General features: G+C 33.4%; 1 protein-coding gene across 5 annotated transcripts; it reads left to right on the forward strand.

Annotated features, from left to right (window-relative positions):
* The first annotated feature begins 14,935 nt into the window (after nucleotides 1-14,935).
* OSBPL2 (oxysterol binding protein like 2) lies at nucleotides 14,936-121,228 on the forward strand. Of its 5 annotated transcripts, none has more exons than XM_012539649.3 (15): nucleotides 14,936-15,013; nucleotides 54,299-54,471; nucleotides 63,741-63,803; nucleotides 65,060-65,204; nucleotides 70,387-70,462; nucleotides 74,218-74,352; nucleotides 82,345-82,442; nucleotides 86,452-86,634; nucleotides 89,801-89,908; nucleotides 96,072-96,161; nucleotides 98,429-98,552; nucleotides 102,317-102,445; nucleotides 106,767-106,890; nucleotides 107,864-107,954; nucleotides 116,259-121,228. In XM_012539649.3, exons 2-15 carry the CDS (start codon nucleotides 54,435-54,437, stop codon nucleotides 116,359-116,361), a joined length of 1,506 nt encoding a protein of 501 aa, XP_012395103.1. In that variant the 5' UTR covers nucleotides 14,936-15,013; nucleotides 54,299-54,434; the 3' UTR covers nucleotides 116,362-121,228. The 5 variants fall into 5 exon arrangements, with proteins under 5 accessions (XP_012395103.1, XP_003757672.1, XP_012395104.1 ...); XM_012539650.3 differs by lacking the exon at nucleotides 14,936-15,013 and adding an exon at nucleotides 15,102-15,752; XM_023494469.2 differs by lacking the exon at nucleotides 14,936-15,013 and adding an exon at nucleotides 49,037-49,377.
* Nucleotides 121,229-121,896: the final 668 nt, after the last annotated feature.

A 121,896-nucleotide genomic window follows, 5' to 3' on the forward strand; every position in this document is an offset into this window, starting at 1 on the left:
CTGTGTTCATATCATAACATTTGAAAGAGCTAAGGATGTTTCACACATAGAAAAGCAGCTTGGGGGGAGAGGGGAGCAGAGAGGTAGGAGGAAGGTGCTATGTAGTGGCAGGGACAAGTGAGCATGATACATAATATCCTCAAGTCTTTGAAAGGTTTGGAGGGATTAGATTTATTCTGTATGGCTCCGGAGCTTAAAACTATGAACAATGGTGGAAGTTGCAAAGAAACAAATTTAAGTTTGACATGATGAAAAACTTCCTGACAATGAGCTACCCAAAAGTAGAACAGGTTACCTTAAGAGGTGGTGGTTCCCCCTTCAAGGAAGTCTTCAAAGCAAAGGTTGTATAATATGTTAAAAAGTGAAAAAAAAAAATTGAGGTTTGAGTTGAACTGCATGGTTTTTATGATCTTTTCCAACTATTTCTGTGATTCCCAGTTTCCATACTAAAGATTCAAGAGACCCTGTCTGCCCACTGTATTTGTCTTATTTCATCTTGGGAAGCCTCTATTTCTCCTCTTTATCAATTTTCTGGATACTTTACCTAAAAGTTCATTTCCTTTATCACTGACATATTATGTCTTCCCCCTTATTCCCATCTTTCATCTGTAAGCTTGATCATGTATCTATTCTGCTGCCAGATTGGCTTGGGTTACAATTCACTCTGCCAGATGCCCTAGAAAAGGACACTAGATTATTGCCTTGGGGATGCTTTGTGCCGGTTGTCTTGAGAGCTGGCAAGGCTGCTACTATGCTAAAGTCACAGACTGAGGAGTTTATAGTAATAAGAATATTTTTTGGCAGAATTTAACAAGCGCAGATTGTACAGGTCTCAAAGCCATAAAAAGAGAGAGATAGAAAGAAAGACATTTTCTGCTGCTATTGATAACTTGCCTTCATTCACGTGGTGGGTTAAAAACTAAAAATAGGTTTCTTCTGCAGAGAGGGGAGCAAATTGCTGTCACGTTGCAGATGAATGTCTGAAAGTTGAGAAGGGGAAAGAATCAACCAAAAGGCCACTGAATGGAAAGCCCTGATGAGTCTGGACCATGTTATGGTATGTTTTTGCCAACTGTCACCTCACCTTTAGAACGATGTCTCCTCACCTTCTGACTTGAATCAAAGATCTGGCCCAGCCTCTGCCCACCCTCTCCCCAATGGGAATGATTTAAATGTCATCTCCAAAAATTAAACGGTGGAACACAGTCTGGGGAAGGAGTAGGCGAGAAAATAGTTAGTTTGCAAGGTTGATTGAGCACCGACTGTGCACAAAAGTCTGTGATTGGTACTGTTGGGGAATTGAAGCGATAGACTAGCTATCATAAAGGCAGTTTTGTATAGTGGTTAGAGAGCTGGCCTCAAAGTCAAGAAGAACTGGGTTTAAGTTCTAACACATGTTGGCTTTGTAACGCTGGGTAAATCATTTAACCTTTCAGTGCTCTAAATCAAGTAGTATCAAATTCAAATACATGTTTGATAGCTTTACTCTTGGCAAGTTTTAGAAAAGGTTCTTACTTGCCTTAGTAGAAGGGATTTCCTCATCTAGGATTTCTCTACTCAGTGAAATTTCAAATCTAGACCTCATGGATATTAGAGATCATCTCTACCTTGCAAGGCATCTATATGGGTAAGGCTTACAACATACTGAGTGAACAGGGTCCCACACCCAGGACAAAGAAACTGAAACACACCCAACAGAGCAAGAAACAGCTGCTATTATTGCTCATCTCAGCCTATCTAAGGACTTGCAATGTTTTAGATGCTTTAGGTATCCTTTGAATTTGAAGGAGTCAGGGCATCTGTTCACACTGGATGACAGATTAATTCACCAATAAATAGAAGTCCCAAGCACTCAGAAAAGATAATATTAAGAATAATATAGTGGGAAATACCTTAAAACTAAAAATCTGGGTTCCAGAGCTGCCTCATCATATGACTTTGTATAGTTTCTTCATCAATTTTAAACAGGTTAATAATACTTTTCCTTAACTCTCAGAAGTCTCAGGTATGCTAAAATAATCGCTTCCTGAGGGCTTGTCTTCCCCTTCTCCCTCCAACAGTATTTTATTTTTCTAAATACATGTAAAGATTTTGTATTCCTGTTTTTTTCTACCTGTTTCTCTACTTCCCTTCTCCCCAAGACAGCAAGCAACCTGATAAATGTTAAATGTGTATAATCTTTCTAAACATATTTCTGTATCTGTCATATTATGTAAAAAAAATCAGACCAAAAGGGAAAAAAACATGAGAAAGAAAAAGCAAACAAGCAAAACAAACAACAAAAAAAAGGTGAAAATCCACTTTTAATCCACATTCAGTCTTCATAGTTCTCTCTCTGGATGTGGATAGCATTTTCCATTCCAAGTCTATTGAAATTATCTTGGATCACTGTGTTGTTGAGTTCTAAGTTTATCATCACATAATCTTACTATTAATGTGTACAATGTTTTCCTGGTTCTGCTCACTTTCACTCAGCGTGAATTTCATATAATAGAGTTCATATAAGTCTTTCCAGGCCTTTCTGAAATCATCCTGCTCATCATTTCTTATAGAATAATATTCCATAATATTCATATACCACAACTTGTTCAGCCATTCCCCAATTGATGGGCATCCACTCAATTTTCAGTTCCTTGCCAGTACAAAAGGGCTTCTAAAAATATTTTTAGCACATGTGGGTTTTTTTCCTTTTTTTTATGATCTCTGCTTGATCAAAGAGTATGCACAGTTTGATAGCCCTTTGGATTATCATAGTAATAGCTGGTCTTTTTGGATTAAGACCTGGGTACTGTTCCCTGTGGACCTAGGATTTCTCTTTGTATTTCTTTCTAAGATTACTTGATGCCTTAATATTATTTCAAAAGAGAGCTACTGATCCTCAGCTCTAGGTGCCTCAGCTGGAATAGCTCCTTGTATTTAGAGATTTGCTGCCACCATTCCTACTATTGCTACTGTTAGGCATCTGGGTTTGGAGCCAGGAAGACCTGAATTCAAGTCCTGATTCAGATACTTATTAGCCATGAGATCCTGTAAATCACTTAACTTCTGTTAGCCTTGATGAACTTATCTATAAGCTGGAAATAATACCATCATCTACCCCATAAGGCTGTTGATGGGATCAAGTGAGATACACAAGCAATCAGAAGGGCAAGGCTTTTAGTATTTAGTTACTGCTTACTATGTGACAGGTATATAAACATAAGAGATGGCTATTGCCTACAAAAAGCTTATATTCTATTGGAAGGTATACCACTCATAAAAGGGAGTTGAAAGAGATAGGAGGAAAAGGGATTACAGGAGTAAAGTACATGAAAGTCTGGAAAATCAGAAGCACAGACAGGAGGAGAATGAAGTATGGCCTCTCCAAAATAGAGGATTCTGTAAGGAACTCGCCAAGATAGGAAAGGAACTTGCTTTGAAAAGGGATGTTACAAAATGAGAAGGCAATTGAGTGAAATCTAGAGAGTCAGAAATATAACCAGGAGGGGAATAATTAAATGCTAGTTATTATTTCTTGGTATTTCCTTCTAGAATTAACTTCTCTTAACATTGCTAAAAAAAAAAAAAAAAGTATATTTTCCAAAATTTATTCACAAGAGAAAAAGATAAACAAATAAAAAAAAAAAACTGGGTGGGGGAGGAAGGGACATGATGGTGATTAGGTCAAATAAAACTATTCAGTCAAAAAAAAAAGGCACTTAAGTCTTCAAAACTAATTATTAGATAAAGTCCTAGGCCTACCAACTTGCTTCATCTAGTTTTCCTTTAGTGTGAAACATTGAGTTGCTTAATGCTTTCCTCCAAGAACATATTGAACAAATTCTGAGATTTGCCCATCTTGGGCCATTTCTTTACATTCCCCCTTCTTCATTATGCAGGTCCAGAGTCATTCTAAATCAAAAAACCTATTGATAGTCATGCGAGTTTGCAGTTTCACTATAATTAGTATGTAATGAGTTCAGCAAAAATGAATCTTTTTTCTTTATGTTTGAAGTGGAGGAAAGAATTTGTTTTAAAATCCACTATCACATAATTTTTTTTACCATTACTTTAAAAAGCTCAATTTAACCTGATAATTTAACCTCAAACTTCATAAAACATTAATCTTTCCCAATACTATCTCAAAGTATTGTTGTAAAGAAAATATTTTGCAAAGGACTAAATGAATATGGACCATTATTGTGTCTCCATTTTCTCATCTGTAAAATGAGGATAATGAGACATTTACTTCTCAGGACTGTAGGGAGACTCAAATGAGAGGTCAAATATGATATTAAAAAACACTTTGAAGTGTATTATGTGTAGAGTGGTCCAATGGTTTTGGAGAGGACCATCATTCAGATTCTGCCTGTCTCACTTACTGTTATTTTGGTTTTGTTTGTCTGTTTGTTTGTTTTTTTAATAGCCTTTTATTTACAAGTTATATGTATGGGTAATTTTACAGCATTGACAATTGCCAAACCTTTGTTCCAATTTTTCCCCTCCTTCCCTCCACCCCTTCCCCTTTATGGAAGGATGATCAGTAGATGTTAAATATATTAAAGTATAAATTAGATACACAATAAGTATACATGACCAAACCGTTATTTTGCTGTACAAAAAGAATCGGACTCTGAAAAATTGTACAATTAGCCTTTAAGGAAATCCAAAATGCTGGCAGGCAAAAATATAGGGATTGGGAATTCAATGTAATGATTCTTAGTCATCTCCCAGAATTCTTTTGTTGGGTAGTTGGTTCAGTTCATTATTGCTCCATTGGAACTGGTTTGGTTCATCTCATTGCTGAGGATGGCCAGTCCATCAGAATTGGTCATCATATAGTATTGTTGTTGAAATATATAATGATCTCCTGACCCTGCTCATTTCACTCAGCATCAGTTCGTGTAAGTCTCTCCAGGCCTTTCTGAAATCATCCTGTTGGTCATTTCTTACAGAACAATAATATTCCAAAATATTCATATACCACAATTTATTCAGCCATTCTCCAATTGATGGGCATCTACTCAGTTTCCAGTTTCTGGCCACTACAAAGAGGGCTGCCACGAACATTCATGCACATAACTTGCTGTTATTTTGAATAAATTGTTTAATCTCTTTGGCCCTTAATTTCTTAATCTGTAAAATAAGAAAAAATTAGACTAGATTATCTTTGTGGTCCCTTCCTACTCTAGATCCATGGTCCTGTGAATTTGAGGGACTCTCCTCCAATTTACTCTAAGTGGGTAGGTTTCCCTAGGGGGTAGCAACCTCTATTCTGTGGATCTGCGCTCCTAGAACTTCTGTCAATTCACAAGCTTCCACTATTGCATTTGTCTTTGATAGTCATCCAGGTGACACAGTTATCTCAAGAAATGACCTCGTAAATACAATAGCTACAACGTGTTCTTCCTATAAATCTGGGGTATGCTTTCCCAATCTACACACGGTGATGTGGAGTGGGCACATACATAGAGTACAGTAGCATAGAGGTACCCACAGAGAGAACACTTGGTCCAGGAAATTCACAACTCTAGCACTGAAGATTCTTGATATCCTTTCTATTCTGCTATCTTCCTGTTGCTTCTCCTGGATGAACAGATCACTCAGCTGAGTATCCAGTGATCTTCTTTCCAGAGCCCAATTCCCAATATCTGATAACTCACTGATAAACTCACTTCTTCCAGTTTTGCACTTTGACTTACTAGGTTGGGTTCTTGATGCATGTAGTGTCTACTAGTGTTAGGATGCAGCTAGGAGGTCCAGAGGATAGATTGCTGAATTTGGTGTTTGGAAGACCTGAGTTTAAATTCAAACTAGCCCTGTGACTTTGGGCAAGTCACTTAACTTCTGTCTGCCTCAGTTTGGTTTCTTCAACTGTAAAATGGGGATAATAATTGTACCTACCTCCTAGGGTTGTTGTGAGGCTCAAATGAAACATTGGTAAAGCATTTAGCATGGTGTTTGGCACATAGTAGGCTTTATATAAATGCTTATTCCCTGCCCACTTTACCCCTTCCTACTAGATAAGTAAGTAGCTCCTGTAAGGGGTGAGAGAAACTATTCTTTGTCATTCTCATCTCTCCAAGATATTCACCTTTGACATGAGCTATGATGGGAGAGAGTTTCATGTAACTGGTGGTAAAATGAATAGTACTCCCTTCTCTCCTATTCCCTTCAGCTATCAAAGATATCACATGCAGTTGGATGGGTAACTCAGTTGATTTCTAGAAATATCTTGAACAAGTGGTTCAGATGGTCAATGAGCTGGCCTCAGATTTGAAAAAGATTAAATTGAATTGCATTTAGAAAATTATATAGCATTTTTCACAATTATAAGCTTCTCCTTGACACAAAAACCTATTTTTAAAAATCAATATTCACCCACTGATGCTGTATGACTGGGAATAATATCCCACTCTCCAAAGACAAAAAAATTACAGGTAACCCAAAGAGCAATGGAGAGACACATGGAAGGTTTAAAAGGCTGCAGCATATTATCAGTGACTTGAATGCAAGATGCCATTTTAAAGATATTAACTAGAAAATATATGATCAGAAAAAGAAAGAGGTTTCTTTATTGGAGGTAAGAGGTACCAGTCTGAAGATTAGTTAGTACCTACAGAATGTTAAAAGATCCAAAGGGGGTCAAAATGGGTTCATGACCTAGGCATAAAGAATGAAATTATTAATAAATTAGAGGAACATAGGATAGTTTACCTCTCAGACCTGTGGAAGGGGAAGGTTTTTATGACCAAAGCAGAACTAGAGATCATTACTGATCACAAAATAGAAAATTTTGATTATACCAAACTGAAAAGTTTTTGTACAAACAAAACTAATGCAGACAAGATTAGAAGGGAAGCAATAAACTGGGAAAATATTTTTACAGTCAAAGGTTCTGATAAAGGCCTCATCTCCAAAATATATAGAGAATTAACTCTAATTTATAAAAAATCAAGCCATTCTCCAATTGAAAAATGGTCAAAGGATATGAACAGACAATTCTCAGATGAAGAAATTGAAACTATTTCTAGTCATATGAAAATGCTCCAAGTCATTATTAATCAGAGAAATGCAAATTAAGACAACTCTAAGATACCACTACACACCTGTCAGATTGGCTAAGATGACAGGAAAAAATAATGATGATTGTTGGAGGGGATGCGGGAAAACTGGGACATTGATGCATTGTTGGTGGAGTTGTGAACGAATCCAACCATTTTGGAGAGTAGTTTGGAACTATGCTCAAAAAGTTATCAAACTGTGCATACCCTTTGATCCAGCAGTGTTACTACTGGGATTATATCCCAAAGAGATTATAAAGAAGGGAAAGGGACCTGTATGTGCACGAATGTTTGTGGCAGCCCTTTTTGTAGTGGCTAGAAACTGGAAACTGAATGGATGTCCATCAGTTGGAGAATGGCTGAATAAATTGTGGTATATGAAAATTATGGAATATTACTGTTCTGTAAGAAATGACCAACAGGATGATTTCAGAAAGGCCTGGAGAGACTTACACGAACTGATGCTGAGTGAAATGAGCAGGACCAGGAGATCATTATATACTTCAACAACAATACTAGATGATGACCAGTTCTGATGGATCAGGCCATCCTCAGCAACGAGATCAACCAAATCATTTCTAATGGAGCAGTAATGAACTGAACTAGCTATACCCAGAAAAAGAACTCTGGGAGATGACTAAAAACCATTACATTGAATTCCCAATCCCTATATTTATGCACACCTGCATCTTTGATTTCCTTCACAAGCTAATTGTACAATAATTCAGAGTCTGATTCTTTTTGTACAGCAAAATAATGTTTTGGTCATGTATACTTATTGTGTATCTAAGTTATATTTTAATATATTTAACATCTACTGGTCATCCTGCCATTTAGGGGAGGGGGTGGGGGGGTAAGAGGTGAAAAATTGGAACAAGAGGTTTGGCAATTGTTAATGCTGTAAAGTTACCCATGTATATATCCTGTAAATTAAAGGCTATTAAATTTAAAAAAAAAAAAAAAAAAATCCAAAGGGAAGCCTCTCCATTGAGGAGATCTTCCATGAAGGATATAAGAGATCCTAAGGGCAAGGCTGATACAGGATATAGATGAAGAGGGAAAAGGGCAGAGCTAGAGTGGAGTGGGCTTATGTGGGAAGAGAAGACAGCTCAACCACAGGCAGTGTGGTAAGCAAAAGTACCAAGGCAATCTCATTTTAAATGTAAATGCAATTCAGGCAGTTAGATTTCTTTCAGAATTTGTCTATTTTTTCTATATTTCCTATTTGCTATATACAAGTGGTTTTTTCTAAGATGCTTTTGCTAGATTAGTCCTATGATTTCCATCACAATAGGAAAAAGCAATATACAGGGAATATCCATTTAAATGCATAATATGAGTATAAGGAAATGATAGGATAGGACTGAAAGGGTAGGACATATACTAGATTAATAAAGAGCCTTAAATGTTAGGCAAGGAAATTTGAATATTACTTGGTAGATCATAGAAAGCCCCTGAAAATTTTAGAGCAGAGAATCATATGGGTTGGAATAGCAGAAAATATTCTACATTTAGATTTGGAGGTCTACCTTCAAAATCTAGCAATGACATTTTCTAACTAGGTGAATCCTAGACATCAATTCAATGTCTCGATGTCATTTATAAAATGGGGAATGATAATATTTATACTATCTCACAAGAACTATAAAAATGGAAGTATTATTATTGTCTATCTTTATTCTGGCAATTATGTAAAAAATATATTACATGGCAAGAAGATAGTAGAAGTAGGAAGACCTGTTAGAAAACTATTGTAATCAACCAGGTGAATGGCAATGAGAGACTATAATAGGATGGTGTAATAGAAAGGAGACATGTAAGAAATATTGCAGTCAGAATCAACAGGATTTTAGATGTTGAAATGACACAATTTAAGAAAAGGGAAGAGTTCAAGATAATATCAAGATTTCAAACACAGGAAACTGGGTGAATGGTGAGAGAAACAGTGAAGTCAGGAGGATGGACAAATTATATAAGATTTTTTTTTTTAATTTGAGGGGGTTTCAAGTAGAAATGTCTTACAGGCAACTGTAGATGTTGGTCTCAAGTTCAGAAGACAGGTCAAAGCTGAAGATTTAGATGAGAGCCATTTGCTTGGAGGTGCTAATTGAAATTATAGGAGTGGCTAAGGATAGGTTGATTGGTTGTTGTCCTTTGTTCTCAAAAGAGGACTAAAATGACACCACTGTGTTAGAGTCAAATTTTATGTGTCCAACTGTGACTGATCAGACTAATATGAGCTCAAAATAGTCTACCATAGATTGGGCACAAACAGTCCATGTGCACATATGAGGTGGATTTTCTAAATTTGCGTATTTCACATTTCTTTTGAACTAATTCACTTCTGCTTTGCTCATAGAGCACAGAACCTTCTCGATGAGGGCAAGCCATGCTGGGTGGTCCTGTGTCAGTGTTTCCCATATCCCACACTCAATTCCAAAGTTCTTTGAGAGTGAGCAATATCCTATACTTAAAGTAGGTATTCCTCCAAGGGAAAAGTGCTCTCTTCTTAGGAAAATGTCTAAAGACAGAATAATAAGGAATTATTAAAGAGATATGAGAAGAATAACTGTGTATGATATCTCTGAAATTAAGGAGGAAAGATTATACCAAAGGTGGTGGTGGTAGTTGTTTGTAGGAAAATGACCATTATATCAGGAAGGAGATGTCATAACTTGCAAATGATTTGGATTTAAGTGAGGCAGAGCTGTGCAAAGTATTCAGCCTCCTTCTCTCCTCTAGAGACATCTGGATCTTATGGCAAGATATAGATCAAGTTCCAGATGCAGGGAGATACCTTGGCATTTTTAAGCCAAAACCTTTTCCATGTCTTAATTTGACTGAGGAAATGTCAATTTGGTGATTAAGGCTAGGTAAAAAATGAAGCAAAGAATGGCCTCTTTTACCTAGTCAAAAAGAAAAAAAAAAAAATCAATCTGGGATTGAAGACCCTTAGAGTTTTTGGCCCAAACAGAAACAATTGTTATTTATACTCACTCTTAGCCATCAGAATCCAATCAATGACGAACAAAAGAAAGATTAGTCCACAGTATCAAATATGGTAAAATAGTAAAAGTGAACAGAACAAAGACTATCAGATTACAGGGCCATTGGTGAACTTTGAGAGAACATGTTTACAGAATAATGGGGATTTCAGCCTGGTTGCTCAGGGTTAAGGAAGTCTAGGTATTGGGTACAAATGACTTTTGCAAGTTTATGAATATGCAGAAGTAAGAGGCTATGGAGGATATGGTATAATGCTGGGCTTGATTGATATGTTATATAATATTGAACTAGCTTTTCCCCTCTTTATTTTTTATTGCTATGAGAAATGACTCTTTGGGTGAGAAAGTGGAGAGGGATATATTAAGTATAAGTGATATGAAAACAAAAGATAAAAATTAAAAAAAAAATTAAAAGAAGTTGACAAGTGGAAAGGAAGGAGAAACAAAGAATGTTACAATAGGGCAAAGAGTTAAGCGAAGATTTTCCTAGAATAGAAAGACCCAAGCATATTTGTAGACAGATGTAAAGGAGAAGAGATTAAAACTAGATGATAGTGAAATGTTGATGAAATCATAGATTTAGAGCCAAAGGGGACCTTAGATATCATTTCAATATTCTGGAAAAAACCTAGAAGATAATGATTGCTGAGCCACTTTGAAAAGCCATGGAATAAGAAGGATGTGGTTACGAGGGAAAAGAGAGGAGTCAGGAGGAAGAAGAGACCTTTTGTGATGTTGGACAAGTCCCAAAAGCATACAAATAATTTTGAATTGTAAAGACCTTAGCAAATAGAAGAGATAGCAAATATATTAGCAATAACAACGATAATATAATACTTTACATGGGGAAGAAGGATAGGAAAGAAATAAGCATTTATATAGCACTTATTGTGTATCAGGCACTATACTAAGCACTTCTCAATTATAATCCCAGTGGATCCTAACAACAACCTGGGAGTTAAGTGTTATCATTCCCATTGTTCAGTTGAGGAAACTGAGGCAAATATACTTTAAGCCATTTGCCCAGGGTACACAGCTAGTATCTGAGGTTGAATTTGAACTTAGATCTTCCTGCTTCCAGTCCCCATATTTATATACATACTGTACCACCAGCATCTTCCTCATGGATTACAAAGCATCTTCATCTCATCTTCACAAAAACCACATTAAGTAGTTAAAATGGGCATTGCTCTTTATATTTTAGAAGTAGTGCAAATGAGGCTTTTAGAGATTAAGAACCCAAAGTTTCATATCCAGTGAAAATATATGAACTGGAGCTCAAATTTAGGTCAGTTATTTTTGCTATTATACCAGTCTTCCAGGTGCAGCATTAAAGAGTCATATATCCAACTGTGTATTGGTTTTGGTATAAGACAATAAAGACATGTCACTTTGAATCTAAAATTCCCTAGCTGCACAACACTGTGCAAAACAGATATGAGAAATGTTCAAGGACTGAAGATGGCTGAATGTTTTTCTATTTTTCAAAAAGAAGTGAGTCGATTTAGCAAAATAGAGACTGGTGAGTTTCATTTCAATTCCTGGGAAACTTCTAGAATTTTTTCATCAAATGGGATGATTTTTAGACACATAGAAAGGGAATAGGGGTTCTTCAAGAACAAGTCATATCAGACTCAATTAATTTCTTTTTGACAGAGTTTCTAAACTGGTAGATTTAGGAATGCTCTAGATATAATTTATCTGGATTCCAGCAAGATACAAGTGATATTCTTAACAAATTTGTAAATAATGCAAAATGGAAAAGATAATTCATAAACTATATGTCAAAGCTAGGGTCTTAAAAAATCATGATAGGATCAAGTAAAAAGTCCTATATTTGGTTTCAAAAAGCCAGCTTCATGAGTACAAGATCGGGGAACCATTATTCTTGGAAAAAAGCATTAGTGAATTATAAACTGAACGAGTTCAGTGTACCCCAGCAACCACAAAAGCTATTAATAAAGGTACCATGTTCAGAAAAAAAAAAAGGTGGAATGGATAGTCTCAGGTTCTCCACTGATGGGAGATTTTCAAGTATTATAAATGATGGTCAATGAGGACCCAGTCCTGGAAGAATGAAGTAGAGGGTAAGAGACTGCTAAGTTTGAACAGAGCCAAAATGATCTTCTCCTATCTGATTGGGATTGAGGGAAAAAGTGTTATGTACTTCTGGGTGGAGGCCTTAGGATCCTATCTCTCCATTTTTTAAAAACACTGAATATAGACTCATTTAGCCAGGTTACCTTAACCTCATCATTTAGGATCACCTTTATCATCATAACTTGGAAAGATCATAACTATGACAACTGAGAACTACCTTCTCCCTAACATTTGAACATCAGGAGAAAGAGAATGCCTAAACGTTGTCAGAATTAAGTTGTTGCCACAATAGTAGAAGATAATATTTTTCCCATTGCTCTTTATACTCTAGTTAGAATTGGGGAAATAAAGTTAAAGCTAGAATGCTTGGTTTTGATTTTAAGTGTTATAGGATTACATAAAGGAAAGCAGGCTTGATTAAAGTGGCTGAAAGTGGTTGGAGAAGGCTTCATTGAGGTCAGATATGTTCATGGTTTTGAAAGACAGAATTTAGAAAGAAGGTGGAAGAAGGCATGGGGGAAGGTATAAAGGTTGAGAATAAGCTTGAGAGTATTGCCTTTGAAGCCCAAAGATATGAATTTGAATCCCAGGATGTAATATTCTCTCTAAAAATGTAATCTTTCTTTCAGGTTTCCTTGGGGTCTCTTAGTTTCAGTTCAGTAATCACCCCTTACAAGTCTTGTCTCCTTTCCTGGGGCCTGATTGGCTTTCTTATAGTCCTTCTGTAGTCTTGGTTCCTAGAGCTTGGGCTCCTGCCACCAATCCTTTGTCTTCTCTGCTTCTGCCAGCTTCTTGAGGTTCTCCTGAATGTGTCTTGGTTTCTGTGGGGGAGGCAGGAGGACTGCCACCACTTCTCTGGTCTTCCCTAGTTCTCCTTGACTGAATCCTGGCTGAGGCTCCTAGAGCTTCTAGTGTGCTTATATTTCTGGCTCTGAGAGCATCTTGCTTGTATGTTCCACACTGAGTGTACACCAATCATTATATCACTGGGAAAGCACTATTTGTTGTAAGATTAAATCAATGCTAAACTAGATTTAACCATTGTCTCTTCAGTTCCACTTAGTACCTTATTTCAAGTTCTGGCCCATAACATCTCCTTGTAGGATTAAATCAATCATACTGAACCATGCTAAATTAGAGAACTATTGTCTCTATGGATTCCACTAACTTAGCACTTTGTAAGAATCCTTTGTTTCAGCAGGGCCAAGAGATCATTATATACTTCAACAACAATACTATATGATGATCAATTCTGATGGACCTGGCCATCCTCAGCAACGAGATCAACCAAATCATTTCCAATGGAGCAGTAATGAACTGAACCAGCTATGCCCAGAGAAAGAACTCTGGGAGATGACTAAGAACCATTACATTGAGTTCCCAATTCCTATATTTTTGCCCACCTGCATTTTTGATTTCCTTCACAAGTTAATTGTACAATATTTCAGAGTCTGATTCTTTTTGTACAGCAAAATAACGGTTTGGTCATGTATGCTTATTGTGAATCTAATTTATATTTTAATATATTTAACATCTACTGGTCATCCTGCCATCTAGGGGAGGGGCTGGGGGGAAGGAGGGGAAAAATTGGAACAAGAGGTTTGGCAATTGTTAATGCTGTAAAGTTACCCATACATATAACCTGTAAATAAAAGGCTATTAAATAAAAAAAAAAAAAAATCCTTTGTTTCAAGTTCAGAGTTCTGGCCTTAATACCTCTGGGAAATTCACCACGTTTTTGTGGGCCTCATCTGTAAAATGAAAAGTTTGGACTAAATAGGTCCTCACAGGTTCCTTCTGGAATCCTTTGCCAGTAGTTATGATAAATCTTTTTTGAGCATAACTAGACTGGGCTACAAAGAAGTTGGGGTGGGGGAGAAGTTGGAGGGAGGGTGAGAAGATAACAAGTGGCAAAGGCACAGAAAGTAAGAATTATTGGTCTCAAAATTTAGGATCTCAACACAAGTCCTTTCCTCTTTTTAGGGGTTAGGTACAACTATGAGGAAAGGCTAATACTAATAATGATGAAGATGATGAGGATGATAGCTATGATTTCTATACCACTAAGAATCAGCCCTGTGATAACGCTTTACAATGATCTCATTTGATCTTCTTTTATTATTCCTAAAGGGGGATTTCCTTCTGTGGATTTCAAGAAAAGAGAGGCAAGGTGGGGTGGACGGGTCCTAAAGCAGGGAACCTTCGGGTTGAGGAAGCCAAAGTCCTAAACATCAGGGGAAAGAGTTTTTTTAGTGCCTTTTCTCTATTCTCTAGGACTGCAGAGTGCTTCCCTGCCTCTTCTTTCATCTTCCAGATAAAAACAAAGAGATTTAGCCACCAAAGGGGTAAGGATGTATGCAAAGCAGTCTGTGACAAAGCAAGCTGAAGGAAGCGCCCAAACCTCGCAGGGCATAAAAGCGCGGTGTTGGTAAATTCAGAGATTGCATAAGCCTTAAATCACAGGCCGGTTGTTCCTGTCCCGAAACACCGCCCTTCCCTTTCCCCTTAAATCTCATCTGCATAATCTGCCTCTCCTCAACAGTAATTGGGCACTTGTTTCATCTCTTCCCCCACAGGGGGCGGGGCTCCAAAGTCTGAGAGGGTGGAGGAATGGGGAGGGGAGGTGTGGGAAGGTGAACCGATTAACATAGTTCAGCCTTCCTACCCTCCTCTGCGAAGCATCGATTGGCTGAGACGCGACTGACGCTCCGAAGTCGGGCCAGTCTACAGGCTGAGTCAAGCTGTCATTCAGTGTGGCGGCCGGCCGCACTTCCGCCTCTGTGTCAGTGGGTCCCAGGACTGAGGGGCGGGGGCTGGGGGGGTGGGGAAAGAGTCACCGCCGGCTTCGGGAGATACCGGGTACAGGTGAGTGCTTCCCTCCCTCTTTCCTTTCCGACCGGAAGAAGACCCTCCCTCCCTCTTTGGTCTCCAAGGAAAGGCCCCCTTAGCAACGGACCTCAGCCAGGCCTGCGGGTGGAGTGGGGAGTGGGAGATAGGCTCGGGGGTTCTGGAGAGCTCCCCCGCCCCCGTTAGGCCTCCATCCTGACGGAAGGGGAGGAAGCTCCCTGCAGGAGAGGATGGTCTACTATGGGCCCACGGGGCTGGGGGACGCAGAGGTCCCTGAAGCGGCGCCGCGGGCCGCCCCCGGCCCTGGCTCCCTGGGAAGATGGTCCATCCCTCCCCTCTTCCCCTAGCTCTAAACATTAGAGAACTCCCTCCCCGCCCTCCGGGCCGCCCCATCGCCTGCAGCTCCCGCCCCCAGGGGTGGGGCCTGTGCACTGTCACGGGCCCCGCTGCGGGGCTCTAGGCCTCTTCATCCCCCGGTGTCTGCAGAAGCTGCTCACCCAGCGGAGGGCCGGCCCGGAGAGCTGCTGGAGTTCGCGTTGCGTCCTCCTTTCTTTCCCGGGGTGACCCAGGTTCTCAGCCCTGAGTAAACTTTACAAAGGAAGAGAGAAGTTATCTCCGCTCTCTTGGTGGCTTCTGCCTCTTCCCCCATCTCCAACTCCAACTGGTTATTCCTGGTTTTTGTTATGCCGCCGCTCACGCCGGAAAGGAGTGGAAGTTTTCTCCTTTGTTGATTGAGCATGCGTGAAAATCCGAGAAGGTATAGGCGGGGCTTTTAAATTGGGCTGATCAACCTGGAAGTGGGGGGGCTAAATTTTGCGAGCTGCAAGTGTGTGCAATTAATTTCCCGGGGCCAACCTACGACCTGCTTATGGGTCTTATGTTATTCCGTAAGTAGCTGCTTATTTCCATTGGGAATAATATTCCCCATTGTCAAAGGCGTTTTATATTTTCAAGTCAGAAACTGGTTCTTGGGTTTTCTACTTCGTACCCTATGAAGATTAGTTTGATGTTATTATACAAGTACTTTGAAGGTCACGGAATCATTCACTCTTTAGATGAGAAAAGCAGTATATTTCCACGTTTACGTTTATATCTCGTCTAAAGTAGGAAGACTTCTTAATTTCTTTTGGATAATAGTTATAATATATAAAAATTTGCCTCTGAAATACATCCCTAGCAAATACATTCCAGTGACTGTAATTTAAAAAAAATTTTTTTTTTCATTTTACATTTACATTTCTCCTTGAAAGACTGACCTCTTGCTCCTCACAAGTACAAACCAATTGAGAAAAGAACTTTTTCCATTTTGAAGGTGGGAAATTGTGCCATTTATAATTTGTTGATTTAACTTAACCACGAAATCACTTTTCATATTTTTCTTAAGGAGTTATTAAGAGGGGAAAAACTTGCTTTAAATCCTGATTATCTTTAGAGTTTTTGTCTCCATTTCAGTTGTCTTAAGAATTTTGAAATGTTGAAGAGTGCCTAAACTATCTCAGTTTCAGGGAAAAAGTTCAAACCATCCCATTTAAATTTCAGTCTTTAAGAGTAAGAATGTACTTATTATTAGAGTTTAGGAAAGAGCTGTTAAAGTAATTACAAAATTATTTTACAGCAATTTTCATTTGTTATATTCAAGGTGATTAAAAAGGCATTAAATAGTCGCAGACATATCAACAAGGACTTGTTAAATTGCCTATTTGCCAGGTATATGTCTTGGGCACTGAGATCACAAAGAAAAAAACTAAATAGTCTTGAACCTCAAAGAGCTTACATTTTTTTTTTACCCAAGTGAAACAACATGTTTCCATGTAAGTAAATCCAGAATATTTATTATAGATTATTGATTATTAGTACCCACCTCCCACTCTTTGGAGATAGCATTTTATTTTCCCAAATAACATGTAAAGACATATTTCACCATTCATCTTCACAAAACCAAATTTTTCTCCTTCTCCCTCTTTCCTCTCCTAGACAACAAGCAATTAGATATAGGTTAAACTTGTGCAATTCTAAACATTTATATTCACCATTCAGTGCCAGAAAAGAGCTGATCTTTAAAGGAAACTAGAGATTTTAAGAGGATGAAATAAGGAAGGAGTACATTCCAGGTTTAAGTTTAAGGCATGGAGGTGGAATGTTGTATATGAAGAATAGTAATTAAGCCAGTTTTTCTGGAATGTAGATTATGTGTAAGGGAAATAATGTATATGTCTAGAAAGGTATGTGGGGAGCCAGATTGTGAAGAATTTTCAATGACAAGTAGAAGAATTTGCATTTTATTTTTGTGACAATAAGGAACTATTAGGGTCTTTTGAATAGGAGCCACAGAACACAGCCAGACTTAAGCTTTATTAACCACTTTGGCAACTGTGTGGAGGCTAAATTGGAGACTAGCCACAGGAAGTTCAATCTGGTAGTTCAAGGAGGTTGTTAAAAGCCTAAGTGAGGGTGGTGGTTTTGTGAAGAGAGATATGAAAGATATGAAAAGAGATATGAAAGATAGAAATGAAAATATTTGGCAACTGGTTGGATATAATGGAGTAAAAAAGTGAAAATAATAATAGCTAACATTTATATAGAATTTTAAGGTTTGCACAGTGCTAAACATTTCTTATCGCATTTGATGAAGAATGACTAAGGTTAGGAACCTGAAATGACTGGAGGGATAGTGATGCCCTTGGCACAATTAGAGAAGCTAAGAATTGATGCTAATTTCATAGGAAGCCACGATTATATTTTCTGATTAACATACGGTGAGATGTTGGAAAATTATTTTACTTTTGAATTTATTACACATCTGTGAAGTTGCTTTAATAATATAAAGAAGGCAAATTTAGATCAACATATGAAAACTTTCCTTGAATTTCCTTATTTATAATATATACTATTGGGATTTATTGGAGAGATACTGGGAATATGGTAAGAAAAGTTTAGAACTTGGAGACCTAGGCTTGATTTCTGCCTTTGAAACTTATTAGATGTAGTGAATATGAGTCTCTTTTCTGAGTCTTAGTTTTCATATCTGTGAAACTGGGATAAAACCTGTAGCACCTAATTTGAATGAATTGTTGTGAAGATCAATAAGATCATATGTTTAAGGAATTTTCAAGCTATGTAAATGCCATCTGCCATAAACTGAAACTTCTTTTTATATTTTGTCATGAAGTTCATAATAGTTACAACACAAGATTAAAGTTTTTCTTTCAAAATTTTATATTATTTAGAAATTTAGATCTTATTGAAACTTAAAACTAAGTGCTGTTTCATTGTGTACAAAATATTTTCTTTCCAAAATAAGTAACAATTATTTTTGTTTTGTTTTTTTACGTCAGAGTTTGTGTGTTTATAGAAGAGTTTTGTTTCTTCCAAAACATGGTAAATACATGTATCCTTCTGGATATCTAGGATGTTTGCCTCTCTTGAGTAATTTGTCAGTAGCAAAGATTTTAATTTGTAACTCATGGCCCAGAATTAAAGGTTGTAACCAGTCATCCAGAACTGAGGTTTTATGTAGTTTGGGTTCACTAATGGAGGCTTGTCTGTAATAAACTTCATTCAGGGTTTCTTTCCCCTATGAACATTATAGTTTGGCTGGTGTTTAGGCCTCTACAGAAAATGTTATGGACCTTTAGGTTGTACAGAAACTGAAGTTAAGAAATCCTCAAAAATAAAATGGACTTTATTTTGTGGAATGACCCTGTTTTTCCTCCATAAAAAGTGAAGGAGTCCATGCACAGTTTAAGGAGTGTTTTTTGTTTTCCAGTAAGTCTCCATCTCCTCTCCCTCTACCTATCCGCCATTTTTCATTATTCATTATTCATATACGGCCATTCAGATTTACAGAACTATTCTGAGGTTGAAGGTCTCCATCTACCCCAAAAAGCACTTGTTAGCATTTTCCTCAGGCCTGCCAACTTCATATTACGCAGTGCTAGTGAAGGGTAAGGTCCTGTATTGCTTCTTCATATTATGGTTCTTTCCCTTGCTGTTCTATAGCTTCCACTTGATCTAAGAACTCTGCTTTGTCCAGGGATTCACCTCTTCCTTCTCCTAATCCAGTAGTTTCTTCCTTCATCTCCCTGCCACGATTTTCTTCCTTATGAGAATGATCCTCACACAATTCCAAAAATTTTCTGAAAATACTTGTATAATCAAGTTACTTCCTTGCTCAATTTTAATGGCTTTCTCTTGCTTTTAGAATAAAATAAAAACTTTTGTGCTTGCTTTCCAGTTAGTTTCACATTCTTTTTTCTCAAATACTGAGATAACCTGTGTAATAATCATTTCCTAATTCTTTTTCAGCTCCTCTCCAGCTTTCTAGTTTTTCTTAAAAGGCCAAGTAAAATATTATTAGCAGTAGCAATGAAATATTAGTTGAGATGACTTGTGAACTTTAGAGATGTGGGGTTAACTTAATAGCTTCCAGGATGAGGAAAATTCACATCTTGTTAAAGACATAGTTTTGGCTGATAAGGTTAGAATAATAGATTTCATTTATGTCAAGGAGAAATATTTATTAATCACTCAGATTCCAATTTCAGTCATAGTTATTAGAAATATAAAGATAAAACTAAATATAGTCTCTGTTTTAATGAAATTTTAACAAAGTGAAGTGAGAAGAACCAGAAGAATATTGTACATAGTAACAGCAATATTATATGATGAAGAATGCATAATTTAGTTGTTCTCAGCAATACAGTGATCTAAGACAGTTCCAAAGGATTCATGATGAAAAATGCCAAATGCCCTTCAAAGAAAAGAATTAGTATTGCCTATATTCATCCTGAAGCATCTCTTTCTTTCTCTTTTCCCTTTTTTTCTTCTTCTTTTCTTCTTTCTTGCACAAAATGACTAATGTAGAAATGTTTGTATGTAATTGCACATATATAACCTGTATCAAATTATCTATAGTCTCAAGGAGAGGGCGACAGAATTTGGAATTCAAAACTTTAAAAAAAAAAAAAAAAAAAGGCTGTTAAAATTGTTTTTACATGTAACTGGAAAAAATAAAATAATATTTAAAACTTAAAAAAAAAGTATAAATATTTATGTTGCTTACAGAACTAATAAAGAAGGAAATTTCTCCTCTTTAAGGATATGCCAGGAAGATTTGTGAGTACTTTGCCAATCCCCTCCTAGTCATAGTCTCCTTATAGTTATGATTCAACATTTAGTAAGGGCTTACTCTGTACAAAATTATTTTCCTAAAAGTACGTCTATGATACCCTTTCTCCCCATTCCTTTCCCCATGCAACAAACTCCAGTGCCTTTCTCTTCTCTCCAAGGCTAAATATAAAGTCCTCTGTTTGGCCCTTTATTCTCTTGTTCCTTTTAACTTTTCCATCCTGACTGCAGTTCACTACCTTTAAAGATTCTAGGCTTCAGTTACACTGATTATTGGCACTATCTCCTGATTCATGCTTGCCTTTACTTATTTGTCTCATCTAGAATTTACCCCCTCCTTACTTCTACCTCTTATCTTCTCTTATGTTTTTCAGGACTTAGCTCAAATCCCATCTTCTGTAGGAAGATTTTCCTGATCCCCACTGTTGCTAATGCCTTTTTTAAAAAATTACTTTCTATATCTTATGTGTACAAAGTTAATTATATGTGATCTTCACCTCCCCTAATTAAAATTTGAGCCTCTTGAAGATAGGGACAATATTTTCTTCTTTCTTTGTATTCTGTCCATTATAGCACATTGCTTGTAACATAGCCAGGTGCCTAATGAATGCTTATGATAATCCACATTATATAGTAGTAATGGATACCACAGTGCTATACCTATGCTTTGCACTATTTATGCTTATAAGATGAAGGGGAGAGTTAAGGTTTGAAGAGCAGTGGAAATGAAATATATACGTTTTGATCAGTATTATGTATTAAATTTTGAAAGAATTTAATAGAGTTAAATATTAATTAGTTTGTTTCTTGTTCTCCTTTGGAAAACGGAAAGAAGTGTGAAGTTACGTCATATATTGATTTTAGCTAATGTTATTCAAATAATAACACTCTTTGCAAACATTCAAGTGTTATATAAAAGTGTTCTCCACAATAAAACCCTTCTCCAGTACAAAATTGACAAAGGATGTGAACAGGAAGTTTTCAAAGAAAGAAATCCAAGTTATCAGCAGCCATATGAAAAATACCAAAAAATCTAATGAGAGAAATGTAAATTTCTTTTATAATAGCTTTTATTTTTCCAAATACATGCAAAGATAGTTTTCAGCATTCCCCTTTGCAAAACCTTGTGTTCCAAATTTTTCTTCCTCCCTCCTTTCCTAGACAGTAAGCAGTACAATGTAGATTAAACATGAGCAGTTCTTCTAAACGTATTTCCATGTAAGTCATGCTGTGCAAGAAAAATCAGATCACAAAGGGAGAAAAATGAGAAAGAAAGAAAAAACAAAACAACTATGACCCTCCTCCCCCTCTAAATATTATGCTTTGCTAATTGTACATTATTTCAGAGTCTGATTCTTTTTGTACAGCAAAATAACGTTTTGGTCATGTATACTTATTGTGTATCTAATTTATATTTTAATATATTTAACATCTACTGGTCATCCTGCCATCTAGGGGAGGGGGTGGGAGGGTAAGAGGTAAAAAATTGGAACAAGAGGTTTGGCAATTGTTAATGCCGTAAAGTTACCCATGCATATATCCTGTAAATAAAAGGCTATTAAATAAAAACAAAAAAAAAAAAATATTATGCTTTGATCCATATTCAGTCTCTCACTCTTTTCATCACAAGTCTATTGGAATTGCTTTAAATCACCTTATTGTTGAAAAGAACCAAGTCCATCACAATTGATCATCACATAATCTTGTTACCATTGTACACAATGTTCTCTTTGTTCTACTCACTTCACTTAGCATCAGTTCATGTAAATCTTTCCAGGCTTTTCAGAAATCAGCCTGTTTATCTTTCTTTTTTAAATTTTTTTTATTTAATAGCTTTTTATTTACAGGATATATACATGGGTAACTTTACAGCATTAACAATTGCCAAACCTCTTGTTCCAATTTTTCACCTTTTACCCCCCCTACCCCCTCCCCTAGATGGCAGGATGACCAGTAGATGTTAAATATATTAAAATATAAATTAGATACACAATAAGTATACATGACCAAAACATTATTTTGCTGTACAAAAACTGCTTATCTTTCTTATCGAACAGTAACATTCCTTTGCAAGAAATGTAAATTTCTAATAATAGTAATGAAAATTTAAAAAACTCTTTTGACACTCTGCCTCCTAAATGTCAGCTTAACATATTGACCTACCATTGGTGGAACTGTCAGTAAACTGCATAGCCTTTTTCTGCATTTAGTTATAGGGTTTTTATGCCCTGATACAAGGTCAGTTTTTATGTAAGTGCCATATACTATGAAGAAAAAGGTATGTTCCATACTATTCCCACTTTTCTCCATAGGTTTATCATACCCAACTTTTCTAAACTTGTGTTTATCGTCTTGTTTATTTTTTGCTTAGATTTATCTTTCTAAGAGGGAAAAGTTGATATAACACCAAATGTTTTTTATGCACCAGATGATATGCTTTAGGAGAAATACCAAAAGTTGGGGTTTGATCATGTGAAGAATTCACAGTGGCCATTCTTCTTGGCAGAAAGCAGATTTATTTAGGGAAGAAGTTACAGACAAAATAATGGGGTACAATAGATACCAGGAATGGTAAATGTGAAATAGGAGAGCATATGAAAGACAAGTTTCTTAGAAGAATTCACAATTATCCAATAGAAAGGGATCATCCCATGAGGTTGGGGCAAGTCCTTAGCTGGTAGACTAAGTCCTGAAAGGGATTTGGCACCCTAAAAGAGTTAGGTAGCTATAAGGTGCAAAAGTGGATTGAGAAGCATAGTAAGTTTAGGAGAGATACCATGTGGCATGAGGGAAGAGTAAGGGGAAAGGTACCACAAGGCAGAGGGCTAGTGACAGGCTAACTCAAAGGAGGGCAGTCACAGCAAAAATTGAGATCCCTCACTGGTATAGTATTATCTCTTTCTGTAACTCATTTAATGCTTACTTTTAAGAATTTGGATGCTGTGCCTTTTGGGGCATATATGTTTAGTGTTTCTATTACTCCATTGTATATGGTACCTTTTAGCAAGATAGTTTCCTAATGTGTATTTTGAAAAATAGTACTTTAGTTCTTGTTTCCTTCCCTCCTTGCCTTCCTCCTTCATTTCTTCTTCTCTCCCTCCTATTCTACCTCTAAACTGTAGGAGGCAATGGGAAATCTATGTAATAATTATATAGTCAAAACACATTTCTTCATTACTGTGTCTGAAAAATGTATCTTAGTCTGCCTCATGAGTCCATCACCTCTGTCGGCAGGTAGATAGCATATTTTATTCTTAGTCCTTAGGAATCAAGGTTGGTCATTGCATTGGTCATAGATTTTTCTCTACAGTGTTGACATTATTATATAAATTGTTTATCTTTCCTTTTTGTAATTTTTTACAGAGCATTAATATTTTATCATATCCACATATCATAATTTGTTTAGCTATTTCCCAATTGATGGACACCTTTTCAGTTCTTTGCTTCTTTTAAAATGCTGAGGTAGCTAGATGGCTCTCTGGGTAGAGTGCTGATCTGGAATCAGGAAGAATCAAATCCAAATCTGGCCTCATATGTTTACCAGCTGTGTGTCCCTGGGCAAGTCACTTTCCTTGGAGGTATCTGGGTGGTTCAGTGAATAGAGGACTGAGCCTGGAGTCAGGAAAACCTAACTTCAAATTCAGCCTCAGATACTCACTAGGTATGTGTTCATTTAACTTATGTTTGCCTTAATTCATTGGAGAAGGAAATGGCAAGTATCTTTGCCAAGAAAATCCTATGTAGAGTTACAAAGAATCAGATACAATTGAATGACTAAACAACATGAATTAATAAAGCGTTGAATGAGCAGAATCAAGAGAATTATTTTATACCATGACTTTAGTAATATTGTAAAGAAAAACAACTTAATTGATTTAAGAATTCTGATCAGTGCAATAACTAAAAATAACTCCAAGGTCTGAAGTATGTTACCATTATGGTAATGGTAATTATGGTAATGAAATTGAGATAGAGAATGAGACATTTTCAGAGATAAACAATGTAGACAATTTGTTTTGCATGACCATTCTTGTTATATAGGATAGTTTGCTTGTTTTTAATTAGGAGATTTGGCATAGTGATATCAAAATAATAAGAAATGAAAGAAAAGAGGATTATTGAAGTGTTTTTTAAAAAGATATAAAAGTAAAGAGGAAGTTCAGAAAAGGAGAGACAAGCAAGACAGCTTTGAAAGTAATGTTTTGAATTTATTTCATTCTTTTAAAAAAGAAAGCCATACTTTATAATAGAGACATGTTGTTTGTGTTCCTTGTATATGGAAATATTAATGTTTCTTGATGCCTGTCAAAATCAGTGTAGCACACCATGTGGAGCTGCTCACTTAACCTCCACTTTCATTGGAAAATTGTGTCCCCAGAAGATAACTGCTACTTCTCCCCTAGAGTTGGAGTTTTTGGGGAATAGATGGGTATCTTTTTAATGTTATATAGCTCATAAGCTATCACTGGATTGCTTGATTATCAATTGGTAACAATTAGAAACACTAATCAATTAGCTTTTAGAAATGAGTATTTACTAAAAATGGAATAATAAGAATTAATATAAAGCATTCCTCCAAATTGTCCCAGTGGACATTGCCCCACAAATGTATAGAGAGAGTCCAAGGGAATGTGGGCTGAAACTCAGAATACATGTAGTAAAGACATAGTCACTGGAATTCTTTTTGTTAAAAGTGTTTTAATCTCTTTGTGAGACATCCATGAAGTTCTCCTAAAGGTTTAGTTTTCTTCTGGGCTTCTTGTAGAATCTTGAAGCCACTTTACTCCACTGTGTCTATCTTGAAGACACTAATACCAGCTAGTCTAGGGATGCTGCTAGGACAAAAATAGTCTAAAATCTAGGCCTTTCAAAGTTTGTTGTCATGTTTTATTCAAGGAATAAGGTTGAGGGAGAAGAGACACAGGCTCTTGTCACTCTAGTGCAGGGGTCCTCAAACTATGGCATGCAGGCCAGATGCGGCAACTGAGGACGATTATCCCTCTCACCTAGGGCTATGAAGTTTCTTTATTTAAAGGCCCACAAAACAAAGTTTTTGTTTTTACTATAGTCCCGCCCTCCAACAGTCTGAGGGACAGTGAACTGGCCCCCTATTTAAAAAGTTTGAGGACCCCTCACTAGAGTCTAGTGAGTCTGTCTTCCTTTCAGGGGCTACATTAGAACTGTTTTCTCTCCTGTCTAACCAAACAACTGAATGCAACAGTCCAAACTGAATTACTATGTTATACAAGACCCACCAGGCATAACAGAATATACATTAGGTTAACAAGTCAGATTTAATAGAAATGTTCTTACCTAGTAAAGATATCTGAGATGGAATATTTTACAGCTTGAAGTGGAATTTAGTGATTAACTCAATCTTTGCATAGCAATAACAAACATTAAAAAAAAAAAAAAAAAAACTTGTGAAGTGAATATCACAACTATTATTTTCCCCATAGTTCAGAAAATGAATGAATCTTTTAGATGTGGTGATTCGACTATGGTAAAATAGTAAACTTCTGATATGGAACTTTGTTTCCAAATCTATTATTCTTTACTCCATGCCAGTCAGATAGAGTAGTGTGGCAAATGGAAAGAATGCTGGATTTGGAATGAGAGGAGTGGGATTCCAATCAGTATCTTGTTTGTCATGAAACCTTGGGGAAAACAGTTTTTTTCTTTTGTAAATAGAGGAATTTTAACCTGCTGACTATGAATTTGTTTTAAAAAAATTCAATACTTGTATTTCAGTGTAATTGGTTTTCTTTGTAATCTTATGTGTTTTACTTTATGCATTTAGAAATAGTAATACTGAGAAAGGGTCAGTAAGCTTTTCAAGACTATTAAAGGAGTTCATGACACAAAAAAAAGTTGTTTACATGTACCACATGCTCTCTGAAGATTTAAAATGTTATGATTCTTTAAAGGTAATATTTAAAGACTAATTTTATTTAATAATTTAGTGAGTATTATGGTTTTAAAATTTTCCTCAACCAGGGATACATCTTCTCTTAATCCTGTGCCCAGCCAGAAAACTTAATAGCTCAATTCAGCAAGTATTTATTGAATAAATACTATGTACAAGGCATCAAGTCTCAGATACTTTTTTTTTTAATAGCTTTTTATTTACAAATATATGCATAGGTCATTTTTCAGCATTGACAGTTGCAAATCCGTTTGTTCCAACTTTTTCCCTCCTTCCCCCCACCCTTTCCCCCAGATGGCAGGTTGACCAATACATGTTAAATATGTTAAAGTATAAGTTAAATACAATATATGTATACATGTCCAAACAGTTATTTTGCTGTATAAAAAGAATCAGACTTTGAAATAGTGTACAATTAGCCTGTGAAAGAAATAAAAAAATGCAGGCAGACAAAAATAGAGGGATTGGGAATTCTATGTAGTGATTCATAGTCATCTCCCCGAGTTCTTTCACTGGGTGTAGCTGGTTCAATTCATTACTGCTCTATTGAAACTGATTTGGTTCATCTCATTGTTGAAGAGGGCCACGTCCAGAATTGATCATCATATAGTATTGTTGTTGAAGTATATAAAGATCTTCTGGTCCTGCTCATTTCACTCAGCATCAGTTCGTGTAAGTCTCTCCAGGCCTTTCTGAAATCATCCTGCTCGTCATTTCTTACAGAACAATAATTCCATAATATTCATATACCACAATTTATTCCAACTGATGGGCATCCACTCAATTTCCAATTTCTGGCCACTACAAAGAGGGCTGCCACAAACATTCTTGCACATACAGGTTCCTTTCCCTTCTTTAAAATCTCTTTGGGATATAAGCCCAGTAGTAACACTGCTGGATCAAAGGGTATGTACTGTTTGATAACTTTTTGAGCATAGTTCCAAATTGCTCTCCAGAATGGCTTAATGTATTCACAATTCCACCAACAATGTACTAGTATCCCAGTTTTCCCATATCCCCTCCAACATTCCGCATTATCTTTCCCTGTCATTCTAGCCAATCTGACAGGTATGTAGTGGTATCTCAGAGTTATCTTAATTTGCATTTTTTTGATTAATAATGACTTGGGGCATCAGATACTTGTTAAAAGATGATTTCCAAACTTTGTATTGTTTTACACTGATTTTTTAAAATTATATGTGAAAAAAATCATTTAGAATTGATTCAATACAGACATTAGATGCAGAGCTAAAGAAAGGACTTCAGTGGTATGATCCAAGTTGAGGAACCAAAATTAGAGAGATAAGTAATTTCTCCAGGTAGTTAGTAGAAGAGAGAAAATCTGAAGTCAGATTCCCAGACTCCATATCCTATAATCTTTACAATGACTGATGATGTAAAACTTAAAACATTCTTTGAGAATTAACTCCTTAAGAGTAGTTTGGAGTAGATTTGGAGAATGGCTGAATAAATTGTGGTATATGAAAATTATGGAATATTACTGTTCTGTAAGAAATGACCAACAGGATGATTTCAGAAAGGCCTGGAGAGACTTACACGAACTGATGCTGAGTGAAATGAGCAGGACCAGGAGATCATTATATACTTCTACAACAATACTAGATGATGACCAGTTCTGATGGATCAGGCCATCCTCAGCAACGAGATCAACCAAATCATTTCTAATGGAGCAGTAATGAACTGAACTAGCTATACCCAGAAAAAGAACTCTGGGAGATGACTAAAAACCATTACATTGAATTCCCAATCCCTATATTTATGCACACCTGCATTTTTGATTTCCTTCACAAGCTAATTGTACAATAATTCAGAGTCTGATTCTTTTTGTACAGCAAAATAATGTTTTGGTCATGTATACTTATTGTGTATCTAAGTTATATTTTAATATATTTAACATCTACTGATCATCCTGACATTTAGGGGAGGGGGTGGGGGGGTAAGAGGTGAAAAATCGGAACAAGAGGTTTGGCAATTGTTAATGCTGTAAAGTTACCCATGTATATATCCTGTAAATAAAAGGCTATTAAATAAAAAAAAAAAAAAAAAAAAAAAAAGAGAGAGAGAGAGAATTAACTCCTTAAATTGTGGTAAGAGAAATGTTAATTAATTTTCTTTCATAATTATTCATATTTTCTTTCTTTTGTTACCCTGTAAATGAATCTTATTTTGTTCGTAACTAAACTGAAAGATTTCAGTCTTAAATATTCTAAAATACCTGTATGTTGTATAAATATTCAGAAATGCATGTAATAATTTGCTGTCTGAAGGATGAAGAATATGAGTATTTGAGTATGAAGCTTAATATCTTTACTTTCTTAGAAGATAATGTTTTGAAATTTTCATTATATTGAGATTGATAAAGAATTAATTTGGTTATTTAACAAGTAAATACATTCTTTTGGGAATATCAGATAAATGTGAGCTTCTTTCACTGGGAAAGTTTGTATAAAGGGAGAATTTATACTGGAGAATTTCTTAGGAATTATAGGAAGAACTAAAAGAAAATTTGGGAGATTAAGAAGTCCAAGGATGGTAGTTCATAAATAGTAAACATAATTTAGTTTGAACTTCAAAGTATTTGATTCTCTATTTTTTCCTCTTGTAACTTATAAAATTGTCTAGGCAAACAATATACTTGCCATTAGGTAAGTAGAATATTATCTATTTTTCATGGTAAAAATTTAAGTACAGTTTGGTGGAATTAGATAAGAAGTGTTTTTTTTACATATTAGTCATCGACTTTACATTCCCTGAAATCCCTTTGCAGTATGCTATATTTCTGATATAATAATGAACCTCTCGTCACTTTCTTTAGTAGAAAGTCATCTATCATAAAATCATAGTTCTAAAATGTACAGTTCATATATAATGGTTTTTATTTAAGTTTTTGTATTTTTATTTATTTAAGTTTATGTATTTTCAACTTTGCATTTAAAGCTTTGGGTACAGGAAACTTATTATTATCTACAATTTGGACCTGATGTTTGTGCTTTCAAAGCTGTAATTTGGAGCATTTCTTTTTACTTTGAAGATAGTCTTTAAAACTAAAGCCTGAAATGAAAAGTGAAGGAATTGATCCTAAGACAGGAAATTTTGAAGTTGAGATTGAGAGCTATCTTTCCTACAAGTATTGAATTTGACTCCTAACTTATTACTGTGTAAGACATAGTACTGAGGTCAATTTAGAAACTTTTTTAAAAATAGCTTTTTATTTACAAGATCTATGCATGGGTAATTTTTCAGCATTGACAATTGCAAAACCATTTGTTCCAGTTTTTCCCCTTCTCCCCATCCCCTTCCCCAGATAGCAGGTAAACCAATACATATTAAATATACATATCCATACAGTTATTTTGCTTCACAAGTATTGGACTTTGAAATAATGTACAATTAACCTGTGAAGGAAAAAGAAATGCAGGTGGACAAAAATAGAGGGATTGGAAATGCTATGTAGTGGTTCTTTTGCTGGTTGTAGCTGGTTCTATTCATTATTGAACAAATGGAACTGATTTGGTTCATCTCATTGTTGAAGAGGGCCACGTCCATCAGAATTGATCATCATATAGTATTGTTGTTGAAGTATATAATGATTTCCTGGTCCTGGTCATTTCACTCAGCATCAGTTCATGTAAGTCTCTCCAGGCCTTTCTGAAATCATCCTGTTATTTCTTGGAGCCAGAGTAAAAAAAGAGCAGAGGTTTTCCCTTTGCTTTTGGGAAGGTCTAGTAACCAGAAAGAGTCATTTCAATAGGTTGTTGGGATAAAAGCCTAATTTCTAGGGGTTGAAGAAGCAGGAAACGTGTAATGATTTTTCTTGAATTAATTCACAAGCATGCACTCCTTTTCCATACATCTTTTATATACTAGGGACTATGCTAGGTTCTGGGAATATAAAGATGATAAAATGAACAATTTGTTCACATTTATTGAGGTAGACGAGGTGCACATATAAATAAATGAAGAATAAATATAAGGTTTAAAGAGTTTTGACTGAAAAATGGTTAGAAATGTTCATAGCTTGAAAAGGTAGCAAGGTCAAAGAAAGGCTTTTTTGTTTCTATTTGGAACATCTTTATGTATGTATATGTGTATATGCTTTTTTTCTGTTTTGTCCTAAAATATTTTATTACATGTGAATTTACCACGTCATTTAAGTTTTAGTCTTTTATTGATTGTTGGTTTTATTTTCAAACTTCAGGATTTAAGTTTTTTTTTTAAAAAAAGGCTTACTTTGAACTATAAAAAAATTTAGCTATTATTATTGTTTTCATCCAATCTTCAATGTATATAAATTAGTTTTTAAAAATTATTGACCTGGAAATATGTAAATTTTTGGAGTTAAGTATTTGTAGTTGGTCTTATCTGGATATCACAGATATAGTTTCAATGTTTGTTAATTTTGCAAGTTTCCATGTTTTATTTGGCATCTCTGCTCAATTATTACCTTTGCAGAATTTTTGCTTAATTGGTTCTGTGGAACTGCTGTGTCATGGCAGTTCTTAATAGCTATGAGGCATATTTGGTAGCCTAATTTAAGTTCAGGACAGCTTGGAAATTTAATGTAGAGCACCTGACTACATTTGTTATTATTTTTTTAATACACATATAATTTTTAAAGTTTAAAATATGAATGCTTCATTAAAAGTGATTCACTGATGTGACTGTTAATAATTGTTATGATGCTGGTGTTAGGGCTGTGCCCCAGTTCAGATACTTGGGAACTCTGGAAAAAAAGTGTAGTGTCACTACACTTTGAATAAGAACTTAAAATAACATTCTGCTACCAAAGAGAACTGAGCAACATGTCAATACAACCAATAGGAAAGAAAACAACCCTTATTTGTGAGGTATATATGCTTTTTGACTTTAAAAGCAAGCAGAAATAATTCTTACTTTGGAAAGATTTTATTTTTCTTCTTGGATCGAGTTGGAGCATTGTGCCTGGCATAATGTAGGTGCCTTAAAAATGTTTCTTAAGTGAAAGATAATGATATTAATGATCTGAATGATTTTTAATGATTTTCTACACTTGAGCTTAGCATACCTCTGTAGATAGACTGTAATGAATATGTAAATACACACCTAAGTAGCAGATAAATATTTAATATGCCCTTGTTAGTATACCCAAAAGTTTTGTTATAAGGATCTAAAAAGTAAAAAAAGCTTAACCACATTTATGACTATAGTCAAATCACTTCACCTTTCTGGGACTTAGTTTCTTCATCTGTAAAATTACTCAATTTGATTGCCATATCTAAATCAAAAATGCAATATTCCTAAATAAAGTCCTTTCTAGTCTTAAAACTAAAAGAAACTAGAATCCTTTTCTGTTTAAATACTAGAATTTTAACCTGTAGATTCAGATTCATGTTGAATTAGTCTGGAGTTTCATTCAATTTCCAGTTACATTCTTGGAATAAGTATAGCATGAACATTGTTTATTTTAAATATGTATATAGTTCTAATCTAAGTGTAGCATTAAATATGGGAAATATTATATCATGCATATAATCTTATCAAATTAAAAAGGAAATTGGACAGTGGTTTAGATGTATGAAAGGAAAAAAGCCAAGGAATGATCAGGAAAAGATTAAGGTTTTGTAGTAAACATTAAAATCAAGTCTGGAGTGCAACTGATATTTTTTTTGGATGATATGCTTGCTGGCAAACTGTAGTCCCACTGAGCTATACTCTGTTGTACAATTATCCTTTCAGAATAGAATATATACCTTCAGGAACCGCTTGAGCACTAGGGGATTCTGGCATCACAACCTTCACCCTCACTGTCATGTACTGAATGGATGATATGCATTTTTTTAAGTGATTACATTATGGTAAATGTTGGGACACCAGATACAAAAATGAAACAATTCTTGCCTACAGAGGAACTTACTTTCTAATGGTAAGACAGCACATATATGGGATTAGTGTCTGAAGAGGAGTATTTTGGTTTGGAAAATCATAGGGGAGAAGATTGACAAGTTCTTTTTGGTAGTATCGGCAGTCTTGTTTTGATAATGATTCTAGAGTTAGAAAGGGGAGAGAAAAGTGTGGAGCTGGATGGATCCCGGTTAAACAATTGCTGGAACTGGTTCAGATGTAGAGGGATTGTGAGAGGAACTCATCAGAAAAGCACAGATTCTGCATTGGGAATTCTGGTCCTTGAAAGGATTAAATTGATATCTCGCCTCTTTCCCAAACTGTAAATATACAAGTTGCTATATAATATAAAATGCAGCTTTGCTTTATTATTAATAATAGTAGTAATATATTACATTTCTATAGCTTTTTACACTTTACATAGCATACTATAAATTATAGCTCTCTGCTTATGTCTTTCCCATCTTTACTCTGAGCCCCTCAACTTAACAGTCCTAAGCTAAATTTTGTGTTGTTGTTTTTTTTTCCAGTGCATAAAACTCATAGTATAAGGACTTAATGAACATTGATTTGATTACTAAGTGGATAGATATGCATATTCAAGCCTTCTCTTTCTTCCTACTAATATATTTCTTTTGGCCTAAACAAAAAACAAAAAAGAAAACAAAAATCTTTGCTTAGCTTCTTTAGTGATGAAGGAGCAGAAGGAAGAAAAGAAATTTAGCCACTTTGGTTACAATGATAAAAAATTCTGAGGTAATACAAGTATTATCCTTGTCTTAACAAGAGAGGAAAAAAATTACTTGCTGGAGGTGACATGACTAGTAAGTGACGGAACTGGTTTTCCAAGTCTAGTATTCTTTGTATATTAACTACATTGCTTCTCTTCTTTATGCCAAGAGGATAGGTAGAATTAGAAGCAACAGCTTAAATAGAATTTAAAGCATGTAGTTTTACTAGTTGTGGATTGGGCTTGAGATGTTGAATCATATGTGTTTGTTCTAGATCCTTGATATGTCTGGTACTGTCACCAAGAAGAAATGTTTTTGGTTCTGAAGCTGTCTCTTATAATTACCAGAAGCAGCACAGAATATCTTTTTTTTTTTTTTTTTTTTTTAATTTAATAGCCTTTTATTTACAGGATATATACATGGGTAACTTTACAGCATTAACAATTGCCAAAACTCTTGTTCCAATTTTTCACCTCTTACCCCCCCACCCCCTCCCCTAAATGGCAGGATGACCAGTAGATGTTAAATATATTAAAATATAACTTAGATACATAATAAGTATACATGACCAAAACATTATTTTGCTGTACAAAAAGAATCAGACTCTGAATTATTGTACAATTAGCTTGTGAAGGAAATCAAAAATGCAGGTAGCACAGAATATCTTGATCATTCAATGGAAGCAATATCTACTTCTACTAGAAATGAATCAGCATCTTCCGTTCTCCTTTGACTTCATTTTCTCCGGTTTAATCTGTCTCCTAATGGTACATTACCTTCTGACATATGTACAAAGTGATCCTTATCACCTAACTTTATATAGTTCATACTTATTTGGATAGTAGTGCTTTGGCCTTTGAAGAGTGAGGATGATATGTAAGTAGGATAAGAGAAGATAACTTTTTATAGGATTTTATCTATACGTGCTTTCCCTCCCATACAGCTTTTCATAAATAAAACAGCTTGGGCAACTATTGTAGGAATAGTGTTCACAAGATTTTTTTTTTTTTTTTTTTTTTGTACTAATTTTGGTATTTGCCCCTCTGTCTTCAGTATTGTAAGTTTCACTTAAACAGTGATGTGTAAAAGAACTCACATTTAACTTTTCATGTTTGTAAATAAATATAATGAATAGTTTTTGTTTTTTAAGAACTTAGGTTTTACATAGGCATGTACATTTAATTTAATGTTACATTTAATGTACATTTAATGTTAAATTAACAGTTGAATAAAAACAAAGTTAAAATAATTTTGAGAATTGTTATTGAATACTTTAATCGGGAATCTCTGACTCCTAGGTCCTTATTATGAATCTGAATCATAATTAAAGACTTTAAGAACTATACTTCTTAAATTCTATTCACTAGCAGGGATTAAATTAGAATTATCCTTTACTCAGTTCATCAAGTCTTTGAAAGGTAGCCTGAATTCATGCTGATAGGCAGTATGGGAAAAATCAGGTGGTAGCCTTGATTCATGCTGATAGGCAGTATGGGAAAAATCAGGTGGTAGTACTAATAGCAAGCTGAGAGGTGTAAATAATTTTAATTTACTTTAATAAGTTTTGGTTTGATTAAGGATTGAAAAAGAACACTGGACTTATTATATATAATGAAATTTGAAGTGATTCACTTGAATTTAAAGAATCAGAAATAAGATGGAATGAGATGTTTAACTGAAAAAAAAAAAAAAAAAAACCTAAAGGGTTTCAGTGGATTGTAGTGGATTTAAGTCACTAGTGTATCATGCTAACCCCTATACCCTATATACTAATACTACTTAAATCTTCATTTGCAAAGTACGGGTCCCAAATTAGGAGGTGATAATCCTCATGTGCTCCCTAAATGAGAATGCATCTGTAGTATTGTGTTCAGTTTGGGAAATATATTTTAGGAATGATAATGGCAATGATCTTCAGCCACTGAATTTCTGGAGAAGGCAGGAGTGCAAAAAGCCTCAACGTTGTGCCATCAGAGAACCAGTTGAAGGAATTGGGGATATTTAGCCAGGAAAAGAGAAGATTTTATCATATGTGCATATAATCAAAGCTGAAAGGGCCCTCAAAGGTTCAGGTTTTTTCATTATATAGATATGGAAACTCAAGCAAAAGGAGGTGCAAGTGACTTGCCCAAGATCATACAAGTAGTAATTGACAGCTACATATCAGACTTTTTATTTCCAAGTCCAAATCCGGTACAGTATCATTGCCTCTCAATAGGATCAAAATAGCTGTCTACAAATATTTGAACATCTGTCTCATGGGAAAGGGATTAAATTATTTCTCTTTGTTCCTAGGTCTATTTTCTGGAGCAAATAGGCAAAATATAGATTTGTTGTGAGCAAAAACTAAACTTAACAATTAAAACTATCTAAAGGTAGGATAGGCTGCTTCTTAGATGGTGGGTTTTTCCTCACTTGATTCACTCCATTTTTTAAAGCACAAATTTATGACTACTTGTCAAGTTTTTGAAAAAGGAATTTTTAACAGATGAAAGTAGCCCATATACTTGACTCTGATATGTTGACATGGATATCTTTGCTTTATTTGAAAAAAAAAATCCCAAGAATTTTTATTTCTAACAAAAATATAGCATACTGAATTTGACTTTTCAAATAATATTACCTTAATATAGAACTTTCACATAGATGTTTTTCAATTGATTTTTTTTTATGGCAATTCTTGGAGATAGGACATATTATTAAATCACATTTTTATTTTTATTTTTTTTACAGTTGAGGAAACAGATCCTGGACTGTTAAGTGATTAGCCTAAGGTTACATAGCTAATAAAGGGTAAAGCCAGGCCTAGAATTATCTTCTGACTCCCAAGAGCACAGATTTAGACTGAAAGGGATCTTTAAGGTCAGTCCTGATTCAGGCTCTTCATTTTACTGAGGCCTACTTCTGATCCTCAGAGAAAAACAGATTGTAAGGGTCTGAACTGGGATATGAACCTAAATCATTTTAAAACCAGCAACTTTTTTACTCTACCACTACTCCAGCTGTTATTTTTCTATTCATTATTCTATGCTGCTCTTCACTAATATTTCTTCATTATATAGGTTGAATAAGTTAGAACAATAGCCATTATGACTAAATTATACCAATTCATTAGAAATAATAGGTGAAGTAGTTTGAATGTTGTATCTGATATTTAGCAGCAGTGTGATTTGGAACAGCTAGTGGGCAGTTTGGCTGGGTAGTGTGCATGAAGAGAAACAATATAAAATTTGGCTAAAAAGGTATGTGGGAGTCAGATTGTCATGTTCTTTAACTCTAGAACTTGAGTACTTCAAAGGATCAGCCCTAATCTCTCTCCTAAAGCTCTAAATTCTTTATCACCACTTTCAAGTTGGCCAGTTTCAAGTGGACTTCTGTTAAGCATCTGAAATTCAACATTCCCAAAACAACTCATTATTGTCCTCATCCCCCAAACAATCCCTATTTCTGTTTCTGATAAGGACACTACTACCATTCTTCTAGTCACCCAGATTCACAACTTGACTTCTTGCTTTCCATTCAACCTATATATCTAGTCAACTGACAAATCTTTGCAGTTCTTACCACATCTGTCCATTCACCAGCTACTACCTTAGTACAAGTCCTTTTTTATCTTTTTGTGGAGGAATTGCATTGGCCTTTACATTACACCAGTTATGACTGTGCTGTTTACCATATAAGACACTGTTAAGTGCTAGAATTTAAAAAAAAGATCAAGTAGAAGGAAGACAAAAGGGTACTGCATTTGCAGTTAAAAAATCATTGGTAACCTTAGAAAAAGCAAAAACTAGAAATTAAATAAAATCATTTTTATTAAATGCTTGTCATATGATTCACCATCTTAAAAATTTTTCTTTGCCTCCATTGTGTTACTTGTATAAGTATATTTATGTGCTTCATTTGATATTTTAAATAGTGCAATAATATTCCATTAACTTGACCTTTAAACAGATGACTGCTGTTGCTCTTCCAACTCTCAAATTTCATGATTTTAAAAAACTTACTTGTAATTAATATATGTTCTTATTCTGCTAATCATGCTTCAGTTTACTTCATTAAAAGTCCATATTTATGTTCTTCATATTTGTTTTTAATGACTTGAAAAGCAGTGTGATGTAGTGGATTGAGATGAAATAATTAGGATTAAAAAAACCAGAAAGCTGTTCAGTTGTTTCAGTTGTGTCTTAGTCTTTGTGACTCCCTTTGGATTTTTTTTTGACAGAGTAGAGTGGTTTGCCTCCCCAGCTCATTTTACAGATTAAGAAGCTAAGGCAATTAGAGTTAAAGTACTAGTCCAGGATCACATGGCTATTAAGTGTGTGAGATAGTATTTGAATTCGGGTCTTTCTGTCCCCAAGCTTGGCACTCTATCCACAATATATTACCTAGCTTCCTACTCAGAAATATCTGGATTCAGATTCTATCTCTAAAGAGCTCTATGATCATTGGCAAGTAACAACATCTCATGGCCCCTGGACAACTTTATAAGAATTTGTATTATAGAAGCCTAGACTCTTCCCAAGAACCTTCTTTCCTTCTCCCTCCTCACCTGCCAAGAGACCTTAGTATTTTAGTAAACTGAAGTGACATTTACTTAGACATTCCACAATAATTAAAGACATATGTTCATTTTAAAGTTCTGGTATCTGTGAGGGAGGCAGAATGGTTCAGTGGAAAGAGATGTGCTTCTGGATTCAGAAGATGTGAGTTCAGATCCCATCTCTTAACAATTATTTACCTGAGCAACCTTAGCCAAATTACTTAACTTTAGTTTTCAGTTCCTCAATTGTAAAATAGGGTTTGATGGCCTCTTGAGGTCCCACTCAGCTCAAGATCTATATATAAATAAAATAGAAACATTGTTAGAGCAAAAATGACCCTTTCCTTTCTTTTAGTGATATAATTTAAGATCAAATCCTAATGGTAGGATTGTGGATTTTACTTTTGTGATTTTTATTGTATATTAACAAATGTCCATAAATCATGCCCCAACTCATTAGATATTTAACTAGCTGCAACATAAGGAAAGTGCTGCAAATTCAGAGTAGGGTAAGGTACTCATTAATCAAAACTGAACAACCCAGAAATAAAGTGGTTTTCTTGCTGATGATTTGTTTTGCTTTCAAAAGAGCATAATTTTCTGTATAACATGTCTGAAGTACTCTTTTCTAAAGGGTTAAATTAAGTATTAAATTAAGTATTTTTGTGTGAGAAACCAACTTTTTTCCTTCACTGATTTTTAACATAATTATATAGGAAGATGGAGAATGAGTAGAGAGTGGTCCAAGGTTCTCTTTTCTATTTGTGCCTGATTAGCTAATCAATTAACTGTGGCTTCAGTTATCACCTTTGTGATAATGTATTTATATCTAAATCTCTTTCTTGAATGTCATCTGGATATCTATCTCATCAGCATCTCAGACTCAATGTGAAAAACAAAGCAAACTATCTTCTTTAAACCCACCCTAAACTTCTAAACTTCACTACTTTTATTGAGTGCCATTAATACTTCTAGTTATCTAGGTTCATTTCCAAATGCATCCTCAGTCAGTTGTTTAATCTTTATCCATGTTCTCTCTGCAATATGTCTTGCATCTGTTCCCTTTCCACTCACAGAGCTGCTACCCTAGTTCAAACCTTTGCATCAAGCCATCTAACAAGCACATATTTGTGCTAGTCTATCGATAAACATTTTCTACGTGCCTACTATGGACTAGACATTCTGCGAAGCACTGGGAATACAAAGGTAAAAACAAAATAGTTCCTGTCCTCTATAACCTTCTTTTTACAAGAAAAGACAAAATATCCATGTACAATTATACACTTAGAAGTTTAGACAAAATAAATAGAAGATGTTATTGAAGGAGAGGGGAATCGGGAAAGGCTTTGTATCGAATGTAGTATCTTACAGGAAAGTATGAAGTTCTATGAGAACATTCCCTGAGACATGATGGACAAACAAGGCCAAGGCCCAAAGACACAGTGTACAGCTGGTGAAAATTATCAGTGAGGTCAATTTAGCTAAACATCTCTCTCTCTCTTTTCTTCTCCCTATTTTCAGTTTTCTTTCTTTCCTTGTTTCTTTAAAAAAAAAAAAAAAGCCTTTTTTTTTAATTAAAACATTTTATTTTCAAAATATATGCATGGATAATTTTCAACATTCACCCTTGCAAAATCTTGTGTTCCAAATTTTTTCCCTCTTTCCTCCCTGCCCCCTTCCCTTCCCTAGATGGCAAGTAATCTTAATATATGTTAAACATGTGAATTCTTCTATGCATATTTCTACAAATATCATGCTGCACAAGAAAAATCGGATCAAAAAGGGAAAAAATGAGAAAGAAAACAAAATGTAAGCAAACAACAAAAAGGGTGAAAATACTATATTGTGATCCACATTCGGTTCCCATAGTTCTTTCTCTGGGTGCAGATGGCTCTCTTCATCACAAGACCATTGGAACTGGCCTGAATCATCACATTATTGAAGAGAGTCATGTCCAGATTTGATTTGATCATCATATAATCTTGTTGCCGTTTAGAGTGATCTTCTGGTTCTACTCATTTCACTTAACATCAGTTCGTGTAAATCTCTCCAGGCCTCTCTGAAATCATCCTGCTGGTCATTTCTTACAGAACAATAATATTCGATAACATTCATATACCATAACTTATTCAGCCATTCTCCAACTGATGGGCATCCACTCAGTTTCCAGTTCCTTGCCATTAAAAAAAGGGCTGCCAACGAGATCAACCAAATCATTTCTAATGGAGCAGTAATGAACTGAACTAGCTATACCCAGAAAAAGAACTCTGGGAGATGACTAAAAACCATTACATTGAATTCCCAATCCCTATATTTATGCACACCTGCATCTTTGATTTCCTTCACAAGCTAATTGTACAATAATTCAGAGTCTGATTCTTTTTGTACAGCAAAATAATGTTTTGGTCATGTATACTTATTGTGTATCTAAGTTATATTTTAATATATTTAACATCTACTGGTCATCCTGCCATTTAGGGGACGGGGTGGGGGTGGGGGTAAGAGGTGAAAAATTGGAACAAGAGGTTTGGCAATTGTTAATGCTGTAAAGTTACCCATGTATATATCCTGTAAATAAAAGGCTATTAAATAAAAAAAAAAAGGGCTGCCACAAACATTTTTTGCACATGGGGGACCTTTTCCCTTCTTTAGGATCTCTTTGGGATACAAGCCCAATAGAGACACTGTTGGATCAAAGGCAATGCAGTTTGATAGCCCTTGGGCATAGTTCCAAATTGCTCCCCAGAATGGCTGAATCTGTTCACAATTCCACCAACAATGTGTTAGTGTCCCAGTTTTCCCACATCTCCTCCAACATTCATCATTACCTTTTCTTGTCATCTTATTAGGTAGACTTCTCACAGGAACTATTTCCACAGTTTCCAAATTGATTGCTTGTTACATTCTTTGCCCTTTCATCCTCTATCAAGCTGCTATATTCAAATTTCTCAAACATAGATCTCTCCATGTTGCTACCCTATTCAAAAATTTTCATCGACTTCCTATCATGCCTAGGCTCCTAAGCCTGACATTTTAGTTTATCACATGCTGAATTTTTCCTCCTTTGCCAGCCTTATTTCATATTACCCCCCTTTATGCACTGTGTTCTAGTTAGACTAGTCATTCTAGCCAAATAACATGACCCTTCATCTCAGTGTTTTTCACAGTCTGACTTATCAGTCAATCAGTAGTAAATCTGCCTCCTGTGAGCCACGCATGTGCTAGACATGGGGGAAACAAAGACAGACATAAAACCTTGTACAGAATATATAATTCTTCACCTTAGCTTCTTGAGATTCCTAGTTTTCCTTAAAGCCATTTCTAACAGGGAATCTCTCTTGGTTCCCCTAATCACTTCTGTGTTTATAATAATATTTAATGTTTAATAATGATATAATATATAATCATTGAGAAGAGGGGCTACTTTGAATTTTTTTCTCTGCTCGCTGATGTTTTTATCATTAGCGAATATTAATATCACAAGTAAAATTTATAAAGTTTATTATAAGGGAAGACATTTACTGTTATCATCTGGTATATTTTGAACAAATGGCATATAAAATCATCTTACTAGGGATGGCTTCAAAAGACCTTAGCAGATTTATAAAGTTTTGGTCTCCATTTTGTATTTGTATCAATATGATTTTCATTTGTTGGAGATGAAAAATAGTCATCTTTTATTTATTCATTTTATGGTTAGAATGTTTAGATGCTCTAGTAGGTTGGCCATGATAAAATAAGTGCCATGAATGGAGTGGGCTTTTCTACTTTATTCTAAAATTACAGACAATATCTGCAAAAATAACCATTGCTCATTCTGAATTATTGCTTGTTCTTGTGTATTAGAGAAATATGCAAGTTTTATATCCCTTAGAAATGAATAAAAACCGGTTTTTATTATTAAAATAATCATAGCTAATAATTTAATTCAATAAGAAATTTGAGATTTCTGAGACATCCTTGCTAATTTGTACAAATAATATACTTTTGCTGACTTTAAGAATATAGTGATAAGAATTATTTTCCATTTTTTTGAAAAAATAATGCTTTTTTGGGTGATTACTCTAAAGCATCAATACCAAATTCTATTCTTTTTCTTCTTTTAATATTCATGTATCATGTAGGAATTAGTGAATGGAAGTTAAGGTGAATCTCTTTTAACTTTCAAAATGAACTTGTTTGCCTTGAAAATTTCATGATTTCATTTTCTCTTTCCTCTAGTGAGCAAACTGCAAACTAAGTGCTTAATAAAGGTATTGTGGACTTAATAAATAAGGGTGGGTTTTTGTTTTTGTTTTTAGAAGAAATTAATATAGAAGCACTAATGGACAACTCAGTGCTAGGTAGGTTGTTTTTTTCATTGATTATACATTGAACTAGCTAAGGTAATGTGTGTGATACTGTTTGTCATTTTTACAAAGGATTTTTAGTTTTTAAAAAATTATGATGATGATACCCTTAGATTAGAAAAAACTTTTTAACAGGATACATAAGCCAAATTAAAATGGAATAATATTGTTCCTCAAATCAGATTATGTATAATAATGTTCCCTTAATGCACCATCTTCCTTATACTGTAAATAGTAAAGAATAATTAGATAGTAATGTTTTACATAATTCATTTGATACAACAACATTGATTAAGTGCTATTATTTTGAATTTATAAATGAGAAAAACTAAGGACGAGTAATGACTTTATTAGAAATATGCAACTAATAAATGTTTGAAGCTAGATTTGGACCTAATTCTTATTGACCAAGTCTAACAATTTAGGTTAGATTTGCTGTTGGATAAAGTTATTACGTAGATTGGTTTTGCCTGTCTTTTCTTGTTTCAAGGAAAGGTTTATTGTGTGGAGAAGGTTATATATAGAAATGCCTGTTATAAAAGATATCAATAAAGCTTTTAAAATTAAAACCATATATGTATATTAAAGTCCTTGGCAGTGGATGTTAACTTATTTGTTATAGTTATTTTACAAATTTTACAAGTACTTATTATGAATACTATCATATGAGATGACCAAATGTCACATGAAATTATTTTTCTTTTTGTCTTTGGATTCAAAATAAAATTAATTTCACCATCTCTCTTTGTGAACCATACTTTCATTCACTTACAATTTTTCTTTGTTTTTTAGTTTCCTTAATAATGAGGATGCCAGTAATTATACAGTTTTATTCTTTCTATATTACGTTCATTTGGTCATTAGATAAAAATCTCTTTTGACTAACAAAAAACTGTTTGTTTTTTTTGAACAACTTTTGTCTTCAAATTAGAACCTTCTTTCATGACAAAGAAAAACAAACAGAATCCAGTATCCAGTATAAAAAGGATGTGACTAGGCTTAGGGTCAGGAATCGGGACACTTATGACCTATGTGATTTTGAGCAAGTCACTTTTCCTCCTTAGACTTCAGTTTCCTCATATGTTAGATGGATACTTTGAATAGAACTCAGTGACCTTCCAAGTCTCTCCCTGTTCTAGATCCATGATACTATATGTTCTCTCTGCCATGAAGGAGGAGGGTTTTTTCATTAATTTTTCTTTAGAACCTTTGCTGTTGTTTTTTCTATTATATAGAGTTCAGCTTTTAGAAATCTCATTTATATTGTTGTAGTCATCATACACAGTAGCTAGGTACTCAAGTTATAGAGTGCTTGGTCTAGTTTCAGGGAGACCTGAGTTCATATGTGACCTTAGATACCTAATAGCTGTGTGACTCTGGGCTGATTTCTTAATCTGTCTTAATCCACTTGAGAAAGAAATGGCAAATTATTCCAGTATTTTTGCCAAATAAAACCTTTGGAACAGTGGTGTGCTATGGTCCACAGGGTCATGAAGAGTTGGATACAACTGAAAGACTGAACAAGTCATGTGTATATTGTTCTTTTGGTTCTGCTTATTTTGCTTTGTACTGGTTTCTTTATTATTGCACAGTGATGTTTGATAACATTCATGTATCAGTTTTTCCAGGCATTCCGTGATTGATAGGCACCCACATTGTTTTCAGTTTTTTGTTATAATCAGGAATGCTACCATCAAATTTTTTGGCTTATTTTTGATAAGACTTTTGTTTTTGTTTTTGACTTGGAATGTTCGCCCCAGAGTGAGATGGCTGGATCAAAGGATAAAAACAGTTTACTTTTCTTGTATAATTTCTAAATGAAATACAGAACAATTGGACTCCTAATGGAGTGCATTAGTGTGCTTGTCTTCCCATTGCCTCTCCAACATTGACTCTTCCTATCTTAAGGTGAATCTCAAGAGTATTTTAATTTCATTTATCTTTTAGTGATTTGAAGCACTTGTTCAATGTGATCGTTTGTAGTGCAATTTTTTTGAAAACCATTCATATAACCTTTACTATTTGTCTTTTGGGGCATGGCTCCTGGTAATGTATATTTCTATTAATTCCCTGTATTTTTCACATATGAGACTTTTATTGGTGACACAATATTGATGTTGTTTATTTACCATTTTCTTCCAATTCTCTTAGATTTTATTTGTAGAAAAATTTTAAATATTTATCCTAATCACATAAGTTGAGAAGTGTGTCAGGAACAATAAAAAGGGCTTTATACTTGATCCTATTAGTAATAGAGAGCCATTGGAGTTGATTAAATAGGGGAATGGACATGATCAGACATTCATTTTAGGAAGATCATTTTGATAACCGAGTTCTGGAAGATGGATTGGAGTGGTGAGAGACTCAAGGAAGGGAAACCAATCAGCAAGCTATTAAGTAGTCTAGATATGAAGTAATGAGGGCTTGTACCAGTCTATCTGCCATATCAAAAGAGAGAAGGGGGAATATGTGAGGAATGTGAGCAGGATAGAAATTTCAGTACTTAACACTTGATTGAATATGTAGGGTGAATGTGAGAGAGGAGTCAAGGATGATACCTAGCTTGCCAGCCTGGGTGATTGGGAGGATGGTTGCAACTTTTATTAATGGGAAAGTTAGAAAGAGGGAAGGAAAAATAATGAGTTCAGTTTTGGACATGATGTGTTTGTTATGTCCATAGGACGTCCAGGTTTAGATGTCTAATTGGCAGTTGGAGATATGACTGGAGTTTGGGAGAGAGGTTAAAGCTAGACAGGTAGATAGATCTGTGAGCAATTGCCATAGAGATGAAAATTGAAAACGTAGGTACTGATGAGGTCACTGAGTGAAATAGTATAGAGCAGAGGTCCTCAAACTGGCCCGCGGGCCAGATGCAGCAGCTGAGGACATTTATGCCCCTCACCCAGGGCTATGAAGTTTCTTTATTTAAAGGCCCACAAAACAAAGTTTTTATTTTTACTATAGTCCAGCCTCCCATAGTCTGAGGGACAGTGAACTGGCCCCCTATTTAAAAAATTTGAGGATCTCTCGTATAGAGGGAGAAGTGGGTTAGTGGGTATGAACTGGATAAAGATCCAGCAAAGGAGGCTGAGAAAGAGTGGTCAGATAGGTAGAAGCAGGACAAGGAGAGAGCAATTAAAAAAAAAAACCAACCCAACAAAACAAACAAAAATAGAAAAGTTATCAAAGAAGATAGGCGATTAACACTTTCAAAAGTTGCTGAGTGAAGTGTAAGGAAGATTGAGAAAAAGCCTTAAGATTTGGTAATTAATAGAGCATTGGTATCTTGGGAGAGAGAAGTTTTGGTCTAATATTGAAGTTGGAAGCAGATACCAGTCTTAGTTTGCTAATATTTAAAGTGAGGAATTTGGACTATGGGCTAGACAGTGCAGTAGATACAATGCCAAAGCTAGAATCAGGAAGATTTTATTTTGGTGAGTACAAATCTGGCCTTCAATGCTTTCTAGCTGTGGAACTCGGGACAAGTTACTTAATCTTGTTTGCCCCAGTTCCTCATCTGTAAAATGAGCTGGGAAAAGAAATGGCAAACCATTCCATTATCTTTGCCAAGAAAAATCTAAATGGCTTATGAAGAGTTAATAATTGAAATGGACTGAAAAACAACAAAATTTGAATTATAACATCTTTCAACTCCTTTCTAGTTAGAAATCTTGGAATCAAGTTCATTTTTCCTATATCTAGCATCCCTTGTGACCAAGGCATTTTAAAATAATTGTTCATTGAAAATCTGATGTACATATCCTGTAAGAATTGTTGATTGGCAGGAGCTATCATAGTTCTTAGGAATTATGATTTGATTGGATTTGTTTTGTTGGAGCAATCTGCCTTCCTAGGACCGATCATAAAAGCCTGCCTTCTAATAGCTTAGTAATATTTTTCTCTTAATTCTTATGGGAATTTTCCAAGGAAATTAATAGACAGCCTTTTCACTGAAATTATTTTTCAGACAGGTTAAAATTTTGTAGCTACCCAGAAAATGACAATAAATTTTTGAAAAATCAAAAATGAAAACTTGCTAAAAAAAAAAGTGAAGCTTTTCTTTTAAGTTCTTAGTGAGAACTGCTTAAAAATAATATAATCTTTTTTCTCCATAATAAGCATATTCATCAAAGAACAAAGAGTCAGTTTTATCATCTTCATTAACTCTCGAAGAAGTAAGCAGAATTTTTAAGCAAGTAGATCATGTTCTTGAATAATTAGGAATCTTTATATTAGATGCTTGTACCTAGATTTTAAAATTCAAGACATTGTGAATGTTTATGTTTATACTAGTAGTCATGTGTATAATATGTGAAATTAAGGTAAGATTTTGACATTTTACCTTAGAAGCAAGGAATAATAGTACCAGAAATTGATATGTCTCGATCTACTAAGTAGTTTCTTTTTGTATTAATTAGTGCTATTAATTCTATAAATATTTATATATAGAAGACTAGTCAAAGTTTTCTTTTTCCTTTTTTGTTTCTTAGGGCATAAATTTTTTCTTTTTAATATAGGATGTATTTGGAGCTCTTTTTAAGGGTTGTCATAAAATATAAACAGCAATAATTTGTTCCAATGGCATGGTTATATAAAGATTTTAGAATTATGTGGGGGAGATTGTGTTTCTTTTCCAAACAGGCATAATAATATAAAACGGTAATATCCTTTAATGGGAATACTATGTTCTTTTTCTTGGTTATTTGTTTTATAATTATAATAAAATAATGACTGAACTTGTATGGAAAAATGCTGTGCCATACCTATTGATACTTATAACAAGCAGTCTACTAGATTATAAAATCCATGAAAGCAGATACATGTTAAGCATTTAAATATATGTTGAATTGAATATAAATTTATTTATTATTATTATTATTTTTTTTTTTTTGGTCAAAGCAATTGGGGTTAAGTGATTTGCCCAGGGTCACACAGCTAGGAAGTGTTAAGGGTCTAATTTCTTAAGGATTGCCACTGCCCCAAATTTTCTCATACATTTGCTTCCAATGAGAAGATTCTTTGCATTTTACAAGAGTAGTCCTCAATCAGCTAGCTCATAATTTTGCATCTTGGGCCAGCATACCAATTGGATGTTCTGACAATGGTACTATTAAAAAAAAAAATGCCTTCAGTTTTCTCTAGGATTTACCTTCCTCAAAAATCCCCATTCTTAACAGTATTTTCAATCTTCCCATTGTCACTTGGCTCTTCTCCTTCTGCCTTCCGTCATATATAGGCTTCTTTTATTGTGAAAAATCTTTGTTTAGGGGCAGCCAAGTGGTGCAGTGGATAGAGCACCAGCCCTGAAGTCAGGAGGACCCGAGTTGAAATCTGCCTTCAGCATTCAACATTTCCTATCTGTGTGACCCTGTGCAGGTCACTTAACCCCAATTGCCTCAGCAAAAAGAAAAAACTTTGTTTGATCCAGCTGTTAGAATTGCCACCTTATTGCTCTTCATCCTGGTATTGTGAACCAGGATTTTTATCTTAGATTCGGAAGACTTGGAGTTGATCACTTACATAATGTTTTTGGGCAAATGACTGCCCCTCCTCCCCAATTTTCAGTTTCCTTATCCATTCAGTGAGGATATTTGTTATCTACCTCATGGCTTTGTTGAAATGAAGACTTTTCAGACTTTAAAATTTCGTATAAATTCTAGCTACTCACTGACAAATTTTTCTAACTGCCATTATCTCTTAGTTCCCTAGTACTCACTTTTCCCATCTTATTTGATTTAATCATGTCATCAGTTGTCTTACCATTCTTCAATAGAACATTCCACAGTTTCTAATTTTTTTGCTACTACAAAAAGACCTGTTAAATATTTTTATGCACATAAATCTGATTACTCTTTCTTTGTCTTTGGGATATAGGCATAATAGTAATGTCACTGTAAAAGGGAATAAGCAGTTTAGTGACATTTGTCTCTTTCCAAATTATTTTCTAGACTAACTAGACAAAGTCACAACTCCTACAACAGTACATTACTATAAACTCCAACTGTCATTTTTTATCTCACCATTGTCGGAGAATGTTCTTCTAAATTTAAATCAATTCCTTGTATATCTTGGATATAAGACCTTTACCAGGGAAATTTACTGCAAAGATTTTTCACTTAGTTACTTGTTTCCCTTCTAAAACTGTAAACTGCATTGGTTTTGTTTTTGCAAAGCCTTTTAAATTTTATGTAATCACAATTGTTCATTTTATCTTTTCTAATCTTGGCTATGAACTATTTGTCTAGTCCATAGGTCTGAAAAATAATTTTATTTTTTCTTTTCTATTTTATGATGCCACCTTTTATATGTTTAAACAAGGAAGCCATTTGAAGTTCCAGTTTTGATCTATATCTGGCCACTGGATGGATCTAAGTGTTTCTGGAGGAGAAAGTGAGGCTGGCGACTCCCTCACTCAAATTCAATTCTCTTGTATGTCATAACCTTACTTCCCTGATGTGATGGTCATCTTGGAGAATAAAGGACAAAAACAATGATACCATCATTTTGGTATATAATATGAGGTGTTGATCTGTACCTAATTTCTGTATAATTATTTTCCAGTTTTCTTAGCAGTTTTTTGTTGTTGATGGTGTTATTGAGTAATGAGTCTTTGTCCTAATAGCTGAGAGTTTTGGCTTATGTACCTTATTTGTTCTATTAATCGTCTTCTCGATTTTAAACCAGTACCATATAGTTTTAGTGATACCGTTTTGTAATAGTTTTATAATTTACGGTATATCTGGTACTATTATGCCTTTTTTTCCCAGTTTTTTCAGTGTTTCCCTTGAGATTTTTGTCCTTTTGTTTCTTTACATAAATTTCATTATTTTTCCTAGCTCTATAAAATAATCTTTTGTAAGGCACTGCATAAATATGTTAATGTAGGTAATAAATGCCATTTTTTATCACATTGACATGACTTGCCGATTGGCTATTAATATTTATCCAATTATTTGTCTTTCTGTTTATGTAAAGAGTGTTTTGTACATGAATGTAAATTCATGTAGTTCTAGATATGTCTTGGAACAAATATTTTGCACATTATATAGTTTGAATGGAATTTTTCTTATATGCTAGATTTTGTTTGCAATATACAGAAATTCTGATTCATTTTATATCTTGTAACTTGGTTGATCTATTATTTCAATTAATTTTTAGTTTAGTCTTTTCAATGGTCTTTCTACTACATAATACATCAGATATATTCCTGAGTTTTAAACTATTATTAAATGCAATTTATGTATTTTATAAAAGAGAGATATATGGTAGTGCCCTTTTTTAAGGATGAGAAAAATGAAAGTTTTTCCAGCATTATAGAATTTGTAATAAAATCTGAGTCTTCTGATTACTAGTCCTCATTTTCCAAATCACTTTTATGAGAAAAGTAGAAAATTTACTTTTTAAAAATGATTAGAGTTAGAATATTTTGAGTTTCTTTTCCTAAATTTTTGTAGAGACTTTTTTAAAAACATGAATTTTGATCAGAAGCTCTTTGATGAAAGCAGTTTCCTGAGATAGTTGTCTTGAATATTTTGTCTAAATATAAAGTAAAGCTTATGCAATAGTGTAAGATACGAAGATCACAAAATCTGCCTTTGTGCTGTTCACTTTAGCAGGTAAATTTTACTGCTCTTTCAGAAGATGTTATGTAATAATGCTTCTGGGATTCTGTGTTTGGAGTATTTTCTCAGATTGGTATAAAGTTGAACATGACTTCTTTGGATGACGTTTGCTGTCAACAGCAGAAGTTTTAAGTCTGTCAGCTAAAACATGGCATCTTTTATCCAAGACGAACATCACATGACCAGGTGACCATACAGCTTTAATGTGATGAAAAGGGCATATATCCTTGTCTTCAGATTTAACATTTTTCAGAGGAGGGGCTTAACACTTTCTGGGAAAGAGCTGAACTAGAAAGCCTCTGTCTGAGCTCCTACCTCTAGATCTATGATCCTGTAGTGTTGAAGCTGCTAGAGTTTTCATTTCACTGAAATGGTCTTTGAGAGCTCAGCATCACCCTTATGTTATAGTGAAGCATCAGAGCAGGACTTTAGTGAAAAGGAAAAAAAAATCAGAGAATTAGAAAAGACAGTGGATATGTTGTCATGTTAAGTCTATTAGTAAGTTGGAAAATGGAATTTAACTAAGGTGCCAGCCTACAGATTTTTGATTGGAATTGTTTTACTTTTTTTTTTTTAAACTAGTTATTTATTTTTAATACACTTTGCTTTAGAAATCATTTTAAGAGAGAAAAATCAGAGGAAAAGGGGAAAAATATTGAGAGATTAAAAAAAAAACAGAAAAAAGAAGTGAACATAGCATGTGTGATTTGCATTCAGTCTCTTCTTTTGGATGCAGATGGCATTTTCTATCCATTCTATTCTGTCTATTGGGATTGCTTTGGATCACTGAACCATTGAGAAGAACCAAGCCTTTCATAGTGGTTCATTGCACATTCTTGCTGTTATTGTGTACAATGTAGATTGGAATTGTTTTATACTTGACATTTTACATGGTCATAGATTTAAAAACTGGAGAAGCATAAGAGATCAGTCTTCTCTGCCTCCTTCCTTTTTCTCTCCTCCAATACTCCCTTATTTTACAGATGAGGGAAACAAATTAAAGCCCAAAGAGGTGAAATCACACAGATAGTAGTAAATAACAGTGAAAGGATTTGAATCCAGACCCTCCAATTTGCAATCCAATGTTCTTCCCACAAGTCCGTTTCATAAGGTCGTCATCACTTAGTGGGTAGAGTATTGGATTTGAAGGCAGGAAGACCTAGAACTAAATTCAAATACTACCTCAGATACTTGTCAGCTGTGTGACCTTGGGCAAATGATTTAACCTCTCTCAACCTTAAGTCTTCATCTGTAAAATGAGGATAAGAATAATAATTAGGAGCATTATAAATTCCAACTCTAATTGTAATTATTAAGGCTGAACGTTTGAAGCATACACTAAGAAAAACAGCCCAAAAGAAACAGCTTGATATGGTAGTAAGAGAATTGAACTTGGTATTGGGAAAATCTGAGTTCAAGTTGTATGTCAGGCATTTATATTTGACCCTGGGTAAGTCATTTAAATTCTCTGTTTCCTTATCTGGTATAATAATTTCTTATAATGGGTATGACAACAGGACCTACATTACTAATTTGTTGTTGTGAGTCCAATAATAGGCTATATGTGAAGCACTTTGAAAACTTTAAAGCAGTATAGAAACATAGCTGTTATATGAAGCTTTTTCAAACCTTAAAAGCACGAAATAATTATTAGTTATTATGTCACTTTAATAGTTCATGCCTCAAACCAAAGAATTAAATTTTGCTGTATGCTTTAGCAGTTTGTGCACTGACCTTTTGAAACACTTTTCACTGAGGTAGAAACAATGATATTTCTATTTAGTAAAAATATAATGATAAGGGTTACTATTTCTAAGAGCTTCTTTGGTATGACTATCTAGCATTGTTTTCATTGTTACATAAACAATTAATCTACTATAATCCAACAAGCATTAGGAATCAACAAGCATTTATTAAGCAACTATTTGTGACACAAATTGTGATAAGCCCTAGAAAGGCAAATTCAAAATTGAAAAGGTCCCTGCTCTCAGGATCATACTTCAGAGGAGGGAAGATTAAATATGTGACATATACAACTGTAGACGAAATAGAATATACAAATAAAATAAAAGTGTAACAGAGGAGTGAGAGATAATAGCACCTGAGGAGACTTGGAAAGGCCGCATAAAGGTGTTGCTTGAGCTTTGTCTTTAAGGAAGATAAGGCTTCTATAAGGTAGAACATTCTAGGAATAGGGGACAGCCATGGCAGAGGCATGAAAGCAGAAGATGAGTGCCTTGGTCAGTATGGCAGGATGAGAGAGATTGAGGAAAGAAGAATAATGTGCAAGTGAACTGGAAAGGTAGAAAAAGAAACCAGATTATGAAGAGCATCAACCTACTTCTCTCTTTGTGTTACTGCTATAGCTATAAATTTCTCTTTGTCCATAGTATTTTGTACCAAGATGCCTTACCTTAGATCCTATTAGTTATTCCTATGTAGAAGTCAGGTTAAAAACAGCTAACAGGAGATGGTTGAATTATCTAGATGTATAAAAACAAGACTATAAAAAAATTCACCAAGTTCTTTTCAATTAATGAAGTAAGCTAAATCATTAAACCTTTTTTAAAAAATCTTATCAATTTATTTTTTGAGGCACAATACCAGGAATATAGAATAAACATTCAGATATCTTCTCAATCCAGGGGAAATCTCATGTTACTCTCAGTCACATTAAAAAGGGGGGATGTGTATTTAATATATACCCTTTTCCAGCCCTCTTTTTATCACTGAGTTTTTATGGAAATTCTTCGTACTTGAAGACTGAGGTAGGAGGACTGTTTTGACTTGGGTTTTAATTTGAGAATAAAATAAAAAGGTAGACCTGGGCTTATTTTCAGATTAAAAGAGGTCAAACATTTTGGGATTTAGGTTGACCTTTACTTTTTATAATTATAAAATTTCCTGTCTTCAGGAATTAATATAGGAAAGCATTAATATAATTGAATTACATTAAAACACTAAGCAAATATAATTTAAAACCATTTTTAAAAGTGTACTTAGGTCTAGGTTGATTTATTTTTTTGTTGACAATTTATAAAGGCATTTTAATGCCCTCAGAATTGAAAACGATTAAATGTAAATTTTAAACACGTTAAATTTTTGTTGCTATAGCAATTCAGTTATTTGTAATTTAAAGGTTTGCAATATTTGCAGCCAAATTGATTGTTGATGTACTGTGAGTGACATTTGAACAGTGATGAAGAAGCCATTGTGCATATATGTGTATGCCAACATATTAGTAAACCTTCAGTGAATGACCCTTGAAGTCATTTCCAGCTCCAAGATTTTGTGTTGAATCTTGTTAGAACTTTAGCACCTGTCCTTAAATCTTGTTAAAAATTTAAGACCTGTCCTTTATGTGCTGAATACAGCTTGTTCCTGTTGTTTCCTTAATTAACCATGGTTAGGATATAATTTAAACTTTTCAGTAGCTTGTAAAGTCCTTCACAATTTGGCTCTTGCTTACTTTTCCAGATTTGTCATTTTTTCCCCAGTACTTGGAACTTTATTTCCTGTCTTGGTGCTTTTGAATAGATTGCCTTCTTTCTCCTCTTCTTTGAATACTTTCCTTTTACCTCTTATCTCTACCTATGTAGCTCAGCTTAGGTGAATGAATGAATGAAAAAAGAATTAAGTAGTTTTATGTGTAAATTGTGCTAAATACTGTAGATCCAAATAGAAAAGCCAGATGATGCCTGCCCTTATGGAGCTCCTTTTCTAATTGAGAAAGACTATATAACCAGCAGTATGGGGCTAGTCAGAAGGAAAAGCCTCATGCCCTTTAGGGAACTGTCATAAAGCAAATGACTTCTTGAACTCATTTCCACAGGCAAAGCCATATACATTTCCCATGGACCATTTAACATTTTGGTATCTAAAACTTTTCTGAATTTTCAGTAGCTGTGGCTTCTAGAAGGGGATAGAGAGAATGGCAAGAGAATTAACAGTCCTTACAGAAGAAATTGCCCCACAGATTGCTTTTCTGGGCTTGGGTCTGGAAAATGCTGTTGTTTCTAGGGCTCTGGCAGAGGTATTTTTGGTGCTGTGGGAGGTAGTGCTGGTAAACTTTTTTTCTATAAGGGATACTCCGTTTAATGACTGCAAAAGCCCAACTGGAAGCAAGGCAATGGTTTTGGGGATACTACTATTCATAGGACTCCTGGTTCTTCATCTGTTTTGTTAAAGAATGTGAACTTGTTTTTGTGAATTGCCATGTTTTCTAGAAATACTGGATCCAGAGTATTCAGGAGAAACTGGGTGTGTCAAGGATGGCACTGTACTCTCCCAACCCCAAACTGATATGTGTTGTTTGCATCCCAAGCTGTTCTTAAGAGACTCAAAAATGACTCCAGACAGTCTGTACCAGGCCTGGAACCCTTGTAGTTAAGCAGTGTCAGATTTTAATGGTCTGGCAGTTCCCAAGGGGGAAAAATGTGCCTTTTGTCATTGTCTTGCTCCTCCCTTTCAAAGGAGGGGCTTTGTTCTTTTTCATCCTTTATTTCATCTTTCCCCTCCCATGCCATACTGCTTTAGGTGAAGATTTCTGGTATCTCCTCCTTTTGTCCTGATGTCATAAATATGCAGACTTCTGTATGGAATGTGAACTCTTTGAATTCTACATACATCACTTCTCTTGTAATAAACCTCTAGTATTCATGTAAATTTTGTGAAGTTGTGGTTGCCTGTTGATAAGTCTTCATCAGGATATGAGGGATATTGTGATTATTGTGATTTGAATCTCATTGTACATGCCAAATGCATGTTGTCATGATGTCACAATGTTTTTCCTCATCCCCCTAGTTGTTAGTACTCTCCCTTATCAAAGGATCTTGTTTTTACTTCTCTGTATCTGTTGTTTTCTCCTTGTAGATTTAATGTAAATTCCTTGATAGAACATTGACCTTTATGTTCAAAGTTTCCCCTCATTTGGAAGTTATCCACATTTTATTTCAGTACCTAGATATAAATGATATTATATTTAGAATATAAATTTGAATTTTCTGTCTTTTATGATTATGAATTGGAAAATGTTTTATTTTTTAAAAGTGCTTCTGAAATATAGGACTTCAAAGAACTAATTCTCTCATAATGTTTCTTCTCTTAGGTCTTCAGTCTGTTGAGCCTTTATGAATAAAAATTTCACAGCATAACATTATTCCTAACTCTGTGTAGTAGTTCAAGTACAATGATGCTATAGACAGCAGCAAACTGGGAAAGAAAAAAGGATTTACTACTGAAGGATGAATAGTGAAGAAGAATTCTTTGATGCCGTTACAGGTGAGTAGGATAATAAATTAAAATAGACCAAATCTCTGATAGAATTTATGGATGTTTTTATTTTTTAAGTTTTATTCTGAACTTGACAGACAATAGCAAATATATTTTTATGTATAAAAAACAAGAAAGAGCATTGTATGTGAAACCATGAATATTACATACAGCTTTTTAAAAAAGCATATAATAAATTTAGCATGTTAGATACAAAGCTGTCCTACTTGTCTTTTTCCTTTGAAATCTCCTTCTCCTTCTGCATTTTAAAATGCATTTATGTTCTTTTCTTTTTCCTGTTATCACTAGCTTCTTTTTTTCTGTAATAAAAGTAAAGTAAAGCAAATCCATACATTGGACATATTTGAAAAATATTTCCAGTTCTGTACCTCTTGTTCATTACCAACCTATCAGGAGATAGCAGCAGGTTTTATTTCTGATAAATTTTAAAATATGAAATACATTATCTGGTATACTGGACACTATTAATAATAACACATGTATAATGAACGAATTTTTCTTGAACACTTTCTGCCATCATCATAGGATTGTTTTGAAGAAAATACTTAGTGAAGCCATATATATTTTTTCTATTACATGTAAAAACAATTTTTAACATTTAAAAAAATTGAAATTAAAATTTTCCCTTTCCGCTTTTCTTTTTCTCTTTCAGAACACTAGCAATTTTATATTGATTATACATGTTTGTTCATATAAAACATATTACTGTATTAGTTATGTAGTGAAAGAAACGGACAAAAAAGCCCAAGAAATTTTTTTTTAAAAAGTAGAATTCTATCTGCATTCAGACTTTATTAGTTCTTTCTCTGGAGGTATATAGCATTTTTCATCATAAGTCCTTTGGAATTTTCTTGGATCATTGTTTTCCTGAGAATAGTTTAAATTATTCATAATTGATTATCATGTAATAGTTTGGTTACTCTGTTCTTCTGGTTCTGCTCATTTCACTTTGTATCAGTTCATGTTAATCTTTCAAGGTTTTACTAAGATTGTCTTGCTTGTCATTTATTTTTAATTGAAGTTTTTTTATTTTCAAAACATATGCAAGGATAATTTTTTCAACATTGACCCTTGAAAAACTTTGTGTTCCAATTTTCTCCTCCTTCCCTCCACCTCCTCCTGTAGATGGCATGTAATCCAATATATGTTACATCCAAAGTAGGCATACATATTTATACAATTATCTTATTTTTTGATCCAATTTTTCTTGTACAGCAAAAAAAAAAAATGAGAAAAAAAATAAAATTCAAGCAAACCACAACAAAGAGTGAAATGTTATGTTGTTATCCACCCTCAGTTCCCACAATCCTTTCTTTGGGTGTAGATAGTTCTCATCATCACAAGACCATTGGAACTGGCCTGAATCACCTCATTGGGGTGAGCCACGTCCATCAGAATTGATCATCATATAATCTTGTTGCTATATACAATGATCTCCTGGTTCTGTTCACTTCATCTAGCATCAGTTCATGTATTATTGCCTATCATTTTTTATAGTACAGTAGTTTTCCATTACAATTGTATGTCACAGCTTGTTTAGCCATTCTTCAGTTGATGGGCATGTCTTCAATGTCCAGTTCTTTTCTACCACAAAAAGGAGCTGCTATAAATATTTTTGTACATATGTCTTTTTTTTTTTTTTTAAATCTCTTTGGAATACAGATTTAGTAGTGGTATCATTGGATCAAAAGATATCTACATAGTTTTATAGCTTTTGGGTTGTAGTTCCAAATTGTTCTACAGAATAGAGCCTCTCTTCTAGTAGTGCTTTAGTGTCCCAATTTTTCCACATCCTCTTTAACATTTATCATTTTCCTTTTTGTCATATTCACCAGTCTGGCAAGTATAAAGTGATACTTTGATGTTGTTTTAATTTGTATTTCTGTAATTAATAATGATTTAGATAATTTTTATATGACTATAGATAACTGATTTCATATTAAAACTGTTCATGTCCTTTGATCTTTTATAGTATGTTAATGATTTGTATTCTTGAAAATTTGACTCAATTCTCTTTATATTTGAAAAATTAGGCTTTTATAAGAGAGACTTGCTACAAAATTTTTTGTTATGATTACTTTGTATTTCCCTGTGTCCTATCTCCCCATTTAGCCTTTTCTTTCTTTTTCTTTTCACCTTGTTTCTCTCCTCTTCTCCTCTCTTCTGCCAGTTTTCCTTCTTCCCTATAGGGTAAGGTAGATTTCTGTGCCTGGTTGAATATATGTGTTATTTCCTCTTTGAGCCAATTCCATTGAGAATAATGTTTAAGTATTGTTCGCCAACCTGCCTTCCTCTCCATTGGATAAGCTCTTTCATGCCTCTTTTATGTGAGTTAATTTACCTCATTCTACCTCTCCCTTCTCCCAGCGTATCCTTCTTTCTCATCCCTTTTTTTTTTTTTTATTTAGTTTTTAATACACATTGCTTTGTGAATCATTTGGGAGAGAAAAATCAGAGCAAAAGGGAAAAACCATGGGAGTGATTAAAAAACAAAAAGTGAATATAGCATGTGGTGAATTACAATCAGTCTCCATAGTTCTTTTTTTGGATGCAGATGGAATTTTCTGTCCAAAGTCTATTGGGATTGCTTTGGAAATTTAAATTTTTTAAACTATCAGCCTATCATAGTCTAACTTATACTCATGTTCTCTGTTTATGTATACTGCTTTTAATTACCCTAATATTAACACAGGCCTTAGAAGTTACAAATATCATCTTCCCATGTAGGAATGTAAAGAATTTAACCTTATTGCAGTCTTCATGATTTCTCTTTTCTGATTATATGCTTCTCTTGAACTTTGTATTTGAAAAACAAATTTTCTGTTCATCTCTGCTCTTCACCAGAAAAGCTTAAAAATTTTTCTTAATTCATAAAATGTCCATTTTTCCACCTGAAGGATTTGCTGGGTAGGTGATTCTTGGTTGTAATCCTAGCTCCTTTGACCCCCAGAATATATTCTAAGTCCTCTGATCCTTTAATGTAAAAATTGTATCATCCTAATTATGACTCCATGATACTTGAATTGTTTCTTTTTGGCTGCTTGCAGTATTTTCTCCTTGACCTGGAAATTCTTGAATTTGGCTATATTATACTTGGGAGTTTTCATCTGGGAATTTCTTTAAGGAGGTGACTAGTTGAATTTTTTCAATTTTTATTTTACCCTCTAGTCCTATACTATCTGGGTAGTTCTTGAAAGCTGTCCAACTGATACATTGTTGGTGGAATTGTGGATGCATCCAACCATTCTGGAGAGCAATTTGGAACTATGCTCAAAAAGGTATCAAATTATACATATCCGTTGATCTAGCAGTGTTTCTATTGGGCTTATATATATCCCAAAGAGTTCTTAAAGGAGGGAAAGGGATCCACACGTGCAAAAATGTTTGTGGCAACCCTTTTTGTAGTGGCTAGAAATTGGAAATTTGAATGGATGCCCTTTGATTGGAAAATGGCTGAATAAGTTGTGGTATATGGATGTTATGGCATATTATTGTTTTGTAAGAAAAGACCATCAGGATGATTTCAGAAAGGCCTGGAAAGATTTACATGAATTGATGCTTAGTGAAATGAGCAGAACCAGAAGGTCATCATATACTTAAACAATAATACTATAGATGATGATCAATTCTGATGGACATGGCTCTTTTCAACGAGATGAACCAAATCAGTTCTAATTGTTCAATAATGAGGAGAACCAGCTACACCCAGAGAAAGAACTATGGGAAATGAATGTGAACCATTACATAGCATTTCCACTCGTTCTGTTTTTATCTGCTTTCATTTTTTATTTCCTTCTCAGGTTATTTTTACCTTATTTCTAAGTATGATTTTTCTTGTGCGGCAAGATAACTGTATAGATATATATACACATCTTGTGTTTAACATGTATTTTAACTTATTTAACATGTATTGGTTTACCTGCCACCGAGGGGAGGGGGTCAAGGGAAGGAGGGGAAAAGTTGGAACAGAAGGTTTTGCAAGGATCAGTGCTGAAAATTACCCATGCATATATCTTGTAAATAAAAAGCTATTTAAAAAAAAAAAAGAAAAGAAAAGAAAGCTGAAGTCCAGGCACTTTTCTTTGATCATGGCTTTCAGGTAGTCTCAATTCTTAGATTATATCTCCCAGATCTGTTTTCCAGATAAGCTGTTTTTCCAATGAGATATTTGACATTTTCTTGTATTTTTTCATTTTTTAAAAATTTTGTTCTATTTCTTCATGTTTCATGTGGTCAGTAAACTTTCATTTGCCAATTCTAATTTTTAAGGAGTTCTTTTCTTCAGTATGTCTTTAAGTCTCTTTTGCCATTTGGTCTATTCTGTTTTTCAAGGTGTTATTTTCTTCAATATTTTGGTGTGTTTATGCCTCCTTTATCAAACTGTTGACTTTCTTTTTGCTGAGGCAATTGGGGTTACACAGGTAGGAAGTGTTAAGTGTCTGAGATCAGATTTGAACTCAGGACCTCCTGATTTCAGGACTGGTACTCTATTCATTGCACTACCCAGCTGCCCCTGTTGACTTTTTTCCTAAAATTCTTTTTGAGCTCTTCTAGGAATTTTTTGGGTCTGAAACCAATTCACATTTTTTCCCTTTGAAACTTTGCATACATAGTTATTTTTTATTTTGTTGTATTTTTCTGATTTTGCTTTTTGACCTCTAACACCATAGTAACTTTCTCTTGTCAGGTACTTCTTTTGGTTATTGCTAATTTTTCCAGCCTATTTTTTGATATTTGGTTCTGACTTAGAATCACTTATGGACAATGCAAGAGTCATTCTCTCAGTGACAGCCAAGGTTCCCCTGTAAATCTTCTGACCATCTATCTGACCCCTTTACTATCTGTGAGCTGAGAGCTCTGGAAGCCTGTGGACTATGTTCTATTCTCATTCTAGTGAGACACCTTTCCTACTAATCTTCTAAGTTAGAAGATTTTAGGTTAGAAAATTATTTCACCCTGTCTTTTTGTTGGTTTTGCTGCTCCAAAACTTATTTTGAGAGAGTTATGGTAAAGTCATTTGGAAGGGAGTTTGAGAGAGCTCAGGTGATTTCCTGCCTCAGTAACCATCTTTGCTTTTCATTTTAAGTCTATTATTATTTATTATGTGCCATAGCATATTCATTTTATCCATAACCATCTTTGCCCCTCATTTTAAAAGTCTATTATTTTTTATGTGCCATATTATATACATTTTATCTATATTAACTACTGGAGCTTACTAAGACCCAAAAGATGTGTGGTTTGTGTTGGAAAGGGATGAATGAAACATCAATCCTTGAGATAAAGTTGAAGTATTATATATAAAACACTGTGGTAGCAGCAGAGGGAAATAAATGGATGAGTAAGCCAACTCTGTCTGCAAAGAGTTTATAGTCTTTGGGGGGAATTTTTAAACTTTTAGACAAATAAACTATAATACAAGATAGGATGTGATCTAAAAGCTAGCTTTGGGGGATACATGGATGTTTAGAATAAAGAATATTCCTTAATGCCTGTTATAAAGGAAAATGAAAGAAGCTGGTGCATGGTATTGTGATACTGCAATTTTTAGTACAAAAAATAATATTCTATAACCATTATAGGTAGAAATAGTATGCCCAGGAGACACAGAAAGAAGTCTTAAATCAGTTGATAAAAGAAATGTAAAGGAGCAACTTATTTTTGTATTATTAAATTGTTTTTCCATTTTTTCCAATTTTTCTGTTTTGAGTTTCATAACTTAGAATATTAATGTTTTATTGGTCATTCACATTATATAAGGAACATTGTAATAGCTCACTGATTTCTATAATTGAATTTATGTTCACAATTCTTACTTTCTCCTCAAAATACAGTACTTTATGTACTTGTGCTTATGATTTTTTGCATGATTCATTATTATATTCAAGTTTGTCCTAAGCCAGGAAAAGAAATGATAGGTATGTTTGAATTCTCATGATCCAAATTTCTAAATATTGTATCTTTTATATGCCAAATATGAAAGTTATTGATCAGAAGTGAATTTACCTAGGAGCAACTAGGTGGCGCAGTGAATAGAGCACCAGCCCTGAAATCAGTAGGAGACCTGAGTTCAAATCTGCTCTCATATACTTAACTCTTCCTTGCTGTGTCATCCTGGGCACAAGTCACTTAACCCCAATTGCCTCAGCTAAAAAAAAAAGAATGAATTGGCGCCTTTGTGTTAATTGTGTTTTTGAAGAAATGTTCTAGTATTCAACTAAAATACTTATTTTTCCCAATTTTATTAGTAAACAGCCACTTTAAATATATTTATTTATTACTTTCTATATATTTTTTATAAAATAATATATTATTCTTTCCATTTTTATGTAGTTTTCTTCATGTCACTGTATTAGGGCTGTGTTATCCTTTCTCTTTAACTCAGTAGACTTTTCCTGAAAATTTATTGATTTGTGCTATTAGAAAACCAGGCCAGAAAACTCTGAGCTTTCTGTTTTGCTAGTTTTTTGTTATTTTTTTCTAAGTGGATGCTATTATATAGAGGCAGCATGGTATAGTGGAAAGAGCAGCGTATATGCAATTAGGAGGGACTTTGGTCCAAATCCCACCTCTGACACTTAAATAGTTTTGTGATTAAATAGTAAATGGCCATTTAACCTCACTGATATATAGTTTCCTTATCAGTAAAAAAGGAAATAATAATAATATCATTAGTACCTATTTCATAGAGTTGTTGTAAGGTTGTTGTATGTGAGAAGGCATATCTGAGGCATTTTGCAAACTTTAAAAAGTTATAATTGTCTATTATTATTGTTACTGTTATTTCACAGACCAAATTATTGGGTAGAATTTTTCATTGAGATGCAGCTTGGTTAAAGCTCTGTGTTTAAAGTTCTCTGCCTTTGACCCATACTGGCTTTGTGCTCTAAGGCAGGAAATTCTATAATTCTAAGTTACAGAAGTAACTGTTCTGGTACAGGGAATTTCCTTACCTGGGAGTTCTCTGTGTTAATGAAATTAGAGATCTAGCCTCTACCACTTTTTTCATTGTTTCTTGACTTGAGTTCTTCACTGGTTGTAGTCTTTTAAATTATGCGTCTAAGTAATCTTTAATTTCTTTTCCACACCTGAGGTTGTTGTCCTCCTTTGAACTCCTATTGCATAGTTATCATTAGGTAATCACACTCTTGGAATAAAGTACCAATTAATATGTGCTCCTACTTTCACATTTGATAGGCAAAATCAAATGTATTTTTAAAATATAGTTATCTGAACTTTCCTTCCTTCTTATTTATTCCCCAAAGTAGTTATTTTTTTCCTCAGAAAGTTTTCCTTTTGGGATTTCTTTAATAACTCACTTATATTACGTTATTGTGGTGCAGTAGAAAGAACATTGGATTTCGAGTTAGAAGACCTGGGTTCTAATCCAAACTCATCCATTTACTGCTTTTGTGACTGTGGATATAGTTGGATGATAATTCTACAGTAGAGGAAAGGAACTTCAGAGACCACATAGAAGTACTATTTAACCCCAAAGGTCCTTTTCAGCTGGAGGTTTACGATCCTGTGAATCAATAGTGTTTAGAGTTTATAAAACCCCACAATACAATTTGTCTCATTCAATCCTTACTTATTTTTATTTATTTTGTTAAATATTTCCCAACTATATGAAAAAAAACATTTTAAACACCTTTCTTTTAAAATTTTGAGTTTCAAATTTTCTCTCCTACTCTTTGATAGGATACTTTGATAACTGATCATACATATGAAATCATGAAAGACATGTTTACATATTAGCCATGCTGTGAAAGAAAACACAAAATAAAACAATGAAAATAAAATGGAAAAACTATTTTTCACTCTGCTTAGAATTCATCACTTCTCTCTTTGGAGGTGGATAGAATGTTTCATCATGAATCTTTTGAGTTGATCATTGTCTTTGTTAGAGAAACTAAATTTTCACAGTTGATCGACCTTACAATATCATTTAATGCTTACAGCAATCCTGTGAGGTAAGTGCATTTATTATTCCGTTTTATGTATGAGAAAATTGAAGATTAAAAGCTAAAAAAAATTTTTTTTTGTTTTTTAAAGAGCCCAAGATTCACGAAACCATACATATACTTTAATACTTATTGAAAAAAAAAAAAAAAGATAGTGAAAAAGTCTTCTCAGTTTAATAGGGCAGAATAGTAAAAATTAATTTTTAATAAAATACTTATTTGATATGATTAATTTAAACAAGCGAATATAGCTTCTGGTATAAGATTTAAGAAAACAAATTGTCAGCTTACCTACCCTATTCCCCTCTTCCCCTCCCAAAAAAAGCAGTTACAGTTGAAGAGTTTTTTTTTTTAGTGAGGCAATTGGGATTAAGTAATTTGCCCAAGGTCACAGAGTTTGGAAATATTAAGTGTCTGAGGCTGGATTTGAATGCAGGTCCTCCTGACTTCAAGGCCACTATTCTATCCACTACACTATCTAGCTGCCCTGAAGTAATTCATTTTTTAAAGGAATATTTATTTACTGATACTTACTTTGAATATTGACTTGATTTGGTACTTTGGAATCCACTACACTACCTAGCTGCCCTGAAATAATTCATTATTTAAAGGAATATTTATTTACTTATATTTCCTTTGAATATTGATTTGATTTGGTCCTTTGGACCCATGATTTAATTTGTGTGAGTATTTTCTCCATGGTATCAACCCACTTATTCCTTTTCATCTTATTTAATTCTTGTCCATGACCCTTTTCCCTAAATATTTGTTGAAAATTGGTACATGATTTAATAAAAATCCAAATAATAATCCATTTTAAAAAATTCTGCTTATGTTCCAAGATAGCATTTTTATTTAGCCTCATGCTTAGGGAAGCTTTTTAGGGAATTCATCTACTAATCTTTAAAAGATGATAGTTTTATGCCTATCAGAAGCCATCTTATCTAACCCCTTCATTTTACAAATGAGGAAACTAAGACCCATAGCTCTAACATTTGACTAGCTGTGTAGTCCTGAGCATATAATTTCATCTCTCTGAGTTTCATTTTTCTCATCTAAAATAGGATTGAACTTTCAATTTCTGAGACCCCTTCCAATTTAAAGTTTTTTATGATTTTAATTAAATTCTTAGATTTTAAAAGAAGATATAAAACTCTTATTTTCTCTGCTTGGATTTTGGCAGTACTTCCCTACATTTCTTTGCTTTTCAGGCATATCACTGGTGTTTTATAGAAACTGCTATATAGATTTTTTTTTTTAAAAGAAAACAAATATTTTCATTTTTTTCTTTAGCTTCCAGTTTCTTCATGGAGAAATCACTTATGATGGAGAATGGTTGCAGAGCAATGCCTGAATGTAATGGCAGTTCTCATTTGGATGAGTAGATAGTTGCATAAAAAATATATGGCTTTACTTCTAAATAATCTTTAGGAATTTGTTTACAAATTACTCTATAAATCTAAATCATTTAACTTAATTCTAAATCATAAATTAAAATTTTAATAATTTAATAATTTGTTATATCTTCCATAGAAATAGATGACAAAATAGGCAATTGTTGAATCCTGTTGCATTTTAAAGATATTTCTGCTTAGTATAGTGCTTTTTCTCATTTTACTTGGCCCAAAGGGGAAAAAAGCACTTCTTTCAATGGTTCTTTGACATTGTCAGTGTTGATACTCCCTCCCCTGGTTAAAAATCATGCATTTCCTTCTCATCTCATATGACTCTAGTCCATGTCTTTTCTTAAATTTCCTCTGAAAAATCCATCTAATTTTTGGGGAAAGCCTTCCTCTGGGATAATTGAGATATGCTTGGCCTGTAATGCCCATATGTATATTATTCAGGTGTTTCAGTGGTATCAGTTTTTTGGTACTAGACAAAGAATGTATGTTAAAACAGTTAAATCTTTTTAGATGGCTTCTGAGCTGTAATTCTTGATATTCTTCTTCCCTTTCTCTGTTGTTTTTGATGTCATAGCACAAGGGAACCACATGCTTTACATTTTTTTTTCAGTTTTATCAGTTTTTCATTAGCTTTACCATTTATCAGAGCATACACTTGAAAATTAGAAGACCAGGTAGTCGTGGTTTTGGTGTTGAGCCTCTCAGAATTTAGCTAAATTTGTCCTTAGGAGGTATAATCCATTACTACTTAAACCTTTTCTATTTGGTAGAGCCTACTGGAGCTTGTATTTTCCTGACAGTCTTTTGAGAATTCAGGCTCACTCTCATATCACAAAGTGGGGTTATAAGAGTAGGTGAAGAGTTGATTTTTCAATCTTGAAGATTCCTGCCAGAAATAAATAACTGATAAATTTATGGCAGTTACTGTTTTAACTTCTAAATCGGTGAAAAATTGAAGCTATCTTCTAACCCAAAAATGACCAGAGGACCTGGGCTCAAAAACCACTTTGAATGCTTACTACCTGTATACATATTCTCAACTATTACTCATACTCATGGGAAATGATTTTAATCTCACTGGTATTTGTCAATTAAAATATCTTCCATAAGTAATACCTAAAAACTTTGTTGTTCTTATCAAAAGATATGTTTACTTTGGTGACCATAATCCTGAAGGACTTACTGTCTTCTGTTTATTTTGTGTAGGCTTTGATTCTGACAATTCATCTGGGGAGTTTTCAGAGGCAAATCAGAAAGTCACAGGAATGATTGACTTGGACACTAGCAAAAGTAATAGAACTGGAAAAAATGGAGAGAGGCCTCCACAAGAGAATGGAATCAAGAAACACAGGTAATAGCATAATTTATAGTATTTATTGCCTTATTTTAGAACAGTGATGTCAAATTGAAATGGATCCTTGTAATCTTCATATTGACTACACGTTAACATTAGTTACATTGTATATTTGTTAGCCTCTTCTTTCCTTCCTTATCTTCAACAATTTCCTTGTCCTGATGGAGAGGTTTGTGCAACTCAGTGAAACTGAGTTATGCGCTGCAAAGTTAGTCAAGATGGACAAAATGTGGGAGATAGGAGTAGCAAATAATCTTACTTGTCTCTTGAACCTGCATGGAGACCAAAAAGTAACAGAATTGAACATGGAACAACTGATTGGTTTAAGGTTGGGAAAAAAGTACAACTAGAATGTGTATTGTCACCCTATTTATTTATTTATTTATTTGTTTGTTTTTTAATTTATTATAGCTTTTTATTTACAAGATAAATGCATGGGTAATTTTTCAGCATTGATTTTTGCAAAACCTTTTGTTCCAACTTTCCCCTTCTTTCCCCCTTTCTCCCACCCCCTCCCCCAAATGGCACGTAGACCAATACATGTTAAATATCTTAAAGTATATGTTAAATACAATATATGTATACATATCCATAGTTATTTTGCTGCACAAGAATAATCGGACTTAGAAATAATCACCTTATTTATTTAACTTGGATGCAAAGTACATCATGTGAAGTACCAGACTAAATGAGTCAAAAGCCAGAATTAAGGTTGCTGGGATATGTCAGATATGCAGATGATACCATTTTGATGGCAGAAAGTAAAGAGGAATTAAGAAGCCTTTTGATAAAAGTGAAAGGGGAGAGTATAAAAGCTGACTTGAAGCTTTATATAAAAATTAAGATCTTGGCAACTGATCCCATCACGAAGCAGTGTCAGTTTTTATATTTTTGGGCAGAAAGATCATTGCAGACAAGCAGTTACAGCCATGAAATTAAAAGATACTTATGCCTTGAAGGAAAAGTTATGGTAAATCTCAACAGCTCAGTAAAAAGCAGACATCCTCTTGCTGACAAAGGTCCATATAGTAAAAGCTATGTTTTTTTTCCATTGTCAGCATATGCCTGTAATAATTGGACTTTAAAGAAAGCTTGAGCTCTCTAGAATCTATACTTTCAGGTTGTGGTACTGCAAAAGACATTTGAGAGTCCCTTAGTAAGGATATTAAGTCAGTCAATATTTAAAGAAATTAATTCAGACGATTCACTAGAAGGTCAAATGCTGAAGCTGAAACATAATGAGTAGACAGAACTCATTGGAAAAGATCCTGAGGTTGGAAAAGATTGAAAGCAAAAAAATGGGATAACAGAGAATGACAGGAATAATGGCTAGTGTCATGGAAACAATGAGAATGAACATGGATAGATTTTGAGAGATAGTGGAAGATAGAATGTCCTGATGTGCTCTGGTGCTGGGTTTACAAAGAGACAGACATGACTGAAAGCTGAACAACATCAATGATTATTTTGTTAAAAAATTTCTCAATTCCATTTTAATCTGGTTCCAGTACACTCAGTTTTGTGGGCTCTTAATTTGACATCCTTTTATTTTGGACTTTTATGAATTTAACACAATCTTAGTAACTTGAAAGAAAAAATATATATACATACACATATCTGTCTGCCTGACTAAAGCAGTCAGATTGAGTCATTTCAATTTCCTCATTTCTGTTGATGAACCACCTTCCTCCTATTTGCTCAGTGTTGAAACTTTAGCCTTCTGATACTTTCTTTTTCCTCATTTCGCATATGCATTCAGTTGTCTAGTGTTGATTTTATTTCTGTATCTCTTGCATCTGCTCCTTACTCCCCATTCTACAACCTTTCTGCAGGTCTTCATCACCTCTCACTTAGCCTACTGTACCAGTGCCCTAAGTGGTTTCCCATTTTAAATTTTGTCTGAACTCTTTCAGACCATCTTAAACCAAGTTGTGAAAATGATCTAACAATATTTCTCTCTTGTTTTAGTTGTTGTCTTCATCTGTAATATAAAAAAGAAACTCTTTAGCCTGTTTTCTAAGCCCCCCACCATTTTGATGCTACCACACTTTTTAGCCTTATTTAGTATCTAGACCACCTGATTTATTCTATTCTTTTCTTGTTGGAATTTCTTAACAAAGAGAAGGCACTGGAATTAAGTGAGTCTTGGGATTTTGCTTGAGATTTAAAGGAAGCCAGGAAACTCAAAAGTCATAGTATGGAGGGAAAACATTCTAGACATGGGGGACAGCCAGAGAAAATACCTGGAACTGCGAAATGAAGTGTGTCATTCTTGGAACAACTAGGAAGCCAGTGTTATTGAATAAAAATAGTGTTTTGATCTTGGGGAATAAGATCCAAAAAGACTTGACAGGTAAGGTGGGGGACTGGGTTAAGAAGGACCTTTTTAAAAAAAAAAATTGGTATTTTGTTTTTCCCAATTACATTTAAAAGCAATTTTTAACATTTTTAAAAATTCTCTAAAATTCTCTCTCTTCCTCCTGATACTCTCCCTCATTGAGAAGACAAGGAATGCAATATAGGTTATATATGTATATGCAGAATTTATTTCCATATGATGTTGTGAAAGAAAACAACCAAAATAAAACTCAAGAAAAATAAAGTAAAAAAAATTCAGAATTGTCTTGGTTCATTATATTGCTGATAATAGCAAAGTCATTCATAGGTGATCATCTGTTACTTTTGCTGTTTTTTTGCTGTTACTTTGTACAGAATATATGACACTTTGCATCAGCTTTTGTAAGTCTTTCCAGGTTTTTCTGAGAGCATCTGGCTCATCTTTTATAGCACAATAATATTCCATCACAATCATACATATACCACAATTCAACCATTCCCCAAATGATGAATCTGAAAAAAGCATCTATAAAATTGTACATATAGGTCCTTTTCTTTTTTTATCTCTTTTGGTATTACTAGGTCAATGGGTATTCATGGTTTTTATAACCATTTGGGCATAGTTCCAAAATTGCTTTACAGTGGTTGAATTAGGTCATAACTCTACCAACAATGCATTAATATCTCATTTTTCCTACATCACCTTCAATATTTGTCACTTTCCTTCTGTCCAAGTATGAGGTATTACAGAATTGTTTTAATTTGCATTTTACCAGTCAGTAGTGACTTAGAGCATTTTTTCATATAACTATAGACCTGTGCTCTCAATCTTTATATATTTTTCTTATTTGCCCTAATAATGAAAAAGTGCTTATGAGTTATAAGTATCATCTTCTCATTTTGGAATATAAGCAGTTTAGCATTATTAAATCCCTTATGAATTTCCTAATTACCTTTTTTTCTTCTTCTAGTGTTTTAATAGCATGCATATTATATATATTTTCTCAAAAGCTTTTTCTGCCTCAATTGAAATAATTGTATGATTTTTGTTGTTTTTGTTATTGATATGGTTAATTATCCTGATAGTTTTCCTATTATTGAAACAACCCTGCTTTCTTGGTATAAATCTCACTTGGTCATAATGCTTGATCTGTCTGAGATATTGCTTTAATCTTTTTGCTAGTATGTTATTTTTTAAAAATTATATCAATGTTCATTAGGGAAACTAGTATATAATTTTCTTTGTTTTTGCTCTTCTTGGTCCTAGTTACCTTTTTATGTTTCTCTCGAGTTCTACTCAACTCTTCTATTTTCATTAAGAATGTGTGGAAGTCTTCTATTTCATTGAATATACATTTTTTCCCTTGAAGCATTATACTCAGTTTTGCTGGGTATATGATTCTTAGTTGTAATCCTATCTCCTTTGCTCTCTAGAATAATAGATCTCAAAGGCTTCTTTGATGTGGAAGCTACTAAATCTTCTTATCCTGATTGTGGCTCCATGATACCCAAATTGTCTTTTTCTAGATGTTTGCAATATTTTCTCCTTCATCTGAAATTTTGGCTGGGAAATTCCTGGGAGTTTTTATTTGGGGATTTTTTTTCAGGAGGCAATCAGTGGATTGTTTCAATTTCTATTTTGCACTTTGGTTCTAGAAAATATAGGCAGTTTTTCTTAATTTTTTGACAAAGGATATCCAGGCTCCTCTTTTTTTTTTTTTTAACCATGGCTTTTAGATAGTCCAATAATTTTTGTAATAGTATTTTCTTTTTCCAAATACATGCAAAGATAGCTTTCAACATTCACTTCTGCCAAACATCGTGTGTGTGTTCCAAAATTTTCTCCCTTCCTCCAAGATACTGAGCAATTTGATGCAGGTTAAACATGTGCAATAATTTGAAATATTTCCATATTTGTCATGCTGCGCAAGAAAAAGCAAATCAAAAGGGAACAAATCATGAAAAAGAGAAAAACAAATAGCAGCAGCAAAAAAAGGGTGAAAATACTATACTTTGATCCATATTTGGTGTCTATTGTTCTCTCTTTAAATGCAAATGGTACTTTCCACCCCAAATCTGTTGTAGTCCAATATTTTTTTTAAATGATATTTATTTGTATTCATTATTTCCACTTTTTAATAATAGCTTTTTATTTTACAAAATATATGCAAAGACATAAGCAAATATATGCATATATGTAAAGATATATGCAAATTTTTCTCCCTCCCCTAGACAGCAAGTAATCCAATATAGGTTAGACATGCAATTCTTTCAATACAGTACAGTGCCTTTCAACATGGTGGGTGCTTAATTATTGTTTGTTTAATTAAATTCAACTACAATTCTTGTACTGTGTTGTGTGATGCCATATGTTATTTCTCAGGGTAGGTTCTTTAGGCTCATTTTAAATACAAAATTTAAATTGTTAAAACTGCTTTCAGTCTAAAGACAATCAAGAAAGGAAAGTCCATTATACATTAAACGGTGATTCCAAAAACCTGATTACATCAACAAGTGCTTTTTTATTTCTGTTGAGTGTATATATTTGTTGTCTTCTTTTGTTCCATTAATAATCTCATTCCTGGATAATTCAATTTTTCCATTACTCAAGTAATAATAAATATTTTGTAACATAAAGTTAATATAATAATAATTAATGAAAAGAGAACTTAGAGAAATCTTTTAATTTGTTGATTAGAAATTGAGAATTGAATAGAGAATTATGGAAATTAGATATGAAAATCTAAGGAAAAGTTGTCATGTCATAGAAAATAGCAATCAGTAAATCTATTATTAGTAAATGCTTGTTATTAATATTGCTGCAACCTTGTTTTCTTTGAAGGACATCATTGCCTGCCCCAATGTTTACTAGAAGTGATTTCAGTGTGTGGAGTATATTAAAAAAGTGCATTGGCTTGGTAAGTTTGAATTGTCTTATTTTGAAACATGAAGATTAAAAACCTATTTATTTTTACCTCTTATAAATGTAAGACTTGTAGTCTCATAGTAACTTGGAAAAAATGTGTATTATAAACACATATCTATCCGTCTGTCTATCTTCCTTCTTCCCTTTCTCTTCCTTCCCTCTTTCCTTCCCTTCCCTTCCTCACTTCTTTCCTCTCCCCCACCCTCCCTCCTCTCTCCATCTCTTTCTCCTCCTTCTCCTTCTTTCCCTACCTCCCCCCCCTTCCCTTTCTTTACTCCCTTTTTCCTCCCTTCCCTCCCTCTTTTCCTCTCTTTCTCCTTCCTTCCCTCTGCTTTCTCTCACTTCAATTCATCTTACATTTAGCTATCAAAATGATTTTCCTAAAGCATAAGTCTTCCAATAAAACTCTCTTCCTGGGTTTACTCCATGTCTATTATTTCCAGCATCATAATATAAATTGCTTTGTTCGGTATTTAAAGTTTTTCACAATTTGATCCCTTCCTAACTTGCCATTGTTTCTTACTATTCTCAACTCTAGGGTCCTGTTATATTAATCTATTCCTTTTCTTTTCATATAACATTGCATCTCCTTTGTACTGACTTCTCTCTGACATGGAATACCCTCCTTATTCACTTGTGTTTCTTAGTTTCCCCTAGTTTCCTTCACAAGTCAATTAAAATCTTACCTTACACAGGAGATCTTTCCTGCTGCTAGTGCTTTGAACTAGCTCTTTGAATTACTTTGTCTATAACTTTAGCACACTTTTGTATTTTATCTCGCCCATTAGGATGTGAGTTCCTTGAATACAGATTTTTTTTTTTAACCTCAGTGTTATCAAAATTTAATAGAGGTTCTGACATAGTAATGAGACCCTGAATTAGGGTTTTGGCTATATTAATTGAAAGAAAGGGTTAGCTTTAAGAGATATAGAAGTAGAATTGACAGGAGTTGGCAACTTATTGGATAAGAGGAGTGAGTATTATGTTGAGTCAATTTTCAACTCTTAAATTCAAGTTTAATAACTTGAATTTAAGTTAATTCAACTTAATTGGGATTAACTGGCTGTGAGCAAGAATAATAGTACAGACAGAAAAAGGGAAATTAGGAAGATGAGGTGAGTTTTGAGAGAAGATGATGAGTTTTATTTGTTTGATATGTTGCATTTGTTTATGAAATACACAGGTGGAGATGTCCAGCAGAGGATTGTAGGGGTTGGACTGGAGCTTAGGGGGTTTATGGAGCTTACATATAAAGACTGACTTTATATGTAAATTTGGGATTTGTTATCTGTACAACTATGATAATTGAATCCATGGAAACAGATGAGATAAGCTAGAGACAAAAGAAGGTATAAGGATATGACCCTTGAGTATACCTACAGAGAAGGATGGGATTTGAATGATGGTTCATCAAAGAAGTGGTCAAAGCAAGTTAGAAGAGAATCTGCAGAAAGCAATGTCATGAAAAACCAGTTGGAGAAAATTTCCAGGATAAAGATATGATCATCAGAGTTAAATACTTGAGACACTTGGTTTATTCACAAAGGGGGAAAAGAGTAAGAAAGAACTATTGCGTTTAGCAATTTAGAGATCACTGGTTAGTGTGCAACAAGCCGGAAAACATAAGTTACTTAGGAATGAATTCCTTATTTGATAAAAACTGCTCGGAAAACTGGAGAAAAAAAGTCTGGCAGAAATTAGGCTTTGGGCAACACTTTATGCCACATTCCACAGTACATTCTAAATGGTGGGTAATAACTATTAAAGAGCATGAAATTTAAAATTAGAAGAGGAGCAGATCATGTACCTCTTATACCTATGTATATATGTTTATATGTATACATGTCCAAAAAGACATTACACAATATAAATGGCCAAGGATATAAATAAACAGTTCTTAAAAAAAGAATTATGAGCAAAGTATTCAACAATATTAACAACTACATGAAAGAGTACTCCAAATAACTAATAATAGAAATACAAACAAAAATAACCTTGAGGTTTTATTGACAAAGAGAAAAAGATGGTAATACTAAGTGTTGAAGGATTTTGAGAACACTATTGATAAAGCTGTGAATTAGTACAATCATTTTGGAAAACAGTTGAAAATTATGCATAACCCCTTGCTAGGTTTATATTCCAGGAAGGCCATTGATAAAAAGAAAGTCTATACATATTAAAATATTTATAGTAGCACTTTGTGATGGCAAAGAATGGGAAACAAAATAGATCTCCATTGATTGAGGAATGACTTAATCAAATTTGATATATGAATGTAATGTAATGTTATATTGCATTGTAAGAAATGAGTACAAATATCATAAGTACAGAGAAGCATGAAAAGATCCAAATGAACTGAGGCAGAATAAAATAATCAGAGCCAAGAAAGCAATATACACTGGAACTATGTATAGTGTACCTGCATGGAATAACCACATAGACATCAAAATAAAAATTAATATTGCAGAATTACTTAGAATAATTATGGCTTGAAAGGAATGATTTGATAAGACATCTTCATTCTGTCCCTTTTGTTGAGTTGGGAGGTCTACAGTTGTGGTATATTAGTCATATTTTCCTGCCTTTTAGATGTGTCAGTGATGCTGATTTTTCCTCCCTTTTTCCCATTCCTTCCCTCCTTCCTTTCTTTCTTCTGTATTCTCTCTCTCTCTCTCTCTCTCTCTGTATCTGTCTCTCTCTCACCTCTCTTTCTTTTATGGGGTAGCTCTCTGAAAGAGAGAAAGGAAGGGGGAGCAAAGCCTTGAGAAACTTAGGTGATATACAAAAATAGGAAAAATATCAATAAAGACTTTCTTTTTTTAAAAAGCCATTATGAAGCTTGCCTTTATGAAGCTTGAAGACAGAGGCTTCAGTGGAGTAATAGCGTCAAAAGTCATAGTGCCAAGGAGTCGAGAAATGAAACTTTTAAATAGAGGCAACAAGTATAGACAGCTTTTAACAATTCAAGCCCTTATCATATCTAGCTTGGGCTAGCATTAATATTCTACTTCATCTTCCTAGATCCAGTATTTTTCCTTTCTAATCTGTCTTCTCTTTAGCTATCATGTTCTGTTATGTTCATGTAACTATCATGTCACTCCCTACCTCAAGAAGCTTTAGTTTTTATCTGTTCTCTCTCTAGGATAAGATGCAAATGCCTTCTGCTTGTCATTTCAAGCCTTTCATAATCTGGCTACAACATTTTTCAGATTGATTAAATATAACCTTATCTCATGCACTCTGTATTGTAAACAAATAGCCCTTATACTGTATCCTTTATATGATATTCTAACTCCTATTTCATTGCACAGGCTATTCTCCATCCTCACCACTGCCACTTGGAACATTTAGTTTTATTCAACACTCAGCTTGTCACCCAATTGAGACCTTTCTCTGTTCCCTTTCTCTCAGTTGTTACAATTTTCCTCTAAATTATTTTGTATTTATTTTGTTTATATTGATCTATATGCATATTGTTATTGTAGAATGTAAGCTTCTTGAAGACAATGTCTTGTTTTTTGTTTTTAACTCTAGCTTCTAGTGTGGTCCCTGGTACATGATAGATACTTAATATTTGTTTAATTTCTTAGAGTTTAGCAGTGAAATAAAAGAATAATATCGAATGATAACTTGAGGAACAAGGAGATTTTTTTTTTTTTTAATGAATGAAGGTTTGTTTTTTGTTTTTTTTTTTTTTAAAAGCCACTATCACCAGAAAGGTGGTAATTTATTATTTTCTTAATGTAGGAACTGTCAAAAATCACAATGCCTATTGTCTTCAATGAGCCATTGAGTTTCCTCCAGCGGATTACTGAATACATGGAACATATATACCTCATTCATAAAGCTTCTTCGCAAACACATCCCTTGGAAAGAATGAAGGTAGGCAACTTCAATCTCTTTTTACCATTACCCTTTTAATTACTCTTTTAACACTGGGCTTTATTATATGTAGAAATTTTCATTTTTAAAGAAATTATTGTAATTATTGCAATTCTTAACAGTTGTCAGGGCAAAAATCCAGGAATTTCCTTTTTGGGATATTATAAATAAAGGAAAGAGAGTAGATTAATAAGTCTTGGGATATAGGTGTAGTCCTATTAAGAGTTGGGATTAGGAACTAGAATGGATAAGGAAATATATTTGATAGTGTAGAGTATTGTACAAATTTGTAAGGCTTTTATTATTTCAGTATTTTGAAATATAAGATTTCATGTGGATACTCCTTTTGTGGGGTACAAACTACAACTTTTCTCTGCTTTATCATTTATATCTATTTCCAAATTTCCCTCAGGACCATGACATGTATTGAAAAGTTTTGTTTTGTTTTATTTTGTTTTTTGTCTGAGGCAGTTGGGACAATTGACTTGTCCAGGGTCACACAGCTATTAAGTGTTAAATGTCTGAGAACAGATTTGAACTCGGGTCCTCCTGACTTCAGGGTTGGTGCTCTATCCACTGCACCACCTAGCTGCCCCTTGAAAAGTATTTTTGATATAATGATATGTTTCTTAGGAATATTGTCCCCTTTATGAGCAAAAAAAAAAAAAAAAAAAAAAAAAAAAAGCCTCATTTTCTTTTTTATTCATTTCTCTCTTAAAAGGTAAGTAATATGCTTTATCTTTAGTACTTTAGAATTGTGGATGGTCAATATGCAGATCAAAGATCTTAATTCTTTTAGAATTGTTTCCTTTTTAAACCAAATTGTTGTTGTTGTTACTCTGTTCACTTTATTCTCCATCAATTCATAGAAATCCTTCCAGGTTTCTCTGAAACTATTGCTTTCTCATTTCTTACTGCCCACTAGCATTCTATCACATTTACATGCTATGATTTGTTCATTTATTTCTCAGTTTATGAGCATCAAGTCAGATTCCCATTCTTTGCTACCTCACAAAAAGTTGTAAATGTTTTTTTATATTCTCAGAATTTGTTTTACTTAGAACTAATCTCTCCCTAAATCTAACTTCTCTTTGCTTTCCTTTCCCTCTCTTTCCTTTTTATTTCCTTGTTATGTAAAAAACCAGTGGGGTGTGTGTGTGTGTGTGTGTGTATGTGTGTATTTTTCCCCTCTTTGCTCAGTTCAGATAGTAGTGAAGTTCAAGTATCTGGCACTCCTTCCTAAGCTCTCCTGCTTGTTTATATAGATGTTTACTTGTATACCCTGATTATGAATTATAATTTTTCTCTAACATTCTTCAGGAACCCTCGTATATTCTGCTTCTCTCTTCATTCTCTTAAAATTACCAACTTATTACAAAACAACTCCCAAATCTTATCTAATTAGACTACCTCTGTGACCCTTGAACATAGGGTTCAATGGGGACACTTGTATTATCAGCTCCCCAAATTTGAATGTAAGCATAAGCAGTTTATCCTTACTTAGTCTCTAATCATTCATTGTTCATCTCTTTTTACTTTCTTATGTTTCTCTTAACTCTTGTGTTTTTACGTCAGAATTGATGTGCATCTCTGGTTTTCTCATTAGGAATGCTTGGAAGTCTTCTATTTCATTTATGATTTTTCCCCCCTTGTCAAATTATATTTAATATTCTGAGTAAGTTATTCTTGGCTGTAAGCCAATATCCTTTGCCTTCTGGAATACTGTATTTAAAATTCTCCTTTCCTTTATAGTTGTTATTATTGTTATTCAGCCATTATCATAATATCTAGCTCCTCATGATCTTGTGAACCATAACACACCAGTGCTATCCATGGGATTTTCTTTGCAAAGACCTTAAATTATTTTCAATTTCCTTCTCCAGTGGATTTTTTTATAATAGTGGCATGTGTGATTCTGACTGTGGTTCCTTGACACTTGAATCATTTCTTGTTTGCTTCTTGTGTTTTTCTTTGATGTGTAAGATCTGAATACTGGCTCTGATGTTTCTGGGAGTTTTTATTTGGGGGTTTCTTCTTCTACTTTATCTTTTAGTTCCAAGCGATCTGGGCAGTTAATTAATTAAAAAAAATTTTTTTTTTGTTCTTTTAAATTTATTTAATATTTTCCTTCAATTACACTGAAAACAATTTTAGAAGAAAAATTTTAGTTTAAAAAATAAGAACATGCTTCACTATGTATTTAGACACAATAAGTTTCTTCTCTAGATGTGGGTAAGATTTTTCATCATAAGTTCTTTAGAGTAGTCATGGATCATTGTTGTGCCCAAAATAGCAAAGTCATGGTCAGTTTTCTTTTAAAATTTCTTGAAATGTCATGTTTAGGATATTTTTGGAGGGGGGGTCATTTAGATAGTCTGATGATATTATTTTCTTCTTGATCTGTTTTGCCAATTATTTTTTGAAATAACAGATTTTTTCAATCTTTTTTTAAAATCTTTTTTAATATTTCTTCTTGTTTCATGGAGACAATGGCTTTAATTTGCTCCATTCCAGTTTTCAGAGTATTTGTTTTTTGGGCAAGGTTTTGTTCCTCTTACTTCAAGCAAGTAATTCTCTTTCCAGTTCTTTCTTCCATTAAAAATTTTTTTTTTCCATTTTTTCCTCAAGTACTGTCATTTATAAAAACATTTTAAATCATTAAGATTTTAAAAACATGTTAAATCTTGAAGAAACCAATACTGTGGGTAATAAGGCCAAAACTCTCCCAAATTCATCTTTAAATAACTAAAAAACAATGACTTAAAACAAATTCTGGAGTGACAGAACCAACAAAAGAATAGGGTGAACAAGTTTTCTAGCCAAAGAAAACATAGCAGGTCAGCAGGTCAGCAGGAAAGGTTTGTCTCACTTGGGTAAAAGGGGAGCATAGTCTAATGCAAGCCACATCTGGGTAAGCCAGAAGCAGAATGTACCTCAGCAAGCCAGCAGTGAGGCATTGTACTTGCTAGCACAGTAGGCAAGTGGAGACATGGGCTCCAGTGTATCGAACTACTAAGAAGGCCCCTGAGATCGTGACACAAGAAATTTGAGACAGTGCTCCCTCCAATCCTGGAGCAAAATTCATCTTTAATAAAATTAAAAGTCACAAAATAGGCCAGATAATGAGCAAAAAACAAACACACACGCACAAAAAACTTGACTGCAGAAAATTACTATGGTGATAGGAAAGATCAAAACACAAATTTAGAAGATGACAACAATGTCAAAATATCTGTTTGTGAACCCTCAGAGAAAAATATATATTTGTCTCAGGCCCCAAAAGAACTATTGGAAAAGCTCAAAAACATTAAAACATTAATTTAAAACATTAGCAATGTAGAAGAAAAATTAGGAAAAGAAATGAAAGTAATTCAAGAAAATCATGAAAGAAGAGTATCAACAGCTTGGTAAAGGAAACACAAAAAAGAATGGAAAAAGATATATTATTGAAGAAAACAATTCCTTAAAAAGTTGAATTGGCCACTTAGAAAAGGGAGGTACAAAAGCTCTCTGAAAAAAATAATTTCTCAAAAAATTAGAATTGAGCAAGCTAATTACTCCATGAGACATCAAGAAACAACAAAACAAAATTAGAAGAATGAAAAAAATAGAAGAAAATGTTAATTATTTCATTGGAAAAACAATTGACCTGGAAAATAGATCCCAGAAAGATAACTTTTTAAAGATTTATATTATATTTTTAAAAATTTTTTTTAAAAAAAGAAAGGAAACCAAAAGAAGACAAAACAAAACATTGTCAGTTGCCCAGCAAAACATCAGGAAGGATCCAATATACAGGAAATTGACAGTTCAAGAAAGGATATTTAATAGAAAAAATTATATTCAATAAGCATCCATCTTTTCTTTGCTTCTTTGAAGATTGTTCCTTTGTTCTCTGCTGTTCCTTTGTTCTCAGCTGCTGCTCACCTTTTTTTCATTTTATTCTTTTTTTCTCCTTTCATCTCTCCCATCTCCTCCAGGTAGGCTATCATTAAGTAAGGAGAGACTTTTATATACACATACATACACATATCCTTGGTCCCTTCACCCCCACATATCTTTCCTACCCTTGTTAATGTTTTGATTAAATTCTTCTCCATAACTTGCCTTGCTATTACTTAATGGATCTCTCCTTTGTCTTTTCCCCTTACCCTTTGCTTCCCCTTCTGTCCATCTCTTCCCACTTTTTTCTTTATAGATTTTTAAAGGGTGCTATACCTTTCATGGCATATATGTAGTGTTGCCTATTTAACCCATTCACAATGTGAGTAGGTTTTTAAAACTACAACCCTCAACCTGCCTTCCCCCTCTAACAAGCTTCTGTGTCTATTCTTTGGTACCTCATTTGTATCGCCTAATCACTATTTTCCTCTTAACTCTGCTTCAGTTTTTCTTTTGAACTACCCAATTGTTGATGTCAATCATAAACATATGGTATACATATCTATGTTAAAAAAACATAATTTGTCCATATTAAGTTCCTTGAAGTTGATCTTTGATATTGGCTCTTATATGTTAAATTTTCTTTTTCTTTTTTTCTTTATTTTTCTGGTTATACATGTATATCAATATTTTAAATACGCATTTCTTAATGAATCATGTTGGAAGAAAAAAAATCAGAACAAAAAGGGAAAACTGTAAGAGGGAAAAAAGCAAGAAAAAGAAAAAAGTGAATATATATTTTAAAATTTCTATTGAGTTTGGATTTAATTGATAAAGTCCTGAATTTGCAAATTTATTGAATCTCCATTTTTTTTTAATCAATGTTACAGATAATTTTGTTGGATATAATATTTTTGGCTGTAAGCTTAGTTCTTTTGATTGCTGGTTTACATGATTCTAGGATCTGCAATCTTTTATTGTCCCTGCTGCTAAGTGCTGTATAATTCTAATTGTAACTCCAGCATATTTGGATTTTTTTTTTTTTTTGGTCTTGTTTCTTGCCAGATTTTCTCTTTGATCTTGGGGTTTTGAAATTTGGCAATAATATTCCAAGGTTTTCCACAGAAGATCTCGTTGAAGTGATGATCAGTGAATTTTTAAAAAATATTTCTACTTTCCCCACATGTTCTATAACTCCAGAACAATTTTCTTGGATTATTTTTTGCATTATTGTGTCAAGATTATGGGTATAAGTTGACTTTGATGGAATTAAGAAGTGAGTAAAAGGATTGCATTGGGAGAAAAGGGTAGAGAGAGGTAGAAAGGGACAAATTATCTCATATGAAGAGACATAAAAGACCTATTTTTATAATAATGTAAGTGGGGCGGTGTGGGATAACACTTAAACCTTAATCACAGTGGAATTGATTCAAAAAGGAAAAAAAGATGGTAGGGTACTGATAGAAGAGAAAATGGATTGAGGGAATTTGTTGTTAGAAGTATAACTACTGGGAAAACATGAAAAGATATAGCTGAAACTAGGTATAGACTAACATATATGCCATATGCCAAAATAATATTAAAAGAAATACATAATTTAGACAGAGGGTGATCCTAGAAACAAATGTGAAGAGCCAGATATAGTTTACTTGTGAGATCTGTGGAAAAGAGAAACATTTATGACTAAACAAATGATTGAGAACATTTATGAGATATAAGTAGAAAATTTGGATTATATTAAATTAAAAAGGTTTTATACAAGCAAAACAAAAAAACAAGCAAAAGATTTTATACAACAAAAATAAGAAAAACAGAAAGCTTGAAAACAAATTTTTATAGCAAGTTTCTCTGATGATGGCCTTTATTTCTCAACTACATAGAGAACTGAATCAAATTTGTATGAGTACGTGTCGTAATTCCCCAATTGATAAATGGATGAAGGATATAAAGTCATTTTTCAGCTGATGAAATCACAACTAAATATGAAATAATGCTCAGCATCAGTTTTAATTAGAGGAAGGCAAAGTCAAACAACTCTGCAGTACCATTCATACCGATCAGATTGGCTAATAAGACAGAAAAGAAAAGTTGGTTCACGTTGGAGTGGATTTGGGAAAACTGGTGCACTAAAGAATTATTATTGTAGTTGTGTACTGATCCAGCCATTCTGGAGAACAATTCAGAACTGTGTCAGAATGACTATAAAACAGTGCATATTGATCCAGCAATACTATTCTGGTCTTGCTGGACCAGCAGCAAGGCCTTTATCTCAGGGAGATCCCAAAGTAAAGGGAGGAGGAAGGAATGAAATACTTATAGCAGCTCTTTGTGGTAGTAAAGAATTAGAAATTGAGGGGATCCCTTTCATAAAGAATGGCTGAACAAGTTGTGGTATATGATTGTAATGGAGTACTGTTATAAGGAATCATTAGGATAATAATTTCAGAAAAAAATTGTAAAGCTTTATATAAACTGATACAAAGTGAAGTGAGCCGAACTAAAAGAACACTGAATACAGTAGCATCAATATTGTACTGTAATCCCTTGTGATTTAGCTAATTCTCAGCAATGATCCAAGACATTTCCAAATGAACAATGCTATCTCCAGAGAAAGAATTGATGCATGTTTGAATGCAGATTGGAGCATATTATTTTTCACTTTTCCCCCCATGTTTTTTGCATTTTCTTTTACAATATGACTAACATTGAAAATGTTTTACATGATTACCTGTATAAGGATGGAGGAGGAAAGGGAGAGAAGAAATGAAAAAAAACTACAAATTAAATCTTTTTCAAAATTAATGTTAATATCTTAACATGTATTTGAAAAAATAAGATACTATTGAAAATTTTAAAAATTAATGTTAAAAATTTTGTACATAATTGGGAAAAAATAAAAATTTTAAAACAATTTTAAATCTTGAAAAAAATCTTTATTTTTCAGGAATTCATTGAATTTGTGTCTAACCTGTGTTTTTTTTTTTTTTTTTTTTTTTTTTTTGAGGCTTTGCTTGTTGATATTTCTGAGTCATTCTCCTGTTTTTGTGTTTTGAGTGTCTCTGTCACCATGAGTTTTTATTGATGAGGTTTTTTTTTTTTTCTTGGTTGCTCATTCTCCTGACTTCAGACTTAATATAACAGATAGGTTTTGTTACACTTCTGGAGGAAAGGTCTAGGCTGGTCCTGTTGTTGCTTTCTTAGCGTAATGAGTGTTATAGTCAAGATCTCTGGGACAGTCTGAGGACCCATAAAATTTGAGTGCTCCCTGATCCAAGGCAGTTTAAAAATTGCTTCCCTAGTCTGAACTCCTTAAGTTCCAGGCCTAGGTTTGGGTCTAAGCAAGACCACACTCCTGTGATCAAAGAGATAGAAAGCTCTGCTGCTTCAGAGTAACACAATTGTAGCCTCTCTTTTAATCTGGAACTTTTGCCCTACTTATTCTTCTATAAGCTTTGAATTGGGCTAGATGTTGAAACAAAGACCCTGCACTGCTTTTGGGGTGTGAACCACATCAGTGATGCTTGCTTCTGAATTTCTTCCTGTCCCAGTAGTCCTAACCAAGGCATTCCAGGGCAGAGATCCCTTTCTTGGGTCCACCCTTACATCTGTGATTCAAAATTGGGAAAAAAATTGGGAAATAACACCAAAACTGGCAATTTGCATGAACTCTTGTATTCTGCATGGATTCCCTGGTGTAGGTCTGAGAGTTCATGTTTTAATATACAGCCTCTCTGGATTTTGTTCTCTCTTTTTGTGGCATGCTTCTGGCCAGATCTTGTCTTCTACCATTGCAGAACTTTGTGTCTACTTCCCTATTCTTACTTGGCTTGGATAATTGACACTCAGTGACTTTTTCTGGATTCTCCATCAGAATGTGGTCTGATGGCTTTTTCTAGATGTGTGTGAAGGAGTATTTTGTTGAGTAGAAGGACAGGAGAAAGTTCATTTTATTGTTTACTTCTACTAGAAGTGTTAGTCTTAAAAAAACTGAAAATAGAAAACTGAGAACTCACTTTAAGAGGAAAGAATGAAATTATATGATTGTCTCCCAATACTGTATGTTTTACTTACTAGAAAATATCCTCATTTAATTCTGTGGCTTACTTACAGGCTGTAGCTGCTTTTGCAGTTTCGGCTGTGGCTTCTCAGTGGGAAAGGACTGGTAAACCATTTAATCCACTACTGGGGGAAACATATGAATTAATCAGGTAAGAACTAAAGAATAAATAAATGGTACACATCACTAGTATCTAGTGGTTAAAATTTCCTTAGCAAGTGAAAAAAGTGTACTGTCAACATTTTCCATTTCAATTAAATAATTATTAATCAAAAGATCTTATTAAACATTTTGAACTCTGTAGAGTTTTCAGGGCAGCTAGGTGGCACAGTGGTTAGAGCACTAATCCTGAAATCAGGAGGACCTGAGTTCAAATCTGGTCTCAGACACTTAACACTTCCTAACTGTGTGAGTCTAAGCAAGTCACTTAACCCCATTTGCCTCAGCCCAAAAAAAAAAAAAAAAGTAGTTATCTCTCCTAGATATCAAATGTTGTTAGCAAAATATTAAAGGCATAGTAATTCATAATAGAAAGGCAGACAGTGGGTACTAATATAAGTTGAAGTAACTTCATCTTAATTTATACATCCAAATTTATACTTCCAAAAGTAATTAATTTAATGAATTTTGTGAAAAAGAAAGAATAGGGTAGGTCTATACTACACAGTAATATATCATAAATACAAGGTACTGAGTTTTGCCATTTATTTTAACTTTTCACTAATAACAGTCATCTGTTTGCCTCCTTGTTATTACCTCCAGTTTTTAAGTAGTCATATGAAAATTAGTGAATTTTTTCTAGAGTACTAAACTTCTTGGCTAACTTGAATGCTAGAGAAATAAGCAAGAACTATTTGAGTGCCAGTGTGCCCATTGTCTAGTATGCATTGTAGAGGACCACTTTAAAAAAATACAAGATGTAATTCTTGCCCTCAGAAAAGTTCTGAATAGGTTAGAAGACACAAAGCTAATATTTATTAAATTACCAAGATTTTTCTGGTACTTTCTGCCATTTAGCTATGGGAACTTTCATAAGCCCCTTAACTCACTTTGAGCTTGATCTCTTCAACAGTAAAATAAAGTAATTTGACCAAATGATCTCCAAGACATTTCTAGCTCTAAAAGTTTAGATAGCAAGTGCAAAATTGTAGGTTATGAACTTCAGGTCCTATGTTGCTGTTGCTTAGCCATTGCAATCATGCTTAACTAAATGTGACCTCATTGGAGTTTCTTGGCAAAGATTTTGGAGTAGTTTGCCATTTCCTTCTCCAATTCATATTACAGATGAGGAAATTGATGGAAAGAGGATAAAATGACTTGCCAATCACAGCTAATCAGTTTCTGAATCCGGATTTGAATTCAGGGCTTTCTTACATTAAACCTAGAGCTCCTTCTTCTGAGCAACCTAGCTGTCCATGATGTACAAATTCAAAAAAGGACATATCCTACTGTCGGCCACTACAGTAGCCTACCATTGTCCGAGAATTTGGGAGAAAATATTGTAAGAGAAAAAGTCATAGAATCACAGGTTTGGAGCAGGAAGGGATCTTGGAATTTACTGATTCCAACTTCCTTATTTTCCTTCCTTTCTTCTTTCCATCCTTCTTCCTTCCTTCCTTCCTTCCTTCCTGTCTTTTCTTTCTTTCTTGTAAATCCTAAAGTGTTGTGTGAATATGAATTATCATTATTTATACAATTTTTATTATTTTACCATAATGGATTAGAGCCAACCCTGTAGACAGGATGCCCTGATCAAATCCTTTTTGTGAAATGGACTGGCCTTGTGACCAAAGGCATATCGTTTAACATCTTAATGCACCTATAACTCTTAAATTTTAAATGAATTGCTGATCTCTAAATGAATTTCCCACAACAGTAAAAGCACAATTCAGAATAAACCAGTTTTAAAAAGAATTTTTTAGTAATTGAGAATGTTATAGTATCAGTCATTACTCTAAATATCAGTTCTTATAGAATAGGACTATAATATATACTTCTAGTAGATTGTGTTAGCTGGGCGAGGTAGAAATAAAAAGAAAAAATCTTTGACATCATCTTGTTTTCCATTTCTTCTAGATGTGAAGTGTACGATTTTTGGCTAATTGAAATTTTAAATTGGGGAGAGGGAAGATTACCTATTTTTGGCCCATTTTGTTCACATAAAACAGTATTATCATATATGAAGGCAATAATAAATATCATATTTTCCAGTTCTCCTCTGCTTTTTGACCAAGTCTTTAATTTTTCTGTAGCCCTAGATGGTCCAGCTGACAGCCTTTCTGTGTGTACAGCTAGTGTTTGAATACTGTCTTGATTTTTCATCTGATTTGGATACTTGCTGGCACAGAAGAGCTGAGCAGCTGCTCTTCAAATCTCATTACCTTTTGAGAGAGCTTGAGTAGTTAACAAGAATACATTGTACATGCTCCAGTGATCATTTCATTATGGATAGTAGAGTTCAGCATGTGATCACAATCATATTTTGTTAGAACTGGGAAAAGACCTTAGAAATCCAACAGTATTGTCTTATAGATGAGGAAACTAAGGCCCACAGAGAGGTGTGTGTTTATACGTTTGTATTCATGGTACTTATTTTCTAAGTATTCCTTCCTGACTAGACTTTCTTTCCTTTTGACTTACTGCTTATAAATTTGATGCCATTTATCAAACATTTTATTAGCATTTTGGTCACTAAAAAGCAAAATGGAAAGAATATTTTTTATTTACCATATAATTAGTCATTTTAGAGAATAGGTTTTTTTTTTTTAAAGGGATGAAATATTCACCAAAGCTTGAAATGTTTAATAAAGTACGACACCTAATGGTTAACTTCACAGACTTATTTTATTGAACTAGATTTCACAGACTGATAAAATTTTTGTTCCATTTTGGAAAGCAAAAATCACATCATGATTTAATTTTTAGTTTAAACTTTTATCAAAGAATGTCTTTCCATTTAATTTTTCATATAAGACCTTGAATAATCTTTTTAATATGGAGGTAACATAAATAAGCTAAGCCATTTACTAATGTCATTTTTCTCTACAAGTTCCTCTTTTATAGCTAAAAATATGCTTTCTTTTCTTGGCTTATGAGCATTCATTTTGTAAATTATATCCTTTGGTAGACAGGTTTTTTAAGTCTCATGTTTAAACTTTTTCCTCTCCACAAAATAGTTCTAGTTAATGACTGGAAGTTCTAATTCTGGTTAAGTTAGTAATTATGTGGTTTAGCTTGTATAATTTTTAATGACTGCAACTGTGGGTGTATTCAGAGTACCTGAACAATTATCAACTGACATTCTTATTGAGAGAAGATTTAAAAAATTATGTCCCTAGCCAGAAATATATTGGACTATAAGAAATTCCATGAGAATAAGTTCAGGCATGTTCTAAGAATTGCTGAAGAAATGCTATACAAGGAAAGCTTTTTAAAAAAGTAATATGGTTTCTTGAACAGTAATGGGGCTTTGGCTTTGAATAGCTTCAAATCTTTAAATTCAATGTTTTAATATTTTAGTATACCTACAGCTGTTCAGTTTTAGGTGATTTTGATCTTCATTGAAGTTATAGATGTCTAATTCACTAGTTCTAATCTGTTCTTCTCTTTTATCCATAAGCCACTTCTTACTACAAATTCTTAGTTATCCTAATATAACAAAATACTAATTCCATGAAATATACCTAGGGGTCCATGTTGAGAGCCTTTCTTATTCCTTTCCTTCTCATGTTGTCACATTTGTTTCATGTTCTCCTAAGGTAAAATAGTGATATGTTTTGTCAGCATGTTGCCTGATTATACAATTTGTTGACAGAAAATAATTATGTATTAAACATTTCTGGCAAATAACATTTCAATTTGGAATGATAGAACACATGTGCTTCTACTTCCCACTCTGCTTATTTTAAAGGACAAAAATTGTGATGTGTCCTAAACAACCTGAAATGGCTTCAGTTTACCACTGCCTGCTAACTGATGGAGTTGTGCAAATTGGTGTAGATTCAATTTTTGTTTTGATTTATGGGTTGACCTTTATTTGTTTCAATTTCAGTAACTGATTTTGTAATTGACTGAATTAATGAGGACCTCTATCCTTTCCATATCCCTCTTCCCTCGCCCCCCCCCCCTTTTTTTTTTTTTTTGTTTTGTTTTGTTTCTAGGGATGATTTAGGATTCAGATTTATATCTGAACAGGTCAGTCACCATCCTCCCATTAGTGCATTTTATTCAGAAGGTCTCAATCAGGACTTTATCTTTCATGGCTCAATCTACCCCAAATTGAAGTTCTGGGGGAAAAGTGTAGAAGCAGAGCCCCGAGGAACAATTACACTGGAGCTTCTCAAGTAAGTATTGGATAATTTAGTGTTTGTGTCTTTCCGCTTAAAAGGAAAGAAACGAACTATTTCTTTGAAAGATAATTTGTTTAATAAACATCTCTGTCTTGTATTTGATTGCCCTTATAGTTTGATGGGTTAATTCATCTACTCTAACTTGACCTAGATATTGTTAAAGATAAAACACTTAAAGATAAAAATACACTTTGTTAGATAAAAATCCTTTTTATTTGAGATACTTTGTTAGATTTTCTAACACTGAAAATTAACTTAAATACAAATTTTGAAGTCATGTGATCTAGATGATCACTTAGTCTGAAGAAGTTCAAATGTCTGGCTACTCAGGGAATTTCTTATTTTTTTTTTGGTATGCTCTTAACATTCTCTAATTATTTGCTTACTATAAGCAAAATTTTCTAATTTAGTGGTGAATATAAGGTTAGATAATTTCCTCATAGCCAAAAGTATTAACCTAGTTATTTGAGTACAGCAATATAATTTTAGAGACATAATCAACATAATAATTTCCATCAAATTAGCAAATATTTATACGGTATATTCAAAGCATTGTTCTGGATATTTAGGTACATACAAAGATAAATTTAAAAATGGACTCTTATGTGAAGGAGATTATAATTTAGTAAATAAGATAAAACGTACACAAACATCATAGTCTACTTGAATTATAAAAGAGGTATAATGGAATTTGAGAATTTGGAATAAGGAGTTTCAGGTTGGGAATTATATCAGGTTTTTGGAGGATGTGGATATTAAACTGTACCATTCCAATAGGTAGTAAATATTAGTGTGAATATCAGAAAGCTCAAGGCATTTGGAAAACAGTAACTAGTCCAAGTTGATTAAAACAAAAGATTTGTAATTAAAGATAGAAAAGTAGATTTTGAAGTGCTTCGAATATCAGACTAATAGTCAGGAAACATATAAGTATTTAGTATATGCCAGACGTTGTGCTAAGAACCAGGAATACAAAGAAAGGCACTCCCTGCCTCCAGCATCCTACTCTCAAGGAGCTCATAGTCTTAATAATATACAATATAAGTAGAAACAAAAGTTTAGCAAGATAAATTGGAGATAATCTCAGAAGGGAAGGCATTAAGATTAAAGAAGATTTGAAGGAAGCTAGGAGGCAGAGACGAGAAGGGAGAAAATTCTAGGTAAGAGATACAGCAAATCAAAATGCTCAAAGCTGGGAAGTGACTCTTGTATTGATGCTGGCCTTGCAGCAAGAAGGCCTAGTGATGCTGGAAGGCCAGCATCATTAGCATATGTGATGGAGAGTAATGTGTAAGAAGACTAGAAATGTAGGAAAGGACTAGGTTACGAAAAGCTTAACAACAAGGGTTTTACTTGAAATACAATGGAAAATCACTGAAGAGTTCTAAGCAGTAGAAATCAACTAGAGGTGTTTAAAATTTAAAAAGATAAACCTAACTTTAGTGCATGACTGGTATTATTGCAAGGAGAAACTAGAAATAAGGAGATTGATAAGTCAGTTATTTCAGGAATCTAGGTGAAACGGATCTTAGCAGGGACATATTTTGGTGGCCTACTCCACATCCCATCTTATACATAAACTATTATCCTCAAGCTTTGCTATAACAGGACTCTTTCCCACGTATATGTATTTAGCCAAATATATCAGTGGTGGCCTGTCTCCAAGGACATTTACTTATCACCAGTACCAACAAGGCATATAATAGACAATCTTTTCTATGACATTGTCCAAGATCAGGCACCTTGAAAATAGTTTTCAGGGGGAGGGTCTTGGCCCAAAAAAGAAAAATGTTTTTAGACAAATGTGTAACTATAATCCTTTAGTAATGCTTTTTATTCACAGTTATTATGGTTAGAGACGCTACAAAAATTTTATCCACTTTGACAGATTTTAAACCATCCTTGTACCCAATCTGGATAGCTTTTGAATCCATGCTTTATAGTACACATTTGTTTTGAAGTTACAGATAACATAGTGGGGTTTGTGTTTTAAGAAGTAGACTATCCCTCATTGTAACTCCAGAATCCCATGATCTAATTTTTGCTGATAATTATAACTGTTAAAGGAATTTAAAATTCTTATTGATTGATTGGTTTATGATAGCATCACTAGAAATACAGACTGCTCTTTTTTTTTTTCCTGGTCCAAGGGACAAAGTTGATTGTAATTGTAATGCCATTATGACAAGCTATCTAAATTCCAAGAGAATTTAGCAAAGAAACAGAAGCAAAGAGACACATGTGCTTTTTCTTGTTTTAGATATGCTAATTTTATACCTCAGAGGTGGGACCAAGGAGTGGTCTCTGGAATTTGATTCTATCTGACAGTCAACTGCTTATTTTTTAAGTCTAGATTTCATTAGTTTCTTCTTCTCCAAGAAAGGTCCTATTTTAATGGACCAGGCAAAAACAGCAATAAGGGCCTGAACTGGAGTTATAGATCAGGACATAATCCTATTCTCAGTTATCATTAAATAGATGGTCCCTATCCTATGGAAGTATACTTATATTAACTATTGCAAGTACACTTTATTAACTGAGTTCACTATAAATTTTTCTCATCTAACTTCAAACTGGGACTTCACTTCTGCACAACAAACCTTTTATTCTTCCCTGAATGACTTTTTATTATAGTGTTCACAGTGGCCATTACAAATCTCTCTCATGTAGGATTAAAAGAAAAATAACTAAAGTGTGTGTAGTAAAGGTAGGATTTACCATTTTGAACTTGATGGGACAGTTCCTTATACTTCCAAGTATTCACACCAATGAACACATATAGTTCACATATGAACACCAATGAACACATATAGTTAACACATAGTTAACCACAATATGAGTTTTGTTGAGTGTTTCTCTTTGGACAACTTTTATAGAAAAGCAATTTTCCTTTGTCTCATTCTTATTTTATTGCTTATTAACTTTCCTTGACATTTAAGTAAAAGGCTTTGTTGAGGTTACAAAGGAAAGAAAAAAATAAATTTCAAACGAATGCTAAATAAATAGCCCCTATTGAGGGAGTTCAAAGAAATATTGTACTCTTCTACAGGGTTTAAGCTGATTATGGTTTAATTCTGTTTGAGATTTTGTCCCTTTGTGTCATGCAGCGAGTTCACTTTTCTGATCTCTGACTTGCTTATATTTTTGACATCTTTCACAGACATAATGAAGCCTACACGTGGACAAATCCTACCTGCTGTGTACATAATATAATTATTGGCAAATTGTGGATAGAACAGTATGGAACAGTTGAAATTTTAAATCACAGGTAATAGAAGAAAATTTGGGGCTTAAAACATTTTTCTCGCTAAAAGTTACTGTGTATGTCTTCATGTAATGATCAGTCAAGATACTGGCATGATTGTCTTTTGTTATTCTAGAAGGAACATAGGAATAACTGAGTTTAAGTCCCAGCTCTGACACATTTAACCATGGCCACGTCACTTAAACACTCTGAACCTCATTTGTAAAATGTGTATAATTATATTTATACTAACTCCATCACAGAGCTATCATCAAGGGAAATTCTGTGTAAATCTTCAGCGTGTTATTTTTAAAGAAAAAGTATTGTTGATTCTTATTTTTATTCTGTTGTCTTAAACTGGTACATCTGTCATGTATTACTTTACTTTTGCATCTTATAAGTCTAGCATAGGATAAGTGCTTAAGAAATATTTGTTACATTTGATTTGTGATTGCCATCTTAACAGTTATGCAGTTTTAATATTTTTATCAAATCTTGAATTGGTTAATCTTGTTTTATTTTGTTCTTCAATTCAGCAAACACTTATTGTGTCAAAATATATATAAAACACTGAAGATACAAAGATAAAAAATGGACAACATTTTTAGTAAAGGAGATAAGATGTACACAGATTAATACAAATTAGAAAATGATTCAGTGTTTAAGATCAAAGAGTGTGACATAAGAGGTTGTAGGAAAGAGGATAACTTAAAATTGGGTGCATCATGGAAGAATTTATACTGCAGAGGGATCCTAAAATAGGCATTGAGGTAGAAGTATTTCAAGATATAGAAATGGGAGGCAGTGAGAGGTAATCTGCTCTGGTGAGATTTGGAGGATCTAAGGAGTAATATTATGGGGAATAGAAAATGAAAGACAAGAGGATAAGATCAAGGAACAAGAAATAACTAGTTTTTACTAGCACACAAAATATATGAAAAGGATTAATGTGAAACGAGACTAGAGAGGTAGTTTGAGATTAGATTGTAGAGGAATGCCAAATTAATAAACTTGTCTTTTATCCCATAAGCAATGGGGTTTTTGAGCATGGGAAACTGATTTTGGTAGTGGTAACTTTCACTAGTTTGGAGAGGGGAGGCACAGAAAGCAGAAACAGGTTATGAGACTGTTTTAATGGACCAGGCTAAAAAGATAACAAGGGCCTGAACTGGAATTATAGGCCAGGACTTAATCCTGTTCCCAGTTCCCATCATTAAATCCCTATCCATTTTGCCATTTCCTATCCTATTGCAAGTACACTTATGTTAACTATTGCAAGTAACCTTTGTGAACTTGGGTACACTATAAAATTATCTCATTTAACCTCAAACTGGGACTTCACTTCTGCACAATAAACCTTTTATTCTTTCCTAAATGACTTTCTATAACAGTGTTCACACTGGCTATTACAAAACTCTCTTATTATGTTCTTTCTTCCCACTCCCTCTCAACAGAAGACCTTGCTATATACTTTATTGGGGGAAAAAAATAGAGGGTTTCCTTTACAAACTTCCTCTCTACTCCCACTCCGTATCTTCAATCTCTAACCATCATCCCTCTTCTTTTCCTTGCTAAAGCTAACTCCTCACTTGTACTTTTGAGTGTTGCCCATTTTCTATAGGGCTTTGTCTTCCTCCACTCTCTCTCCTTCCAGCATATTCTCTTTTTTCTCATATTGAGGCTTCTAATCTACTAACTCCTTTCTTCCTGCCTGTAGACATTCTCAAGTCTTCTTTATCTTTAAAAAAAAAAATCCTTAACTTGTTTTCATTTTCTCAAGCTATTATCCTATATATTCTCACCCTATCAAGAGACAAAAAATTCTCTCATGGGTCCTCTTCCTCTTCCTGATTGAGAGTGTGTTTGATCTTCTTTTATCTTGATAAACTTTCTCCCTTGGTGTTTCTGTCAGTTCCCATGGGTTCAGTGATCATCTCTGTTCAAATAAGTCCAGAATCTAGAAATAAAAATAATTTATATTTACATAATACTTTAAGATCTGTAAAGTGCTTTTATACAGTTTCATTTTTTATATATATTTGTTGTTTTTCGGTTGTGTCCAACTTTTTGTGATCTTATTTGAGGTTTTCTTGGCAAATATACTGAAGTGGTTTGCCATTTCCTTCTTAGTTCATTTTATTGGTGAGTGAGGCAAAAAGAATTAAATGACTTGCTCAGGGTCACATAGTTAGGAAGTATTTGATGCCAGATTTGAATTCAGGAGATGAGTCCTCTTGATTGCAAACCTAATGCTATAGCCACTGTGTCACCTAGCTATTCCCTTCATCTAGCTGTTCCTTTCTATAGATATTCAATGTATAAATATATTCATATACACCCACATATATACACGTGTATGGGTTTTTTTTTTATTTTTATCTTTTTATGTTTTTGTGTGTCTTTAATCCTAATCTTTTTCTTGAACTTTAACATTTACAATTAGATGTCCTGTAGACATGTGGAGAGCCTCTGTCTCAGTTCAGGTTTTCATCACTTTCATCACTTCTCATGTGAAGTATTATAATGACCTCTTAATTGTTCTCCAGTTCAAGTATGGCTGGCAAATCAAACAAATTTGTTAAAATACATTTAACCACATCATAAAATACATATTACATATCACATATATAAAATACATCATACCTTATGAAAAATCTTCAGTAATGCCCTGTTTGTGTCTAGGATAAGACAATTCTCAGTTGTAGGCTTGTTTGCCTTTACGGGTTGACTTTTACTTAGCCTCCTAGTCTTATTTCATAGATATTTCTTTTATTCATTATTTGTTCCATTCACATTATTCTGTTCACTCATCCATTACCTGAGATTCCAACTTCTGCCTCTGTGATTTTATTCAAGTGCTCTCCCATGTATTCCTCATCCCTGCCTGACAGAATTCTGAGCTTCTTTAAAAGTGCTGTGTAACTGTCATAGGGCTATTTAACTATGTGTTCTCTTTGACCTAACAATACCATTAGTAGGTTTGTATTCCAAAAGAGATTTTTAAAAAAGGAAAATAATAGTTCTTTTCTGGTGCTAGGGAGTTGATTATTGAGGGGATTCTTATCAATTGGGGAATGGCTAAACAAAAAGTGGTATCTAATTATGATGAAATATTATTGTGAAATAAGAAATGCTGAGCAGGATGTTCTCAGGAAAACCTGGAAAGTCTTCCATGAGCTGATGCAAAATAAAATGTATTGTGTACAAAGTTATATCAATATTGTAAAATGATCAGCTGTGAATGTCTTAGTTATTCTCAACATTACAGTGATCCAAGAAACTCTGAAAGACTTATGTTGAAAAGTGCTATCCATGCCCAGAGAAAGCACTCATGGTGCCTGAATACAGATTGAAACATACTTTTTTCTTAACTTTATTTTTTTGAGGGTTTTTTGATTTATCTTTTATAACATAAATGTTAAAGAAATGCTCTGCACAATTACACATGAATAACCTATATTAAATTGCTTGCCCTCTCAATGAAGATAGGTGAAGAAGGAAAAGTGGAAAGAATTTGAAACTAAAAATTTAAATGTTAAAAATCATTTTTAAATATAAGTGGGGGAAAATAAAATAAAAATTATAAAAAGTATTGCTTAGATGCTATAAGTAATTTTCTGATTCTCATCTCCCCCTAGTTATTAATACCTTCTCTTTGAAATTATCTTGTATATCAGATCATCTTATTACCTTACCTGCACATGCTATTTTTCTCTAGTATCTGACAAATGTTAGGAACTTGATAAATGTTGCTTGAATGTTATTGAATGCTGTAAGATTTGAACATAAGGAATTGTGAGGCCTGGGTATTACATGGCACTCCTATGTGCCAGAGATGATGGCTGATGATGGGCAGAAGAGAAATCCTGTGCTTGTCACTAAGGAAGTCAGATGTATGCTGTGGAAGTCATCATATAACAGTAAGAAATACTAGTAAAAGGATTCTATTTGAATTGGTGGTAAACATTGAATATGGTTTAGAAGTATTTTGGGGGTACAATTTTTTTTTTTACCCTTAAATACAAAATACAAATATAAAAAATACAAAAAAGCTGCTTTGTCAGTTCTTTTCCATTTTTCCTAATCTTTGAAAAGAGATTAATGTAATCAAAATTATCCATTTTATCTCCCATAACACTATCATAAATTGTTCACCTATCCTTAATCTGATAGGTAATATGTTCCATGTTCAAATTTTCTTTTGATATCTCTCTTTATATCTACGTCATATATCCATTTTGACCTTATGTTGGTGAATTGATGTAAGATACTGGCATATGCTTAATTTCTGCAGACTGCTCTCTGGCTTTCCCAACAATTTTTACCATATAATGAATTTTGATCCCCAAAACCTTAAGTCTTTAAACTTGTCAAACATCCGATAACTATATTCATTTTCTGCTGTAAATTGTCTTCTCTGTCCTATTGATCCATCTTTCTATTTCTTAACCAATACCAGATACTTTTGATAATAACTGTCTTATACTTTAAAACCTAGTACTGTTAAACCTTCTTTTATACTTTTTTGCATTAGTTCCTTTGATATTGTTGATCTTTTGTTCTTTCAAATGAATTTTTTTTCAGCCCTGTAAAATAATTTTTTGTTAATTTAATTGGTATGGCATTGAATAATAAAAATATGTTTTGATAAAATTATCATTTTTATTTTATTGGCCCTATCTACCTGCAAATAATTAATATATTTTCACTTATTTAAATCTGATTTTTCTTTCTGTGTGTGAATAAAATTTTTATGCTTTTGTTCATATAGATCTTGGGTTTGGTTTGGCAGGTGTACTTTATACTGACTAGAATAATCTTAAATCAATCAATCAATTACTAGCTATCTCTTCCTGCAGGATCCTGTTGATAGTATATAGGAATACTGATGATTTATGTGAGTTTGCTTTAATATCCTCCTACCATGTTGAAATTATTATTTCAATTAACTTTTTTAGTTAAGTCTTTAGGATATTCCAAGTATGTTTGCAAAAAGAGATAGTTTTATTACCTCATTTCTTATTCTGATTCCTTCTATTTCTTTTTCTCCTCTTATTGTAGTTGCTAGAATTTCTAATACAATATTCAATAATATTGGTGAAAGTGGGTATCCTTGTTTCACACCTGATCTTACTGGGAAAGTTTCTAGCTTATAAATCATGCTCACTAATGGTTTTAGGTAAATGTTTTTTAATTTAAAGAAAACTTTCAAGTGTTTTTAATAGAAATGAGTGTTATACTCCATCAAGTGCTTTTTCAGCATCTCGATATTTTATCCTTCTTTATTTTATTTTTGATATAATCAATTATGTTAATTGTTTTCCTTCTGTTAAACTATCTTTGCATTCCTGGTATGAATTCTACTTGGTTGTAATGTATATAATCTTTGTAATATATTGTTATAAACTTTTAGTTAATATTTTATTTAAAATTTTTGCATTTATATTCATTAATGAAATTGGCCTATAATTTTCCTTTTCTGTTTTTACTTTTCCTGGTTTAGGTATCAGTATCATATTTGTTTCATAAAAGGAGTTTGGTAGGATCCCTTCTTTGCCTATTATTCCAAATAATTTGTTTAATATTGGAATTAATTGGTTTCTAAATATTTGATAAAATTAATTTGTAAATCTGGTCCTGGTGCTTTTTTCTTTGGAAGCTCATTTATGGTCTGTTCAATTTCTTTATCTAAAATACATCTATTTAGATAATTCTTTTGCTAATTTGGGCAATTTGTGTTTTTGTAAGTACTCTTCCATTTTGTTTAAGTTTGTTAAATTTATTGGCATATGATTGGGCAGAATAACTCCTTATAATTACTTTGATTCAGTTTCTTTAGTGGTATATTCACTCCTCATTTTTGATAGTAGTTATTTGGTTTTCTTCCCTTTTTTTTAAAAAAAATTGTTAACTAATGATTTATTTTATTTTGTAACACCAACTCTTATTTGTAACGCCAACTTTTATTTATTAATTCAATATTAAGTTTTATTTCATCTTTAATTCTTAGGATTTCAAATTTAATATTTTATTGGGGATTTTAAAATTTGTTCTTTTTCTAGTTTTTTAAATTGCATACCAGTTCAACATTGAATACTTTACAAATTTTCTGGAAAACAAATGTTATTTTTGAAATGTGATGAAAAAATATTTATATTGCAGTGGAGTTTTATGATTTCTTTTCTAGAACTGGAGATAAGTGTGTACTTAATTTTAAACCATGTGGACTATTTGGGAAAGAACTTCATAAAATAGAAGGATACATTCAGGACAAAAGGTAGGTGCAAATCATTGTTGATTCAAAGTAGTTCCTCTCTTAAGCTTCTATATAAATTATTTTAATTTGGATTTTATTTTTTCAAAATAATTGAATTTTGAACTTAAATTTTTTTCTCCTTGTAGACCTATAAATTCATTAGTGTAAAGGAGCTCCTAGTAAGCAAACTTCTACCATTGCAAATCACTAACTGTTTTGCAACTTAGTTTCTAGGGAGCATGGAGAGTTTAAATGACTTGTCCAGTGTCATAAAGCTAGTATGTGCCTGGGAAGAGTCTTGAACCCACCTCATTCTTACTCTGAGATAGACTTACTTATCATGATTCCAGCTTCCCTTATGATTGGCCATCATAAAATGCTTTAGTAATTTGCCAACTTTGTTAATTCCAGAGTAGCTCTCTGGAGGTCTCAGGATCAGCCAGAATCGGGATAAGTAAAAGTCCTTGGTCTTTAGGGGGAGATGTTAAAGAAGCCGGTAAGCTGCCAGGAGTTTTGCCAAAGAGCTCTCCTTGATTCTGGAGTCCAGAATCTCCACCTTTCTCCTCCTCATCCTTGCCTATGATTATCTATTTACATCAAACATCGAGCCAGCACCAATGGTGAGAAGAGCCATTTTTCCAAACATATGCTTTGTCTCATATCAAATAGGTAATTAGCCTGAAGTGCTCTGTTGTCTGATTCAAGCATACCTGTTCATAGTTTCAATCCTTTACAGCCAACAGGATTAAAAATAAAACTTTTATTGCTTCCTTTTGCTCTTGCTTAAAATCCTCAAATTGCCAATATTTTTCTTAGACTTTGCCATATCTGTAGCTTGTCTATGTAAAACATAGACAGGTTAAAAAAAGGTAAGAAGTTTTCAAGTTAGAAAAGGTAGGAAAACAACTTAAGAGATTTTCTTTTTTTTTTTTTGGCACAATGGTAGAAAAATTCCTTCTGTCATGATACTGTTGAAATCAGTGATCTTAATAAAATGTGATTTGTGTACTTTTCTCACATAGATCGCTTTAGAGAAATTATGTTGCCAGTTTAAAAGCATAAGTGTGAATTTTGTTTCTCTATGTATCTATTTGCAAAAATTGCTTTGTCTACTTAAACCTGAGTCTACCTAGTTTGTGATGAGAACTATTTGTTTATGATTGGCTTTTGGGTTTTCATAGTTTTAAAATAATTTTTTAGTATTTTGCAAGTAGATAAATTGATGCTTTTGTAATAATCTGTCTTTTTCCTTAATTTATTTAAGTGGCTCTTGTGAAAATTGACCATTCCTGGCCAGGTTTTTTTTACCTTTCTGTGGTTCAGTTTTCTCATCCAAAAATGGAAAAAGTAGAATTAAATTATGGTTTCTTCTACTTGAATATTTGCATTTTAAAATGAAAACATTTGATATTTCTTAGCAATCTGTGCCCTACTGGGTTTAAAAAACTGTTCAAATAATTAACTTGGAGAAAAAGGATGAAGTTTCCTTCATGTGAATTTAAATTAATTAATTTGTTAATTATGTATTTCTCACATAATATATAATTATTATTAGAATAATAATAATCCTTATTGGTTACTAATTAATTTGTTAATTAAATTACAATAAAACACATTTGAAAAGGATAGCAGCCCTTGTACATGAGAACAGAAAAAAAAGGTTGCATTGCATACTTCTTGAAGAATCAGTCTTATGTATCATAAAACCTGTTTTTGTACATATATTAAGGCAGCGTAGAAAGAGACATATTTTCAGTGACGTGATTTGGAGGCGTGGTACTCACTACCATTGGGTGTGTCCATTCTTGCTTGTTCTTAATTTTCTAATTTTCATGCTTTTAGATTAGATTGCATTATTCCTGAAAGTGTATCTTTGTAAATGTCATAGGCAGGCTTAGAATTCAGATCTTTCATGACTTCATTTTGTATTGATTCCAGGCAGGACTTTCAAAAATGATACCATTTTACTACTCTCCATGTTAGAAAAACATAAAACACATATGTTACCTTTTAGTTGTTGAACAAATGTGAAATTATCCTCTAGAGTAATTAAACCTAATTTAAGGGAATATTGCCTCTGTCACCAGAAAAAGCAGATATTTTATGTCATATCTTAAGCCTTCAATATAAGCATATATCATTCTTATTTCTTCCTCACTAGCTACAAGAAAATGACTTTTTGTTTATTACTTACCACTACTCAAATTAAAATTATGCTAATTTAAATGAATAGTTGATAATTCATATTAACTGTTCAGAAAAGAAAATAAAATTCTCTTTGACCACAGCAAAAAGAAGCTCTTTATGATATATGGCAAATGGACAGAATGTTTATGGGGTATAGATCTTGTTTCCTATGAGTCCTACAAAAAGCATGAAAGGAAAGGTGACCACCAGAAAAAAGCAAAACAGGTAAGGTTTCTAATACTTGGAATAAGTGATCCTGTGAATTTTTGTGGTATATTTGAGAACAAAAATAGGTAGATGAAGGGCGTCTGAGTAAATACCTATAAATTAGCTCATGATTACTTACATCTAGCAAATCATCCTTATTTTCAAATTAATCTATAAGAAGATTACAGTGTGCCCTAGTGTCCCCAGATAAGAAATGGAAAATAAATGGGGTATTTACAGTTCTTCCTTCATAATAAAACAGACTGGATAATTTCTAGAGTATATTGAAGCTAAAAACTGTGAGCTAATTACCCAATCCAAAAACAGGGAAACAAATCTTACTTTATTTTTACTTACTTAAGTTTATCTCCTTGTATTATTATCTCCTTATATTATTACTTACTTAAGTTTATCTCCTTGCAAGGTCTATGTTCTGTCATATTTATCACAAAGACATTTCAGTTCTGTGACTTTTTTCACCCTTACAGTTAATGTTTATAATTAAAAACCCATTTTTTTTCCTTTTGGTTTTCAGTACTGGGTAATGCATTTAATAATCAGCATTAGGAAAAGAATCTTTTTTCTTTGTCCCATGCAATATTGTACTTTTGGGCTAGTTCATTATTCAGTGTAAAATTAAAGCTGAAATTTGAAGAGAAACAGATTTTGATTTCTATTAAATGAATTGGAGTTATTGGAGACAGTTGTTGTTTATTTAATAGTCGATATCTGCCATACTTTCCACTTTTATTTTATATTATGATATAAATGGGCTATAATAGTCACTTTTGCCATTATGTTCACTTATTTTAAAAGCTTATATTTTATTTAAAGAAAACATGGTCATCAAATGTTGTTTATTAATTGATGTCTTTATAAATATTTAACCTTTGCAGCAGGTTTTAAAATATTAGATTCTTTTTTTCTCCAAAGGCCTTTAAATATATGTATATATGGGAGGGAGTTGGACTAAGGCTCCTTCCAACTTTGAATAAATGATGCTATCTATAATACTGTCTTGTGGCTAAATTTATAGATACTGAGGTTATTGCTACCTAAGAATCTCTAAGTGGAAACTGCATATGTTTTTTTGTTGTTGTTGTTGTTGTTGTTGTTGTTGTTTTTATTATAATAACTTTTTATTGACAGAACCCATGCCAGGGTAATTTTTTTACAACATTATCCCTTGTACTCACTTCTGTTCCAGTTTTTCCCTCCCACCCTCCACCCCCTCCCCTAGATGGCAAGCAGTTCTATATATGTTGAATATGTCGTAGTATATCCTAGATACAATGTATGTGTGCAGATCCAAACAGTTTTCTTGTTGCACAGGGAGAATTGGATTCAGAAGGTAAAAATAACCTGGGAAGAAAAACAAAAATGCAAACAGTTACATTTCCCAGTGTGCATATGTCTTAAGGACAGAAATACACATACAAATGTTGACAAATTGTCTTTCAAGAACATCAATGTGATCTCGAATAAAATTACATTTAAGAAAGTAATTAGCTACTTTGAACCTATATTATGCAGTATTGTATATAAATTATATAATACAGGTAAGCATCTGTTTTACCCTTTGGTTTATCCTAATCAGTTTTGCAAGGTAATGGGCAAATTGACATTGGTAAAATCTTTAATATTAGAGAAGAGTGCTGGGAGCTATAGAAACAGACAGTTGTATTTCTTTCCCCAAATCAATGGTGACTTGACTAAATCGGGTAAAATTTATTGAAAATTTAAAATACTTTTTAAAAAATATTATAAAGATGACCTTTTTTTAAAATTTATATAACCTTTTGAAATTCAAAGTAATTGTTTTTCTATTTAGCCTCTATGAGTAATCTCTTCCATATTCTTTCACTGTAATGTCTACACAGTTTAATGGTATGTTTTTTTTTTAAACTGAGTGAACAAATGGTGCCTATGTTATCCAGTGAAGCTTTACATCTTCACTTTGAGCCTCATATTATGTAAGAATCTTTACTACCTTTAGTTGTGGTAGGTAAAAAGTTACTTCCTTTGTGAAGCTTATTAAAAGAATAAAAGATAAGCAGTAAATTACTATAATTGAATAAAAGTCAATATTATATAACAAGGTTATTAGAGAGTTGTTGGTACTATGTGAAGCTAATTGTACAATATTTCAGAGTCCGATTCTTTTTGTACAGCAAAATAACAGTTTGGTCATGTATACTTATTGTGTATCTAATTTATATTTTAATATATTTAACATCTACTGGTCATCCTGCCATCTGGGGAGGGGGTGAGGGAGGAGTAAGAGGTGAAAAATTGGAACAAGAGGTTTGGCAATTGTTAATGCTGTAAAGTAAACCCATACATATAACCTGTAAATAAAAGGCTATTAAATAAATAAATAAATAAAATAAAAAATAAAGTACTATGTGAGATCCAGTGGAGGAAAATTATTATTTATAGAGTATCAATGAAAACTTTGTGAAGAAAATAGCTTTTAATTTGAGCTTTAAAGCATAGGTAGAAATCAGCTAGATAGGGTTATCAAATAGATTATTTCCCCCAAGTTTTGAATATTAGCTGAACTATTGATTTGTTAGTACAAATCTTTTTATGGCCATAAAAAGGATGCATCTTTTTCTCTTGGTTGAAGATGTGTAGAAATTTTCACTCCTAAAGGTACGCATAAATAATGCACCTATTCTGTTAAAAAAAGTTATTTCTTAAAGATGTTCTCAGCTCTAGGACTTTCTATATAGCATTAGTATTTAAATGTACTTTGAATTTTATTTGTTTATGTAGCTTGTTTAATAGTATACATACTTTAATTTGTTTGACTAAAAAGAATGTGATTAGAGAATAGGAAGAGGTCATAAATTTGTGGCTTATTTTCAGAATTCCTAAACTTTATTGACCTTGTATCAGATATTTCATTTCACAGATCTCTGCATGGAAATCAGAATTAGAGTTTATGGAAATATCTGTCATATTTTTTTTAAAAAGAATCTTAGTGTTAGACAACAATTCTCCATCATCTTTCATATCTAGTCACTTAGCAAGTACTATCAATTCTATCCCTACAAAATCTTTCTTAGCTTTCTTTATTTTCTTACTATTGTTGCTACCTTCTTTTAAACCCGGAGTAAGACTTACCTGGATTGATGCATTGACTCTTAACTATTTAATTTGACTGCTCTCTCTGCCTCCAGTATTTCTCCCTCTCTTCCATCCTTCAGATTGTCACATTATCTTCCATAAGTATATATATATCCTTTCTTGTCTCAAACATCTTCAGTGCTGCCTATTGCCTACCAGGTCAAATTACTTGCTTTCAGATCTCTTTGTAATCTGACACTGCCCTACCTTTCCACACCCAACATTTCATCAACCCAATTTTTCAGGTATTATACTCACCATTTCCTGTGGCAGGAATGGCCTGCCCTTTTTTTTTTTAACCTATTAATTTCTTGCCCTCAATTAAGGCCTTCTAAATGCTTCCCCCTCCATGAAGTCTTTCCTGATTCCCCTTTTCATTAGCAACCTGTTTTAAAGTGCCACTTTATTTTGTATCTCTCTGATTAATTTAAGATGTAGCATTATATATTTAAATTATCTGTTTATGACTCCCCTTCCCAAACTGTAAATCCCAAGAGGACAAGAAACATATCCTATAAACTTGTAAACTTTGTGATTTGGTGCCTAGACTTAATAAAGTGTCTGCTACCTGTAATATTAGGTGCTTAATAAATTTTTTGTGAGTTAAATGAGTAATTTCTGCATTAAACACATGGCTTTACATATTTTAGGAGGATGAGACTGAAAAATCTGAGAGTGATGTGGCTGATGATGTACCTGAGATCCAAGATACAGTACATGTCATACCTGGCAGTGAGCTTCTTTGGAGGATAAACACTAGGCCTCCAAATTCTTCTCAGGTAAACACATAGAAGAATAACACTTGCTTTATAAGGGTATTTCTGAGCATATATTCCTACTGTTAGTCATGTAATGATACATAGAAGCTCCATGCTATTTTCATCTTTTAGGAAGAGGATATAGAGGGTAAAATCTGGAGACAGGACAGATCTGAGATTGTACGAAATGTGACTTTTGGCTCTTGACAGGTAGATCGGAGAGGTATGGAGGTGCTTACTCATGCTGTCTTAGAAAAACGGGGATATATGTTTGCATGCCTAATCTTAGGCTTAGATTGCTTGCCCTAAATGATTTTTTGAGCAACTCTGAAGTCTCTCTGTCTTCTAAAACAGAAATTGTTAACCTGTGGTCCATGTACCTGGGGAGTCAGTGAACTCTAATATGGGGGGAAATTACATTTTAATTTTCACCAATCACTGAAATGTAGCATTTCCTTCAGTCATGAATGTTGTAATACACATTTCTGGATACAAATGACTTTTTTTTCTATCACAAATCTATTGGAAATGGCCTGAATCACGTCATTGTTGAAAAGAGCCATATCCCTAAGATGACAGAAAAAGATAATGACAAATGTTGGAGGGGATGTGGGAAAACTGGGACACTGATACATTGTTGGTGGAACTGTGAACAGATCCTCATTCTGGAGAGCAATTTGGAACTATGCTCAAAAAGTTATCAAAGTGTGCCTACCCTTTGATTCAGCAGTGTTTCTACAGGTCTTATATCCCAAAAGAGATATTAAAGGAGGTAAAGAGATCTACATGTATAAAAATGTTTGTAGCACTCCTTTGTATAGTGGCAAGAAAATGGAAACTGAGGGGATGCAGAATGGCTGAGTAAATTATGGTAAATGAATGCTATGGAACATTATTGTTCTATGAGAAACGACCAGCAGGATGATTTCAGAGAGGCCTGGAGACACTTACATGAACTGATGCTAAGTGAAATGAGCAGAACCAGGAGATCATTACACATGGCAACCACAAGACTATACGATGATCAATTCTGATGGACATGGCTCTCTTCAACATTGAGATGATTCAAACCAGTTCCACTTGTGCAGTGGGAGCTACACTGTGGGAGAAAACTGTGGGAACAGAATGTGGAACACAGCATTCTCACTCTCTCTATTGTTATTTGCTTGCATTTTGCTTTCTTTCTCAGTTTTTCTTTTTCTTCCTTCATCTCATTTTTCTTGTGCAGCAAGATAACTATATAAATATGTATACATATATTGGATCTACCATATATTTCAACATATTTAACATGTATTAGACTACCTGCCAGCTAAGGAAGGGAATGGTGGGAAGGAGGGGAAAATTTGGAACAAAAGTTATGCAAAGTCAATGTTAGAAACATTACCCATGTATATGCTTTGTAAATAAAAAGCTTTAATAATTTTTTTTTTTAAAGAGCCATGTTTATTAGAATTGGTTATTGCATAATCTTGTTGTTACTGTGTATAATGATCATCTGATTCTGCTCATTTCAGTTAGGATCAGTTCATGTAAGTTCCCTCAGGCCTCTTTGAAATAGTCCTCTTGATCATTTCTTACAGAACAATAACTTTCCATAATATTCATATACCATAATTTATTCAGTCATTCCCCAACTGATGGGCATCCACTCAGTTTTCAGTTCCTTGACACTACAAAAAAGGCTGCCACAAACATTTTTGCACATATGGGTTTCTTTCCCTCCTTTAAAATCTCTTTGGGATATAGGCCCAGTAGAGACACTACTGAATCAAAGGGTATACACAGTTTGATAGTCCTTGGCGCATAGTTCCAAATTGTTCTCTAGAATGGTTGGATCATTTCACAATTCCCCCAACAATATAGTAGTTTCCCAGTTTTCCCATATCCCCGCCAACATTTATCATTATATTTTTCTGTCATCTTAACCAATCTGAGAGATGTGTAGTGGTACCTCATTAATTTGCACTTCTCTGATTTTCATGCCACTAGAAATAATTTTAATTCTTCATCTGAAAATTGTTCATATCTTTTGACATTTGTCGATTGGGAAATGATTTGTATTCCTATAAATTTGAGTCAATTCTCTATATATTTTAGACATGAGGCCTTTATCAGAACCCTTGGATGTAAAAACTTTTTCCTGGTTTCTGCTTCCCTTCTAATCTTGTCTGAATTGGTTTTGTTTAGTACTCATTTATCTTAAAAACTCTACACGAACTTAGAAAGATCCTTCTTTATTTTAATTTAAAGTATATATCTGAAACTAAGAATTAGCATTATTTTGAATGAAGAAATGCTAAAACATGTCCTACAAAACAATGGTATTATTTACTTTCTTCACTATAATTTGACAATATTGTACAAATAATAGTATTACAAAAATATCAAATGTATAAACATCAATTAATAGGAGATGAAATATTCCCCTTTGCAGATGATCTGTGTGTTTGATTAGAAGATACCATAGAATTAAGGAAGAAATTAATTGAAACAGTAGTTTTAGTAAAGTATCACAATGTAAAATACACGAAAATCATCAGCATTTTGTTCTACTTACCAAAAAAGAACAAATTAAAACAAACTTAAACAAACTTAAACTTAAACAAAACTAGAAAAATTCATAAAGTACTTTAGAATTAACCTACTAAGACACTCAGGATTTGAGTAATTAAAGTGTAAAATACTCTTTACAGAAAGAAAGAAAAATTATTCAATATTGATAGTCAGGAGCAATATAATAAAAATTACAATACTACTTCAATTATTTTGCAAATTTAATGCTTTATTAAACTACCAAGAAGTTACTTTAAAGAACTAGACAAAATAATATTACATCTGAAAAGTAAAAGATCTAGAAGCTCAAGGGAAATAAAGGAAATAAAGTAGGAAAGGAATCTAGCATTATCAGATGCCAACCTTATTTTAAATAATTATTAAAAATCTCATTAAAAAATGAGAGGTGGCAGGACATAGTGAATAGAGAGCCAGCATCTCAAGCTTACTTGCTTTCAATTTCTGCCTTAATTCATACTGGCTATGTAACCTTGCCTATAACCTTCATATAAGAATAATAGTTGTTATCTTCTTTGGGAGAATTTTCTTGGGATGTCCTCCCTATACTAATAAAATCACAAGTCCAGATGGAAAGAGATCATCAAAATTATTTGTATAGTTTTATGAAGAATAAAGAAGAAAGAAAAATTAAGTCAGAGCATATTGGATAATCCAAATCCAGAAGCACTCAGTAGGTTATTAGCCTCTTGTATTAATCTAAGAACTCAAATATTGGCATAGTAGCTCTTTATTTGACAAGAAATTCTGGGAAAACTAGAAAGTATTTTGACACAAAAAGGGTTTTAGACCAGTAACTTACATCACATACCACAATAAGCACCAGTTGAAAGAAACCTAAACATGAAAGTCCATATCATTTTTAAAAATTAGAGAAGGAGGAGATAGATATTTTCTGATCTATATTTAGAATGAAAATTCATAACTAAATAAGTGATAGAAAAAAATTACAAAAGATTTTGATTTATGTACTGAACAAGAAAAGAAGCTGTCAAGAGGAATAGAATTATCTTTGCATCAAATATCACTAATAAAAAAAAAAAAAGTCTGATATTTAAATATAAGGAATTGACTCAAATGCCTACGTCCTTGGAATGAGTCTTGACTCATTCCCCAATAGGTAAGTGGTCAAAAGATATGAACAATGTACAGATGAAAGAATGCTGTCATCAATGATAGAAAAATTTTGCAAAGGTGATAAAAGATGGAAATAATAATGGAGAGATTATGGAAAGATAGGCCAACTAATGCTGTCTTGGAATTATGAATTGATTTAATTATTAGATAACTTTTAAATTATTAAAATTAGTCATCTTTTCTCATTTTTTGACCTTAGTCATCCCTCTATGGGCATATAACCCAAGAATAAATATCAAAGATATAAAAAAAAGTTCCCTATTTAACATATTCTTCAGAGAAGCACTTTTGTGATAATAAAAACTTGAGGTGCCCATTGAGTGTATAATGGCAGAACAAATTGTGATGACTGATTAGAAAATATTATTGTAAAGTAATAAGTAATGAAAATGTGGAATTGAGAACAAGAACTGATGCAGTATAGTAGCAGAACCAGGACAGATAACGGGTGATGATAAAACATTTTATTTAATGAGGTGATGACAAAACATTTTATATTTAATGCTGATTCAGGGAAAGTTTTTTGTTGTTTTTGTTTTGCATAATGTTCTTAGCTTAAAAATTAAAACCTGGTATGCCAAAATAAATAACATATATGGTAATAACTTTTTCTATATGTATTTTTTTCCAGATGTATAATTTTACCAGTTTTACTGTGAGCCTCAATGAACTAGAAAAGGGTATGGAAAAGATTTTAGCTCCTACAGATTGCCGCCTTCGTCCAGATATCAGAGGCATGGAAAATGGTAACATGGGTATGTTATAATTGTTGAATTATTTTAACCTTCCTCTCTTTTTAACTTAATCTTGCATTTCAGATAGAAAATTTTAAATCACTAGTTAAGATAACTCAGAATATTTCCAAGGGATGTTATGCAAAGCTGAAAAGTAATTTAATAATGATTTAATTATTAATAACAATTTAATTAACTATATTTTCAAAAAAGTAAATAAACGTTATTTTAACTCAACAAGTACATATTAAGTAGTTAGTATGTGCCAGACACAGCTGAAGGCTTAGGAATATATAAAAGAAAAAAAAATTATTGTCTCTCCCATGGAATTTCGTTCCAATGGAGGAGAGAATAGGTAAGTTATTAGCTATGTACAAAATGTATAGTGAACTGATGAAAAGTAATCTGAAATGGGAAGTTATCCGCAGTTCAATGTACTGGGAAAAACCTCCTGCCTAAGGTAGGCTTTGAACTGAGCCTTCAAGAAGATATCAGAGGCACTTATAGTGTTTGGAGATTCCTCAAACTCAAAAGTTGTGTTCAAGCTTAGTAACACCCTCTAAATTGATTGTCATTGCTGCATTTGTTTATCAGGTTATCTTCTTTTATTCTTCCCTGTTATCCACAAACCTTTGTATTCAGCTCTTTCTTTCATACTATTAACATAAAGCTTAGTAGGATATAAATGCTAAAGCTATTAATTTAGTTTTTAAAAGGATTGAGAATCAAGTACAATGTCTTCTTTTTGGTTTTATTATCGTGAAATACACCATTGCTCATAATTTTCTAATCAAAATGAAATTTAAGTTAGAGATTTGTAATTTTCCAATTTAACCCTTTTTTTAAAAAGCTTAGATTTTTCAAAAAAGAATGTTAAAGCTAATCATTTTATCCATTGCACCTGCCCATTTATGTTTTTTGTCTATATATTTTATTTAGAAATAGATTCCTTCCATTGAACTTTATTTCTAAAGACTTAACTCATTTATCCTAGATTTAGCCAGTCAAGAGAAAGAAAGACTAGAAGAAAAGCAAAGAGAAGCTCGGAAAGAGCGTGCCAAAGAAGAGGAAGAATGGCACACAAGGTAAGTTTTAAAAAGGATGGTATCAATAAATCAGGTTGATGTGTGTTTTGATAGAAGTTTGTAGTTTCAAACCTCTTTGTATTCAAATGTATTGTAACTTATTAGCCAGAAAAAAATAAATTAAAAGCTTGAGGAACTTATCACCAATAGTCTAGCAACATGATGATCTTTTTATTATTATTATTATTATTATATCTTTTTATTTACAAGTTATATGCGTTGACAATTGCCAAATGTTTTTTTCCAATTTTTCCCCTCCTTTCCCCCACCCCATCCCCCAGATGACAGGTTGACCAATACATGCTAAATACAACATGATGATCTTAATGATGATGACAAATTATTTGGTTTTAGCAACCCATAAAACAAAAGTAGAAAATTATTCACTATCCTGTGCAAGTCCCTTTCTTCCTCTTTAGTGATGAAAAAAGGGTGCTTGTTGCAAGAATGAATCACTTTTTAGTGCTCTTGGATTGAAAAGGAAATGGTTTTGATGGCAACAGCAAATTTTAATTTTTAGACCAATATACTATTACTACCCTAAATAGGATGAAGTGAAACATCACACTAAAACAATGTCACTATATACATTTTCATTATTAATGAAGCCAGAAGATATAAGAAAGTTGCAGCATAAATGGAAAAATAGTTCCTGATTTTTCTGGAAGAAGCACATAAAGGAATTGGTTGAATTACTTTCATTGTATATCCTAGACAGCAAGAAAAATTTTATGTGATTGTCATTTTTTTCTTTCATTACTCATGATAAGTACAAGCAAAATGGACTAACATGAAGCTAATTCTTAATTATGCACCAATATATATTGCAGAGAAATTTTATAAATAATAAAATCATTCAGGTTAAGTCAGTATTTAGCCTTAATTCTCAGTAGCTGCAGTGCAAAGATAGGCATAAGGAAAAATAGTGAAAAATATGTTGGGACTTATTATTTAGGTTTGAGAAACAATTGATGCCAATAGTTTGTAAACTATATAGAAGGCTTATAAAATAGATACTCTTGTCAAGAAGAGTCAAGAGGTACTAGAGTTGGTTAAGCATTGGAAAACTTCACAATCAAAAAATGAAATTGACTGGCTTAACAGACAGAAAATTATGTTATTGATGTGTTTTGAAGCATCTGTGTACAATCAGCCTATAAGCAAAATTGAAGAAAAAATAAAAATGAGATGATGATATAGCATGCAATTAAAACAACTTTTACCTGAAATTTAAATAGCTCCAGACTTAACCTAAGTAAGTTAGCTAAGTGGAAAAAGTCAGGAAATCCTCAGTTCAAATTCAGAAACTTGCGAGCTATGTGACCCTGAACAAATTATTTTTGTGTTTCAGTAAAATAGGAATACTAATAGCACCTACTTTCCAGTATTGTTATAAGGATAAAATTAGATTATATTTGTAAAGTACCCTGCAAACTTTAAATCAGTATATTTTATACTAATTATTATTGTTATCTATTCAGAGAAGCTAAAAAATGGGGAAAGTTTAAAGGAACAGTTACCAACACTAATCGTCATAATTTCCTTTGGACATTGAGACAAAGATAGTCACTAGAATGAAGAGGCTGAAGCAGAACAGTGGAACAAGTATTTATCCAACACCTGTTACGTTCTACATATTGTGCCACTTGCTTTATAGCTACTCTCTCATTTGATCCTTACAACAACCCTGGGAAGACAGCGCTTTTATCCTCCCCATTTTATAGTTCAGGAAACTGGGGCAGACAGAGGTTAAGAAATTTGTCTGGGGTCACCCAGCTGATAAGTATCTGAGACCAAATTTGAATTCACATCTTTCTGATTCTAGTCCTAGTCCTTAGCATTCTTCCCTCACCTCCATGTACTACCTAGTAGCCACATTATATTAGCCAATCAAAGCAAGAAATGTGGAAACAGAGGTATGGAATAAAAATTCACTTTTATAATTTTATAAAGGAAGTGTAAAATTATGAGTAATAGCTTCATGCCTCCAAACAAGGAGAAATAAAAGAGGAAAAAAGTTTACGGAAAGCTTGGTATGAGACCCGGATAAGCCAGAAGCATTTAAAGCTGAAAATAGGAGGATAATAAATTAAATGATGAATGGAAAGGAACTGTTGACATTGCTATAGCAAAGTAGCATGAAAAATACAGAAATATATTCAGAAGAATTACTTAATGTCTTGGGGATAGAGGAGGGGTGGAAGGAAAGGGAAAAAAGTTTGGAACAAAAGGTTTTGCAAGGGTGAATGTTGAAAACTATCTTTGAAAAAATAAAATACTATATCAAATCACATTTTTCATCTTTAACAATGGAACTATAACAGTTATAACTATAACAGAATTTATATTCTGACCAGGTTATGCTGGTCAGAAACCCAGTCAGATTCAAAGATTGATGCAGTTATGTATCTCCAGAAATCCTATGTCTTATCTGAAAATGGCTCCTATTGGTCTATCAATTACTATTTCATTGTTCTTTTGATTGAATTCTGATAGTTAGGGAGGAGTTGGGTACCTCTGTTTTTGATTTCAGGGAATTGTAGCTGTTTACTTTCCCCTTCCCAACTTGGAAAACCCCTAATGTGGAAGTAAAAATGGAAATGACATTAAATAAAACAAAAATGGGGGGAAAAAAACTTGGGGCCAGACTGAATTCTCTCAGTCACTCCCTCCTCTCCTCCCTGCCTTGAGAAGGCAAGCAATTTGATATAGATTATGCATGTATAGTAATGCAAAACATTTCTGCATTAGCCATGTTGTGGGGGAAAAAAAACCACACCAAAGCAAAACACGAAAAATAAAGTTTTTTGCAAAAAGTATGCTTTGATCTGCATTCAGATTCCTACCAGTTTTCTCTCTGGAGAGAAATTTTTCATCATGATTCCTTCAGAATTGTCTTAGGTTATTGTATTATTCAGAATAGCTAAGTTATTCACAGTTGATCATTATACAATTTGCCATTGCTGTGTACGGTTTTCCTATGTCTGCTCATTTCACTTTGCATCAGGCCATATAAATTGGACCACATTTTCCTGAATGTATTTTTTTGTAATTTTTTTGTAGCACAGTAGCACAATTTTCCTTGTCTGTCATATTGGCTAGTTTGATAGGCATGAGAGGTGGTATTTCAAAATTGTTTTAATTTACATTTCTCTAATCAATAGTGATTTAGAGTATTTTTTCATATGACTTTAGATGGCTTTTATTTCTTCATTAGAAAACTGGCTGTTCATATCCTTTGACCATTTATCAATTGGGGAATAACTTGGATTATACAATTTCATTCAGTTCTCATATATATTTTTGATAAATGGGGCCTTTATCAGAAGAAACTTGCTATAAAAATTTCCCCTCACTTTCCTGCTTTCCTTTTCATCTTGGCTGCATTGGTTCTGTTTGTGTAAAGCCTTTTTAACAAAATTTAATCAAAATTGTTAATTTCATATAATGTTCTGTTTCTTATTTGATTACACATTCTTTTCTTATCCATAGATTTGATCCATAAAATTTCCTATGCTTCCCTAAGTTATTTATACTCTAAATCATGTACCCATTTTGGCCCTGTTAATATAGTGTGAGATGTTGGTCTATACCTAGTTTCTGTCAAACTGCTTTCCAATTTTCCCAGCTTTTTTTTTTTTTTTTTAAATAGTGAGTTCTTATTCCAAAAGTTGGGCTTTTGTTTACTACTGTGTATTGTAATCCTAATGTATTTACTGATCCACCACTTGTTTCTTAGCCAGTACCAGATTGTTTGGATGATTCTTGCTTTGCAATACGATTTGAAATCTGGTACTGCTAGGTAACCCTCCTTCACATTTTTTCATTGACTCCCTTAATATTCTTGCCTTTTTTTTTTCCAGATGAATTAAAAAACATTTTTTTTTTTTTTTTGCTCTATCAAATAATTTTGGTAGTTTGATTGTTTTGGTAGGAATTGGTTCTTAAATTATCTAAAAGAGGGACATAGTATATCATTCACCATTTTTTCAAATAACATGCTATCTCCCCCTAAAAAAATTCAATGGAGGCCGACATCATAGAATCATACAGTACTTTTAACGATTTTACACCTTATTTTACAGCTAAGGCAATTGAGACACAGAGAAAATATGACTTGTCAAAGGTTACATAGCCAGTAAGTGGCAGAACCAAGATTTAAGCCTATATACTCCAGCTCTCTTTACTGTTTCCACCAACTTCATATGTTTAGGAAAATGTCTACATGTATTAAAAATATTCTTGATGAAAATATAAGAAGTTTTCAGAAAGTACATTTTACAACAGACCATTTCTTAATAGTCATTACATAATTGACTGCAAGATGGAAAGGATACAAGATTCCATTGTTGCTTATTTTTTTGTCTAAAAAAAACTTTAATTTGCAGTATTAAAATTATCTTATTAGCTGTCTTCAAACAAGAAGTTGTCCATTATCTGTTAACCTTGTACAAATTTTCTTGCTTACTGCAGCAGGATGACTAACTTTTTGATCCATTCATTCTCACATCAAGGAAGAAATAGCATATAGAAGTATGTGTATTAAAAATGTTTGTCAAATCATGGAGACTTTCTAGCATTGAACCCAGATAGTAGCCCAGGAGATTCTCCTGTTTGCACATGGAATAACTTGTATTATACAATTTGATTCAGTTCTCATATATATATTTGATAATATATATGAGATATATAGCCCTTCAAAATAGTTTAATTTTCTTGTCCACATAGGTAAAATCAAATGGGTGAAAAATGTCCCTTACTGTATTATGATCTAAAGCTGGACAGATTTCAGACTTTGCAGGGCAAAATGGGTTTGGTCAAGAGAGAATGAGGGGGGCTGGGATCTTGGAGAAAACTACAACAAAACTTTTAATGCTCCCAGTCTTTTCCCTGAAACAAAGTCTCATCTATTTAACAGTAATATTCATCCCCTTATTATGTGATTGTGAATTGTGGAATAGTTCTACAAAAAATTGCTGGTTACTCCAAGGGAAATAAAGAGATCTATGGTGGACATCAACAGGCTGTATCATATTAACCAGGGAATGACTTGTGCAAAAGCAGCAACATAAAACACCATTCAGGAGATATATAGTCAGACAGTGTGATAGACTTTATATAGTGATGGTGATGGTGATGGTGATGGTGATGTGGTGGTGGTGATACTATCTAGCATTTATAATAGTGTCTACTATGTGTCAGGCTCTGTGTTGAGTATTTTACAAATGTTATCTCCATTGGGCCTTGCCACACTCCTAGAAAGAGGTGCTATTATTATCCCTATTTTACTGTATTAAATATAATAGAATCCTGTCAAGACTCTCAAAGTAATTGAAAGATTTGGATATGCCCCAAATGAAATCATGTCCTTTGATAAGTTGAAACCTGATATGAATAGATAAAACTTGTATGTGCCATGAACTCTGTGAGACAGACTGATTCTATCTTCTAACTCAATTCTGGATCTAGCTCAATTCCCTGTCTTTTCATTTATGTCATTCATTTCTATATTATAAGAAAACTATGTTCAATTATGGAAATATTGAGAAAACTGTAATGTGTTTGAACCTAGCTCTGCATAGCTTGGAAACTAAACCGCTGCTACCTATTGTTTGGAGATCTTTAATTAAGGACGTAGGTTATGCTGTATGCTGGTTAGAAACCCAGTCAGATTCAAAGATTGATGCAATTATGTATCTCCAGAAATCCTATGTCTTATCTGAAAATGGCTCCTATTGGTCTATCAATTACTATTTCATTGTTCTTTTGATTGAATTCTGATAATTAGGGGAGGAGTTGGGTAGGGTACCTCTGTTTTTGATTTCAGGGAATTGTAGCTGTTTACTTTCCCCTTCCCAACTTGGAAAACCCCTAATTTTTCCTCCAGATAGAAGTGAGATAACTTAATCTTATATAATGACTTATATCTTGTTAATTATTTATTTTCTTTTAGGGTATAAAAATATCTGCCTTCCCCCTGTATTTAGGGTCCAATGCCAAGGCAAGGAAGCCTGCTCCTGATTTGTTGTGCGATTGTTAATATATTGTTCGATAAATCAGTATGCTTGGAAGCTTGAACCTTTACCTCCTCAATCATTTCAATAAATTTACATGTTGTATAGAGCTCACTAAATGCTATGCACACACACCACACACACACCAATGTTATACGTTAATTTGATTATTTTAAACATTGATAAATGTTTTATTCTGAAATTAAATGATTTTAGTTAAATTAAATTTCAGATTTTGAAACATTATTAGATAACTAAGGATTGTTACAAAGTATTTGAATATTTTTATTTTTTCTACCTCCCTCAGTTTTAGTATTTTAAACTATTTTAAAGTATTTTTCCCCCACTGCAAGATCCAGTAAAAGTTCATGACATTCCCTTGAGTAAATGTTCAGAAATCAATTCTAGGACTAATTTGTATGCTATTCTTTTAAAAGCCTAAGATTCATGTTTGAAAGTTGCCCTTTATGCCAGATAGATTAATAATGTAATCATCAAATTCATTTTTTCATTTTTTATTCCAGAAGCAGAAAGCACATGCATACAGTATGTTAAAGTAGTTTGTTTCACCCTTAGAATTGAGTAAACACCTCTATTTTGTTAGAACATTTGAACATTCTTCATGGGGTTTGTGTTTTGAGAGAGATCATCTTCAGTTTCCTAGTTTTCTTAGATTAGGAATGTAGCATTAAATGCATGAAAATGAAAGGATTTTGCTTCACTAATCTATGCAATTCTTAATTAAAGGCTGGAAGACAAACAATTGGTTTCTTATTTGGGATGGGGTAAGCGGTTGTAGAGTGGAATGAGTCCTAAGAAGAAGAATTGGATTTTTTGACAAAGCACTTTGTACTTTTCCTGAGGAGAAGGTGTAGAGAGGTGAATTCAATTAGAAGACAGTCATAGATTCAGAAGTAGTGAGATGGCTACATTTAAAAACTAATGGTTTAGTTTCACTGAGGCAAGAGATGTCTCTAGGGAAACACCCAAAGGATTTTTACTTAGTTCTGTGCTTTTAATTTTTTTTTTTAATACCAATGATAGTCTGATCATCAAATTTGCAAATAGAAGAGATAGTTAACACAATAAAAGACAAGATCCAAAAGGCCAGAACATTAGTGCCCTCTCTAATAAGACAAAATTTAATAAGGATAATTGTAATGTTTTGAATGCTTTTGGAAGAGGACTCTGAGGGAATAGATTAGCTGTCTGCAAGAAACTGAAGGGCAGTGATGTGGAAGAGGGATTGGATTTGTTCTGTTGGGTTGAAGCTGGGAGGGGGGCAGAGCAGTGGTTGGAAGTTGAAAAGCCTTAAAGTCAGGAAAAGCTTCCCTTAACACTATCCAAAAGTAGAATGAGCTGCCTCAAAAATGTGAGGGTTCTTTTTCCTTGGAAGTTTTCAGGTATATATTGGACAATCATTGTCCTGTACAAGATGGTATTTGTAAAAAGCATTTAGCTTATTCTCTTCCCCTAAGAGAAGTTGCACAGAATTAAATAAATCTGTTTGCCATAGCTTAAATGAAAGTAAGCAAGACCAGATTTAGTGTCTGAGGTTGTTGATTTAATCTAAAATATTGTGATTCCTTTTTTTATTGAAAATTCCCTATATCTTCTGCCTCTGGATCTACTACTACAACCTAAAATCTCATATGGTTTTGAGGGAACAATATTCCTCTCTTTGTGTTTAGATTCCAAGAATTAAGTTTAAAATAACTATGAGCTGTTTTTTTGGTTTTTTGGGATGGACATTTTGTCCATCACTGTATTGCTGATAGTTTCTCCTTCAAATAAAAATGACAAATCTCATTGGATTTATTTGCTGAGGCCATTGGCATTAAGTGACTTGCCCAGGGTCACACAGCTAGGAAGTGTTAAGTGTATGAGGCCAGATTTAAACTTGGGTCCTCCCTGACTTGGGTCCAAGACTGGGTGCTCTAATCCCTGTGCCACCTAGCTGCCCCTGCAGCAGTGTGTGTGTGTGTGTGTGTGTGTGTGTGTGTGTGTGTGTGTATATATATATATATATATATATATATATATATATATATATATATATATATTTAATCTAAAGGAGAGATCATTTGGGATAGAACTGAAATTGTAAATAATAGGAAAAAAGTTATCTTAGCTTCATGGAATAAAAATCTATAGCCAGGAGGGAACTCACTCAGGTCTTGTCTTTTCAACCCTTTCATTTTCTAGAGGAGCCTAAGACTGGCTCAAGACAGATAAGAGTTTTCTCCTTCGATGAAATGTTCTCTTGATTATCAATCTTTATTTTCTACAGGTGGTTTTATCAAGGCGTTAACCCATATACTGGAACTTCTGACTGGTTATATTCGGGTGGATACTTTGACAGAAATTTCTCAGACTGCCCAGATATATACTGAACTCATTGGAACAGATTCTTCAAGACATGGGGACATGGAGAAGTCACACCCCACTTCAAGCCAGCTCCTCTGGTTTTGTTAATAGCAGAAACCAGCTTTTATAACAGCAATTTTAATGGAAATAGCATCATTCACTGATCAAGGATTTAATTCTCATTAATTTTTGATTGCCAAAAATTTAATTGCTATTGTGTTCTCTTCATAAAGCTGCACTTGAAATCATCAAGTTTTCACTAAGTTTTAAAAAGGAAAATTCTTTGTGATTCCCTTTTATGTGACAGAAATTGACTGTGGCTGGTTTTAGTTTACAAGCACCCTCTTAACTCTTGACAGCATTTAAAGAAGTAACAGGAAGACAGACATCCATGATTCTACTTGTAGTGAAGCAAAAGGGTTTCTTCAAGTATTCAGAAGTCAAATGAGTGACAATACATAAGTATGAGAGGGGAAGAGATGGAAACTATCCCCAGAGGTGTAAAGGACAGAAGTAAACAACTACACATAAAATGATGGTGATCCAGAGGCGAATATACAGAAACACAGAATGTCAGACTCTATTGAATAAAAAGCTACCAAATTACATATTTTATCATTTGGGGGGTACTGTAAGCATTATTTAATAAATACTAATGAAAAAAAACTAAATTAGCATTTTGGTCACAAAGTATGCATTAATCTATATCTATGTACTATCCAAAGTAAAATATTATCATTACTATATAGAATGATTTAAAATATTGGCAGAAACATGGAAGAAGAACACCCAGGGCTGCTTTTAGCCGTGTATGAAAAAGTCAAGCCTTTAGAGTTTGGTACTATTTATACTCTAGATTGACTTTTCATTCTGGAAAAAGCCTTTGCCTCTAGTGTCCAGTCAGTTTAGAAAGCACTTTGTATGTATTCATAGAATCATTGTGTTTTTTCCCCTTAATATGCATGTTCTAAAACATTACCGAATCACATCTGATTGTTTGAGGGCAGGGGGGTAGGGAGGGCAGAATTTAAAATGGTGTAACTAGAATTATTTAAGAAATAATAAGTATACTATCTGTCTAAGCACATGTGGTCATCAAAGTGACTTATTTTTCTTTGTGTAGAAATGTCAAAGCCATATAACGTCAGAGCTATTTGAATTGCAGATCAATTTATTGTATGTGTATATATATGTATATACACATATACATATATACATAACATTATTGAGTTAGGTTATAGTCATACATTTCCGAAGGAAAGAGATTATAGTTTTGTGTTTGGCTTGAATATTATGTTTGTAATTAAAACACTTTTTAAAGCCAAGACTTGTTTTGAAAGCTTTTAATTTGGTAACCATTAGAAAACAGGAAAGCAGCTGTGTTATTGCTAAGTCTATAGTCACTCAAGATGGCTGCTGTTCTCTGTACCCACAACTTTACATATTCTTAAAATGAGCTTGAGGGTTGATTTCTAAAAGCATTTGAGGACTCATGTGCATGATATTTTTCACAGAAGATTTTGAAGTATCTGCCAATGCACAAAGTAAAGAAAGCAGAGGGATATTGTGTGTGTGTGTGTGTGTGTGTATGTGTGTAAAGCTAGACACTTCAGGTGAGGAAAATTAGGAGTCCTGGTAGAGTCATTGTCTAAGCATGCAGGTAAGTTATAAAAATGAAAGACCTAAAAGTTATATCCCCAAAGTACATTCACTGTATTTTGGGTATGGTGACCAACATTTTATTTTTCTTGTGGTTTTGAAGGAAGAGGCAGCTTGGCATAGAAAGAAAGCTAGTATCAACACCCCAAAGCCCTGGATCCAAAGGCTGCCACATAATTGGTTTTGATTCTGGGCAAGTCACTTAACCTCTCAGTGCTCTAGGCAACTCTAAAGTTACAAGTTAGAGTTTCTTCACCTGGCAGTTCCCTATATCGGTTAAAATCACAGGTCCAGTAGAGTCCTTATCACAGTCCCTATCCCTAATAAAAGTGTGTTTTTGTTAGGTAGTCAACCCTGTCAGAAATGATTTGGTATTTGGAGGGCTTAGAGAAACATAAGATAATGTAGCCCTGCTAAAATAACTTGTCTGTACTTTCTTTTAAAATAAGAATAAGCTTAATAGCAAAGGAAATAATGTTTTAATCATTTTTATATTTCATGTTTAATTTTCCTTTTTTTCATATCCATGCCTCTAAAACACTTAATATGGGAAAGTAGTGACACTTATCATGACAATATGATAAATCTATCATTCTTGTAAAACATTAGGATAAAGTGAAATGTTCTTTATTAGAATTTTAATGATAGTTTCTTTTAAAATATGATCATGCTTTCTAATATGACTTTTGGCTGATGCAGAAATTGTATAGTTGTATTTTTAATATTGACCTATGTTTAGTAGACATTTAAAAAATCCCCTAAATTTCATTATTTTGCAAAATATTTAAATGATTTAGTCAAAACAACTGCATTAGATCGTTTAAAATATCTTTAGAGTAGAACTACATCCCTTACCTGAGCCTACATCCCCTGAGCCATTTGTCCCAACTGAAACTAAATTCAGGTCACATTGTTTTTCTCTAGGCATAATTACTGTATGCTTTTGTGTAAAGTGCAAATTAATTTTAACCATTTAATATTTTATAGATTTGACAAGAATCTGTCTAATGTCTAGGAAGAGTGGGCAAATTTTTCTTTTGTTTTATTTGAATTTAATATTGTTTACATTATAGTGGCCAATACAGTATTTGTATGGGGTAGCCTGATGGTGCCTTCCTAATTGATAGCTCCCTAAAGAGCTAAAGCCAAGGACACAGTTAGGTCCTTAAGAATAAGCAACACTTATACCTTAGGAGTACTTGCCTCAGTTCAGAGAGATAAATTGAAGGAGAAATCATGGAAGTTTGCACTCCCATCTCCAGTTTGTCTGGCTGCCACAGAAACACCTCCAGAATACTTCATACCTCTATAAAAGGCCTGGAAGTGAAACAATGTGATTTTGGGAAAGGGTGCCAAAATATACTTTGAAGTTCTTAAGACTTTAAACGTAGACTGATTATAAATCTGCGATAGTTCCCTGACAGAAATAGAAAAAAGCAAACAGGAAATAGATGGCACTAAGGATGCCTTTAGTTATTTGCACTTGGCAGGAATACTTGGAAGATGAACATCCCCTTTTCCTTGCACATGATTTTCCCTTTGCGTGTTCAGAGTCATAATTTTTCCTAAAATAATCCATCTGATGCAGTGAAAATGAATTCCAAATGTCAGGATGATTTTTAGTTAAGAATGTAATGTAGAAAAGCATTCTGGGAAGCCTCTGGTTCACCATCATGCCCCTTGAAACCATTCAGCAAACGTCTGATAATATGTGAAAATTATTGGAATAACCCTTCTGTGACCAACAAGAACTATTGAGCTATGGTGCAGGGGATGCTTGCTGGGCTAAGTTGCTGTCTTAATGCCTACTAGGTTTAAGTAAGTAATAAAATGTGAAACACAATAAAACCAATAGAAAAAAAAATGACCTGCTCAAACTTTTTTGTCAAATGCTTAAGAGGTGGTTGGTATAGTGAAAAGAACCCTAGAATTAAGAGTCAGAAGACCTAGGTTTACTTTTCAGTAGTATTTTATTTTTCCAAATACATGTAAAGATATTAAATCTTCAATGTTTTTGTAAGACTGTGTTCCAGTTTTTCTCTCTTCCTCTCTCACACCTCTCCTCTCTCTAAGACGGCAAGTAATCTAATAAAGGTTAAATATGTGCAATCCTTTTAAACATTTCCATAATTAAGACCTAGGGTTAAGTCCTGCCCCTGCCACTAATGTGCTTTGTGACTTTGGCCAAATTACTTGTCCTTTCTGGGCCTCAAGTTTCTCCATCCAAAGTCCTTGCCAGTTCTAAATCTTATGATCCTATAATTTTGGAGTCTTCTTTGGGAAGGAGCTGGAAATGAAGGTCATGTTTTAAGTTAGAAGTTTTAAATTGGTGAAAGCTTTCCAAGGTTAAAAATATCTTTGTTACTTCTAATCTTGGGTGCTAAGTTTTCTATTTTAGGATTTAGAAAGTGGATTGTGAAGCAGTGTGTCAATAGAAAAGAAAAAGTCATCAATGGCAAAATCTTTCTTTGGAACAGCCTGATTTTCTTAAGTCTTAAATCTTGGGATTTTTTTTTTAATCTTTCAAAGATCGTTTCTATAATCTGAATGGTTACAAAAGACTTTGGATCACCAGTATATAGCTTGCTGGTAGTTAACACGTGATAACGTCATTTGTAATTATAGGCACAGCACACTAACTCTTTTCTGACATTACCTAACTTTGTTTTTATTTTCTACATAACTTGCTGTCAATTTTTTCCAACATGAAAGCACCACTCTTTTTTCATCCCTTGGTATGAAAGGCTAGAGAAAATATGTAATTTGGTAAATTGTTACTTCTCTTTTTGAAAAAAAAAAAAAAAGTAAAACCATGTTTCTTGAGGCAATGTTATACTAGAGCAATACTTAATTCTCTGTAAAGTGAGTGGATAGAACACAGACAAGAGATTTAGGTCTGTTTTTATAGCATGTGGAAAAAATGCTTTTGCTTCTATCCAGAATGCCAGCACACATCCTGAGTTACACTCTTATGGAGCCGCTTTTTTTGCCTTACATAATTGCTGTGCTTGGTTGATTCAAACACTGTGTTCATTTTATCAATGTTGCATGAAAATGTCAGACTATGAAAATGCTTTAGTGAAATGGATTTATTTTTATAATATTTAATAACTGTCAATACCCATCTATATTAACAAAATCAGTCATACTTTAGCTTTTTTGGAGGAGTATGTACAGGTTTGTGGAGATGAATGTTAAAACCATAGATCTGAATAAAGGTCCTTTTGAAGAAGACGAGTTGTGTTTGACATTTACTTTTTAATCTATTTTTTAAAAAACATTTCAAGCTAATTTCTCCTTTAGGAAAAGATTTACAGATCTGCTCCAAATAACTTATTTTGCTTACCTATATTTGGATTGTGTTCTTGACGACTGTGTTCTTTGGGGACAGTGTAAAGAAATGAATTGTTTTGTAGCAGAGCTTGAACATAGTTGTAAGCAGATTGGAAAATATTTAATACCTTTTTGTTAAGCAAGCATTACCGATGTTAGTGCCTCAGAATTCTTAGGTCAGCATTGATTTATATTGGTAATTCATTCTTTTTCCTGAGGGTCATATCCTCTTGTTGAAAGCAATCAAATACCCTCAAATATTTTATTATTAAAGTTGTGATTTTAGAATTCTAAAAGTAGCCTGTTAGAACTCCAAATATATTGTTTTTGTATCCTTTCCAAAGTTCCATTTCTTTGTGATTTTGAGATATGCAATGGCAACAAAAAGTAGAAAATAGGATTTGATAGTATTATTAGACTGTGTGTGCTATTAAAGACGCCTTTATTTGGGGCTGTGGGAAGAACAAAACCAAATTCTTTTTAATTTTTCCATTTTAAAAGTATAATTCCAGTTAAAATTATTTTTAAGATTCATTTTTTAAAATTTGAGTTCTGAATTCTCTCCCTCC

Source organism: Sarcophilus harrisii, chromosome 2 (assembly GCF_902635505.1).
Source record: "Sarcophilus harrisii chromosome 2, mSarHar1.11, whole genome shotgun sequence".
NCBI classification, from domain to species: domain Eukaryota; kingdom Metazoa; phylum Chordata; class Mammalia; order Dasyuromorphia; family Dasyuridae; genus Sarcophilus; species Sarcophilus harrisii.

Excerpts from the sequence above, each read along its gene's own strand:
- OSBPL2 (XM_012539649.3), top strand. The coding sequence starts at position 54,435 with ATGAATAGTGAAGAAGAATTCTTTGATGCCGTTACAG. Across the intron at positions 70,463-74,217 it reads TAAAAAAGTGCATTGGCTTG|GAACTGTCAAAAATCACAAT; the intron begins GTAAGTTTGAAT and ends TTCTTAATGTAG. Across the intron at positions 89,909-96,071 it reads GTTGAAATTTTAAATCACAG|AACTGGAGATAAGTGTGTAC; the intron begins GTAATAGAAGAA and ends TTTCTTTTCTAG.